Genomic DNA, 144,179 nt, shown 5'->3' on the forward strand with positions numbered 1-144,179 from the left:
ATGAAGGGAGTCAGATCTAAGAATAATTATTACCTATGGGAGCCTAAAAATTCCAAGTTTCCTTCTGCTTGTCCCGTGGCCAAAGAAAAAATTGAGGGCAATCATCAAGAAAGAACTATCAAACTAGAGGTTCCCGTTCCCAGAACAAAGAACCAGATGGAAGAAGATGATGAGTCTGATGATGAGTCTTATATTGAAGAACTCACCATTAGTGAACTTTCTGCTGGATATTAAGAGATGAGTCTACTAAATGGAGAACTGAGCAAAAGACTGACAGTGTATAAAAATGCTTATGCCCTATTACAAGAAGAAAGAGTAAGTCTCATGATAAACATTGTTGATCTAGAGAAAAAACTACGAAACACAAGATCAAACAAGAAGACAACATTGGATAGTACTCAAGACACAAATATCAGCAAGTCAATCATTCCTATCAAGAAGAAGAGAAAGAAGTTCAATCAAGAGCCTCAACATCCGGAAAAACACACACCTGTCTCAGCCAAGAGATGCCATTAATGTCGTAAGATAGGTCACTTGAGGTTCTCATGTCCTGAAACTCATACACCTACCAAAAGAAAGATCCCTCCACAGGAAAATCTGGCCAAGATAAAGCCACCTCAGTGGAAGTCATGTGTTGACTCTAAAAACTCAAGTTGTGACAAAAATGAGGAGGAGGCTATAAAGAAAACAAGAAGCTCTAGAAGAAGGAAACCTAGACAAGATAAGAGTCACAAAAAGGACAAGTGCATTCCTGCTACAAGCAAGAACACGACAATAAAATGGGATGCTGTAGAAGAAGGTGAGACTACTATCTCTGTAGAATATGAAAATGTCAAAACAGATGTCTTAACATCAAAATATGCTGAGAACTCAATTGTGAGCATTAAGACAAATGAAGTCTCTAGAATTGATGAATGCTCATTAGTCAATATCCAAAATGTTCTCCATAGGGAGATTACTATTCGGAACCAAATCCCAAAAGCTGTTAGAAGATCAAGGAAATCATCTACAACTTCCTGTAATTCTCACAATTTTCACCTAACAAAAACATTGATGAATGCCCTTAATGACATCTAGACTAGAGATATGAAAAGAGAAGTCTATATGTTCAAGGCGAGTACTGTATTGAACTTGGTCCCAAGGAAGCTATCCATTCGTCGTCGATTTCATCTAAGAGAGGAGCCACTAGAAATAGACCAAGCTTCAAGAATATGGATGGAAAGAGCAAAGGCTTCACAAATCAACCTGAGAACTCAAGAAAGCAAGGAGAGCATGATCCTTCTTATCACAACTGAAGATGTGAATCTGATGATAGGTATGATTCCTACGAAAAATTTAGACTGGTCTAAATTAAGGTGGATACCCCAAGGTGTATTTAATTAGAATGTCAAGAGGGATGTCATAACTATGCCCTGCTACATCATTAGGCATCTCTACATCCAAGATTGTGTGGAGGACAAATAGATATCTATAAAGAAGTCAACCACTGATCTAGGTGTTGTTAATAAGCTAGATGTGAAAGTTTCCCCAGTTCACAAAAAGATTCTTCAGCATCCATCCCTCTACAACAACTCTAGTGTGATCTCAAATTGCTCTTCTCCCACAGAATATGGTTTACAACTCACTCACTTCATTGAGATGTCTCAACAATCTCCGTCCCTCTTGTCCATAGCGGGGTCTAATCTAACTATGCATACTGAGGTAACTAGTCCTAATAAGACCCTGAATGATGCACAGTTAAAAATGGTGCATATTTTGAAAATTGAGGACTTAACCAAGGAGACATGAAGTCATCTTTACAGAGAGGTATTTCTACTATTCCACCACAAACATTTGAAGTGACAGAAAAGTTGGGTTCGTTTCATAAGAGAGGGACCTTACTTGTGTGTGTGCAAGTATGCCAGTCGCGGTCTCTTGAATGAAAGAAATATTTTCAACCAGTTTAGGGAAAGGGAACAAGTCTGGGTGTGTGTTCCTCAGAGCATGACTTTTAAAATCCTAAATGGGAGAATGTTTGAAATTGAAATGAAAATGTTTGTATTTTTGAATGTGGTGAAATAGGAGAAATATCTCTCTATAGAGATAAATCATGTCTATCTACTATGTGAAAGATTTGAATTTTTTACTGGCTAGTATGAGGCCCAAGCTTTAGGCTTAAAAGAGTTTTTATTGACTCTGGGAGATGACTCCACTGGGAATTGACTTTGAATGAAGAAATTTGTGTTCTGTATGAAGCCCAGAATTGTGGCTGACTCTAGTTGGAGAGTGTTTGTTTTATTTGATTGAAAGATTTATTTAATGTTCTGTATAAAGCCCAGAATTGTGGCTGACTCTACCTAGGGAGACATTGTTTTCTGCCTTGTACAAAGCCCAAGGTTGTGGCTGACTGCTGAGGAAACAGAGTTTGGAGACTATTGATGACTCTATTTTATGCCTTGTACAAAGCCCAAGGTTGTGGCTGACTTAGTGATGAGGACATGGAGATACAAGACATAAATGAAGTAATCCAAAGCTTGGGAGGACCTATGAAAAGGGCACGTGCTGTAACACCCCATATTTTCTAATTTTAATTTAATCGGAAATTAAATTATTATTTAGAATTATTTGGTATTTTGTTGAATTATTGGAGAATTATGGATTAAGGGCCATTGAGCCGGATGGTGAGATTAGTAGTATGGGGGTGCTAAGTGAGTAAGCCCATTACTAATTATTTTATGGTTTCATAAAATAAAGGAAATAAGGAAAAAGAGTCAGAACGTGGAAAACGAGAAGTGGAAGAGAAGAGCTGAGGAACGTAAAGAGGAACCAAAGAGGAAGAGGACCAAAGATCAAGAATTTGGCTAAGGTAAGGGGGGACTCTTCCAATTATCATCTCTTATCGTGTTATGAATGATAGGGCATGATTAGGGATATTGTTTGGGTCAATTTGATCATATGTCAGAGTCAGGTTTTGGGATAATTTTAATAGAAGTGAATAATTGATGAATACCTCTGTGAGTTCTATATAGAATTGTATGTTAATTGATGTTTGTGTTGTGGGTATTGTATCAGTTGTTGTGTTGTTGTGTTCTTCCATGAACACTGAATCTGAATTATGGGTTTCCAAAAATTGTATAGAAAGTTAGGTTTTAATGTGTAAAACTGACATAGGATAATAGATTGATGAAATTGGATGAATACCATATGTTAATGTGTGAAAAGATGGTGTTTTAAACCTAAAATCGTAGCCTGTTATGAGTGGAAACGAGTGGAAAACAGACTGGTGCGAAATTGCATATTTTTGGAGAAATACTGGTGTTTTGCGTATGGAATTCTGGCATACGCGTATGGGATGAGGCCATACGCGTATGGGTCTGTTGATACTCGTATGGGAATTTTCAGTGTAAATTTAGTTCTGCTGATTTGCGTATGGGATGACTGATACGCGTATGGGTTTGGGTGATACGCGTATGGGAGGTACCATACGCGTATGGGTTCTGTGTGTAAAAATTTTGTTTTATGATTTTCTTCGAAAGTTCAATGATGCGTAACTTTTGATCCGTAACTCCGTTTTAATGCCGTTTTGAGTATGATGAACCTTATGAGATAACCTATGAGTTTAAATGATAAAATGAGGTGTAGCTTTCAATTAATTTTGAATTATGAATTTATTGCTTGATGAATGATGTATTGTACATATATATGATGAGATATGACAATACATGCTATGTTTTAAACATGATTCGTATGATGATTTTGTTTGATTGTGTAATGGAACTCATGATATATTTCATGTGATGATATGAGTATGATGTGAATACTTTGTTCGTTTGATGGATGATATATTGTTGACATATGTGATGAGATGTGACAATATAAGACGTGTTGAAAACATGATTATGTGATGATTGTTGAGAATTGTACAATGATGATTGACTTGTTTTGGAAGATGTGAATACATGTATATTCTTACTTTTGATGATGATGATTAGTGTAATACATGTATGTTCTATAATGATGGTAATGATGATTGATTTGTGATGAATGATGTTAATGTATATATGAACATGCTTAATAATGATGATGATGATGATGATGATGATGAAATGAGTATAGATGATGCTACTCATAGAATGGTGATGATGAAAGTATGTTATATATATATATATATTTGCATGCATTCATAAACATTGATGAGGGCTGAATCCTAGATGATGAGAGGATTCAGTGAAGGGCAGAATTCCCATTGTGTGGAATTTGTGCTGGCAGGGCCGTATCTGGATGATGATAGATCGGTCGGTGGATGATTTCCACTGGTGATGTTTGGTACCACATGCATAGAGTCAGTTGCATTCATATGCATGAATTTGATAACATGACTGAATGTATTTCCTTGTTATGTTTTGGTGTTGTGTGTTTGTTTAGTGATGGATAATCTGGATATAGATGAGTTGGGTGAATAATATAACTATTGATGTACTGTTATTTATAATGCAATAATATTTGTTAATTGCGAATGAGACTCACCCTTACACTATATTTTTCAGATTGAGGATAGCGGCTCCGACTCGGTGAGGATTAGCTCATGAGTCGATATGTTGTTTAGCGTCGGGTCATGCTCTGATAGGTGTAACACAGGGGGAAACGCTGTTTTTGAGTTTATGATAATAACTCATTTTTGTTTAATTTATTTGAAGATTAATACATTGATGATGTGATGTAATTTGATGATGTTATTCCGCTGTGTCAACATGATATATTATGAAGTATGAGTTATAATGAAATGTTCCTTAGTGAATGCATGACATATGATCGATGTTGTTTATTTTATTTATGAATTGTGACACTCTTGTGCATGTTACTCTGATTTATGTAATTAATTGCCGCGGGGTTTAGAAGGGTGTTACACGTGCAAGGAGAGTCAATGGTGCTCTAATACAATTTATGAACAAACCAACGGGAGAAAGGGATCAATTGAAAGGAAATGAGCCAAGACTTGTCATTTTGATCCAAGCTAATGAAAAGGGCATGTCATGTGGGCTTGCTGCCCCATTTTGATGTTTTTAATCAATTATGTTGTAATAAAATGTGTTATGGCCCAACTAGTCAAAGTTTGGCCCAAAACACTTGTTTTTACTTTTTTTTTGTGCTTTTAAACATTCTAAAGCTCTTAAAGCTTAGAATTTTCGTGATCTTTTTATTTATAATTAAATAATGGACTTAAGAAATCAAGAGGTCAATATTTTAATGAAGGAGAAATAGGAAGGTGGGATGCATTAATCAAAGTGGCTATAAATTGCTATTATTCATGAAGGCAATTAGTATCCACTTTCTCCACTACCTTTAAGTGTGTGACCTTTCTTTTCCAAATCATTATTGATTAGTTAGTGGGATGAAGTTGTAGAATTTCTTGAGTTATTATTGTAAGCTACCATTTACCTATAAATATGGAGCTAAATATGATTGAAAGGCAAGTTGAATTTTGTTAAACACTTTGTGTGATTTTGAGAGCTTTGCTCCTTTGGATCTGGATTGGTCCATATTTTGATCTTATCAAGAAACCAAGTTTCTTGTGGTGATCTTCACTAAGGCTTATCATCCTTTCTTTTGATAGAAAGAGTGTGGCGCCTCATTTCTATCCCTTTCCATCAATTTCTTTCTAAAACTTTCGTTGTTTCAATTCTGCCCAAAAGCAAATATTACTTGTAATTTCGTTTTTTTTTCTATTCTAAATTATCCTCATAAATCACAAGTTCCATAACTATAACAAAGTATGAGAAAAATGGCTGCTTTACAAATCGGTTAGCCATCAAGTGGTATCAAGAGCACAGTTCGTATAAGACCATTTCTTTTTGTAAATTTCAATATTGTTCTTATTATATTGTATTGAATCATATATATAAAAAAAACAAAAAAAAAATTCGAAAAAATAATCAAAAAAAAAAAGTCGAGAAAAAAACAAAAAAGAAGTACTCTAGTCTTATTTGAGCTTGTGATTATTCTTATAGTTTTATTTGCTGCCACACTCTACTTTAGCTTGTTTTTTTTTTCCTTTGTCTAAATTTCTCCCTTATTTCCTTGTTTTTTTTCATTTCCTTTATTTCCAGCCTCTTAAGTATTTATCATTTGAAATTTGTTTTCTTGTATGATTGAATTTGGTTTCTTTAAAGAACTAAAAAGAGCAATTGAGTGGAAAAAGGCAAGAGTGTTCATTTCAAAAAAATCCAAATTTGAGTGTAAACACGTGAGGATTATTGTTGTTTTTATTTTGTGACTAACCATGTCAGGTGGTGATGGTAGCCCTCGTCGAATAAAATCTAATAGACTATTATTGGAAGCTCTCACAGCTAAAACGAGAGAGATGATGATAGAACAAACGGAGGCAATTCATGTGAGGATTAATCAATTAGAAAACCAACAAAATAATACTGATGAGGAGCAAAGAGCAAGGAGAAGGAGGATGGGTAGGCCTAGAGAGGAAAGATTGAGTGGTATAAAAATTAAACTTCCAACCTTTCAAGGGAAAAATGATCCAGAGGCTTATTTAGAGTGGGAAACAAAAATCGAACAAGTTTTTGCTTGTAACACTTATAGTAATGTTCAAAAAGTGCAGGTTGCTGCCCTTGAATTTATAGAATATGCCTTGGTGTGGTGGGATCAAACTGTCAAAGACAAGAGAAGATATGATGAACCAGCCATTGACACTTGGGAGGAGATGAAAAGAATTATGAGAAGAAGATTTGTTCCTTCCTATTACCATAAGGACTTGCATAATAAATTACACCGGCTCACTCAAGGTTCTTAAAGTGTTGATGAATATTACAAAGAGATGGAGGTTGCAAAGATAAGAGCAAATGTGGAGGAAGATAACGAAGCAACAATGGCAAGATTTCTTCATGGCCTAAATCGTGACATAAGTGACATAGTGGAGCTGCATCATTATGTGGAAGTAGGTGATTTGGTGCATCAAGCTATCAAGGTAGAACAACAGCTCAAGAGAAAGGGTCTAGGAAGGAGAAGCACAACTACTTTCAATTCTCAAAGTTGGAAGGACAAAACAAAGAAGGACGGTGCTTCATCATCCAAGGAAGCCACTGTTGAAAAAAAAGGTAAAACTATTACCCCAACTTCAAGTGTTTCAACTAACAAAAATGTTAAGTGTTTCAAGTGTCAAGGCCAAGGACACATTGCATCTCAATGTCCAACAAAGAGAACAATGCTTATGGAAGAAAATGAAGAAACTGTTGAAGAGGAGGATGATGATTATGAAGAGGAGTTTGAAGAAGATGAAGAAGAAATACCTAGTGGAGATTTACTCATGGTGAGAAGATTGTTAGGAAATCAAATCAAAGAGGCGGATACAAGTCAAAGAGAAAACCTTTTTCATACAAGATGCCTTGTGCAAGGAAAGGTTTGTTCTTTAATTATTGATGGAGGAAGCTGTACAATTGTTGCTAGTACCCGTTTGGTTTCTAAACTAAATTTGGAAACAAAACCTCACCCAAAGCCGTACAAACTCCAATGGCTTAATGAAAGTGTAGAAATGCTTGTTAATAAACAAGTTGAGGTCTGTTTTAAAATTGGAAAATATGAGGATGTAGTGTTATGTGATGTAGTACCGATGGAAGCTAGTCATTTGTTATTAGGTAGGCCTTGGCAATTTGATAGAAAAGCCAGTCATGATGGGTACTCCAATAAGTACTCTTTTATGTATCATGGTCAAAAGATCAATCTTGTACCATTAAATCCTTGTGAGGTGAGAGAAGATCAAAAGAAAATGAGAGAAAAAATGATCAAGAAAGAAAAGAAAAAGAAAAAGAAAAGAATGAAAAAGAAAAAGAAAAAGAATAGAATGAAAAGAAAAAGAATGATAAAAAAGAAAAGAAACAAAGTTTAATTGCAAAAAAAAGAGATGTGAAGAAAGAAATTGTGTCACACCAGCCCTTATACTTGCTCTTTTGCAAGGAGGTGCCTTTACTAACCACTGTTTCTAATGAAAACAAATTGCCAAGTTGTGTTGAGTCTCTTTTGCAGGAGTTTAAAGAACTGTTTCCAAAAGAGGTGCCAAGTGGATTACCACCCAAAAGAGGAATTGAACATCATATTGATCTCAATCTAGGAGCATCTTTGCCTAATAGGCCAGCATATAGAAGCAATCCACAACAAACTCATGAGATACAAAGACAAGTTGCTGAATTGATAAGTAAAGGATGGGTAAGAGAAAGTTTAAGTCCTTGTGCTGTACATGTTATTCTAGTCCCTAAAAAGGATGGTAGTTGGAGGATGTGCACTGATTGCAGGGCGATTAATAATATTACCATCAAATATAGGCATCCCATTCCTAGACTAGATGATTTGCTTGATGAATTGTTTGGTGCATGCTTATTTTCTAAAATTGATTTGAAAAGTGGATATCACCAAATTAGAATAAGGGAAGGGGATGAATGGAAAACTGCTTTTAAAACAAAATTTGGTTTGTATGAGTGGATGGTTATGCCTTTTGGGTTAACTAATGCACCTAGTAATTTCATGAGATTAATGAACCATGTGTTGAGGGAATTTTTGGGTAAGATTGTTGTTGTGTATTTTGATGATATTTTGATTTATAGCAAGAACATAGATGATCATTGCATTCATTTAAGGGCTGTTTTGAAAGTGCTAAGACAAGAGAACTTGTATGCCAACCTAGAAAAATGTGTTTTTTGCACCCATCATGTGATTTTCTTAGATTTTATTGTGAGCTCTAAAGGGGTCCATGTTGACGAGAAAAAGGTGAAAGCCATTTGAGAGTGGCCTCCTCCCAAAAATGTAAGTGAGGTAAGAAGCTTCCATGGTTTGGCTAGTTTTTATAGGAGGTTTGTGAAAGACTTTAGTACCTTGGCAGCACCTCTCGATGAAATTGTTAAAAAGGATGTTGGTTTTAAATGGGGTGAAAAACAAGAGCAAGCATTTGCTGCCCTAAAAGAAAAGCTCACCCAAGCACCTATTCTTGCCTTGCCTAATTTTTCTAAATCTTTTGAAATTGAATGTGATGCATCTAATGTGGGAATTGGAGTTGTTTTGTTGCAGGAAGGTCATCCAATTGCTTATTTTAGTGAAAAGCTAAAGGGAGCTACCCTCAATTATTCAACTTATGATAAGGAATTGTATTCCTTGTTGAGAGCTCTACAAACTTGGCAACATTACTTGCTGCCCAAAGAATTTGTCATTCATAGTGATCATGAATCCTTGAAACATTTTAAGGGACAAGGTAAGTTAAATAAGAGACATGCCAAGTGGGTTGAATTTCTTGAACAATTTCCCTATGTAATCAAGCATAAGAAAGGTAAATTAAATGTTGTGGCAGATGCACTCTCCAGAAGACATGTCTTGATTTCTACTCTTGAAACTAAAGTGTTCGGTCTTGAGCATATTAAGGATTTGTATGGAAGTGATTCTGAATTTTCTTCTAAATTTTTCTCTTGTGAGCATGCTGCCCAAAATGGATACTTTAGGCACAATGGCTATTTGTTAAAGGAAAAAAGACTATGTGTTCCCAAAGGATCCATTAGAGAAACACTTGTGATAGAAGCACATGAGGGTGGATTAATTGGGCATTTTGGGGTTTTTAAGACCTTAGATTTATTGCAAGAACATTTGTATTGGCCTCACATGAAAGTTGATGTGCAAAAGTTTTGTGAAAAATGTATTGTTTGTAAAAAGGCAAAATCTAAGGTGATGCCTCATGGACTTTACACTCCTTTTCCTACCCCTGAATTTCCTTGGATTGACATCTCTATGGACTTTGTTTTAGGGCTGCCTAGAACAAAGAATGGAAAAGATTCTATTTTTGTGGTTGTTGACAGGTTTTCAAAGATGGCATATTTTATACCTTGCAGGAAAGTAGATGATGCTTGTCATGTTGCTGATCTCTTCTTCAAAGAAGTGGTACGCCTTCATGGGCTGCCAAGGAGCATTGTTTCAGATAGGGACACTAAGTTCCTAAGTCACTTTTGGAGGACTTTGTGGGGGTAAAGTGGGTACTAAATTACTTTTTTCCACAACTTGTCATCCTCAAACGGATGGACAAACAGAAGTAGTCAATAGAACTTTTTTTACTCTTCTTAGGGTCGTTCTTAAAAAGAATTTAAAAATGTGGGAAGAATGGTTGCCTCATGTGGAGTTTGCTTATAATAGGGTTGTTCATAGCACTACAAAGTTTTCACCTTTTGAAATTGTGTATGGATTTAATCCATTAACACCTCTTGATTTATTGCCATTGCCTAACATTTCTCTTTTGAAACATAAGGATGGAAAAGCTAAGGCTGACTTTGTAAAGAAATTACATGAGCAAGTTAGAATACAAATTGAAAAGAAAAATGAAAGCTATGCTAAATATGCAAATAAGGGAAGAAAGAAAGTGGTGTTCGAACCTGGAGACTGGGTTTGGGTTCATATTAGGAAGGAAAGGTTTCCATTGCAAAGAAAGTCCAAATTACAGCCAAGGGGAGATGAGCCATTTCAAGTGCTTTCCAAGATAAATGATAATGCCTACAAGATTGAACTTCCGGGTGAGTATGGTGTAAGTGCCACTTTCAATGTTTATGATTTATCTCCTTTTGATGTAGGTGATGATGAGGTTAATTCGAGGTCGAATTCTCTTCAAGAGGGAGGGGATGATGAGAACATGGAGATACAAGACATAAATGAAGTAATCCAAAGCTTAGGAGGACCTATGACAAGGGCACGTGCAAGGAGAGTCAATGGTGCTCTAATACAATTTATGAACAAACCAACGGGAGAAAGGGATCAATTGAAAGGAAATAAGCCAAGACTTGTCATTTTGATCCAAGCTAATGAAGAGGGCATGTCATGTGGGCTTGCTGCCCCATTTTGATGTTTTTAATCAATTATGTTGTAATAAAATGTGTTATGGCCCAACTAGTCAAAGTTTGGCCCAAAACACTTGTTTTTACTTTTTTTGTGTTTTTAAACATTCTAAAGCTCTTAAAGCTTAGAATTTTCGTGATCTTTGTATTTATAATTAAATAATGGACTCAAGAAATCAAGAGGTCAATATTTTAATGAAGGAGAAATAGGAAGGTGGGATGCATTAATCAAAGTGGCTATAAATTGCTATTATTCATGAAGGCAATTAGTATCCACTTTCTCCACTACCTTTAAGTGTGTGACCTTTCTTTTCCAAATCATTATTGATTAGTTAGTGGGCTGAAGTTGTAGAATTTCTTGAGTTATTATTGTAAGCTACCATTTACCTATAAATAGGGAGCTAAATATGAATGAAAGGCAAGTTGAATTTTGTTAAACACTTTGTGTGATTTTGAGAGCTTTGCTCCTTTGGTTCTGGATTGGACCATATTTTGATCTTATCAAGAAACCAAGTTTCTTGTGGTGATCTTCACTAAGGCTTATCATCCTTTCTTTTCATAGAAAGAGTGTGGCGCCTCATTTCTATCCCTTTCCATCAATTTCTTTCTAAAACTTTCGTTGTTTCAATTCTGCCCAAAAGCAAATATTACTTGTAATTTCGTTTTTTTCTATTCTAAATTATCATCATAAATCACAAGTTCCATAACTATAACAAAGTATGAGAAAAATGGCTGCTTTACAAATCGGTTAGCCATCACTTAGTGAGGAAGAACTCACTGTGGAGACTCTATTATCTGCCTTGTACAAAGGTTGAGGCTAACTTTATTGAGGGTTACTCTGTTGTGCAGAGATTTGAAGGTTGACCCTACTAGGGAATTTGTTATGTTGAAGGATTGAGACTGACCCAGGGTTGACTCTACCGGGGAGTTTTGAAGGTTTGAATGAAGGATGATGGAGGCTAACCCTTTCCAGGGAATTTTATGAAATGAAGGAATTGATGGAGGCTGACCCCTTCTAGGGATTTTGACTTATGAAAGATTAATTTTGGAGGCTAACTCTTTCTAGGGATTTTATGAAATGAAGGAATTGATGGAGGCTGACCCTTTCCAAGGATTTTAGATTTGAAGGAATGATTTTGACTTCTTGTTTAAAGGCCAAGATTAAGGTTGACTCTAACTGGGGAAATTCCAAATATGGATTCTAGACTCTACTAAGGAGAAGACTCACTGGAGATTTAAGATATGGGTGACAGAGACTGACCATGTCTCTCATTCGAAAAAGTGAACTCAATACTGTGATTGAGACATACTTGGCTTATTTAAAGTCTGGTTTGAAGAATAGAAGAATCTCACCAGGGTAGGCTAAAAGGTGACTAAAGACCTGTTCATATGTTTATAAGAAACCTGATGGGTCCTTGTATACAAGCTCAAGAGAAAGTTGTGAATATGCTTTTAAGAAGCCTGTGGGTCCTTGTATTGTAAGCCCAAGAGGAGGCTAATCGAGGGTCATTGTTATAGAACAAGAGAAAGCTATGTTGGTTTTGAACTTAGTTTGGCTCTAAGCAAATGGGTAAGAGGTTTCACCGGGAATTATTCCTCTAAGGTGGTTGTGCCCTATTTTTGTTCTAAGGCTTTTTTCAAGATGTTTCACCGGGAATAATTCATCTTGAGGTTTGAACTAAGGTATTCTAATTAGGAAAGAGCCTTCACCGGGAAGACATTCTCAATCCTAGGCCCTAGTCCTATACTATATATACAGTTTAGTTATCCTAAGGTTTTTCTCAGACGGAGTTCTAAACAATGTATATACAGTTTATATTTGACAGTATTTTAAATGAAAGTTGTAAATGAAAGCTGTAAAGCCTAACTTGGATGAATAGGAGGCATTTGAAATATGTATGTACAAAGGGGGTTGGGTCTTAGACTCAAGGAGAGGCCCATGTGAAATGGATTTGAAGTTGTTGTTGTTTTGAAAAAGATTGAAAGTTTGATTAAAAACAGTTGAATGTTTATTGAAAACAGTTGAATGTTTATTGAAAATAGTTTTGAAATGTTTTTGTTTTGAAAACAGAAGAAGTGAAGATGGACACTAGGTCACATAGGTATATGAAGAATTTCACCGGGAATAATGCTCTTCAATACCGAGAAGAAAGTTTTGAAAAACAGATGAGAAGTTTTCTGTTTAAAGATGATTTGAAAAACAAACTATGAAAAGAAAAGGTGTTGGAGGATGCAAGGTTTTGTTGTTTGAAAAACAGTTGAAGATTTTTTTGTTGGAGGATGCAAGGTTTTGTTGTTTGAAAACCTTGATCGTCTGTTTAGTTAGAGATTGAAAACAGAAGAATTTTGACAAAAGTCAACTTAATCAAGGTAAAGACAAAGTCTATACTTTAATTAAGACCTAATGGATTAGGGTTTCATCACAAAAATATTTACAAGAGATTAGGTTGTGAAAATTAAATGGAAATATGTATTTGAAGTATTTTAAAGTACTTAAAAATATACCATTTTAAACCTAATAACAATATATCAAATAAATAATATTTTTATGATTTTTTGGTTTGTTCATAAAATAGATATATTAAATGACAAGTGTGTGAAAAATCAAAAGAAAATGATTTAATTTGATAGGTGAATTAATCATGTGAAGTTGTGAAGAAATTATGTCAGAAAAGTGGTAAAAAAAATTAGGTTTTGTCTCCACCAAGGATTGAACTCACGCCCTCATGATCAACTCACAAAACTTGGCCAACTGAGCTATGCGCTTGATTTATAAAACAAAGGATCACACTTGATTATATGTGAAGCAAGCGTTACAAAATGGAAAAAAATAAAACAAAAGGTCTGAGGGGGGGGGGGGGGGATCGAACCCCAGACCTTATGGAAAGAGAGATATGAAGCGCATGTGACCAAATGAGCTAAACGATGTATTCGTTTAATTCACGCTTCCAATTAAATATATTTTAAACTCGTTTCTGAGAATTTGAAAAATGGCGCCACCCACCATCTTCATCTTCAACCTCAAGCTCAACCATTTTTGAGTTTACGAACTCTCTCAATTCTCAACCAATTGCAAAGATGTAAAGATCAATCTTACTCCAAATTCTCTCACGATTTCAGATATATAACTATTATAGACTATAATCAACTATAACTACTGAATTATCTAAAATACATGAAGAACTATAAAAATTGAAAATGAAATTAGATGACGATGCTGAAGAATAAATGAATGATGATAGAGGGTTTTTAATCCTCTGATGATGCTGAATGAACTAGTATCGAGTTTTAGCAAAATAAGTGCATGAATTAAAGAGATGGAGTTCAAAAACTTACCTCTAAAACTGAAGGTCGTGATGGTGGAGAGCTTCTGGCTATGGCTGGATGATTGCAAAAGCTTCCTGGTAGCTCAGTGATGCTAACTGAATGCTTATTTCAACTTGAACACTTCAGGATTGCTCTGCTCGATACCTCCTATTTGAGCTTCAAGTGAACATGGAAAGTTATGATTCTGCACTTACAGATATGTTGCAGACATCTGAATAGCTTCACTACACCCCTAGGAACATGTTGATGTGCTTAGATTTGTTTGACACCCTCTGAATTGTTCTACAGACCTCCAACTGCTTAAGCTCCAATTTGAAAGTGGCTATGGTGTTTCTCCACTTCCAAAAGTGTTCCAGGTGCTTGGATCACTTCTAATGAACCTCCTTGAGATGTTAGAAGGCTTACTTTCAAAAGGAGAGCTCTGGTTTGAAGAACTCGATTCTTCTTGCCAAAGAACTTTTGAAACCATAAGCATGAGGGAGAGAAGGAGAAAGCAATAATTTGATGTTGCTTTGGTGTGTCTAATACTGAGGTATGCTCTTCTATTTATAGGCAAAAGATTCAGAGCAATTGGAGAGAGTGAGCTTGCTTAGTGAGGTTAACTTGGTTTCTTAGTGTGGAAGAAATTTCAAAAATATCACCCATGCAATGATGACAATTTCGAGCTAGCTCCCTATCCATTGATCTCTTGTGATCTTGGGGAACATTTCTGATGCAGAGGAGAGTTCCACTTGTTTGGGAGAAGATTCCTTTGATGAATCACCACTTGGCCATAAATTCACAAATGTAATCATTACATAATCACATGTTTTAGTTTTTGGAATATTCTTCAAATATTTGTGCAATGATGCAATTTGATCCTATCCTATCCCTTATGGTATTTCTGAAGTTTAGAGGTACCAATTGGTTAAGGAATATGCATAAAACTTGCAAAATCAAAGTAGGTGATGCCTTGGATTTTCACTTTATGCACCACACTTTGATCAATCGTAATTCCTAGCTCATGATGAATTTGGAGAAGGTTGAGTATAATTTGGAAAGCCCTTGGTATGTACTTTGATTCATTACTTTGGTCCTTGCCCAAGATCTTTAAGGAAAATAGTGAAAAAGACCCATAAAGTTTGAAGAAAACTAGGGTTTCTTCACTAACTTCATGGATGCAGCAACTTTGAAGCTCCATATCTCTTTAATGGTTGATTTTTGGCCAAAAAATTATATGTGACAAAGTTGTTCATTGGACCAAAATCTACAACTTTGATTTTGGAAGTTTTTTTTCAGTTTGTACTTGAAATTTTGAGATATTCCCTTCCAAAGTTTTGAAAGAAAAAAGACCTTTAAACACTTAGAAAAATTTCTAAGTATGAAAAGTCAATCTTTGAATTTTTTATTCTTGATTGATTTTCTTGATTTTTCTTGGTCAAATGACTTCAATAACCATATATTGATGATTTCAATCTTCAAGTCCATGGTTGAGTAAAAACCCAGAAAGTCAAAGGTGGCTTGTACAGTTGACTTTTTCAAATGAATTGTAATTGCTGGAAATTTCAGATGAATCAAGCTATCCTCCTCAAATGAATGATATGAGTGGAAAATATTGAGGTAATAGAAGTTCTTGATCCATGTTTTGAGTTGTGGAACCATGTCCTGATTAAAAGTCAACTATCTAGGTGAATTAGGTCAAAAACCCTAATTGTAGGCCAGATGAAATTGATGACTGTGGCCTCTGGATTGAAGTACAATTCACATTGGATATTGACATAGGGATCATTTGAAGAAGGTTAAACACTTTGAGTGATACCGTGGAGCTTTTTAGGGTTTCCCAGATGTGGGCCCTGATTTTAATCCTTGATGGGCTCAAAACCCTAGTTTGGTGACCTGAGCAAACTTGAGTCTTGATGACTGATGTCTGATCATCTTAGGATGATGAATGAATAATTTTGAGTCCTATGATTGTATTAAAGGTCATTTTCTTATTGATTGACCCTTTGCCTGAGCTTCTTTGTTCTTGAACACCCTCGACTGAGTACTAGGCAAACAAGTGACTGCTCTTGGTATTTGTCTTGAGTTGATGAAGTGTTTAGAGATGTGACAGATGCCCCTATTTAAGTTTCTTTCATCTGGAAAGAGAAAGATTGACATATTGATCTCCGCTGAGTGAAAGAGACTTAAATACCAAAGAATGCCCGAATTTTGGGCGTTCCTGAGATGTTGTTGTGATAATGAAATGTTCGTGCATGACTTGATCCCGTTGTCGCACTCTGCAGGGGATGGGAGACAAACTCCCGTAGAAATGTGTCAAGCGAACTCTGGTGAATGGATGGCAATGTAGAATGTGCGATCCATCTTCTTTGACTAAGTGTTGTTACTTAGAAAAAGGTAAGCAACCTCCCCTCGTTTCGGATTTCCGATCGCGAAACTGGTCTCAATTGTAGTAATGTTACCTAGAAAAGGTAGGCAACCTCCCCTCGTTTCGAATTTCTGATCGCGAAACTGGTCTTAGTTGTAGTAATGTTACCTAGAAAAAGGTAAGAAACCTCCCCTCGTTTCGGATTTCTGATCGCAAAACTGGTCTTAGTTGTAATAATGTTACCTAAAAAAGGTAAGCAACCTCCCATCGTTTCGGATTTCTGATCGCGAAACTGGTCTCAATTGTATTTTTTGATGATATCTCAGATAAAGAGAAAATCTCCAAGGGTCTGTTTCCTCATCAAAATTCTCACCAGTATCTGTTAGGGAGATGCCATTTGATGGTTGATAAGAAACTTATCATACTTTCCTTTCAATTTGATGTCTTCGAAATAATGCCATATGATCGCACGTCCTTTTGAGGTGCTAATGACCTTGTTTGAAAGTGGACGAACTGTCTTCGGGATGAAAACTGCCATTCATCGATTTATGCTAGGGAGTTAATAAACTGTTTTCCAGGAGGAAAACTACCATTCGTCAACTCTTTGGGGATAAGTTCCATGGAAGTAGACAAACTATTTCTTGAAAAGAAACTGCTGTCATACCCCAAAATTTACCCGATACAATTCACATCTTTTAATTTATTAAGGGTGTTAAAAATTAAGAGCCATAGGGTTTAATATACCTATTATTAAACTCGATCTCTTATAAAATTCCCTTATAAATTGGTCAAAAAGAAATAAGGGTGTAAATAGAAAAATCTTTCTAAATCCAATTGATACTTGGCCCATTCCTAAATTGCTCCTTGAAAAAAAGAAAGATAAGGGGGTGTCTTTTGAGGAATAAGGAAATTGGGTTCAAGTTTAAACCCATTTAGATTCTTTAAAATTCTTTATAAATATTAATTTAGTATTTATTTAAGTTTTATTAATTAATAATTTGCTTAATTCAAATTGATTACTAATTAAAACATTATTTAGCAATTAACATTTTTGGGTTTATTTTATTATTCTCAATTTTGTTTTTATTTCTTTTTACTGATTAATGTTTTTTGAGGGAGTAATGTTTGAATATTGGTGGGCCAGACACACCAAGGTACGAACCGTGTCAAACCAAACCCAGTTTCTGTTCATCTCCAGCCTCAGACCGCGTCGGCCCTAGCTCCCTCCATCTCCTCTCGGCGCCGCCCCCACCAGCCAAACAAACCCTAATTCATCTTCAACCCAGGCCCATGGATCTTCAATCAAACTCAATCTAATCTAATCAGAATTAATAGCAATCCATAATAAAATCAAATCTGGAATTATAACAGAAATCAAATAAAATCTTTTATTAATCAAATATTGCAAATCAATTACAAACAAATTCGTAAACGAATCAAATGTTCCTGTTGAATCAAAACTAACCTAATTGAAATCTCTAACCTAATACAGAGTTAAAGCCCTAACTATATAAGCCTAAAAGAAAATCGGGAGAGGGGGAGGAGAAATTCTGGAAATCGGAGCCGTCGCGAAGAGGAAGTCACACCTTAATCTTCATACGAACCTGCAAAATAAGAAGAAGGGAATCGGAGCTTACACGTTCCTGAAAATCAAGACCGAAAGATGAGTTTTAATCCGCTTAGCTTTAGAGTTTGATGTATCGATAGTCCGCCGTTGTGTTATTTGTGTGCTTTGGGTTAACGCCGGGGAGCCGCCGCGCCGGCCGCCGCCCTTATTCATCATCACCGCCGCGTGTTCATAAGCGCCGCCGCGGGTGTTCTTCGATTAGCTTCTTCGCGTCGAGTTTGGTTTGTTAATGTTCTGGGTTTTTAGGCATATGTGAATGGGAGGGAATGAGGAAACAAGGGATAGGGAGAGCCGAAGTGAGAGAGAGGATGAATGTTCATCGTTTTTTTTTCCTGTTGAGAACAAGGGAGAGAGAGAAAGCCGGAGAGAGAGGTGAGGGAAATCTATTTCTTTTCTGTTTTGTTTTGTGTTCAACCGAGGGAAAAGTGGGAAGGGTTAATTGGGAAGAGATTCATGGCATTGGTAAGTCAACATGTGAGAGATAAGATCTTTTTAGGTCCAATAACCGTACGCCACGTGGCCACTCCCAGGCCACGTGATTGGCAAGTTTTGGGGGCAGTAGACCAATGTCTTACCATAGACTCTCACATAACTCCACATGCATGCCATTGATTTTGATCTGAATAAATCCCAGTCGTCCATTGCCTCTAAGAGTGCACCGTAGCCATCCCCTACGCCACACGTGATCAGACGGGTTATAAGAGTAAATTGGGCCAAGCCCCTTCCTATTCGCACACTCCTTTTATTTCCTACCTTTAACAAATGCACCCCCCTGCGCAAGAGAAGCAGTTTAATGGGCTCAGTCCGTTTCCTATTTGCACATCCCTTAAATTGCTCCCAAATGCAAAATACACCCCCTTAGTCGCTTTAGGCGAGACATAATCTTGATTAATCTAATTTATTTATTGATAATAATTTAATTAATTATGATTTAATTCTCTCCTCGACCCGACTAAATCTATAAGTCGCATTAGACGAGAGATAAAAAATATATAAAATTTAAAACACTTTTATTTGCTGCCCGCGACGATCGAATCTATCGGTCAGAGTAACCAGCAATACCCCATTAATCCGCTAACTATAATGATCAAACCTATTGATCATCGCAACTAACGGTGACATATTAAACCAGGGTTGTACGCCCAAATCCTAAAACACTTCCCAAACCTTTTCAAACTACTAGTACCAAACTACGGATTTTCATCCTTTTCAATCAGGCAACTCAAAATGCCTTTCAAAGCACAAAACAACTTCAAACACCTCCATATCAAATTCTAAGGCGTACAACCCTGTGCCCGAACTACGTTGACTCTGATTATCCCTAAGGAGATACGTAGGCACTTGGTAACAAGGCGAGTCTCCCCCCTTACAATTTCAATTCAATTCTAAATCTCAATTTTCGCCCTATTCATTCCCTTAGCTATTAACCTCAATAATTTTAGCCATAAATCTTTGCCTTAGATTCAAAGCCATAGGAAAGGGTTGAGGGTGCCTAACACATTCCCTCGACCTGATTATAATAACTTACCCCGAATCTCTAAACTGCGTAGGGTTTCCTATTCGCCCTTCAGAATAGGTGGTGACTCTAAGTCTTTATTTTTAGGCAGGTTGCTACAGCTGGAGACTCTGCTGGGGAAAAATCATTAATGGTGAATTATTATGCTCCTAAAGCTTGGCAGGGTTTAGGTTTGGTAAACGGTTTAGGTTTTTGGCGAAATTTTTAGGGTTTGGCTAATTCGCCATTTTAGGGTTTGGTTTAGGGTTATGGTTTTTTAATAAATATTTAATTTCTGTTTTATTTATTTATTTATTTTTTATCATTTGCCTAAATGTTAATTGTTTATGTTAATATATTTGCATCAAATGTTTAAATGTTATATTAATATATTTGCACAGTTGGGATTATAAAACTGTTGTCAAACCTAAGCGTGGGAATTATATTTAAGACCAGAGGGGAATTACATCGCCTACGAGTCTTATTATAATTCCACTTAGAGTGGGTTGAATATCCGGAAATGTCTGATACGAAGCTCGACTTTGTTGAGGGCAGGACTTGGTATTTGGCTGATCTCTCTGGGAACCTACCCCTAAAACTCGAACCTCATGGATAAATGAGTTGTTCTAAAATCCAAAGAGACAAAAAGTCTCGGCGGCTACGAACGACCCCATGAGACCTTCTAGAACATACCAATGGGAAGGGTAGGCACCCTAAGCCGTTACGTCGAACCTATGAACCTAGGGCTTACGTGCTTATGTGCTTATTATGTGCGTGCAATTTATATACTACGAATATAGACATTTCAACTTTGCAGGTTTTTCTACGCGTTCCCTAGCCTGTAGGGATTTTATTTCCAAGACCATGTCCTTCCCATGAAGGACATCCCCAATAATGCACGTCGATTGGCCTCTCGATGGCCATGAGACTTGGTGATTATCCTGAACGGTCATCATGTGCCTGCTCCTACGCGTTCCCTAGCCTGTAGGGATTTCCTATATTGTGTCATAGTCCCTAGCTTGTAGGGATTTCCATCTATCTATCATTTTCCACAGGCCTTAAAGGGTTTCCTTGGGTTTATCCCTTAAAATGTGTGGGGCATCCTTATAGTAACCCCCACTCTATACCACATTGCATTGCATGAAAAAAAACCATAAAATAAAATATATTCATATACCGTTGCATCATATGGGTTTATCATTCATACATGACATGCATTTCTACAAGGAGCTCATTCGCATCTTAATTTGTATTTGGAATCAGAGACTGCAAGTTGATTTCTCGACATTTGAGGTTAATCATGGAACAAATTCAGACAGACATGGCAGAGATTAGGGCTCAGATAGGGACTACTATGGGTCAATTTTTGGAAGCTATCCAAACCGTTACAAGTGGACAAGGAGAGTTAAGGCAGCATGTTCAGAGGCTGGATGTTACTGTTGATCCAAGTGGCGTTCATCGAAAAGTCGTCAATCCTACCCAAGAGGTCCTTTTGAATCAGAATGTTAGGAACACTATGCAAGTTCCTGTCAACGAGGCTCCGCACCGTGAAAATCTTTCTGTTTCGTCATATGATACCTTTAAGTTTCCAATGGATGAAGATGAGGGTAAGCTCCGTCTTTTGGATAAGAGATCGAAAGCTGTTGAGGATCATGATTGCCTTGGTTTGGATGCTGCTAGTTTATGCCTGGTGCCTGATATCAAGATTCCTCCTAAGTTCAAAGTCCCCAACTTTGAGAAGTACAAGAGTAACACTTGCCAGATAACACACATCAAGGCATTTTGCAACAAGATGGCTCCTTATGCAGAAAATGATAAACTTCTAATGCACTTATTTCAGGATAGTCTTAGTGGGGCATCTCTTGAATGGTATACCCAGCTTGAAAGGACCAACATCCGAACTTGGAAAGATCTAGCCAAAGCCTTTTTCAAGCATTACAAACATAACAGTGATATGGCTCCTACCAGAATTCAACTTCAGGGTTTGACTCAGAAGGTTGACGAATCCTTTAGAGAGTATGCACAAAGATGGAGGGAGCTAGCTGCTAGAGTTCAACCTCCCCTCTTGGAACGAGAACTTATAGACATGTTCATGGACACTTTACAAGACCCCTATCTGAATCAGATGATTGGATGTGCCGCTTCTGAATTCTCAACTTTGGTTGTCATAGGAGAAAGAATTGCACGTTCTTATGACTGGTAGGATTCAGAATGTTGCTACTAATTTTGAATTCCCAGAACAGGATGGTGAAGAAACAGGTACAATTTCCGAAGTTGGAGAGAAAGATCATGCTTATTCTCCAGTTCAGATCCCCTGCTATCAGATGACAGAAACTATTCCTGATCAGGATGCTCCACAAATCTGTGCTGCAACTATTAGCCAGCCACCAGTTCAATTTGTGCAACAAGAGTCTGTTCTATATAATAAATCAGTTAAGTATGCTCCGCAATAACAGCAAAGATATAAACAAAACCGTCGACCACAAGGTGGGCAGAATCATCAAAGGCCCCGAAATACTCTAGAAAGAAGGAATGCTCCCCTAGATCCAATCCCTATGACCTACAGTCAACTCCTGCCACATCTGGTACAAAGCTCATTGGTGGTTCCCAAGTTTCTTAAGCCACCAAAGTCATTCCCTCCTGAGTATGACCCCAATGTGCAATGTGAATATCATGCTGGATCAGTAGGGCACTCGACTAAGGATTGCAACGCTTTTAAAGCCAAAGTTCAACAGTTGATTGACATGAGGTACTTAACCTTTCAAGAAGGAAAATTGTTGATAAATGGTCACCCCTTACTTTGACGAATACAAAAATGGCTAGCAGCATCTCTTAAAAGTCACGGAAGCTCGTCCTTAAGATCATTAGGCTTTGTTAGTTTACATTTGAAATTTTGTTATTGCTAAGTTTTGTTTGTTTCTTAAAGTTGTATTCTTCAACTAATATTAATAAAACGAGCATGCATGTTTTTGAAGCCAATTCATTCGTATTCACTCTTTCTAAAAATGGAACAAAAAAGTCAATCTATTTGATCCTTTTTCTATTTCTCACATTTAACAAACTTCGAGGGAGAATGATGTAATTAAAACTAATCGAATTTTGCTAACGTATGCTTTCAATGCAAAACCGAGCTGATGATGTACAGGCATTGTTTCAATTCCTAAATAGTGGAGATATAAGGATGTTAATCCCTCGTCACCCCCTCGAGCTAGGAGTTGGAGTTTGTTTCTACTTTTCAAATAAACCTTGATTTCAACCAGGGGCAGGGTAGATTTGGTTAATTCAATGGTGTATTTTGGTTGTCAAGAGAATCACTCAATCCAAGCAAGGATTCAAGCAAAGGATCAAGCAAAGCAGAGGTTCAAGCATAACTTCTTCCTCGCCTTCATCCAAGATGGAGGAAGCCATGGAGATAACATTCACAACAATCTTCTTCCTCAACGCATCATTCAAGATCGAGGAAGTATCAAAGTCGAAGCTTGCAAATCAAAATCAATATGGCAGTCACAATATTCAATATCCAAGGATCAATATTTCAAAAGGAGCATTCAAAAAAAGGAAAGCTCCCGCTAAGTCAAAATGGAAAGTTTCATAAAAGAAAACAAAAATGACATAGGCAAAATTAGGGCATCCCGATGGATCAAATTCAAAAGAATTGGTTCGTGCAAAAATAAGGGACACAAAGGCGAAATACAAAGGATAATCTTGTGACTGCTAAACCATCAAAGCTTCACATCAATGCTTGGATATTTACAACATTTTTCACCGGTGCTTGGATCTTTACCAAGGCTTCTGCTCAACATCAAAAGAACTGAAACGATTCTCTTGCAAACAAAGCACATTCATTGGATTAGGCAATTTTTAGGATTTGGAGAACATCAAGGAGAAAGGGGTGGGTTTATATAAGATTTGAGCCTTATATCATTTGTTTCTTAAACCACGAACCATGGCCACGTTACAACCCTTAAAAGTCCTAATTGAAGCTTGGTCAAATACGAAAGCATACTTGGCATAATTTGGTTAAACTGACTCCTATTGTATCTTAATGAATATCCATATTGCTTCTTCGCATCTTCCATCTCTAATCATCCACGTCCTTGTAAAAACTTTGATTTCAAAACTTGCATGTGCATCACGTTTGAATTACTTTTCAAAGGGTACAACTTTACATTCAAATAAATACTTGGCATCAAGGAGATCCCGAAATTGGTTTAATCAAAAGTAATCATTTCTGATAAAGACTCCCGAATGGGTGAACCACATCTAAAGGGTTCTCCTAAACAGGGGCAGAATTTCAAGGATTACAGGGGCATATAATCAAAAGATCCTATTGACTAGGGGCATTCTTCTAAGATTCAATCAACTTGGGTCACATATCGAAGCGATAACAATCAGGGGCATTTCTTTCAAGAATTCAAAATATTGGGGCAATTCATATCGAATTGATATCACACCATGGTTAGCCCTCCATATCCTGGAGATTCAGGGCAGACCTTTCAACTATCAAACGTTGGGGCAGTGCATATCAAGTTCGTATCATGACATGGTAAAATTCGAGTTCCCTCGAAGGATACTTCCTTCAGATTAAGGGGCACGTCTTTCAAAATTTCAAATGTTGGGGCAATCACTACGAGGCTCGATCAAAAGGAGTTGACTCAAAATAGATTATCAGATTAAAATCATTTCAAGAGTCAATTAATCAGGGGCGTAATATTTTCAAAGTGCAATGAAATGGGGTAATTCATATTAGAAGCAAAATACTCTCCGGACTGTATCAAGAAAAATCTCAGCAAATCAGCAAATTGGGACAATACATTTCACGAAGGGGCAAGCTCTGTGAACAATTCCATTGGATCCTTCTCCTACATCTGCGTTCTTCGGACTCAAAACGAGTATTTGGAAATCATGCTAGCATCACATCCTACCATCACGTGACAAGAAGCATTGTTGCATAATCGACCTTTCTACGCCTTCGTTATCCACGACTACCATTTGGGGCATCAATCAAGAGCATTCGAGTCAACATCATAAATCATTTTCATGCATTCATTAAGTCACTTCACTCCAGCATCAAACCACGCATATCATCTGGGGCATTCACATACTACATATCACAGAGGTCCAATTTTCATTAGCAATCCAAATCATTTCAAAGTCCAGTTCTTGTCCTGGCAAGTCATTTAAAAGTCCAGTTCTCGTCTTGGAAAATCATTTCAAAGTGCAGTTCTTGCCCTAAAAAGTCACATCAAAGCTCAGTTCTCATCCTGGCCGATCACATCAAAACCCAGTTCCAGCTTGGCAAACAATCAAAATCCAATTCTCGTTTGGTAGTCAGTTCCCGTCTGACTGTTACATTAAATCCAATTCTCGTTTGGTAGTCAGTTCCCGTCTGACTGGTACATGAAAAACCAATTCTCGTTTGGTAGTCAGTTCCCGTCTGACTGTTACATTAAATCCAATTCTCGTTTGGTAGTCAGTTCCCGTCTGACTGTTACATTAAATCCAATTCTCGTTTGGTAGTAAGTTCCCGTCTGACTGGTACATTAAACCCAATTAAATCCAATTCTCGTTTTGTAGTCAGTTCTCGTCTAACTGTTACGTCAAAATCTGATTCTCGTTCGGTAACCAGTTCTCGTCTGGTAATGTTCCTATTCTCGTTTGGAAGCTATCATTTAATCCCAAGCTTCTGGTCAAATTTTGGGGTCTTCCGGTATTTAATAACCCTTCGATTCGAACGTGCGAGAACTGCATACTCTCGCACCCTTCGATCAAAGAATAATTAAATAGGGGCAGCTGTCATACCCCAAAATTTACCCAATACAATTCACATCTTTCAATTTATTAAGGGTGTTAAAAATTAAGAGCCATAGGGTTTAATATACCTATTATTAAACTCGATCTCTTATAAAATTCCCTTATAAATTGGTCAAAATGAAATAAGGGTGTAAATAGCAAAATCTTTCTAAATCCAATTGATACTTGGCCCATTCCTAAATTGCTCCTTCTAAAAAAGAAAGATAAGGGGGGTGTCTTTTGAGGAATAAGGAAATTGGGTTCAAGTTTAAACCCATTTAGATTCTTTAAAATTCTTTATAAATATTAATTTAGTATTTATTTAAGTTTTATTAATTAATATATTGCTTAATTCAAACGATTACTAATTAAAACATTATTTAGCAATTAACATTTTTGGGTTTATTTATTATTCTCAATTTTGTTTTTATTTCTTTTTACTGATTAATGTTTTTTGAGGGAGTAATGTTTGAATATTGGCGGGCCAGACACACCAAGGTACGAACCGGGTCAAACCAAACCCTGTTTTTGTTCATCTCCAGCCTCAGACCGCCCCGACCCTAGCTCCCTCCATCTCCTCTCGGCGCCGCCCCCACCAGCCAAACAAACCCTAATTCATCTTCAACCCAGGCCCATGGATCTTCAATCAAACTCAATCTATTCTAATCAGAATCAACAGCAATCCATAATAAAATCAAATCTGGAATTATAACAGAAATCAAATAAAATCTTTTATTAATCAAATATTGCAAATCAATTACAAACAAATTCGTAAACAAATCAAATGTTCCTGTTGAATCAAAACTAACCTAATTGAAATCTCTAACCTAATATAGAGTTAAAGCCCTAACTATATAAGCCTAAAAGGAAATCAGGAGAGGGGGAGGAGAAATTCTGGAAATCAGAGCCGTCGCGAAGAGGAAGTCACACCTTAATCTTCACCCGAACCTGCAAAATAAGAAGAAGGGAAAGGATTAGAGGACGAATCAGAGCTTACACGTTCCTGAAAATCAAGACCGAAAGGTGAGTTTTAATCCGCTTAGCTTTAGAGTTTGACATATCGATAGTCAGCCGTTGTGTTATTTGTGTGCTCTGGGTTAACACCGGGGCGCCGCCGCGCCGGCCGCCGCCCTTATTCATCATCACTGCCGCGTGTTCATAAGCGCCGCCGCGGGTGTTCTTCGATTAGCTTCTTCGCGTCGAGTTTGGTTTGTTAACGTTCTGGGTTTTTAGGCATATGTGAATGGGAGGGAATGAGGAAACAAGGGATAGGGAGAGCCGAAGTGAGAGAGAGGATGAATGTTCATCGTTTTTTTTTTCTGTTGAGAGTAAGGGAGAGAGAGAAAGCCGAAGAGAGAGGTGAGAGAACTCTATTTCTTTTCTGTTTTTTTTTTGTGTTCAACCGAGGGAGAAGTGGGAAGGGTTAATTGGGAAGAGAGTCATGGCATTGGTAAGTCAACATGTGAGAGATAAGATCCCTTTAGGTCCAATAACCGTACGCCACGTGGCCACTCCCAGGCCACGTGATTGGCTAGTTTTGGGGGCAGTAGACCAATGTCTTACCATAGACTCTCACATAACTCCACATGCATGCCATTGCTTTCGATCTGAATAAATCCCAGTCGTCCATTGCCTCTAAGAGTGCAACGTAGCCATCCCCTACGCCACACGTGATCAGACGTGTTATAAGAGTAAATTGGGCCAAGCCCCTTCCTATTCGCACATTCCTTTTATTTCCTACCTTTAACAAATGCACCCCCCTGCGCAAGAGAAACAGTTTAATGGGCTCAGTCCGTTTCCTATTTGCACATCCCTTAAATTGCTCCCAAATGCAAAATACACCCCCTGCAGAATTAAGAAAATTAATCTTAATTGATTGATTTTGTAAAAAGGTTAATTGTTCAATTATTCTTTTTTTTTTCGTAATTCAAATTAATTTTCTCCCCGAACCGACTACACCTGTTAGTCGCTTTAGGCGAGAAATAATCTTGATTAATCTAATTTATTTATTGATAATAATTTAATTAATTATGATTTAATTCTCTCCTCGACCCAACTAAAGCTATGAGTCGCAAAGACGAGAGATAAAAAATGGTAAAATCCTTAATTTAATTCTCTCCTCAACCCGACTAAATCTATTAGTAGCATTAGACGAGAGATAAAAAATATATAAAATTTAAAACACTTTTATTTGCTTCCCGCGACGATCGAATCTATCGGTCAGAGTAACCAGCAATACCCCATTAATCCGTTAACTATAATGATCAAACCTATTGATCATCGCAACTAACGGTGACATATTAAACCAGGGTTGTACGCCCAAATCCTAAAATACTTCCCAAACCTTTTCAAACTACTAGTACCAAACTACGAATTTTCATCCTTTTCAATCAGGCAACTCAAAATGCTTTTCAAAGCACAAAACAACTTCAAACACCTCCATATCAAATTCTAAGGCGTACAACCCTGTGCCCGAACTACGTTGACTCTGATTCTCCATAAGGAGATACGTAGGCACTTGGTAACAAGGCGAGTCTCCCCCCTTACAATTTCAATTAAATTCTAAATCTCAATTTTCTCCCTATTCATTCCCTTAGCTATTAACCTCTATAATTTTAGCCATAAATCTTTGCCTTAGATTCAAAGGCATAGGAAAGGGTTGAGGGTGCCTAACACCTTCCCTCGACCTGATTATAATAACTTACCCCGAATCTCTAAACTGCGTAGGGTTTCCTATTCGCCCTTCAGAATAGGTGGCGACTCTAAGTCTTTATTTTTAGGCAGGTTGCTACAACTGCCATTCATCGACCCCTTGAGGATTAAACAACAGACAAACTGTCTTTCTTGAGAAAGACTGCCATTTGTCGACTGCTAGGGAAATAAAAAGGTGAACAAACTGTCTTCTCGGGGAAAACTGCCATTTATCGAGTAAAAAAACTATCTTCTTGAAGAAGACCGCCATCTGTTAACTCTAGCTGAGGAATCCTTAAGAGAAACAAACTATCTTCTCAAAGAAGACTGCCATTTGTCGACTCGTCGGGGAACTCCTGGAAGTGAACAAACTATCTTCTTGAAGGAAGATTGCCATCTGTTGACTCCGTGGGGAAATCCAAAAGTGGACAAACTAATCTTCTTGAGGAAGACTGCCATTTATCGACCCTGGCTGGGGCATCCCAAAAGTGAACAAACTATCTTCTTGAAGAAGACCACCATTTGTCGACTCTGACCGGGAGAAACAATTAGAGTGAACAAACCATCTCCTTGAGGAAGATCGCCATTTGTTGACTTGCTGGGGATTGCCAAAAGTAAACATATTATCTTCTTGAGGAAGACTTCCATTTGTCAACCCGCTGGGGAATCCCGGGATGGACAAACTATCTTCTTGAGGAAGATTGCCATTTGTTAGCTTGTAGGGGACACTTAAGAGTGAACAAACTGTCTTCTTGAAGAAGACTGCCATCTGTCGACTCTAGTAGTGGATTCTTGATTAAAAGGTAAATGAACCGTCTTTGGAGGAAAACTACCATTCATCTAGGGGAATTACCTGGTGTACGAACTGTCTTCATGGAAGGCTGTTGTTCGTTGGCTCCTGTGGGGAGCGTTCTTGTAGATGAGCTGTTTTTGTAGAAAATCGTCGTTCTTTAATTCTGCCGGAGTATTTTGCTTGGGGAAGTGGATGAATTGTCTTCGCAGAAGGCTGCCATTCATGAACTTAGCAAGAGATCCGCTGGGAAAATAATCCGTGAATACCACAGTACTGTCGAGGGTATCACTTATCCGCTCGGTTGGCGATGCGTGGATTCTGAGATCAAACAAACTTCGCGACTGAGATTGCCATTTGTTTGATGTACACGGAATCTCTGGGGAAGCGTGTAAGAATGGAGTTGATCAGCTTGTAAGTAGTCAGACGACTCAGCTGAGGAGATCTGTTGATTGCTGATCATGATGAAACTGTCGTCTTAGTTGATGACGTTTGACTTGGATACGCCATGCTGAACTGGTTGAAAACAAACTGTCTTGACTTTGACTGCTGTTTGTTTCTGGTGAATTGCGTGGTAACCCCCGCCGGGGACTTGAAATGAATTGCATGGTAACCCCTGCCGGGGACTTATGATGAATTGCGTGGTAACCCCCGCCGGGGACTTTTGATGAGTTGCGTGGTAACCCCCGCCGGGGATTTTTGATGAATTACGTGGTAACCCCCGCCGGGACTTTTGATGAATTGCGTGGTAACCCCCGACGGGGAATGGAAATCTGCATGGTAACCCCCGCCGGGGACTTATGATTTGGATGAAGATTCTTTGACAAGGGTGACGCTTGTCTTCTACTGGAAGAATCTCTTGCTCGGGAAATTCCCAAATTGAAGTATATGTGACTTAGGCAACAGTATGATAAAAGCCTAACTAGACTATGCTGACTGTGCAGACATATGATATGATGCGTGAAGTATGCATGAATGATATAATGATTGTGAAGTGTAAAGTGAATGTGAATAGAACTGCCGCGGATGTGAAATCCTGTGATACGACTTGAATTTTTGTTGATTAGAAGATGTCTTCTTCTTGAAAAATGTAGTTTGCACTCCGTTAGGGATACCGGGTTGTCAGTTGTCCGCTGTTTGAAGTGAGTGAAATGATTTGAAGTGAAGACCCGTCATCGGGAGATGTTCGCAAAGCGACCTCGTGGGGAAATTTGTTCCCGGAGTGTCGACCGTTCTCGGAGCAACTATTGGCGTTCTTCCTATTGTTTGTAAACCTTAGAAAGAAGTTTCACCTTTATTTTGCAAGTAAATTCATTTTATTTTGAAAACGTTTTTTTCAAGAAAATGATTGTCAGACTTAAAAAATGCAATTTTAAGAAACTGAATAAGACTCGATTGGAAAGAAAAGGCACAAGGCTCAAATTGTTATTTATGGAATGGTAATCAGCCGAAGGCATGATTCTATGGACTATGCTGAAACGTGACGACCATTATCTTTCCCTTCTACTCTGAATTGCGGCGTATTCGTGCTTCGTAGAAGATGACCTACTGATGATGAATACTCCGCTATGGATTTTCTGTATGATCAAGTTTGTCCTGAACACAATTACTTGCCATATATCCCTAACTTTTACGTAGATTACCCCTTTTGGGTTTAAAATCTACCGGGATTGATTTATTATTTTTTTATGTCTCTAACTTTTGCCTCAATCGCCCTTTCGGGTTTTCAATTCACCGAGACGCTCTTTTTTGCCTAAGTCGCTCTTTGCGAGTTTTCAACTTAGCGAGCTGTTCTTTTGATTATTTAGGCAAAGTATTTCTTGACTGCGTCGACGTTCATAGGACGGGTGAATTCTTCTCCATCCATAGTCGTAAGTATTAAGGCACCTCCCGAGAAAGCTCTCTTGACCACGCATGGGCCGTCATAATTGGGAGTCCATTTTCCCCTAGAATCTGTGAGAAAAGATTAAATCTTTTTTAGCACAAGGTCGCCTTCTTTGATTGTGCGAGGTCGGACCTTTTTGTCGAAAGCTTTCTTCATTCTTTGTTGATATAGCTGTCAGTGGCATAAAGTTGTCATGCGCTTTTCTTTGATTAAGTTCAACTCATCGAATTTGTTTTGACACCACTACGCTTCTGTTAATTTTGCCTCCATCAAGACTCTCATTGATGGGATCTCCACCTCTATGGGTAGGACTTCCTTCATGCCATACACAAGGGAGAAAGGAGTTGCTCCAGTCGAAGTACGTACAGATGTACGGTAACCAAGAAGAGCAAACGGGAGCATTTCATGCCAATCTTTGTAAGTGACGATCATTTTCTGAATGATTTTCTTGATGTTTTTGTTAGCTGCTTCTACAGCTCCATTCATCTTTGGTCTATAAGGAGACGAGTTGTGATGTTCAATCTTGAATTCTTCACAAAGTTCCTTCATCATTTTGTTGTTCAAATTTGACCCATTGTCAGTGATTATCTTGCTAGGAATGCCGTAGCGATAGATGATGTGATTCTTGATGAATCTGACGACAACTTATCTTGTGACGTTTGTATATGAAGCTGCTTCGACCCACTTGGTGAAATAGTCCATGGCTACCAAGATGAAGCAATGTCCGTTGGATGCTTTTGGCTCGATCATTCCGATCATGTCGATTCCCCACGTGGAGAAAGGCCAAGGGGAAGAGAGTATGTTGAGAAGAGATGGTGGCACATGAATTCTATCGGTGTAGATTTGACATTTGTGACACCTCTTTGCATACTGGTAGCAATCTGACTCCATCGTCAGCCAATAATATCTTGCTCTCAGTATTTTCCTTGTCATGGTGTGTCCGTTGGTGTGAGTATCAAAGGAACCTTCATGTATTTCTCTCATGAGTGTTTCTGCTTCGTTTCTGTCAACGCATCTGAGCAGAACCATGTCGAAATTTCTCTTGTACAGAACATCTTCATTCAGGAAGAATCTGCCAGCTAACTTTCTCAAGGCTTTTCTATCTTTCTTTGATGCCCCAAGAGGGTACTCTTGCCTTTGAAGAAAGTTTTTGATGTCGTGATACCACGGTTTGTCGTCAATGAATGCTTCTGCTGTGAAAACATGAGCGGGCCTATCCAGGCGCATGACATCAATTTGAGGAATGTCACTCCAATGATTTATCCTAATCATGGAAGAGAGTGTGGCTAATGCATCAGCCAAATTGTTTTCGTTGCGAGGAATGTGATGAAAAGCTACCCTGTCGAAGAATGGTAACAATCTTCTCGCGTAGTCTTTGTAAGGGATTAGCCCAGGTTGGCGTGTTTCCCATTCTCCTTTGATTTGATTGATGACCAAAGCAGAATCTCCGTATACATCCAAGTGTTTGATTCTTAGATCCACGGCCTCTTCGAGACCCATGATGCAAGCTTCATATTCGGCCTCATTGTTTGTGCATTTGAAAGTTAATCTGGCGGTGAATGGAATATGGGTACCTCGAGGGGTAACAATGATTGCCCAAATTCCTCGTCCAAAAGCATTGACGGCTCCGTCAAAGATCAAGCCCCATTGGAATCCTATCTCAGGTCATTCTTCTGGTAGTGGCTCGTCGTAATCTTTCATCTTGAGGTACATGAGGTCCTCGTCTGGAAAGTCAAATCTGGTTGATTCATGATCATTGAGTGGGTAGTGAGCCAAGTGCTCAACTAGGATGCTTCCTTTCACGGCTTTCTGAGCGTGATACTCAATGTCGCAGTCTGATAACAGCATCTGCCAATGGGTAATTCTCCCAGTCAAGGCAGGCTTTTCAAAGATGTACTTGATTGGATCCATCTTGGAGATCAACTAAGTAGTATGTCGAATCATGTATTGGCGGAGACGCTTGGCAGCCCAGGCCAAAGCACAACAGGTTTTCTTGAGCATGGAGTAGCGGGATTCACAGTCAGTGAATTTCTTGCTCAGGTAGTAGATGGCATGCTCTTTTCTTTTTGTCTCGTCTTTCTATCCAAGGACACAACTCGTGGAATCTTCTAAGACGGTTAAGTACATTATCAAAGGTCTTCCTTCCACTGGAGGAGACAAGATAGGTGGTACGAGCAGATATTCCTTAATGCTGTCGAACGCTTTTTGACAATCGTCTATCCAGACTGAAAAATGGTGAAAATTCAAGTGAAAAAGTTCACTAATGTCAAAATTCAAAACCATGGCTATACTCCATATTTTTTCATGCTCTTGGACATTTTGGAAAGCTCATATTACACACTTCAAAACCCTAGTTGAAAGTTTCTTCAAGACCTTTAAGGAAATGGGTGAAAAAGATCCATGAACTTTGAGAAAAATGAAGTTTTAAGTGAAGTTTTCAAAAAGTACCAACTTTGAAGCACCATATCTCTTAAATGGTTGATCTTATGGAAAAAATTTATATGTGTCAAAGTTGTTTATTGGATCAAAATCTACAACTTTCATGTTGGAAGTTTTTTTCAGTTTGTAGGTGAAATTTTGAGAAATTCCCTTCCAAAGTTTGGAAAAAACCATGCAAAACACTTAGAAAATTTTCTAAGTATGGAAAGTCAAACTTTTGACTTTTTGATTCTTGATTGATTTTCTTGATTTTTCTTGATCAAATGACTTCATATATCATATATTGATGATTTTCAACTTCAAAAGCCATGGTTGACCAAAATTCCCAAAAGTCAAAGGTGTTCTTGTACAGTTGACTTTTTTCAGACGAATCGCGTTTCTGGAGATTTCAAATGAAACAGGTTATCCTCACCAAATGAATGGTATGAATGGATCATATTGAGGCATTAGAGGATATTGAATCATAGTTTGAGTTGTGATATCTTGTCCTGATTAAAAAGTCAGTTGTTCAGATGAATTAGGTCAAAAACCCTAATTGTCGACCAGATGAAATTGATGACTGTAGGTCTTGAATTGAGATGTAATTTCCATTGGATGTTGTCATAGGGATTATTTGAAGATGATTGAAACTTTTGATTGACTTCCTAGGGATTTTTAGGGTTTCCCAAATGTGATCCCTGATTTTAGTCCCTGATAGTTCAAAACCCTGAGCTGAGGATTTGTCTGATCAATCTTTGTGTAGGAGATGTTATGAGCCAATGGATTAGGTCAAAATGATGCACTTGAAGTCTTGATATCATGTCCCAAGCTATTAGGTCAAATTCTGAGCAAAAGTCAGGAGTATGCTATCTTCAGTCAAAACCCTAATCTGGTTGATTCAGAGCTGTTGAGCTTGTTGAAATGAATCTCTGAGGACCAAATGTTGATTGTTGATGAAGATGATTCACTTGAGATGAAGGGAGAACAAAACCCTAATTGATTGTTTCTTGCACTGATGAGTGATCTCTTGATTAAACCCTGCTGAGCACAAGTAACAAACACAAGCTATGCAATTTGTTAGAGATGCAAATGATGCATATGCAATGATATGAGGTGGTATCTTAGGTCAAAAATTGGGGTATGACATCCTCCAATGCCAGTCATCGGAGTAACTCACATGAACACATGATCTCCCTCCTTAAATTCAATATCCTTCCTTCTTTTGTCATGGTAACTTTTTCTGACGACTCTGAGAAGCTCTCATCTTCTCCTGAATCATCTTGATCTTTTCTGTAGTTTGTTGCACAATCTCCGATCCAACCGTCGCATTCTCTCCAGATTCGTACCAACACAACGGCGTTCTACATCTCCTACCATACAATGCTTCAAATGGAGCCATACCAATACTCGAATGATAACTATTGTTGTAGGTAAACTCAACCAAAGGTAAGTAACTAACCCAAGCACCACCTTTTTCCAATACACATGCTCGCAACAAGTCCTCTAACAATTGAATCGTTCTTTCCGTCTGACCATCTGTCTGCGGATGATAAGCAGAACTCAATCTCAACTTAGTACCTAAGGCTTCTTGCAATCCTGTCCAGAACTTAGACGTGAACCTCGGGTCTCTATCTGACACAATACTAGCTGGAACACCATGCAAACTCACTACCTTCTCAACATACAACTGAGCCAACTTCTCCATCGGATAATCCATTCTTATTGGAATAAAGTGAGAAGATTTCGTCAACCTGTCCACAATAACCCAGATAGAATCACAATTCTTGCTCGTTCTAGGTAAACCAGATACAAAGTCCATAGAAATTCTGATCGGTAAAATAGCAAGTGTACTAATTTTCCTCTTGTAATAATAGGGAAAATTCCCCGAATGTCGATCTCAGGGACTGCGCAGGAATAATGAGTTCAATTCAAGGTTCAATTAAACAAAAACCTCAATGGGGTTTTGTTTGGTAATTATAACTTAATGAAAAATAGAATAAGCAGTAAATGAAATTGACTTTGTAACAAATATGAGTAACATGCCAGGGATAGTGGATGATTGACAATGTAACAACTCTGAAATTTCTATTGCAACAACTTATTTTAAATAATCAATTACCGGTTCTTAAGGTTGTTTGATCCTAAGTCCTTAGTGAAAAAACCTTTGATCCTTCATCCTAAACCCTAAGTCCTTAGAGGTTTACACTGAAATCAAGCAATTAAGTTATCAAGAATATCCGGTTACTATAAGGTATTCCTAGTCCTAGGTAATATCTATTATAGCATATTCTCATGAAAGCATTATCAATGGTGGTCCGCCTAAATGATAATCATAGATTAATTCCAACCGAAAGGAAAAGCATTAGAAACATCAAGAGAATAAATCAACAATTAAAAACATGATTGTTATTGCAATTGCAAACTCAGAGTCATTACAAAGTTAAATCAGAGCCACCCCCCTAGCATTGGGGGGTTTAGCTACTCATAGTATTCAAAGAAAACACAATATTGAATAAAGACATTACAAGAAATTGGAGGAGATTGAATCTTCAATTGCATCCGTTCATGAAGATCTTCTTCTCTCCCAAACCCTTGCTTTCTCCAATCTTCTCTTGTATTCTTTTCTCTAATCTGTCAAAAGTTCCCTTCTCTCTTGCCCTAAAGTTGTTTTTATATTGTGTCTTCCATTTAGGTTGAAGCCAAATACCAAAAATACCCTTTATGATCCCCTTTGAGTGAGGAATCACATAAAAATATAATCAGCACGCATCATCAACACGGGCCGTGTTGCTGCACACGGGCGCCCGTGTCGATCCTTTGCCTTGGATCCAAAATTGCATTTCCAGCCTCATTTCAACACGGGCCGTGTTGCTCCACACGGGTGCCCGTGTTGGCCTCTGAAATCAGCTTTTCCGGCTTCTTTTCATCAACTCGTGCGCGCCGCAAGTTCCTTATTTTCACATGCATCAACCTATAACACTAACACTACCAAACAAAGGCATAAAGAAGATCTTTTGACATAAACTTTAAATCAAATGCAATGCAATACTATAAATTAGTAAATATGATAAACTTAACTTAAAAAGCAATAAAACAGCCGAATGTGTTACCGAGATGATAAATTTGTGCTGGATGAAAGACAAAACTTAATAGAAATGGTGACCGATCACAACCCCAAACTTATCTCATTGCTTGTCCTCAAGTAATGTATTGAGACTAAACAGAGGTCACCCACGAATTTCTCTTCTCCACAATACAGCTTGTGTCTTTCGCAACTTGGAATTTTCCTTCCCGATTAAGCTTCTGGTTTCCTGAATCGAACTATCTACCACACTTTCACATCAGAGGGCTTCTTTACCTGCAAGCTTTTTCACACTCTCACCAGATCTCTCGGGGTTAAAGTGTTTGCACTCACATTACCAAAGTATGCAATATCAACTCTTAATTTTGAATTTACTCTATCTTCACTACACAAACAGATTCCACACACTTTATGAGGTCTTTTGGGTTGTAACGGGGCTTAGGTGCGGTAGGATAGACAACGGATGAAAACAAAGGGTTTTGGATTCGGCATTCATGTTATTTTTCTCGTTTTTGTGCCTCAATCATAACCTTGGGGTTTATTCAACTTTGATACTTCACTCAATTTTTCTATGAGCATGTTTGAATCTTAAGTAACGACAAGTGCTTTTATCTTCTTTATTTATTTATTTATTTTTTTCTTTTTACGCACTTGTTCTTTTTCTACGAATTGCCACCCCAAACTTAGCTTTTTGCACACTTGATAATTTACAACAATCATGTCGAACAAGGGTAGGAAGTGTATCGTTATGGATGAACAGGGGTTTAATTCAAACAAAAAGGCTAAGGCTCAATGAGGTTCACAAAGGATAAACATAAAGTAAAGGATGGATAGAAAGGCTAAGGGTTAAACAAACAACATGCCTCAGTGTGTGTCCTCATGTTGTGCTGTGTCAAAAGAACATACGCAAAATCAGGGTGATAAGGTCATACCTGACTGAACTCTCATGATAATATTTTAGTGTTTGGCCTTTGTACTCTCACCATGTTGGTTATTCTTACAAGCTCTGAAGCCTCCTCGTGTCATGTGGTTTCTTTTCCGACTCGGGTATACCATATAACCATTTTGGTCCGGTGTTACCAAATCGCGTCCAACCTTTAATTTTATCATTTCATGGCTGCATCAACTTCCGGGGTGCCTCAGGAGATCAAGTATGGGGAGTATCTTTCATCCACTAGCTATCAATCTCGGGTTCATCCAACAACTATCTCTCACTCTGTAACACAATGGTATACCAAAGACGAATAGAAATGCTAAAAACAAAATAAAAACAGAAACAAAAGAAATGCAAGAAAACCCGCCCACACTTGAACTAAACATTGACCTCAATGTTTGAGCCCACTGCGGAGAGGACTCACATAGGGTACATCAACTCCAGTTGCCGCTTTCAAGCTTTCACCAGAGAAATCCCCTCTTTATTACCCTTTATTATGGAGGGTATTTCCTTTTCCAAACCTTGTTGTTTTTCACTTCCGCGACCACGAACTCATGAAGATGAAAAGCATGGATAACTTTTCTCTTCAATTTACTTCCCAAATTCTTCTTGACTTCCTTAGCTTTCTTAGGACTTTTGACAGCTACATAAGTTGGTTCCACCCGAGAGGCTATGCTTGAAACGTTTTCTTGGAGCTGTTTAGGCTTTTTGTATTTTTCCTCACTTTCTGTCATACCACCAGAAGTTTGATAATTTTCAACCGCCCTATGTTTCTTAACTCCTAACATCTTCAAGGTTACTTCTTCATCAAAAGATCTCAGTGTTAGTGTCCCTTTTTCAATGTCGAGGTTGCAGCGGCCTGTCGACAAAAATGGTCTCCCAAGAAGGATAGGAGTTTCTTCGTCTTCTGGAATGTCCATGATGTGGAAGTCAACAGGGAATACAAACTTATCAACTTCCACTAGTACATCTTCAGCTACCCCATATGATTTCTTAACGGTGTGATCAGCGAACCTTAATTGTGTTTTACTTTCACTAATCTTTTCCAATTCAAGCTTTTTGAAAATGGACAACGGCATTAAACTCACACTAGAACCAGAATCGAGGAGTACCTTTTTAAATGTTATATTCTTGATAGTGCATGGTATCGCCACCGCTCCAGGATCTTTCCTCTTTATTGGGATCTTTCTTTCTGACGAGACTATTCCACACTTCTCAATTTCAGTTTTTGATTCTCCTCCCAGTGATCTCTTTTTCGCCAACACCTCCTTCATAAATTTCTTATACAAGGGCATGTGCTCAAGTGCTTCAAAAAATGGTAGATTTACCTCTAGCTTTTTGAACAATTTCGTGAACTTCTCAAAGTCTTTCTCTTTTGAACTATTCTTTGTCACTCTTGAAGGGAAAGGTAGTTTGATCGTCGGTTCAGCCTTTTTCTTATTTTTTTCTTCAACTGGTTTAACCGGTGGTATCACCACTTCTGGCTCTTTTGGATTTTCTCTAATTTCCAAATCCACCTCTATTACCATGTGGTCATCTATTTCCTCTTTTTCTTTTTCCGATTCTGCCACTTTCTTACTTATTGTAGTAACAGCATTAATCTTCTCTTGGTCTTTTGGATTTTTCACAGTTGCGCTCGGAAGGGCACCTTGTGTTTGTAGAGTGAGGGCCCTCTTCCAGAATACTCTTTCTGATCTCAGCAACATCGGGTACACACACTCGGTCTCCAAACCTTATAACACCATTCTTGTCAATTCGGAATTCACCTCCTTGACCTTGGTTAATCAATGTCAACTTATCCACCAAGATAACGTCAGATTTCTGTCCGTTTCTAATCTCCTCAAGGATACTATTAGTCAACTTCAACATTCCCAACTTAACACTATTAGAAGTACTTTCGCATACTAAACTCAAATCTCGGAATTGCTCAATTAAATCTAATTCTCGCACCATTAACATAGATATATGTAATGACTTCCTACTCAATGCATAAGCAACAACATTTTTTTTACCAGGATGGTCATTCAAACCGAAATCATAATCTTTCAGAAATTCTAACCATCTCCTCTGCCTCATATTAAGTTCCTTCTGATCGAAGAGATACTTCAGACTCTTATGATCGCTGAATACTTCAAATCGAGAACCATAAAGATAATGTCTCCACAATTTCAACACAAACACCACAGCCGCCAATTCCAAATCACGAGTCGGATAATTCCTTTCATGAATTTTCAACTGTCTCGAAGCATAATCTACTACCTGCTTATCTTGCATCAAAACACCACCTAAACCCATCAGTGAAGCATCACAGTACACATTGAAAGACTTCGCGGGATTAGGCAAAATTAAGATCGGAGCACTTGTCAATATCTTCTTCAATTCTTGAAACCTTTCTCACATTCTGAATCCCATACAAATACCTGTCCTTTTCTTGTTAACTTAGTCATTGGTAATGCCAACTTCGAAAATCCCTCAATGAACTTTTTATAATAAGCTGCCAGACCAAGAAAACTATGAATCTCTGAAGCATTCTTCGGCGTCTCCGACTGAGATACTGCTTCTACTTTCATAGGATCCACCGTGATACCATTCTTCGAAATTACATGGCCAAGAAAACTTACTTCCTTCAACCAGAATTCACATTTAGACAATTTCGCATACAACTTCTTCTCCTTCAATAGCTCCAATACTACTCTCAAATGCTCTGCATGTTCTTCATCACTCCTCGAGTAAATTAGAATGTCATCAATGAACACTACCACAAACTTGTCAAGATACGGGTGAAATATCCTGTTCATATACTCCATGAAAACACCAGGTGCATTAGTAACACCAAATGGCATAACAGAATATTCATAATGTCCATACCTCGTTCGGAATGCCGTCTTCTAAATATCTTCTGCCTTCACACGAATTTGGTGATATCCAGACCTCAGATCAATCTTGCTAAACACACAAGCTCCAACCAACTGATCCATCAAATCATCAATCCTTGGCAACAGGTATCGATTCTTGATTGTCACCTTGTTCAGTTGTCTATAATCAACACATAGCCTTATTGAACCTTCTTTCTTCTTGACCAACAGTACCGGCGCACCCCACGGTGACACACTAGGACGAATAAACATCTTTTCCAACAATTCCTTTAATTGTTTCTTCAGTTCAGCCAATTCCGATGCCGACATGCGATACGGTGCCATCGGCATAGGACTAGTTCCAGGAATCAATTCTGTAGCGAACTCCACTTCTCTTTCAGGTGGCAACTCACTAACATCTTCTGGAAATACTTCCGGATACTCATTTACTACTTGTAGTTCACCAGTATTATCGCCCCCTTTCACTTCCATTGAAGAGCACAACATAAACACCACCGCTCCATCATTGACAGCTAAATTCATCTGTTTGACTGACATAGTCAAATCCTCAACACTAACCTCTTCAGGAAAGATAACCGTCTTCGTAAAACAGTTGATATGAACTCGATTAAATTGCAACCAGTTCATCCCCAAAATAATGTCAAGTTGTTCAAGAGGAAGGCACACTAAGTCCATTCCAAACTTTCTACCAAATATGTCAATAGGACAGTTCAAACAAGCAGAAGAAGTAGTTACTGAACCCGACGCAGGAGTGTCAATAACCATACTTCCATGAATAACAGATATTTCTAATCCCAATCGTTTAGCACAATCCAATGAAATGAACGAATGAGTCGCTCCAGTATCAATAATGGCAACTAAAGGTGTGTCATGGATAAAACACGTACCTTTAATCAGAAGATCTTCCGGAGTAGTCTCTGACCCAGACAAAGCAAAGACTTTCCCACCAGTCTGATCCTTTTTCGGTTTAGTCCAGTGTGGAATGATGTGACCCTCTTCGCCGCAATTGTAGCAAGTCACAATGTTCATCCTACAATCCGACACAAGATGAACCGCCTTACCACACTTGAAGCATCTCTTATCTCCACTCTTGCACTCATTCCTTCTATGCCCAGTCTCACCATAATTGTAGCACCTAACGGGAGCACCAGACTCTCCCCCACTAGGCCTCTTCCAATTCCCAGCTCTAGGATTTCCTCTACCATATGGCTTACCTCTATTCATAGGCTTCTTACCTTTCTTGTCAACCAACTCACGAGAGTGAGATGACTTCAGCTAGAGGTTATCCTCTTCGAAGATCCTACTACAGTCCACCAAATCGACAAAGCGTCGAATCTTCTGATACCTGATTCCTTGCTTGATCTCATCACGAAGACCATTCTCAAAATTGATGCACTTCGAGAATTCACTAGCTTCATCATTGTTGTAGTGAACATAGTACTTCGCCAATTCAACAAATTTTGAAGCATACTCTGGTACCGTCATATAACCCTGAGTCAGCTCCAAAAATTCAATTTCTTTCCTGCCTCGAACGTCTTCCAGAATGCTGATACCCGAGGCAAAGGACCGTTGCATGGACCCATCCAGACACCAGTTGCGACTGTTACTGAAAATCCATCTCCTGAAGAAGCCAATGAGTTCTTGAAGATCATCCGCAAGAGTGATTATGACATTGTTGAACAGATGGGGCATACTCCCTCCAAGATCTCCATGTTGTCACTCCTAAGTTGCTCCAAGACCCACGCCAAAGCTATGATGAAGTTTCTAGAGGCTGCCCATGTGCCACAAGAGATTTCTCTCACTGAACTCGAGAATTGTATTGCAAATCTGACGATAGACAATTACCTTGGGTTTTCTGATGCGGATTTGAGCCCCAGTGGAAAGAATCATAACAAGGCTCTGCACATCTCCATTGAATGCGGGGGCACCACTCTGGCCCATGTACTAGTTGACAATGGTTCATCTCTGAATGTGCTACCTAAGATGGTATTGGACAAACTCAACCCTGAAGGAATTGTGCTGAAATCCATTAATGTGATAGTGAAAGCTTTCGACGGTTCAATGAGTACGGTATATGGTGAAGTGGAGCTCCCAATCAGAGTAGGTTCTCAGACTTTCAACACTGTGTTCTATGTGATGGACATTCATCCCGCTTATTCCTGTCTACTTGGACGCCCTTGGATACATGGGGCAAATGCTATGACTTCGACTCTGCATCAAAAACTGAAATACCCAGCGAAAGGCAAAATTGTCACTATGAATGGTGAAAAAGAATACGTGGTAAGCTTTATAGACGAGACCAAGTATGTTGAGTTTACTGGAGAAGCCTTCGAATCTCCCCGACAGGCGTTTGAATTGGTCCCTCAAGTGGCTCCTGAGGCTAAGCCTGCCTACACTGCTCCTAAAGTCACAAGAGTTCCTCCTACAATGGCTTCTCTGAAAGACGCTAGGGCTGTGGTTGAAGAAGGTGGTTGTACTATCTGGGGGAAACTCCCAGATATTCCTTACAAATCCAACAAATGGGGTTTAGGCTGCACTGCTAAAGATCAGAATGGAGAACAACACTCTCGCCTAGAAGGTTTGAAGTATCGTTTCATCAGCAAAGGAGTCAATGCCAAAGGAGAGATGAAGATGATTGCAACCTGGACAAGTGGATCTTTCCTACACCTGACGAAGGGCTAGACAACTGGAAGACTGAAGACACTGTCTCTATCTCCTATAGTCAGGAGTAATAGCCACTTCTAGTTTTGTTTTGCTTTTATGTTTACCAGTTTTATTTTCTGTACTTCAATAAACAATAAACTTTAAAGTCGTGTGTCTTACCCGGGGCACAACGGTCCGTTGTTAGGGCTTGTCATTTCATAAGAATATTTTCATTCAATAAAAGCATTGGACGTTTCATATTCAAATTGTGTGTTTGCTTTTATTTTTCTTTACTCTTCTATAGCTATGTGTTCTTACACACACCCACATAATGCACTGCAGATCCATATCCACTCTGGATCCCATTGATAACGACTCTACTATTGCTAAATATGACTTTGAAAATCCGATCTACCAAGCTGAGGATGAAGGTGAGGAAGATTGCGAAGTGCCTAGAGAACTTGCTAGATTGTTAGAGCAAGAAGAAAAGACTATACAGCCGCATGAGGAGCCAATTGAGATTGTGAACATAGGTACTGACGAAGAAAAGAAAGAAATCAAGATAGGGGCTGAGCTGGAAGAGGGTGTCAAACAAAGATTGATCCAAATGCTACGAGACAATGTTGAGATATTTGCTTGGTCTTACGAAGACATGCCTCGGCTCGATACTGACATTATGGTTCACCGTCTACCTATCAAAGAAAATAGTCCTCTGGTTAAGCAGAAGTTATCAAGAAGAAAACCTGACATGGCTCATAAGATCAAAGAAGAGGTTGAGAAACAATTCAATGCTGGTTTTCTGAAGGTTGTGAACTATCCACCATGGATCGCTAATATAGTCCCGGTACCTAAGAAAGACAGAAAGGCCATAATGTGTGTAGACTACAGATATTTGAATCGAGCAAGTCCCAAAGATGATTTCCCGCTACCACATATTGATATCCTAGTTGATAGTACAGCGAAATGCAAAGTGTTCTCCTTCATCGATGGTTTCTCAGGATATAACCAGATTAAGATGGCACCCGAAGATATGGAAAAAACAACTTTCACTACTCCTTAGGGAACCTTCTGTTACAAAGTCATGCTATTTGGGTTGAAGAACGCAGGGGCAACGTATCAGCGTGCAATGGTAGCTCTGTTCCATGATATGATTAACAAAGAGATAGAGGTCTATGTTGATGATATGGTTGCAAAGTCCAACACTAAAGAAGAACATCTGGTCCACCTACAGAAATTGTTTGATAAGTTGAAGAAATACAAGTTGAGACTGAATCCAGACAAATGTACTTTCGGGGTAAGGTCTGGTAAGCTACTAGGGTTCGTTGTTAGCAGCAAAGGTATTGAAGTCGACCCTGCGAAAGTAAAAGCCATACAAGAAATGCCGGTTCCACGGAATGAGAAAGAAGTTAGAGGATTTTTGGGACGTTTGAATTACATTGCCAGGTTTATTTCCCATCTGACCGCTACTTGTAAGCTGATCTTCAAGTTACTGAGGAAAGATCAAGCAGTGAAATGGAATGACCAATGCCAAGAAGCTTTTGACAAGATCAAAAAATATCTTCAAGAGCCTCCGATCATGATACCACCCATTGAAGGAAGACCTCTAATTATATACTTAACAATGTTTGAGAACTCAATGGGGTGTGTACTGGGGCAACATGACGAGTCTGGTCGAAAAGAGCATGCAATATACTACCTTAGCAAAAAGTTTACCGACTGTGAAACAAAATACTCACTGCTCGAGAAAATTTGTTGTGCTTTGGCATGGGCTACTTGCCGACTGAGACAATATATGTTGAACCATACCACTTTATTGATCTCTAAAATGGATCCTATCAAGTATGTGTTTGAGAAACCCGCTCTCTCTGGACGAATAGCAAGATGGCAAATGATATTAACAAAGTATGACATTCAGTATACAACACAGAAGGCAATCAAGGGAAGTGTGTTGGCAGACCAGTTTGCCCAGCAAGCTGTAGACGACTATCAATCCATGAGTTTTGAATTTCTAGATGAGGATGTTATGCTTGTTACTAATTGTGAACAACCTGGTCCGGATGAAGGACCTGAACTAGGATCCCGATGGACCATGGTTTTTGACGGAGCTTCGAACGCACTTGGTAATGGTATTGGCGCTGTGATTATCTCTCCAGCGGGTGGACACACTCCATTTACAGCAAGACTGTGCTTCGATTGTACCAACAATATGGCTGAGTATGAAGCGTGTATCTTAGGTCTCAGAGCTGCTATTGATTTAAGAATCAAGTTCTTAGAAGTATATGGGGATTCAGCCTTAGTAATTAGTCAGATCAAATGAGAATGGGACACGAAGCATCCTAATCTCATGCCTTACAAGGATTTGGTGCTATCTTTGATTCCTCACTTCGAAGAGATTACTTTTGAACACATTCCCCAAAAGGAGAATCAATTGGCAGACGCATTAGCTACTATGTCATCCATGTTCAAGGTCAGGTGGGACAACGAAGCTCCTATAGTTATCATAGAAAGGCATGATGAACCGGCATACTGTTACGAGATAGCTACTGACGAGGTTGAAGAAAAGCCATGGTTTCATGAAGTAAAAAGATATCTCGAACCTCAGGAATACCCTAATGGGGCATCTATCAATGACAAGAAGTTCTTAAGAAGATTTGCTTCCAAATTCCTCCTGAGCAACGGTATCCTATACAAGCGCAATCATGATTCAACTCTGCTTCGCTGTGTGAACAAGAAGGAAGCAGAAGAGATTATGGAAGACATGCATGACGGTACCTTTGGAACTCATTCTAGTGGACACACTATGGCTAAAAAGATCCTGAGAGCGGGTTACTACTGGTCCACTATGGAAACTGACTGCCATCAGCATTCCAGAACTTGTCACAAGTGTCAGATCTACGTTGACAAAGTACACATACCTCCAGTTCCTTTGAATGTTCTAACTACTCCTTGGCCTTTTGCGACGTGGGGCATTGATATGATCGGGGAAATCAAACCTACTGCTTCTAATGGACATCAATTCATCCTTGTGGCCATTGATTACTTCACCAAATGGGTAGAAGCTGCTTCATTTGCTTCCGTTACCAAGAATGTGGTAGCCCGATTCATTAAGCATAACCTCATCTGTCGGTATGGCATCCCCGAAAGGATTATCACATACAATGGTACCAACCTGAACAACAAAATGATTACTGAACTTTGCAAGCAGTTCAATATCAAACACCATAACTCTTCTCCGTATAGACCAAAGATGAATGGCGTAGTGGAGGCCGCCAACAAGAACATAAAGAAGAGGGTTAAATACATTTTTGCCCCCTGCCATTTGACCTCTTTCTGGTTTACCCCCCTGTAAAATTTTTTTTTGCAAATGCCCCCTTGCCACTACAAGATTCTATCATTTTGGACCTTCACCAGATCTGGCACATGCCAACTGCCTATGTGTCAAGCTGAGTGGCATTTTTTTTTATTTTTCATTTATTTTTAATGCCACATAGGTTTAATGACATGCCACATATGCATCTGAGAATTATAAGTTCCTTTCATCTTCAACCTTGCACTTCGTCTTCTTCAACCCAGCTGTGAAAATTAGGGCACGCAAATGGACTCTACAAGGAGGTCGTCAGTTGGCAATTCAATCGGTAGATCAATACCCAGATGTGGATGCAACGAATCAATGAAGATGTTTGTCTCAAACACATACGAAAACCCTCGGAGGAAGTTTTGGAGATGCAAGAGTCGTGGAAAGGTGATTTCTGTTCTATTTCTTCGTTCTAAATAGACTATATAGGATTATGCCTATTCCTAGGAAGAGACTAGATAAGGAGGTATTTATGAGTGGACAGTGGAATCCAAATTGGTGTATGAATGATCAATGGGAGGTGAAGCATGCCTACAATGGTCAACAATTTGTTGTTGATGTGGGTAAAAGAACATGTTCTTGTAGGTTTTGGGATTTAGTAGGTATTCCTTGCAGGCATGCTTGTGCAGCATTGGCCTATAGGCAATTTAAACCTGAAGACTATGTGGATAATTGGTATTCTAGGGAGAAATATGGAGAGACATATAGTGTTGCTGTAACACCCCTCTAATATCCCGCGGCAATTAAATAATTATTAATCAGAGTAAACATGTAGAGAGGCATCACAATTCATAAAATTAAGAAAACATACGTCGGTACATATCATGCATTCACTGAAACAACTGAGATTATAACTCATTAAATAAAATCATGTTTTACACAGCGGAATCAAAAACATAGAGTCAACATTCATCATTAATGTATCCGACTCAATCAACAAAACCAATTAGAGTTATAATCATCTCAAAACAAACGTGTTCCCCGTGTTACATCTACCAGAGCATGACACCGACACTATAACTAGAAACCGACTTATGAGCTAATCCTCACCAAGTCGCGCCGCTATCCTTAATCTGAAAATGACAACAAGTAAGGGTGAGTCTCATCACAGTTAACCAATGTTATTGCATCATAAATAATAACATATCATAGTTATATCATTCACCCAATTGTTTCATATTCAGACAAATCAATCATTTATACATCCACAGATAAACAGACAGTCAACATGTAACATATATCGTCATGCTATAAACAAATCATGCACATGTATGAAACTGACACTATGCATGTGGTACCAATCATCACCAGTGGAAATCATCCACCGACCGATCTATCATCATCCAGATACGGCCCTGCCAGCACCAATTCCACACAATGGGAATTCTGCCCCTCACTGAATCCTCTCATCATCTAGGATTCAGCCCATGTTTATGAATGCATGCAACATATATATAACATACTTTCATCATTACCATTCTATGAGTAGCATCATCTATACTCATTTCATCATCATCATCATCATCAACAAAACTAAGCATGTTCATATATACATTACATCATTCAATACAATCAATCAACAGTAAACCGCAGAATCACATCACAAGGTTTACACAGTCTAAAACAGCATACAAACAGGCCTACAAATCGAAAGTTACACATCATCGAACTTTCCAGAAAAATCACAAAACAGAAATTTCACATGCAGGAAACCATACGCGTATCATAGGGTCCATACGCGCCCATACGCGTATCCCCTTGCCTCATACGCGTATCATACGCATTTCAACAGACCAGGTTTTGCCCAAAAGCAACCTCATACGCGTATCAGTTTTGTCATACGCGTATCACCAGAATAATTTTCCTCTTTCAAAATTTCCATACGCGTATGAGCATCCTCATACGCTCCTCATACGCAAAACACCAGTACGTGGTATTTGGGACAGGGCAACTGCGTATCATATGCGTATAGCCCATTGGGAGTGTCCCCCATACGTGTATGACCTCATCCCATACGCGTATGGCACTGTTTCATACGCGAAACACCAGAAAATGCCCAGAACCTGCAGAATTCGTAACAGTCCAAAACCCATTCGTTTTTACTCATACCAGTCCACGATTTTGAGTCTAAAAACCATAAAAATTGCATCTAAACAGCATACGAATTCGTCCATAACCATAGTATATGATCCCATAGTCAATTTCATTCATCATACCCTAAATCTATCAGTTATTAGGGATTAACAGTTCAATTTCAATGATGAACACAGATGAAAATTCAGAATATAGAATCAATGGATCCAATCATACTCCTAATCCATACTATCACCTATAATACGATAAAAGAGATTAAACGGAGAGTCTCCCCTTACCTCAGATAAAAGTCTTGGTTCTTGGTCTCTCCCTCTACAGTTCTCCTTCACGTACCTTGTTCCCAATTCTGTTCTTTCACGTTCTTTCTTTCCCAATTCCCAATTCTGATTATTTTATGAAAAATAATATTAAATTAGTAAGGGCTTTACTGCACCGCACCCCCCTCTTCTTACTAATTTCACACATGGCCCAAATGCCATTAACCATCATTTTCCTCTTATTTTCATAAAATCCATAATAATAATAATAATAATAATTATTAATCTAATATTCAAATTAAATTAAAAATTAAAATTATACGGGTGTTACAGTTGCAATTAGCCCCATTAATGGGATGGATATGTGGCCACAAGTTGAAGCAGATGACTTACTTCCTCCATTGTATAAGAAAGGACCTGGTAGGCCTAAGAAGCTTCGATTCAGGGAGCTTGGTGAAGGAGGTACAAGAATGAGGAGGGTTGGAGTAACATATAGGTGTACAAAGTGTGACAAAATTGGTCATAACTCAAGAAAGTGTAAGGGTGCAAGTCAAAATCCTGCTGCCTTGAAAAGAAAGGTACCATTCCATATGAATTTTTGGTTGTAATTTTTTTTGAAATAATCCTGTTATTAACCTGTTTTCATTTTCAGAGGAAGGCTCCTAGGAAGAAACCTGCAGTAAAAAATGATGCTGGTGAAGAAGTTGCAGACCCTGTTGATGAAGAGGTTGCAGACCCTGTTGATGAAGAAGTTGCAGACCCTATTGCAGAACCTGTAGTCAACAATGATGCTGATCAAATGGCTGATCAAATGGAGGAAGAAGGTTCTGTGGTCGAGAAAGATGACATGCCAAATGAAGTCCAAGGTCCACAAATAATCACTACTGCTGCCCCAAAGGTGGTGAAGAAGCTCAAGGTCAAGAAAAAATTGATTCTTGATGGACAAAAGAGAACAAGTAACAGGCTGAGGGTGCTGAAAACTTTGACTCAACAGGGACCTGGAAGTAGTGATAACCCTCTTGTCATCCAAGAGGATGAACAGGGTACATTAACTCAGGAGCATATTGAAGTTGGCTCAGACCCAAAGCTAGGGACTTGTATAAGGGCTATGAAGTCTTGGAGTGATATCTCTAAAAAATAGGAACTCTGTTTGGTTGTGTATTGTCTATGTTAAGTTTATGTTTTGGATCAGTTTATAACAGATGAACAATACTTTGTGCTGTTTTGATTATGTATTTGGTTGTGTTTTGGATATGTAACAATTATGGTGCTTATGGTGCTTATGTAACAATCATGTGTTTTCTGTTATGACATATGCACTTATGGTGCTTTTTATATTATGAAGTCATGATTATGAATTTGACATGCTATAAGATATGGTTTAGAGAAAAGTTACATGTTACATGTTAAATCATAACAGCAGAAGTACCAAAATCATAACAACATTCAACTGAAAAGTTACATGTTAAAGAAACAGAAGTACACAACATTTGCAAACAAAATCCATTCTATTACACCAAGGCCATTACACCATTACATTGCAAAAAAAGTAGACAACATTTAACACATCTTGTATACAACAAACAACAACATCCAAGATGCTACCAAGGCCACCATCAACCTGAAGTTTTTTTTTCCTTTCTTCATTCAGCAACTTCTTCAACTTTTCAACCTTCTTTGAAGATGCATCTAGGCCAAATTCTTTGGAAAAATCCTTTCCAAACTCTTTCCCAAACTGTAATCCAAAAGCTTTCATTTGATCAAGTGTGAATTCACTGTTTTTGATAACCAACTCTCCACCTCTGAAAACTTCTTTCTTCCCATCTCTCATGATGTGTTCCACGACTTCATCATCCCAAAGAAACAAATCGCATGCTGCATCACTCTACAGAGCCAAATACACATTTCACGTGGATCAGAATTGATACTATAGTCTATTTAGAACGAAGAAATAGAACAGAAATCACCTTTCCACGATTCTTGCATCTCCAAAACTTCCTCCGAGGGTTTTCGTGTGTGTTTGAGACAAACATCTTCATTGATTCGTTGCATCCACATCTGGGTATTGATCTACCGATTGAATTGCCAACCGACGAGCTCCTTGTAGAGTCCATTTGCGTGCCCTAATTTTCACAGCTGGGTTGAAGAAGACGAAATGCAAGGTTGAAGATGAAAGGAACTTATAATTCTCAGATGCATATGTGGCATGTCATTAAACCTATGTGGCATTAAAAATAAATGAAAAATAAAAAAAAATGCCACTCAGCTTGACACATAGGCACTTGGCATGTGCCAGATCTGGTGAAGGTCCAAAATGATAGAATCTTGTAATGGCAAGGGGGCATTTGCAAAAAAAAATTTTACAGGGGGGTAAACCAGAAAGAGGTCAAATGGCAAGGGGCAAAAATGTATTTAACCCTAAAGAAGATTGTACAGAAGATGAGGGTGACTTATAAGGATTGGCATGAGATGTTACCGTTTGCTCTTCATGGTTACCGCAGTTTAGCACGTACCTCAACCGGGGCAACCCCATTTTAACTAGTCTATGGAATGGAAGCAGTGTTACCAATTGAAGTTCAGATTCCATCTCTAAGAATCATTAAGGATGCAGAGTTAGAGGAAGATGAATGGATCCTGACTCGACTAGACCAGATAAACCTAATTGATGAGAAAAGGCTTGCGGTTGTTTGTCATGGGCAGTTGTATCAGAAGCGTATGATCAAGGCGTTCAACAAAAGAGTCAAGCAACAAGCGTACCAGACTGGTGACTTGGTAATAAAGCGAATCATCCTACCACAAGGTGATCATAGGGGCAAGTGGACTACCACATATGAGGGACCGTTTGTAATCAAGAAGACATTCTCTGGAGGAGCTATGATACTCACTACTATGGACGGTGAAGACTTTCCACACCCTGTGAATGCAGACATAGTCAAAAAATACTACGCATAAACAAAGACCCGCTAAGTCAACGTACCTAGGCAAAAGTAAGGGCATCCCGGCGAACCAAAAGGGTTCGGGCGAAAGTTAGGGATATACATATGTAAAAAATGTACACCGGGCAAGTTGAAAACCCGAAAGGGCGAATTAGGCAAAAAAGGGTATCCTGGTAGGCTGAAAACCTAAAAGGGCGGCCTAGGCAAAAGTTAAGGAATAAAGTGTACGACTATGTCTCGTTCAGATCACTTAGTTTTATTAGCAATGTCAAGTTCAAAGGGCACGGACCGGTTCAATCATCTTTCTCCAACAAGCAAGGGATGAGATGCTCGAAGATATAATTGCAATAGCAGAGTTGAATCTCAATTGGATCGTTTCCACATAGCTATTTTTCTTTCGTTGTACTTTGTATCTTTTCAAAAACACACAGATGTTCTCCTACCATTTTGCCTATTCATGGCTCTTTCTTAAAATCATTTTCTTTTCTACTCTCCTGAGTTTTTCTTTCTCTCTTAAATACGCAAACGTCCAATGATAATCTTGAATGAACATATCCATATGAACATGACTAACATTTATCTTTTCCTTTGCAAAATATTTGTATGTTTGTAAAAAACAGGAAAGGCAATTAGACAATGTCTAAGTAATCCAGAGGTTCTCCCTCAAAGTCAAATAGTCTGGAAAGATCCCCACAGAGTAACTGTTGGAAATTCTCTTCCCAACAGAGATTCAGTTCCCCAACGAAGTTTTACATCTTCGACACGGCCAGTTCGCCGATACTTCTCTTTTCTCCAAACAGGGTTACTCATCTCCCTTATCACCAGTCGGGGTACATCAAGATCAATCATTCGAATTACTTTCATCCCCAAATGGAAATCATAAATCCCCAGCTATCTTCAAAACAAGATGAAGCATCAGGGCCCTGATCAAGAAACTTCATATGACATAAACCACATTCATGGATCATACAAACATATCCACACACTGCATATACTGCCTCATGATAAACTCATACACTGCATACAGGTTACTCATTTAGTTTGAGAAACTCATCACATAAAACATGCATCATAATATTGCATAAAGATTAACCTTAGTTTTTCAGGACACAAGTACAAGCAGATAAACAATGTCGTCAAACCTACAAAGATCTAATTCTATCATCACGACGGTGTAGACACGATCATCTTTCCGAGATCTAATTCAGTACTACAAACGGTGCTGACACAATCAACCTACAAAGATCTAATTCTATCATCACGAACGGTGTAGACACGATCATCTTTCCGAGATCTAATTCAGTTACTACGAACGGTGCTGACACGATCAACCTACAAAGATCTAATTCTATCATCATGAATGGTGTAGACACGATCATCTGTCCGAGATCTAATTCAGTTACTACGAACGGTGCTGACACGATCAACCTACAAGGATCTAATTCTATCATCACGAACGGTGTAAACACGATCATCTTTCCAAGATCTAATTCAGTTAGTACAAACAGTGCTGACAAGATCGACAGTCAACAACTACTTCTCAACACTTCAAGTTCAGATATAGTCTAACGTACGACTCATTCTGACTTTCAAAACTTATCAATACAGGTGGCATCTTAAATCCCACTTCATATCCCCAACATCCGGATGGCATCTCTAAGCCCTTCCCCGATGGTACAAATTTTTGGGTACTCTAGTGTTCAATCCTCTTCCACCTTCAGATACCGATTGGCATACAAACCACTTTACATCTTCAGGTTTAAGAAGATTGAACAGGGGCAGCTGTCATACTCCACTATTTGCCCATCTCATTTCACTTTTCAATCTCAGACAAAGGTTCAAGACTTAAGGACATACTCTCCTAACCAATGACCTCCTAAACTAGGGTTTTGAATTCCTTAAAGTAAATTGATGGATCAAGATCTCCAATGGACTTCATATGGCCTACGATGTTTTAAACTATCTCCATGGCAAAATACAGGCTTCAATTCCAAGGATTGCTCAATCAATTGCTCAGAAAGTCAATAGTCGACTACTTTGACCTAAAAGTCAACTACGGTCAAAGTAAAGTCAAAATTCCTGATTTTTTGTCAACATCCTTATTTAGAAGTATCATTCATCATTTGATCAAGTATTGATCACGATTCATCAAGAAAGTGCAGAAATCAACGAAACCTAAATTTTCTAAATTAGGGTTTTTTTGACCTAAAGTCAACTGAACTTTGACCAGCCATAACTTTCACATGGAACATCGGAAATTTCCCATCCAAAGCTCATTTTGAAGGAAATTAAATTCTATACAACTTTGTCTCTCCCAAGCCAAGTCTAAAAATGTTTCATTTGAGAGATATGGATCAAAACATTACAGGTCCTTTTTAAAAGTCAACCGAAAGCAGTTTTTTATCAAAGCCCATATAACCAGGATAAAATCCTCAAATGGAAAAAAGCTTCCAAAATGGCTTATAGAGGACATCATGAGCTTTCCAGAAAGTCCTAGAAATCCTACATATCTTAAAAATTGAGAGAGATATGCCTTGTCAAAGTTGGGAAATTTTTAGAGAAAAATGTGAAACAAAAAGGCTTCAAAATGGATTTCCTTGCAAATGGGCCCAATCTTTTGTGATCCAATCTTGTGCCCCAAGTCATCTAAAAGCTCCAAGTCCAATGCCATGAATTTTTGACAATTATTTGATTTTTATTGAATTTTTATTCATTAAAAATATGATTTAAATCAAATAATCAATGAAAAATGAAAAGATTTGATTTGGTTATATTTTTTAATCAAATTCAATTACATAAGGGACCATATATTTGATTGAATTTCGTGCTAATCAAGGATGGAAAAATAAGATCAAGATTTGGCCAATTTTAGAAGAAATAAAATCAAATTTTTCAATATTTTCAAATCACCAATCTCTTGATTTCTCTCCAAAACTCTTACCCTAATTTATTTCTCTATAGAAGCACAACAATTTTAGCCTCAAAGCACATGAAATTTGGAGATAAAAATCTAGGGTTTTGAAGTTCAAGAAACTCAAAGAATAGTGCAATCTTGGCGAGGCTTCTCCAAACAATTTCAGAACTTTTCAACCATCCAGTTTCGTTCCCAAGGTATCATAGAGTAAGAATGAATCGCTAACCTTGTCCTTTATTACCTATAACACGCATGCCATGTTCATAATTTTCTTCATGAATAAATTTTCGATTTGTGCTTATTACCTTGTTTTAAGATAATTTGATGATTGTATTATGTTCATAAGATGTTTTAGAGAAGGATAAAACCCCTGCCCACAAGTTTCGAAGCCAAACACGAAGGATGCCAGGGCTAGGGTTCATCACGGCCAAGCTTTGAAACCCTATGTTACAGGCCATATCAGATCGAAACAACCCCATATTTGAATTCAAGACATGTTTTTATATGGATCTGGGCTATTCTTCTTGTTGTTCATCATGATTTTTGCAGGTTCATGCGTTTCCAGAATTTGCTACGGATTTTCGTAGCAAAATCACAGTTGAAGGCGCAGCTATTTCGTAGCTAATATTCCATGCAGGTTCCACGAAGAAGATGAAGTGGTGGCATCACGTGATTGGAGGGTTTCAAACCTGGGGCGCGCGCGCTTTTTACTTTGGATGTCTGCAGATCCGGTGCCCTCGCTTCAGGTCAGACTACCATGAGCCCTCTCCTTCCAGTCACATGATCATTATTCAAGCTCATCCAACGTCTGAAAACGCGCAGCTCCACCAAAGACCCTCAGAGCCTCACCTCACTGGATTATACGCTAAGTTTTTTTAATTTTTTAATTTTCTTTTTAATTTGGTTTAATAATTTTTTTTTATTTTATTTTCTTTTTAACTAAAATCAAAATTAAAGTTTTTTTTTTTTTAATGATAACCTTTTTGCTAAAAAATAAGATTTGTTTAAATTAAATTATTTCTTTTTTTATAATTAATAAAATTGAGTTTTAATAATTTAATAAATTAGTTTTTTAAGTAAAATTTAAGATTTGATTTTTAGGTTTAATAATTTGATAATTATTTTTTTTATATTTTTATATTTAATTTAATTAAATAATTTGTTTAATTTGAATTTGTTTTTTTTTGGTTTGAAATTAGTTATTTATTTATTTAATAATTAATTAGGTTAGGATAAAAATAATAATAAGTTTTAAAACTTTGATTTTATTTTGGTTTTTAAATTCCCTTCTTCTCATCCCCCCTACTTCTCGACTTCCCAATTTTATTATTTAATTATTATTATGTAATTGTTTCGAGGTTGTAATAGTAATTAGGATTTTTATTTTCCGCATATTTTATAATGTAACTATCCCAAAGCCATGTAATAGTTGTAGGTTTATTTTCTGCTTTTATTTTTCGCATTCCCCGGTTTTTTGGCTATGTAATTCCCCTCCCTGAAGCCTTGTAATAGCGTAGGATTTAATTTCCGCACTTTAAATTTCTGTATGATATTAACTGCTATGGTTTGTAATTCTAGGGAGTGCAACCATGAATTGAACATAGAATCACTAATTATAAGATAAATATTCTAATGGAATTACATGATTGTGCCACACACACCCCTTTAGGGTAACCCTTCTTATGTTGCCTGTTGCCTTTTAATTGCGATTCTAAAATAGTCAAGTCCCTCGATTCCGAGGATACCTAAAGCAAGTGCTGCCTTAATACATTGAAATCATCATAAGATCTTGTCCCTCGATGTTGCCTCGGAAATAAAGATGATTGTCCCATTGCTAAGGTATCCTCTCCTGTTGCCTAAATGACTATTTTATCCTTCCCTAAAGACTACCTACCCTCTATATGGTAGGGACAGTTTTATGGCGAACAATACTTTCTCGATGACCCTTTACATCCAATAAAAGGACTTCCTACCCTCCTATGGTATGGATAGCCCTGAAAAGCTAAAAGAACAAAAATTTTAAAACTTAGGCTAGTTACTACTAATTGCTTGCTCTAAATTCAAAATCTTTTTCCCACTCTTTTCAAAATTAATTTTCAAAAAGGCTACGCTTATTTACAAGCTAAAGTCCTTAAACAAATTCTTTTCCCACACTTCAAAACATTTTTGAAAACAAAGTGAGTTAAGCAATTAAGAGCCCATGGATAACCATGGATACAAAGGGTGCTTTAAACCTTCCCTTTGTATAACTTACCCCCCGAACTAAAAATCTTTTTTTAAAGGTCTTTTCCTGTTCTTTTAGCCTTTCTATATATTGGATAAAATAAAAGCCGGTGGTGACTCTTGCTTACCGCGACATTTCTTTAAAGTCAGTTCACCGTATTACACTAGGCCCAATAGAAGATTCTGATTCTTTGTTAAAGCATCCTTCTCGAACTGCTTCTTCTAGATGTAGGCCCATGTTTACCATCTCGGTAAAGTCACTAGGTGCACTTGCGACCATTCGTTCGTAGTAAAATGGACTCAAAGTCTTGAGATAGATTTTTGTCATTTTGTTTCTCTTCAAGAGGAGGACAAATTTGAGCAGCGATTTCACGCCATCTCTAAGCGTATTCTTTGAAACTCTCTTTATCATTTTGAGTCATGGCCTGGAGTTGATCTCTGTCGGGAGCCATATCCAGATTGTACTTAAACTGTTTGACGAAGGCCTCTCCGAGGTCTCGAAAAGTATGAATCTCTGAACTGTCCAAGTTCATGTACCATTTGAGTGTAGCACCAGTCAGGCAGTCTTGAAAATAGTGAATGAGCAACTGTTGATTATCAGTTTGAGTTGACATCCTTCGAGCGTACATCACGAGGTGACTTTGTAGGCACAAATTCCCTTTGTAATTCTCGAAATCTGGTACTTTGAATTTGTGAGGAATCTTAACATTTGGAACCAGACAAAGGTCTGCAACGTTCTTTCCAAATAGATCTTATCCTCGAAGAGTTTTGAGTTCCTTCTGCATTTGCAGAAACTGTTCCTGGAACTCGTCCAATCTTTCATACACGCCATCGTCCTTACTGGGAGCGTGATGATACATTTGTCCGCCTGGCGGAGGAAAAGTATGCACAATCGGCTGTGGAGAAGTCATGATGGCAGCAGATCTTGGTATCTCAGCATTCTGTTGCGTATAACCCGTAGCCGTTGCTCTTGGAATTTCCATTTCCAGAGGTCTGTAACCCTCTGGTGGATGCATATCCATTGTGACTCTTGGAACTTCAGAAACTGGGGGTATGTACCCTTCTGGAATGAAGTTATACGACATGCCCCAAGGTCGGTTGGGTGGCATGGTATACTGAGGAATAGGAGTAGAAACAATCTCGGAAACCACAGTCCTTTGTGGTTCTTCTGGCGGAGGTCGACTATGTGCAACCACCAGGGCTTCTACCATGTTGTTGAGTCTGTCAACAGATTCTTTGAGAGTAGTGACCTCTTCTCTAAGTTTCCCATTCTCTTGCTCTAAGTCGTCCATTCTTTTCTTGCGACTTAAACGAGTGTTGTATGAATGAGACAGCTTGAATGTCTTTCTTCACCTCCTTCTCCTCCTTTCTTTCTGGAGTAAGGAAAGTGATGATTAGGACCGCGACAATTCTCGTGTCTGTGCTTACGACTAAAGTGATGCATGATATGCAATTAAAGAAATGTTTTTCAAGGAAACACCGTAATTTCTTTATGAAACATCAAAATTTTTATTCATTAAGCGAAACGCTGTTTTTTATAGACTTTGAAAAGGGAAATACAAAGAAACAGAGAGAAAGGACTCTAAAACTTTGACGAAGAGCCGACTTCACGTTCTAACATCTTCTTCTGTTTCTTGAGCTGAGCGTTTTCTAACATTAGCTGATCGATGATCGAGGAAGCAGGAGGGATATGCTGAGAAAGTTACATTTGTGTTACTTGTCGTTCGAGTACTTCAAGTAACTCATCCTTCCTTCTTAGGATGTTCTGAATCTCAACATTTTCCGTGTTGACGATCCGATATTTTTTTCTCCAAGCATTTCATTCTTGACACACCTTGGTTAATGCCGCTTGTAGTTTCTCAACATCGGTGGAGAAAAGGAAGATTGGTTCCCTTAGGGGAAAAGGTTCTTGACGCTGGTAAGGCATCCTGAGCTTGAATGACCTGACGCGTACCCATTGAAGTTAAGGGTTCAAGGAGATGCAAAGATGTTTCTTGAATAACCATTCGTATAACAACGGTACGCAGCATGTGATGAATCCTCCTTGATGCATGTTTCTTGAATGCACGGAGTGGTAAGCATCCGCAAGCAAGGTTGGAACTGGATTTACAATTAAGAAGATCTTAATTGCGTTGATGTCGACGAAATCTTCAATGTTAGGGAACAAAAATAATCCATAGATGAGAAATGCCAAGATGTCCTCAAAAGCACTCATATCTTGGATGCTGATGAAGTACTGAGCTTGATCCAATAGGAACTTGGAGGGTAATCCTTGAATTCCTCCTTTACTCACCATATGAGTTCTAACGTCGACTACGTTTAAGGGAGTATTGCAGCAATGATGACGTCGGTAGGATTCTTTTCCAAACTGGAGTACGGATCTTGCGCGTACACGAGTATTCCAATCAGACGAGAATATTCCAATCCAACGTACACATGAGTTGATAATCTGGAAAGGTGAACCAGTGATACGTTGGATCGTAAAACTGTACCAAAATGGGAAGGATCCCATCCACAATGTTGGTATTGATAAGAGGCAGAAGTTTTCCATACTTCTCCTTGAAAGCCTGGGGGTTGACCACTAGTTTTCTGAGCTTTTCCAATTCCTCAACCGTAGGAATTTTGAAGGTATATTTATTAGCTCTCTTTCTTCCGTAATCCATGGTATAGATCCTTAAGTTTTTTCTCTGTTTCTCTCTTTCTCTTTATGAAGTTCAAAACGTTCGTTATTTAGTTTCCTTGAAAAATGACTGGAAAAAGACTCTTTGTTTTTATTATTATGCTGAATTCATGAATGCATGAATGCGCACACAAGAGTTTTTAGCAAACATGGGGTAGAAGGGTGTAGTTGTCATGGAGTCACGTCTCTAACCTCGCCCCAGGGTAAACTATGGATTTTGATTTAAGTACCTGTAGAACGGGTTCTAGGGATCTCAGAGTTTTGCTCAACCTTAAAGATATGTTGACTGGTATCTTCAAGAGAGTTTTCTCTGAGTGTAGTATCTGCGTGACAATAATTTCGTAATCACCGCTCTACGTCCTAAGAGGCTTTAAGTGGGGTTAAAGTGTTTCTAGGTCCTCCTGGTACAAATCAGTCTCGGAATGCATTGGCACAGTTAATCACAACCAGCCAGGAAAATCCCAAGAGTAGATATGGGAACCAAGATTAGAGGCTTCACCGGGACGACATCCTCAATCCTATCTTATGTTGCACTCAAATCCGAGTATAGGATTTCTCACTACAAGGGGAATCAAGCCCTTTCCCGATACAAAACCCATAAAAGTAAACAAGTATTAATGCAGCAAACACATGATATGATACAGAGGTTAGGCAGGACCTCTCTTGTTTGAGGGGGAATTTGGCATCCCTAATTTCTCATTGGGGTTGGACCAGCACAAGTCAACCATTGGTTTGGATGAAAAGCAAGATTATTACTTGTCCCCAGTAGAGTCGCCATTTTTTTGTGGTGTCGTTTTTTTACCTCCCTGTTTCACTTGGGAGGACGGCATGTCGGACCCTTCACACGAAATTTGGAAGGAGAGAGGCGCCCTTGTGGGATGAATTTTATTTCAGTTCTTCCTATGATAGCACACAAACTTTTTAATTATCCTACGAGGAGGAATGGGAAAAAGATCTCAAATAAACCCTAGGAGTTTTCTAGGTGTGGGGATTTCACCTAATCAGAAGTTCTGGAGTCCGGGAGGTCGGTTATACATAGGGAAGGTTTTAAGCACCTTACATATCCGTAGTACTCTACGGGAACCTTCTCTGTGTCTATGTGTTTGTGTTTGCTAATTTATTGGGAAAGTTTCTCCTTTGTGTTAGGAGAGAGAATTGAATTGAATTGAATTGAAAGATAGATGAACTGACTGTTTTTGGATTTTGATTAGCTCGCTGAGATTCCTTGTGAATCTCATGCCTACATGTCCCTAATGGAAGTTTGGGCTTTTTGTAGTTCGGGGAACTAATTAGGGAAATGAATTGATTTTTTTGGGTGCCTTGCTTGAAGCTCAAGGTTGAAGCTTTGAATTAAATCTCTGTTTATAGGAAAGAGACATGAAGTCATCCTTACAGAGAGGTATTTCTACTATTCCACCATAAACATTTGAAGTGACAGAAAAGCTGGGTTTGTTTCATAAGAGAGGGACCTCACTTATGTGTGCAAGTATGCCAATCGCGGTCTCTTGAATGAAAGAAAGATTTTCAACCAGTTTAGGAAAAGGGAACAAGTCTGGGTGTGTGTTCCTCAGAGCATGCCTTTCAGAATCCTAAATGGGAGAATGTTTGAAATTGAAATGAAAATGTTTGTATTTTTGAATGTGGTGAAATAGGAGAAATATCTCTCTATAGAGATAAATCATGTCTATCTACTGTATGAAAGATTTGAATTTTTGAATGGCTTGTATGAGGCCCAAGCTTGAGGCTTAAAAGAGTTTTTATTGACTCTGGGAGATGACTCCACTGGGAATTGTCTTTGACTGAAGAAATTTGGGTTCTGTATGAAGCCCAGAATTGTGGCTGACTCTAGTTGGAGAGTGGTTCTTCTGGCGGAGGTCGACTATGTGCAACCACCAGGGCTTCTACCATGTTGTTGAGTCTGTCAACAGATTCTTTGAGAGTAGTGACCTCTTCTCTAAGTTTCCCATTCTCTTGCTCTAAGTCGTCCATTCTTTTCTTGCGACTTAAACGAGTGTTGTATGAATGAGACAGCTTGAATGTCTTTCTTCACCTCCTTCTCCTCCTTTCTTTCTGGAGTAAGGAAAGTGATGATTAGGACCGCGACAATTCTCGTGTCTGTGCTTACGACTAAAGTGATGCATGATATGCAATTAAAGAAATGTTTTTCAAGGAAACACCGTAATTTCTTTATGAAACATCAAAATTTTTATTCATTAAGCGAAACGCTGTTTTTTATAGACTTTGAAAAGGGAAATACAAAGAAACAGAGAGAAAGGACTCTAAAACTTTGACGAAGAGCCGACTTCACGTTCTAACATCTTCTTCTGTTTCTTGAGCTGAGCGTTTTCTAACATTAGCTGATCGATGATCGAGGAAGCAGGAGGGATATGCTGAGAAAGTGACATTTGTGTTACTTGTCGTTCGAGTACTTCAAGTAACTCATCCTTCCTTCTTAGGATGTTCTGAATCTCAACATTTTCCGTGTTGACGATCCGATATTTTTTTCTCCAAGCATTTCTTTCTTGACACACCTTGGTTAATGCCGCTTGTAGTTTCTCAACATCGGTGGAGAATAGGAAGATTGGTTCCCTTAGGGGAATAGGTTCTTGACGCTGGTAAGGCATCCTGAGCTTGAATGACCTGACGCGTACCCATTGAAGTTAAGGGTTCAAGGAGATGCAAAGATGTTTTTCTAACAATCTTCTCCCTTTTCTGTGAACAAGACGCCAGGCTTGGACAATTTCCTTCTTCAGCATGTTGCCATGATCGTCGATGTTCTTGAAGAACAGACCCTCTAATTGAATGCTACTTGGTACGTTTTTTCATGGGATATCCGTATTGACGACGGGCTAAAGCTGGATTATAACTGATTCCTCCCTTAGTTCCAATAAGGGGTACGTTGGGATAACTTCCGCAACTGTAGATGATCTTGGTTTCGTCATTGTCGTGACTACACCAATCAATGTCCGAGTGAGTGAGGGACATGATTTTCTGTGACCAACAAAGGCCATCCCTCAGGTTCCAAAAAGTGCCAGACTTAGGCAGGTGTGAGATGAACCATTCGTATAACAACGGTACGCAGCATGTGATGAATCCTCCTTGATGCAGGTTTCTTGAATGCACAGAGTGGTAAGCATCCGCAAGCAAGGTTGGAACTGGATTTCCAATTAAGAAGATCTTAATTGCGTTGATGTCGACGAAATCGTCAATGTTAGGGAACAAAAATAATCCATAGATTAGAAATGCCAAGATGTCCTCAAAAGCACTCATATCTTGGATGCTGATGAAGTACTGAGCTTGACCCAATAGGAACTTGGAGGGTAATCCTTGAATTCCTCCTTTACTCACCATATGAGTTCTAACGTCGACTACGTTTAAGGGAGTAGTTGCAGCAATGATGACGTCAGTAGGATTCTTTTCCAAACTAGAGTATGGATCTTGCGCGTACACGGGTATTCCAATCAGACGAGAATATTCCAATCCAACGTACACATGAGTTGATAATCTGGAAAGGTGATCCAGTGATACGTTGGATCGTAAAACTGTACCAAAATGGGAAGGATCCCATCCACAATGTTGGTATTGATAAGAGGCAGAAGTTTTCCATACTTCTCCTTGAAAGCCTGGGGGTTGACCACCAGTTTTATGAGCTTTTCCAATTCCTCAACCGTAGGAATTTTGAAGGTATATTTATTAGCTATCTTTCTTCCGTAATCCATGGTATAGATCCTTAAGTTTTTTCTCCGTTTCTCTCTTTCTCTCTATGAAGTTCAAAACGTTCGTTATTTAGTTTCCTTGAAAAATGACTGGAAAAAGACTCTTTGTTTTTATTATTATGATGAATTCATGAATGCATGAATGCGCACACAAGAGTTTTTAGCAAACATGGGGTAGAAGGGTGTAGTTGTCATGGAGTCACGTCTCTAACCTCGCCCTAGGGTAAACTATGGATTTTGATTTAAGTACCTGTAGAATGGGTTCTAGGGATCTCAGAGTTTTGCTCAACCTTAAAGATATGTTGACTGGTATCTTCAAGAGAGTTTTCTCTGAGTGTAGTATCTGCGTGACAATAATTTCGTAATCACCGCTCTACGTCCTAAGAGGCTTTAAGTGGGGTTAAAGTGTTTCTAGGTCCTCCTGGTACAAATCAGTCTCGGAATGCATTGGCGCAGTTAATCACAACCAGCCAGGAAAATCCCAAGAGTAGATATGGGAACCAAGATTAGAGGCTTCACCGGGACGACATCCTCAATCCTATCTTATGTTGCACTCAAATCCGAGTATAGGATTTCTCACTACAAGGGGAATCAAGCCCTTTCCCGATACAAAACCCATAAAAGTAAACAAGTATTAATGCAGCAAACACATGATATGATACAGAGGTTAGGCAGGACCTCTCTTGTTTGAGGGGGAATTTGGCATCCCTAATTTCTCATTGGGGTTGGACCAGCACAAGTCAACCATTGGTTTGGATGAAAAGCAAGATTATTACTTGTCCCCAGTAGAGTCGCCATTTTTTTGTGGTGTCGTTTTTTTACCTCCCTGTTTCACTTGGGAGGACGGCATGTCGGACCCTTCACACGAAATTTGGAAGGAGAGAGGCGCCCTTGTGGGATGAATTTTATTTCAGTTCTTCCTATGATAGCACACAAACTTTTTAATTATCCTACGAGGAGGAATGGGAAAAAGATCTCAAATAAACCCTAGGAGTTTTCTAGGTGTGGGGATTTCACCTAATCAGAAGTTCTGGAGTCCGGGAGGTCGGTTATACATAGGGAAGGTTTTAAGCACCTTACATATCCGTAGTACTCTACGGGAACCTTCTCTGTGTCTATGTGTTTGTGTTTGCTAATTTATTGGGAAAGTTTCTCCTTTGTGTTAGGAGAGAGAATTGAATTGAATTGAATTGAAAGATAGATGAACTGACTGTTTTTGGATTTTGATTAGCTCGCTGAGATTCCTTGTGAATCTCATGCCTACATGTCCCTAATGGAAGTTTGGGCTTTTTGTAGTTCGGGGAACTAATTAGGGAAATGAATTGATTTTTTTGGGTGCCTTGCTTGAAGCTCAAGGTTGAAGCTTTGAATTAAATCTCTGTTTATAGGAAAGAGACATGAAGTCATCCTTACAGAGAGGTATTTCTACTATTCCACCATAAACATTTGAAGTGACAGAAAAGCTGGGTTTGTTTCATAAGAGAGGGACCTCACTTATGTGTGCAAGTATGCCAATCGCGGTCTCTTGAATGAAAGAAAGATTTTCAACCAGTTTAGGAAAAGGGAACAAGTCTGGGTGTGTGTTCCTCAGAGCATGCCTTTCAGAATCCTAAATGGGAGAATGTTTGAAATTGAAATGAAAATGTTTGTATTTTTGAATGTGGTGAAATAGGAGAAATATCTCTCTATAGAGATAAATCATGTCTATCTACTGTATGAAAGATTTGAATTTTTGAATGGCTTGTATGAGGCCCAAGCTTGAGGCTTAAAAGAGTTTTTATTGACTCTGGGAGATGACTCCACTGGGAATTGTCTTTGACTGAAGAAATTTGGGTTCTGTATGAAGCCCAGAATTGTGGCTGACTCTAGTTGGAGAGTGGTTCTTCTGGCGGAGGTCGACTATGTGCAACCACCAGGGCTTCTACCATGTTGTTGAGTCTGTCAACAGATTCTTTGAGAGTAGTGACCTCTTCTCTAAGTTTCCCATTCTCTTGCTCTAAGTCGTCCATTCTTTTCTTGCGACTTAAACGAGTGTTGTATGAATGAGACAGCTTGAATGTCTTTCTTCACCTCCTTCTCCTCCTTTCTTTCTGGAGTAAGGAAAGTGATGATTAGGACCGCGACAATTCTCGTGTCTGTGCTTACGACTAAAGTGATGCATGATATGCAATTAAAGAAATGTTTTTCAAGGAAACACCGTAATTTCTTTATGAAACATCAAAATTTTTATTCATTAAGCGAAACGCTGTTTTTTATAGACTTTGAAAAGGGAAATACAAAGAAACAGAGAGAAAGGACTCTAAAACTTTGACGAAGAGCCGACTTCACGTTCTAACATCTTCTTCTGTTTCTTGAGCTGAGCGTTTTCTAACATTAGCTGATCGATGATCGAGGAAGCAGGAGGGATATGCTGAGAAAGTGACATTTGTGTTACTTGTCGTTCGAGTACTTCAAGTAACTCATCCTTCCTTCTTAGGATGTTCTGAATCTCAACATTTTCCGTGTTGACGATCCGATATTTTTTTCTCCAAGCATTTCTTTCTTGACACACCTTGGTTAATGCCGCTTGTAGTTTCTCAACATCGGTGGAGAATAGGAAGATTGGTTCCCTTAGGGGAATAGGTTCTTGACGCTGGTAAGGCATCCTGAGCTTGAATGACCTGACGCGTACCCATTGAAGTTAAGGGTTCAAGGAGATGCAAAGATGTTTTTCTAACAATCTTCTCCCTTTTCTGTGAACAAGACGCCAGGCTTGGACAATTTCCTTCTTCAGCATGTTGCCATGATCGTCGATGTTCTTGAAGAACAGACCCTCTAATTGAATGCTACTTGGTACGTTTTTTCATGGGATATCCGTATTGACGACGGGCTAAAGCTGGATTATAACTGATTCCTCCCTTAGTTCCAATAAGGGGTACGTTGGGATAACTTCCGCAACTGTAGATGATCTTGGTTTCGTCATTGTCGTGACTACACCAATCAATGTCCGAGTGAGTGAGGGACATGATTTTCTGTGACCAACAAAGGCCATCCCTCAGGTTCCAAAAAGTGCCAGACTTAGGCAGGTGTGAGATGAACCATTCGTATAACAACGGTACGCAGCATGTGATGAATCCTCCTTGATGCAGGTTTCTTGAATGCACAGAGTGGTAAGCATCCGCAAGCAAGGTTGGAACTGGATTTCCAATTAAGAAGATCTTAATTGCGTTGATGTCGACGAAATCGTCAATGTTAGGGAACAAAAATAATCCATAGATTAGAAATGCCAAGATGTCCTCAAAAGCACTCATATCTTGGATGCTGATGAAGTACTGAGCTTGACCCAATAGGAACTTGGAGGGTAATCCTTGAATTCCTCCTTTACTCACCATATGAGTTCTAACGTCGACTACGTTTAAGGGAGTAGTTGCAGCAATGATGACGTCAGTAGGATTCTTTTCCAAACTAGAGTATGGATCTTGCGCGTACACGGGTATTCCAATCAGACGAGAATATTCCAATCCAACGTACACATGAGTTGATAATCTGGAAAGGTGATCCAGTGATACGTTGGATCGTAAAACTGTACCAAAATGGGAAGGATCCCATCCACAATGTTGGTATTGATAAGAGGCAGAAGTTTTCCATACTTCTCCTTGAAAGCCTGGGGGTTGACCACCAGTTTTATGAGCTTTTCCAATTCCTCAACCGTAGGAATTTTGAAGGTATATTTATTAGCTATCTTTCTTCCGTAATCCATGGTATAGATCCTTAAGTTTTTTCTCCGTTTCTCTCTTTCTCTCTATGAAGTTCAAAACGTTCGTTATTTAGTTTCCTTGAAAAATGACTGGAAAAAGACTCTTTGTTTTTATTATTATGATGAATTCATGAATGCATGAATGCGCACACAAGAGTTTTTAGCAAACATGGGGTAGAAGGGTGTAGTTGTCATGGAGTCACGTCTCTAACCTCGCCCTAGGGTAAACTATGGATTTTGATTTAAGTACCTGTAGAATGGGTTCTAGGGATCTCAGAGTTTTGCTCAACCTTAAAGATATGTTGACTGGTATCTTCAAGAGAGTTTTCTCTGAGTGTAGTATCTGCGTGACAATAATTTCGTAATCACCGCTCTACGTCCTAAGAGGCTTTAAGTGGGGTTAAAGTGTTTCTAGGTCCTCCTGGTACAAATCAGTCTCGGAATGCATTGGCGCAGTTAATCACAACCAGCCAGGAAAATCCCAAGAGTAGATATGGGAACCAAGATTAGAGGCTTCACCGGGAAGACATCTTCAATCCTATCTTATGTTGCACTCAAATCCGAGTATAGGATTTCTCACCACAAGGGGAATCAAGCCCTTTCCCGATACAAAACCCATAAAAGTAAACAAGTATAAATGCAACAAACACATGATATGATACAGAGGTTAGGCAGGACCTCTCTTGTTTGAGGGGGAATTTGGCATCCCTAACTTCTCATTGGGGTTGGACCAGCACAAGTCAACCATTGGTTTGGATGAAATGCAAGATTATTACTTGTCCCCAGCAGAGTCGCCATTTTTTTGTGGTGTCGTTTTTTTACCTCCCCGTTTCACTTGAGAGGACGGCATGTCGGACCCTTCACGCGAAATTTGGAAGGAGAGAGGCGCCCTTGTGGGATGAATTTTATTTCAGTTCTTCCTACGATAGCACACAAACTTTTTAATTATCCTACAAGGAGGAATGGGAAAAAGATCTCAAATAAACCCTAGGAGTTTTCTAGGTGTGGGGATTTCACCTAATCAGAAGTTCTGGAGTCCGGGAGGTCGGTTATACATAGGGAAGGTTTTAAGCACCCTATATATCCGTAGTACTCTACGGGAACCTTCTCTGTGTCTGTGTTTGTGTTTGCTAATTTATTGGGAAAGTTTCTCCTTTGTGTTAGGAGAGAGAATTGAATTGAATTGAATTGAAAGATAGATGAACTGACTGTTTTTGGATTTTGATTAGCTCGCTGAGATTCCTTGTGAATCTCATGCCTACATGTCCCTAATGGAAGTTTGGGCTTTTTGTAGTTCGGGGAACTAATTAGGGAAATGAATTGATTTTTTTGGGTGCCTTGCTTGAAGCTCAAGGTTGAAGCTTTGAATTAAATCTCTGTTTATAGGAAAGAGACATGAAGTCATCCTTACAGAGAGGTATTTCTACTATTCCACCATAAACATTTGAAGTGACAGAAAAGCTGGGTTTGTTTCATAAGAGAGGGACGTTACTTGTGTGTGCAAGTATGCCAATCGCGGTCTCTTGAATGAAAGAAAGATTTTCAACCAGTTTAGGGAAAGGGAACAAGTCTGGGTGTGTGTTCCTCAGAGCATGCCTTTCAGAATCCTAAATGGGAGAATGTTTGAAATTGAAATGAAAATGTTTGTATTTTTGAATGTGGTGAAATAGGAGAAATATCTCTCTATAGAGATAAATCATGTCTATCTACTGTATGAAAGATTTGAATTTTTGAATGGCTTGTATGAGGCCCAAGCTTGAGGCTTAAAAGAGTTTTTATTGACTCTGGGAGATGACTCCACTGGGAATTGTCTTTGACTGAAGAAATTTGGGTTCTGTATGAAGCCCAGAATTGTGGCTGACTCTAGTTGGAGAGTGTTTGTTTTATTTGATTGAAAGATTTATTTAATTTTATGTACAAAGCCCATAATTGTGGCTGACTCTACCTAGGGAGAAATTGTTTTCTGCCTTCTACAAAGCCCAAGGTTGTGGATGAATGTTGAGGAAACAGAGTTTGGAGACTATGGATGACTCTATTTTATGCCTTGTACAAAGCCCAAGGTTGTGGCTGACTTAGTGGGGAAGGACTCACTGTGTAGACTCTATTATCTGCCTTGTACAAAGCCCAAGATTGAGGCTAACTCTACTGAGGGTTACTCTGTTGTGCAGAGATTTGAAGGTTGACCCTACTGGGGAATTTGTTATGTTGAAGGATTGAGACTGACCCAGGGTTGACTCTACCGGGGAGTTTTGAAGTTTTGAATGAAGGATGATGGAGGCTAACCCTTTCCAGGGAATTTTATGAAATGAAGGAATTGATGAAGGCTGACATTTTCCAGGGATTTTGACTTATGAAAGATTGATTTTGGAGGCTAACCCTTTCCATGGGTTTTATGAAATGAAGGAATTGATGAAGGCTGACATTTTCCAGGGACTTTGACTTATGAAAGATTGATTTTGGAGGCTAACCCTTTCCATGGGTTTTATGAAATGAAGGAATTGATGGAGGCTGACCCTTTCTAGGGATTTTGGATTTGAAGGAATGATTTTGACTTCTTGTTTAAAGCCCAAGATTAAGGCTAACTCTAAATAGGGAAATTCTAGATGTGGAATCTAGACTCCACTAAGGAAAAGACTCACTGGAGATTGAAGATATGGGTGACAGAGACTGTCCATGTCTCTCATTCCAAAAAGTGAACTCAATAATGAGATTGAGACATACTTGGCTTATTTGAAGTCTGGTTTGAAGAATAGAAGAATCTCACCAAGGAAGGCTAAAAGGTGACTAAAGACCTGTTCGTATGTTTATAAGAAACCTGATGGGTCCTTGTATACAAGCTCAAGAGAAAGCTGTGTATATGCTTTTAAGAAGCCTCTGGGTCCTTGTATTGTAAGCCCAAGAGGAGGCTAATCGAGGGTCATCGAGGGTCCTTGTTATAGCACAAGAGTAAGCTATGTTGGTTTTGAACTTAGTTTGGCTCTAAGCAAATGGGTAAGAGGTTTCATCGGTAATAATTCCTCTTAGGTGGATGTGCCCTATTTTTGTTCTAAGGCTTTTTTCAAGATGTTTCACCGGGAATAATTCATCTTGAGGTTTGAACTAAGGAATTCTAATTAGGAAAAAGCCTTCACCGAGAAGACATTCTCAATCCTAGGCCATAGTCCTATAATATATATACAGTTTATTTATCCTAAGGTTTTTCTCAGACGGAGTTCTAAACAATGTATATACAGTTTATATTTGACACTATTTTAAATGAAAGCTGTAAATGAAAGCTGTAAAGCCTAACCTGGATGAAGAGGAGGCCTTTGAAATATGTATGTACAAAGGGGGTTGGGTCTTAGACTCAAGGAGAGGCCCATGTGAAATGGATTTGAAGTTGTTGTTGTTTTGAAAACAGATTGAAAGTTTGATTGAAAAAAGTTGAATGTTTATTAAAAACAGTTGAATGTTTATTGAAAATAGTTTTGAAATGTTTTTGTTTTGAAAACAGAAGAAGTGAAGATGGACACTAGGTCACATAGGTATATGAAGAGTTTCACCGGGAATGATGCCCTTCTATACCGAGAAAAAAGTTTTGAAAAACAGATGAGAAGTTTTTTGTTTAAAGATGATTTGAAAAACAAACTATGAAAAGAAAAGGTGTTGGGTCTTACACTATATTAGAGGCCCATTGAAATTTATTTACTGTTTATGAAAAACAATTGAAGATTTTTTTGTTGGAGGATGCAAGGTTTTGTTGTTTGAAAACCTTGATCGTCTGTTTAGTTTGAGATGCAAAACAGAAGAAATTTGACAAAAGTCAACTTAATCAAGGTAAAGACAAATTCTATGCTTTAATTAAGACCTAATGGATTAGAGTTTTATCACAAAAATATTTACAAGAGATTAGGTTGTGAAAATTAAATGGATATATGTATTTGAAGTATTTTAAAGTACTTAAAAATATACCATTTTAAACCTAATAAAAATATATCAAATAAATAATATTTTTGTGATTTTTTGGTTTGTTCATAAAATAGATATAGTAAATGACAAGTGTGTGAAAAATCAAAAGAAAATGATTTAATTTGATAGGTGAATTAATCATGTGAAGTTGTGAAGAAATTAAGTGAGAAAAGTGGTAAAAAAAAAATAGATTTTGTCTCCACCAAGGATTGAACTCACGCCCTCATGATCAACTCACAAAACTTGCCAACTGAGCTACGCGCTTGATTTGTAAAACAAAGGATCACACTTGATTATATGTGAAGCAAGCGTTACAAAATGGAAAAAAAATAAAACAAAAGGTCTGAGGGGGGGGATCGAACCCCAGACCTTATGGCAAGAGAGATATGAAGCGCATGTGACCAAGTGAGCTAAACGATGTATTCGTTTAATACACGCTTCCAATTAAATATATTTTAAACTCGTTTTTGAGAATTTGAAAAATGGCGCCACCCACCATCTTCATCTTCAACCTCAAGCTCAACCATTTTTGAATTTACGAACTCTCTCATTTCTCAACCAATTGAAAAGATGTAAAGATCAATCTTACTCCAAATTCTCTCACGATTTCAGATATACAACTATTATAGAATATAATCAACTATAAATACTGAATTATCTAAAATACATGAAGAACCCTAAAAATTGAAAATGAAATTAAATGACGATGCTGAAGAATAAATGAATGATGATAGAGGATTTTTAATCCTCTGACGATGCTGAATGATCTGGTATCGAATTTTAGAAAAATAAGTGCATGAATTAAAGAGATGGAGTTCAAAAACGTACCTCTGAAACTGAAGGTCGTGATGATGGTGGAGAGCTTCTGGCTATGGCTGGATGATTGCAAAAGCTTCCTGGTAGCTCAGTGATGCTAACTAAATGCTTATTTCAACTTGAACACTTCAAGATTGCTCTGCTCGATACCTTCTATTTGAGCTTCAAGTGAACATGGAGAGTGATGATTCTGCACATACAGATGTGTTGCAGACATCGGAATAGCTTCACTACACCCCTAGGAACATGTTGATGTGCTTAGATTTGTTTGACACCCTCTGAATTGTTCTACAGACCTCCAACTGCTTAAGCTCCAATTTGAAAGTGGCTATGGTGTTTCCCCACTTCCATAAGTGTTCCAGGTGCTTGGATCACTTCTAATGAACCTCCTTGAGATGTTAGAAGGCTTACTTTCAAAAGGAGAGCTCTGGTTTGAAGAACTCGATTCTTCTTGCCAAAGAACTTTTGAAAACCATAAGCATGAGGGAGAGAAGGAGAAAGCAATAATTTGATGTTGCTTTGGTGTGTCTAATACTGAGGTATGCTCTTCTATTTATAGGCAAAAGATTCAGAGCAATTGGAGAGAGTGAGCTTGCTTAGTGAGGTTAACTTGGTTTCTTAGTGTGGAAGAAACTTCAAAAATATCACCCATGCAATGATGACAATTTCGAGCTATCTCCCTATCCATTGATCTCTTGTGATCTCGGGGAACATTTCTGATGTAGAGGAGAGTTCCAATTGGTTGGGAGAATATTCCTTTGATGAATCACCACTTGGCCATAAATTCACAAATGTAATCATTACATAATCACATGTTTTGGTTTTTGGAATATTCTTCAAATATTTGTGCAATGATGCAATTTGATCCTATCCTATCCCTTATGGTATTTCTGAAGTTGAGAGGTACCAATTGGTTAAGGAATTTGCATAAAACTTGCAAAATCAAAGTAGGTGATGCCTTGGATTTTCATTTCATGCACCTTACATTGATCAATCACAATTCCTAGCTCATGATGAATTTGGAGAAGGTTGAGTACAATTTGGAAAGCCCTTGGTATGTAATTTGATTCATTAGTTTGGTCCTTGCTGAAAATCTTTAAGGAAAATAGTGAAAAAAGACCCATAAAGTTTGAAGAAAACTAGGGTTTCTTCACTAACTTCATAGATGCAGCAACTTTGAAGCTCCATATCTCTTTAATGGTTGATTTTTGGCCAAAAAATTATATGTGACAAAGTTGTTCATTGGACCAAAATCTACAACTTTGATTATGGAAGTTTTTTTCAGTTTGTACTTGAAATTTTGAGATATTCCCTTCCAAAGTTTTGGAAAAAAAGACCTTTAAACACTTAGAAAAATTTCTAAGTATGAAAAGTCAATCTTTGACTTTTTGATTCTTGATTGATTTTTCTTGGTAAAATGACTTCAATAACCATATATTGATGATTTCAATCTTCAAAAGTCCATGGTTGACTAAAAACCCATAAATCAAAGGTGGCTTGTACAGTTGACTTTTTCAAATGAATTGTAATTCCTGGAGATTTCAGATGAATCAAGCTATCCTCCTCAAATGAATGATATGAGTGGAACATATTGAGGTAATAGAAGTTCTTAATACATGTTTTGAGTTGTGGAACCATGTCCTGATTAAAAGTCAACTGTCCAGGTGAATTAGGTCAAAAACCCTAATTGTAGGCCAAATGAAATTGATGACTGTGGCCTTTGGATTGAAGTACAATTCCCATTGGATATTGAAATAGGGATCATTTGAATATGATTAAACACTTTGAGTGATTCCCTGGAGCTTTTTAGGGTTTCCTAGATGTGGGCCCTGATTTTAATCCTTGATGGGCTCAAAGCCCTTGTTTGGTGACCTGAGCAAACTTGAGTCTTGATGACTGATGTCTGATCATCATAGGCGGATGAATGAATCATTTTGAGTCCTATGATTTTATTAGAGGTCATTTTCTTATTGATTGACCCTTTTCCTGAGCTTTTTTGTTCTTGAACACCCTCGACTGAGTACTAGGTAAACAAGTGACTGCTATGGGTATTTGTCTTGAGTTGATGAAGTGTCTGGAGATGTGGCATCTCAGGGGGGGTCAAAATTAGGGTATGAAACAGTGTTGATGCAGATAAAGGAGATGGTGGTACTAGTACATCCATAAAAGGTGCTAAAGTTAACAACATGTTTAACAAGGGCACTAAGAAAGAAACTCTTGATGCTACACAGTTTGAAAACTTGCAAAGCAAGATAGGAGACTGCATCTTTGAGGAACCATAAATTTAAAAAAATAAAAATAAAAATAAAGAGGAGAAGACAGTTGTTTCCTTTGGCAAATTTTGTGGCCAAACACGGGGAGAAGTAGTAATGTCACCCTAGAACAACAAGTTTGTGTGATCAACAATTCTGATATGCTTGTTTTGTGTTGATCTGTTTGATTGTGTGTAGTATAGCAGTTTATTTCTGTTATACTTGACAGCTGCTCTTGTGGTGTGGTTAAATGCTTGCTATAGAAGTAACAATAGTGGTGGTCGTTGTGTGCATACTGATGGTAGTAGTGGTGTATGATGTCTGTGTGGTACGATGTACTGTATTAGCTCTGATTGTGTATGGTTGTGTGCTTTCTGCTGCAAGTGGTTCTCTGATATGGTGTGACAGGTTGTTTTAGCCAAAAATTTGCCAAAGGGGGAGATTGTAGATGTTTTTAAATTGGCTGCATTTTATGGTAAAACATTCCTGGATGTTTAATATCTTGACCAATGTCATGAAATGATTTATAGTGTGTTATGCATGTTGCATATGTGTTAAGCTAATACAGGTTTTGTTAGTGAATGTCATGACCGATGTCATGACATCCTTGTCTGACAGTAGAAGCTGTTATGTTTTATTATTATGTTTTCTGATTTCTCTCAATCTACATTTTAGGAAACTTGTTATTGTGTGCTGAATGTTTCGTCTAGAAGATTTCGTTGACAACACGTTCTGTAACAACCTGATCACGTGTAAATTAGGTTAACTTGGTTAACCCTAATTTGATTCTTGAAAAGCCCGAGGCCTAAGTGTAGCAACCTGCCCTAAAAATTTAGATTTTAGAGTCGCCACCTATTTTGCCATGGCGAATAAGAAATCCTACGAAGTTTTAGAGATCTGAGTAACTTATTATAATCAGGTCAAGGGAAGGTGTTAGGCACCCTTAACCCTTTCCTAAGGTTTTATTTTAAGGTAAAGGTTTATGGGTTAAAAGAATTATGGTAAGGTTTGTGGCTAGTAAAGAAAGGTGACAGAAAGTTAAATAGGGCAAACCTATTAAAATTTAGGGGAAGGGGAGTCGCCTTGTTACCAAGTGCCTACGTACGTCCTTATGGAGGATCAGAGTCTACGACGTAGTTCAGGGTATGTTGGTTTTTTTTAGAGGTTGTACGCCTTTGTAATTTGTATGTTGAAGTGTGTTTTAAATTGCAGTTCGCAGTTATGCAATTATCGCAGTTTCGTAGTTCGTAGTTTGTTAAATGTTAATGAATTATTATGCGGCATACAACCCTGTTTAGTATTTTGAAGTATTGTTAATCGCGTTGATCAATTGGTTTGATCAACATAATTACCAAATTAATAAAGAATTACTAATTATCGTAACCAATTTATTCGGTTAAAACCCTTAGCAAATTATACCTATTTAAATAGATTAGTAAAATTGAATAACTTATTGTTAATCATCGTAATCAATTGATTTGATTAAAATAATTAATAAATAGGCCCTAAGCCTGAATTAGCTTGACAACATTAATTTGTCGCTAAATATCGTAATCAATTGATTTGATTAAAACAATTAGTAAAGTAACCTTAATTGTGCGTATAAAATTTATATTAAATATTAATATATTTTTTTTAATCAGAAGAAAATATTAATAATCAGCGCGATTATTAAATATAATCAGAACCAAATATTAATTAGTTAATCCTAATTTAATTAATAAAAATCCTAATTATTAAAAGGTTTTTTAGGGTTTTTATAAAAGTATAAAAACAAATAATTGTATAAATAAAATAAAATAGAAGAACCAGGGTTTTAATTAAATATGGCAAGGCTGGTGGTCCATGTGATGTTCCTTCACTCCTGGTGTGTTGGATCAGGAAAGGAAGAGATCGTGTGGCCTAAACTGGAGGTGCATCGTGACCACGCGTGAGAGAGTTGCACCATATCTGCAAGCAAGCTGTTACATACAATTAAAAAAACTATGTGACTCGCGTGGGGTTCGAACCCTTGATACAAGAGTCACTTGCGATTCGCCATTGCCAATCGTTCCATTTTGGTTTGCTGATAATATAATCACCACTAAATATAATAAATATAACAAAAGTTATTTAAAAATTTGAATGGAATTCGCGCCCAGGCTTCTCCTTCTTCCTCGCAAATACAGAGCTATGGCAACGGTTTGGTTTTGTAGCAATAGACCTGCAATGATTCAAACCCGTGAAATACGCATGATAAATCTCCAATAAAGCCATGGTTCGTTTGCAAATCTTCCTCCGACCACGATGAACCCAACAACTTCATCCAATTTCTCCTGGAATTATGAATCCCCAAATTGGAACTCGAAACCCTAGCCATTGTGGAATCTCGTACCTGTACTCAAACTTCAATCAACCTATGTAGAAAGCTTCGAAACACCATCATGAACACATATATGCAATCAAATTATACTAACTATGCAAGAATCATTGAAATCAATACACCAAAAAAATTCAACAAACCGTGACTATCATAACCTAGGCTTTGAACGTGTTGAACAATGGTGATGATATGGTTCGCTTCAGAACACCTCCAGGAACGTATTGCAATGCTTGGAATGCTTTGAATCCTCACCAATTTCCAAAACCGAATTGGTGTTCTTGAATAACTTTTGCTTTTTGACTAGGGTTTCTGGCTCAGAATCTTCAACCCTAATGCTTTGGATCAGTCATGTATTTATAGGTGATTGAATTAGGGTGACAACATTGACTTGAATCTTGATGAATCTTGAGATTGCAATTTGAAGAATTTTATTTATGGAGGCTTCCAAATTTGGCCAACTTGCTCCAATTTTCTCCCAATCATGCCAATTTGGTTTGTCACGAAAAATGCATCAAATATATGTTATTTGATGATTGATTATGATTGGTAAATAAAAAAAATCCTTTTTATTTTATTCCCTTTATTTGATTTAAATCATTTTTTAATGAATAAAAATCAATAAAAAATCAAATAATTGTCATAAATTCGTGGCTTTGAGATTGGATGCCCTTAATGACTTAAGGAACAAGATTGGATCCAAAAAGATTGGGCCCATTTGCAAGAAAACTCATTTTGGACCATATTTACTTCACATCTTTCACTCAAATTTGTCCAACTTCGACAAGGCATATCTCCTTCAATATTTAAGATATGGAAGAGTTCTATGACTTTTTGGAAACCTCAAGATGTCCTTTACAAGTCACTTTGCAACTTTTTTTCCATTTGAAGTTTTTATATTGATGATATGGTCTTTGACAAAAAACTGCTTTTGGTTGACTTTCGAAAAGGACCTATAATCTTTTGGACCATATATCTTAAATGAAGCATTTCTGGCCTTGGCATTATAGAGACAAAGTTGTAGAGAATTCAATTTCCTTCGAAATAGGCTTTGGTTGGGAAATTTCTGATGTTCCATGTGAAAGTTATGGCTGGTCAAAGTTCAGTTGACTTTCTCCTATAAAACCCTAATTTAGAAACTACGAGCTTCGTTGATTTCTGAGATTTTCTTGATGAATCATGATAGTCCCTTGATCAAATTATGAATGTTACTTCAAAGTATTGATGTTGACCAAAAATCAGGAGTTTTGACTATGATTTGACCATAGTTGACTTTTAGGTCAAACTGATTGATTGTTGCCCATTTGAGCATTTGACTGAGGAATCTTGTAAACTGAGGCTTGAAACTTGGCATGGGGATAGTTTGAAACCTAATAAATCATATGAAATCCATTGGAGCCCTTGATACATCCTTTCTTCTTAGCAAATCCAAAACCCTAATTTGAGGACCCTTTGATCAAGGGAGTGTGCATTCAGTCAGGTCTTGAGCTTTTGATACTTGTATGAGCTTGAAAGTAAAAATTGTGATGGGAAAATTTTGGGGTATGACAGCTGCCCCTGTTCAATCTTCTTAAACCTGAGGATGTAGATTGGCTTGTGTGCCTGTTGGAATCTGAAGGTGGAAGAGGATTGAACACTAGAATACAAAGAAATTTGCCCTTGATGATGCAGGGACTTTTTCGAAGACGGGCTTAAAGATGCCATCCGGGATTGAGTGGCATGAGAATACGCAGGTCTCATGCTTTTCGGATCGAAGAGTGATTAAATAATGGAAGACCCCTAAATTTACCTTATACTTGAGTGTGAAAGAAGGAACGTCCTGCTAAAGCCTGAGACTTACATAGCGAGGACTCGCAGTTCGTCGTGTGAAAAATGATCCATTTGCTATAGTGCTTGCAGGCTTCCGCAGTTTGCATAAAAGGAAGGATTTACTTACTATAGTTCTAGTAAGCCCTTGCATATATCCTGGATGAGAAAGGGATCACCTGCTATGGTTCTAACAAGCTTACCTGCGTAAAAGGGATCACCTACTATGGTCCTAGCAAGCTTACCTGCGTAAAAGAATTTCTTGCTATAGTACTAGCAAGGTTACCTGTGTAATAAGGACTTACTTGCCATAGTTCTAGCAAGTTTACCTGTGTAGAAGGATTTGCTTGCTATAGTGCTAGCCAACTTATCCGCATAATTTTCTTGACATATCTGAAGAGGCTCCTAGAAAGGAGGATGAGTGTCTCAGATCATTTGTGAACTATCTTCGGATAATTGCTCAGAATTAAGCACTAGGATTGTATTTGTCTTGAATGAGTGTCAGGATTAAATCGTTGTCTTGATTGTCTATGCATCGTATCTTAGACGATAATATTCATTTGATTGTGGAATGACCTTAAAAGGAAACATTAATTTTATGCAATGTCATGATGCATGTTCTAGCAAGATTATCTGCATAAAAAGATTCACTTACTATAGTACTAGCAAGATCATCTGCATAGAAAGATTCACCTGCTATAGTGCTAGCAATATCATCTGCGTGATAAGATTCACCTGTTATAGTGCTAGCAAGCTTATCTGCATAAAAAGATTTACCTGCTATAGCGCTAGCAAGCTTGTCTGCATAAAAAGATTTACCTGCTATAGTGCTAGCAAGCTTATCTGCATAAAAATATTTACCTGCTATAGTGCTAGCTAGATTATCTGCATAAAAAGATTTACCTACTATAGTGCTAGCAAGCTTATCTGCATAAAAATATTTACCTGCTATAGTGCTAGCAAGCTTATATGCATAAAAAGATTTACCTGCTATAGTGCTAGCAAGCTTATCTACATAAACTTCTTGACATATACGCAGAAGTCATAAGTATAAGGACCAGTAACTTGGTGTTGTACATTGTGTATGCATAGAGTGCAGCATGCATAGCATAGCGTGTATGAAGCGTAGCATGTAGAGCGGGGGTGTGTAAAACGTAGCATATAAAACATATTGTGTAAAATGTAGTGTGTAAAGCGTAGCGTGTAAAACGTAGTGTGTAAAGCGTAGCGTGTAAAACGTAGTATGTATGATGCTTATATAAATATTATGCACGTACATATAACGGCTATACATGCATGTGACCCTGACGTTTGTACAATGTAGGTGTATGAACCGTATGTATGTAAATGTTATATGTGTGAGATGATTTTGTTTACGGTATCCTGTTGATGTATTAAGATGATGCTCGCGCGCATGTTTATGAGCGAAGATCTAATGATGTGACATGACGGTTCTTGGACCAGGTTTGGATGCGTAATGATTATGCTTATGTATGTGTTGATTGATAAATGCCTATATGTGTGTGCTAGTTAGTATGTATATGCTAATGCTAATGCGTATGTATGTATGGTGATCTCCAGATTTTATCTCCTTATAACCCATTGAATTTGTTTAAACCATGCAACGACTATGCTCATGCCGACTAGTAATGCTTATGCGTAGAATGTTTTTGAGCGGAACTTCAGGTTTCAGTCTCCTTCTAGACCATTAGGTCCTGAACCAATCCCTTGGTACCCTTTGTTTTTTTGAATTGTCTAGGCGTTTTGATGTATGAGATGTAATGTATTAACCAATGTATGTAATGCATGACTTATGTATATTTGCATGATGCTCCAATGATAGGTTGCTGATAACCAAAGCGTATATAGCTCACTAATGTTGTAAGGTTGTTTGATAGGGTGGGGTGTGATGCTAGCGTGACTTCCCAATACCTACTTTTGAAATTGAAGATCGTAGTTAGAAGAAAGATTTGTTGGAGGTTGTAAAGTGTGAGGATTCCTTTTCCTTTTGCTGTGCGTCTTGCCCTGGTTTGGCCTTTTGAATGACTCCACGCCTTTGACTTTTCGAAATTCTCCACGTCTTTAACGTTTTGCAAATATTCGCACCTTTAACCTCTTGAAATTCTCCACACCTTTAACCTTTTCAAGTTTTCCATCTTTAACCTTTTGAGGTTCTTCACCCCTTTAACCTTTTGAATTGTTCACCCTATGGATTTGATATCCACTGCCCCAATATTTAGTTTTGTGGAAAAAGATGCCTCTGATCTCCAAGCCATGAAGGAAGTACCCCGAGAAATAACTTTGTCATACAAATGTGATACATATGCTTCAACGTTTAGATTGAAGGGTATGCCCTCGATCTCCATGATATGGAGGGCTATCCATAGTGTTCTATCCATTTGGTTTAAATTTCTCCCAAGTTTGACATGCCCCTGATTGTTATTGCTTTGAGATGTGACCCAAGTCGATTGAACCTTAGGATTAATGCCCCTAGTTAATAGGATCTTTGATTGTATGCCCCTGTACTCCTTGAAATTTTGCCCCTGTTTAGGAGAACCCTCTGGACGTGGTTCCCCCATTCAAGAGTCTTTATTAGAAATGTCCGCCTTTGATTAAACCACTTTCGAGATTTCCTTGATGTTAAGTGTGTATTCATGGATGACGCCATGCCCTTTGAGAAGTAACCCCAATGCGATGCGCATGCAAGTTTTGAAATCGAAGTCCGTTATGAATTAGAGCTGGATGATCGGAGATGAATGTTTGAAGAAGCGTAGTGGTTAGGAACAGGTTTAACAATCCTAGGAGTCAGTATAACAAAATCCTGCTTAATATGCTTTCATAGTTAACTTAGCCTCAATTAGGACTTTTGAATGTTGTAACTTGGCCTGGTTCATGGTTTAAGAAACAACGAATATAAGGCTCAAAATTTATTTGACCCACCCCTTTCTCCTTGATGTTCTCTAATCCTAAAGTTCATTTAATCCAATGAATGTGTTTCATTTGCAAAAGAATCGTTTCAGTTCCGATGATGAGCGGAAGCATTAGTGAAGATCCAAACACCGATGATAAATGTTGTAGAGATCCAAGCATTGATGGGAAGCTTCGATGATTTAGCAGTCACAAGATTATCCTTTGTATTTTGCTTTTGTTTTTCTAACCCTTATTTTCGCATGGGCCAATTCTTTAGAATTTGATCCATCGGGATGCCCTAAATTTTGCCTAAGTCATTTTTATTTTCTTTTATGGAATTTTCCATTTTGACTTACCGGGCGCTTTCCTCCTCTTTTTTTTTTGAATGCTCCTTTTGAAATATTGATTCTTGGATTTTGAATATTGTGACTGCCATGTTGACTTTGATTTGTAAGCTTCGACTTTGATACGTCCTCGATCTCGAATGATGTATTGAAGAAGAAGATGTTGTGAATGTTATCTCCATTGCTTCCTCAATCTTTGATGAACGCGAGGAAGAAGATATGCTTGAACCTTTGCTTTGCTTGATTGATTCTCTTGACAACAAAATACACCATTGAATTAATCGAAATCTACCCTGCCACTGGTTGAAATTAAGGTTTATTTGAAAAATAGAAACAAACGCCAACTCCTGGCACGAGGGGGTTGACTACGGATTATCTCCTTATTTCTCCACTGTTTAGGGATTGAAACAATGCCTTACATCGTCGACTTGGTCTTACCTTGAAAGCATATGTTTAGCAAGATTTAGTTACTTGTATTTGTCATTCTCCCTTAAGTTTGTTAGTAATCGGAAATCGAAATTGAAATAGAATAGAAGGGTGCGAGTGGAAAGTCGTAGTAGTGATGAAGCGAATGAACTGACTCCAAAACCTGCATGGTTATCCCATTAGAATTGTTAATCAAAAGGTACACCTTTTATCCTAGGTAACACTTAGCGATCGTAGAGATTGAAATTCCGAGATGATAAAACCTATTGATCCTAGGGGCAATCTCCTTTGTTAATTCACCGACCTTGTTTTACTCTTTAGTCCCTAGACTTGTAGAAGTAAAGTGTAACCTCGAACTCTCCTTGGGCATGTCAAACCTGTCAGGAATAAATTGTTAGCGGTGGGTTTTCGTCGTCCGAAACTTCATAAGTTTCCTTTGACTGAACCTCTTTCGCTTTTTTTAAGGGTAGTATCACACTGTTTGCAACCTTCAGTGTTTGTAAATTGATATAGAAAACCTACGACCCTTTTGCCCCTTGGTGGGGAGTTAACATATGTCGCCTTCCCTCCATCGTAATTATGCATCTTTGTTCAGGATATTGCCCCAGTTGGACTGATCTTGCCCCCCAAGTTATCGTAGAGTGTCCTTGTAAGCTTTTCTATGTTCTAAGATGAACCCCTTTATGACTAGATACCTCTTGAGTGTATCTATGAGGGAACTTCTTTGTTGAACTAATCCTTGCTCGATGGTAACCTTTATTGTATTTACAATCCTGTTACGAAAAGGCCTGAACATGTGGCTGGCATGGTGAAAGGCATCCTTGTTTTTGTAAGATCAAGTTCATTTTCATCTCTCAGTAATTTATCCTTCTCTCTCCATAGTTTGTGATCCTTTTGATTTTCTTCGTGAATCTCGGGAAATCGGCTAGCACGGTAAGTATGGGTACGGGCGAAGGTAGAAATGCAAATGTAAATGTATGAATGTATGAAAATGCAAATGCATGCATATGCAAAAGACTTCTCTTTTTGTGTATATTATGACTCCTTATATGTAATGCAATGCAGACGTGCGACAGATATAACCCTAAGGATAGCCTATGTGAATTTAGAGGTGACATTAAACCTTAGTGAAATCCTTGCAAGTTAGATGTTATGACGCGCCAATGGAAATCCCTTAAATTAGGGAGTACGCAGAAGGTAGCAGCTGGTGACCGTTCAAGATAGTCACCAAATCTCATGGCCATTGAGGGGCCGTTCGACGTGTACTAACGAAGTTGTCCCTCGTGGGAAGGTTCTTTATGTGGAACACAACCTATCAATGGACGATGCCGGACGAAGTGAAATCCCTACAGGCTAGGGATGAAAGATGTATAAATGGAAATCCAAACCCTACAAGTTAGGGGGTGCGCGGGAGCAAGCAACATGGTAATCGTTCAAGACAGTCACTAGATCTCACGGCCATCGATAGGCCAATTGACGTATGCTAGCGAATATGTCCTTCGTGCGAAGAATGCGATCTTAGAAGTAGAATCCCTACCGGCTAGGAAGTGCGTAGATGTAGGCACAGGGTGACTGTTCAAGACAGCCACTAGGTCTCATGGCCATCAAGAGGCCAATTGACGTGCAAAAATGGAGACGTCCTTCGTGGGAAGGACATGATCTTGGAAATAGAATCCCTACAGGATAGGGAACGCGTAGAAAGACCTGCAGAATTAAAACACAGATATTCGTAGTATATAAATTGCAAACATATAATAAGCACCTAACCCTAAGTTCATAAGTTCGGTATGAAGACATAAGGTAGTCTACCCTTCCCATATGTGGTTCTAAAAAGGTCTTATAGGGTCCCTCGCAGCCTCCGAGACTTTTTGTCTCTTTGGATTTTAGAAGGATCGTTTACCCATGAGGTTCGAGTTTTAGGGGTAGGTTCCCATAGAGATCAGCTAAATACCCAGTCCTGCCCTCAACAAAGTCAAGCCTCGTTTTGGACATTTCCGGATATTCAACCCACTCTGAGTGGAATTATCATTAACACTCGTAGGCGATGCAAGTCTCCTCTGGTCTTAAAGATAATTCCCACACATATGTTTTAACAACAATTTATATATCCCAAAAATACAATAAAATAAATATGCAATTAAACAGATATTTATTTAAATTACTGTAAATAAAAAACTGTAAATAAATAAATAAATAAAAAGAAAATCAAATATAAAAAACCTAAACCCTAACCCCAAAAATTCTAACCCAAAAAAATTAGCCAAACCCTAATGATAAACCTTAAATCAAACCTAGGAGCATAATAATTCGCCTTTTGTGTATCCCCGGCAGAGTCGCCAGCTGTAGCAACCTGCCTAAAAATTTAGATTTTAGAGTCGCCACCTATTCTACCAGGGCGAATAGGAAACCCTACGAAGTTTTAGAGATCTAAGTAAATTATTATAATCAGGTCAAGGGAAGGTGTTAGGCACCCTTAACCTTTTCCTAAGGTTTTATTTTAAGGTAAAGGTTTATGGGTTAAAAGTATTATGGTAAGGTTTGTGGCTAGTAAAGAAAGGTGACAAAAAGTTAAATAGGGCAAACCTTAAACCTATTGAAATTTTGGGGAAGGGGACTCGCCTTGTTACCAAGTGCCTACGTACCTCCTTATGGAGGATCAGAGTCTATGTAGTTCGGGGTATGTTGGTGTTTTTTAGAGGTTGTACGCCTTTGTAATTTGTATGTTGAAGTGTGTTTTAAATTGCAGTTCGGAGTTATGCAATTATCGCAGTTTTGTAGTTCGTATTTTGTTAAATGTTAAAGAATTATTACGCGGCATACAACCCTGTTTAGTATTTTGAAGTTTTGTTAATCGCGTTGATCAATTGGTTTGATCAACATAATTACCAAATTAATAAAGAATTACTAATTATCGTAACCAATTTATTCGGTTAAAACCCTTAGTAAATTATACCTATTTGAATAGATTATTAAAATTGAATAACTTATTATTAATCATCGTAATCAATTGATTTGATTAAAATAATTAATAAATCGACCCTAAGCCTGAATTAGCTTGACAAAATTAATTTGTCGCTAATTATCGTAATCAATTGATTTGATTAAAACAATTAGCGAAGTAACCTTAATTGTGCGTATAAAATTTATATTAAATATTAATATTAATATATTTTTTTAATCAAAAGCAAATATTAATAACCAGCGTGATTATTAAATATAATCGAACCAAATATTAATTATTTAAACCTAATTATTTTAATTATTTAAAACCTAAGGTTAAATAAGAACAATTAGAAAAAACCCTAATCCTAATTAAATTAAAATTAAACTTCATCATTTAAAACTTAACCCTAATTAAAAAACCAAATCTACTTATTTTAAATAATTAAAATTTAATTCTAACAATTAAAATGTTAGTCCTAATTTAATTAATAAAAATCCTAATTATTAAAAGGTTTTTTAGGGTTTTAATAAAAGTATAAAAACAAATAATTGTATAAATAAAATAAAATAGAAGAACCAGGGTTTTGATTAAATATGGCAAGGCTGGTGGTCCATGTGATGTTCCTTCACTCCTAGTGTGTTGGATCAGGAAAGGAAGAGATCGTGTCGCCCAAACTGGAGGTGCATCGTGACCAGGCGTGAGAGAGTTGCACCAAATCTGGAAGCAAGCTATTACATACAATTAAAAAAAATTATGTGACTCGCGTGAGGTTCGAACCCTTGACACAAGAGTCACTAGCGCTTCGCCATTGCCAATCGTTCCATTTTCGTTTGCTGATAATATAATCACCACTAAGTATAATAAATAAAACAAAAGTTATTTAAAAATTTGAACGGAATTCGCGCCAAGGCTTCCTCTTCTTCCTCGCGGATACAAGTATCACACCCCACCTTATCAAAAAAACCTTACAACTTTAGCAAGCCGTATACACTTTTGGTTATCAACAACCTAGCATTGGAGCATCATGCAAATATACATAAGTCATGCATTACATACATTGGTTAATACATTACAACATCCAAGTCATCATTCTGGTACTAAACCATACTATCCACCTGCTTCCCAATAACCTTACCGATGACAGTAACCTTACTGTTGGTTTATTTCTAATCACCTGATGGATGCTTCCGGTAACCTTACCAATGACAGTAACCTTACTGTTGGTTTATTTCCAATCACCTGATTGATGCTTCCGGTAACCTTACTGATTACAGTAACCTTACTGTTGGTTTATTTCCAATCACCTGATTGATGCTTCCGGTAACCTTACCGATGACAGTAACCTTACTGTTGGTTTATTTCCAGTCACCCGATTGATGCTTCCGGTAACCTTACCGATGACAGTAACCTTACTGTTGATTTATTTTCAATCACCTGATTGATGCTTTCCGGTAACCTTACCGATGCCAGTAACCTTACTGAGATATTCTTCCCAATCACCTGATTGATGCTTTCCGGTAACCTTACTGATGACTAGCAACCTTACGGAGATATTCACTCCCAATCACCTGATTGATGTATCCCGGTAACCTTATCGATGACAGCAACCTTGCTGTTCATTTCACTCATAAATATACATACGCATTAGCATATGCATATCATCTAGTGCGTTCACATATTACAAAAGCCTAGTTTCCGACCCTCGAGTCGTGAGTTTCTAAACATATCATTTCCTCTCCGACCCTCGAGTCGCGAGTCTCCAAACAAGTGAATCTTTCCATGCAGGTAAGTTTGCTAGAACTATACAAATGATTTCTCTGGTGCAGGTGAAATTTGTCCGAACCAGGGCAAATGATCCAAATGGTGTAGGTGAAATTTGTCCGAGCCAGGACAAATGATCCAAATGGTGCAGGTGAAATTTGTCCGAACCAGGGCAAATGATCCAAATGGTGTAGGTGAAATTTGTCCGAGCCAGGACAAATGATCCAAATGGTGCAGGTGAAATTTGTCCGAGCCAGGGCAAATGATCCAAATGGTGTAGGTGAAGTTTTTCCGAACCAGAGCAAATGATCCAAATGGTGCCGGTGAAATTTGTCCGAACCAGGGCAAATGATCCAAATGGTGTAGGTGAAATTTGTCCGAACCAGGGCAAATGATCCAAATGGTGCAGGTGAAATTTGTCCGAACCAGGGCAAATGATCCAAATGGTGTAGGTGAAATTTGTCCGAACCAGGGCAAATGATCCAAATGGTGTAGAACTATAGTATGTGGGGTTCACAAACTACGAAAGCTTACTAGAACTATAGTATGTGGGGTTCACAAACTACGAAAGCTTTCTAGCACTATAGCGAGTTAACTATCTTCTACGCAACAAACTGCGAGTCGTCGGTGTTGATAGTTACGTTTACCCATCACGTTAGTCCCTCGGCAGTGATCAAAGAGTTTTACAAAGGGTTTCTTAAATGGGGTTTATCACGTTAGTCCCTCAGCAGTGATCTACTTCGAAAAAACAAAGGGGTTTTACAAAGGGTTTTACAACAAGATTTTCAAAGGTTTCTTCAATTGGGTTTATCACGTGAGTCCCTCGGCAGTGATATTCTCCAAAACATCATCAATAACACACAAAGGTTTTATTTTTCTTTTTCAAAGTTACTAACATACTTCAACTAACAATCATGCATCATTCAACTAACATACCTCATTCATACATAATGCATATACATACATCGCTCTCATTTATTTTGAGAAGCTCACTGCATCATACACCGCATGCATCATAACATTGCATAAAATCCAGGTTGCCTTTTTAGGTCGTGCTACGATCAAAACACAGTGGTGCCTTTCAAAAACATCTACTTCGCATTCTAAAGAGGGGTATTTACCTTGGGTGGCATATGTAAGCCCATCCCCCACGGAGTTTCTTCCCAACAAATGCAAATTTTAGGGCATTTCAGTGTTCAATCATCTTTTACCTTTAGATCACGATAGGCAGACGTGCCTATCTGACTCTTCAGGTTCAAGAAGATTGAACAAGGGCAGCTGTCATACCCCAAAATTTGCCTGATCCAATCTACGTTTGGTAATCCATCAAGGATCAAAATTAAGAGTCATGGGGTTTGACATTTCTATTGTCAAACCCACTCTCTTATAAATCAGGTCGAGTTAAAACAAGGGCGTAATTAACAGGTGTTTAGGACCCAAACGTGGGGCCCAATTATTACAAAGGTTTTATCATTTTGGGGGTATTTTGGGTTTTACTAACATTTGTTTTGATTATTATTATTTTATATCATAATTAACTATTAGTATTTAGCATTATTAATTTTTATTTTTTTAGGTAATATTAGGATTACTATTAGGATTATCATTATTATTAGTTTCAGTTATTGCTATTTATCTTTATTATCTTATAATTATTTCTTTTACTCATTTTAAATATAAAATATATATATATATATATATATATAGATAGATATATATATATATATATATATAGATATATATATATATATACACACAAGCACAAGATTTATTCATGGGGCCTTGTTTGGATCACTTAGAGGCCCAAAAGAGTCAGCCTTGGAAGCCAAGAAACCAAGCAAGATTGATTGGGGTTGATTGAAGATTCAAAATAGCAAGATTTGATGTTTATTCCAAATCAAAATATCTTGGCATTGAAGGCAAGATTTTTCATCAAAAATTTTGTGAACCTAATTGATTCAATTATATATAGGCACCAGAATAACAAACGCGGGGAAAAAACAAAATAGGACTTGCAGCAGGAAAAATCGTGAATAAGAACCCCGACGAAAGGAAAAAAACGTGGGCACTCAAAGAAGTGTGGGATCCTGGTTTTTTTTCGATTCAAGCTAATTCAAAGGATTCCAATAGCTTCATCATGGCTTGCTGATGAATTCTAGCCTATCTCCATCGATTCACGCGGCCTGGAACGTAGAGCCATAGTCACGTTCGAACACCAAATGTTTCGATTTTGTTTTCGTACATGCTTGCATTTTCGATATGATTCGGTTATATATTCATGATTAGAACGATATTGCGCTGCTTTCTGGATACTTTAATTTGATTTTAAGTGCAGGTTATGAAGAACACCATTGTTAGGGTTATTGAGCTATGATTTAGGGCTTTGCAAACCGTGCAAAATTAGGAGAAACTATTGTCATGGCCATGCTCAGGGAATGATTACGAATCGGTTCACGGCTTTTTCTGGGATTTATATTAAGTATTGGTGATTTTGAAGATTTGCAGACCTATAGCAACATCCTAAAACCGTAGCTAAAAGGATGTTCTGTTTTAAGAAAAAAAGCTAATGGAGAAGAAGGTCCCCCCAGCAGCGCGCGTTGCCTTTTTAAACATCTATATAATGCCTTAAATTCATATAATATTGTTTCCATGTATATTACTAACAGTGTCAAGAAGCGGCGCGTTTGGCAAGATGCGTTGAATGGTGAAGGAGAGAACGGGGGTTCGAACCCCACACGCTCCACATGTTTTTCTCTTTTTTTCAATAGCAACACATTTGCAGATTCAGTACATTGGGGCTCCATAGGCGCGTGGTGCGCCCTCGTCTTATAGCCATAGGATCATACCAGCATCAAATCTAACACGCCAAGGCGAAGGAGCATTTTATGGACCTCCATTCTCACCACACAGAATTAAAAACCAGGTTTTATCTTTATATTATTATTTTTTTTACTCTTTATTATTTAATTTAGATTAAACATTAATTGATATCATTTAGTTTAATTAATTTTAATTAGGATTAGGATATGAAATTAGGATTAGGTTAGTGGTTAGGGTTTAGAATTATTTAGGATTATCCTGATTATACGATTATGTCGATTATTTGACTTAATTGATTTAATTATTTTTTAATTGTTAAAAAAATCACAAAAAACCCTAGAAAGGCTATCAAAGTATTAGGTGTAACACCCCAATTCTACCCAGGCATATAGGTACAAATATCAGAGTATAAAAATTAAATTCATAAAAACAATTAGGGCGTTACACTTAGGTGTTACGTATCACGAGCGGACGACACCAAAACGGACGACTACAAAGAGAGCACCTACACTTGCGGATCACCTGCACATTACCCACGAGTAGGTAACATTAAGGCAGAAGGGTGAGAATATAATTCATAATGAAAGCATGATCAATATAGTAATGCCCACAAATATCATTAAGAATCATATAACAAGATAATCGAATAAGTCAACCACAGTCAATATATAAGTAATGAGGTACATAAATGATAACATAAATTATAAAGATTGACGATGATGAATGAGACTCGACTATGCGTATGCATGTGGTACCAAATCCGGAGTAAAACTCCTCCTTGTCATTATGACAAATACACCTGCCAAGCATTATGTTGGGACTTTATTCCACTCAGGAAGCCCGCAGGCTGTCGTCATCGAGCATTTAGCTCCCACTGATGACCTCTTGCCACTCAGGCTAATATACCGTTACCGAGCATTAAGCCCCTACTGGTAACCAATGCCCGCAGGCCATCTGTTAACAGCATTCCGCCATTAACGTATTGAAATGTTATGCTGTGCATACAAACGACTCGATTACATAACAACAACAACAACAACAATAATATAACTCGGTCACATATCCACATCACACTGGTTATATTAATCCACACGGATACATCATCAAAATTGCCACTCAGACGTTCATATTCACGTACAGCACACATATATCGTCAAAACATACTTGATTAGCAAATATCATTTCACAAAATACATTTATGAAAAATCATTCAACCACCAACACACTCCTCTTTATCATAAAGCATACTCAAGGGTTCTCATAACACTTCAAACGGCGCGTAGAAACGACCTACGGTTCAAAAGATACAACAAAACGAAGTTTGGAAAACGAAATTTCGCACAGTCCGCTTGAGCTCCGCTCAGCGGACCCAGATAGGGAATCACCAAACAAAAATACAAAACCTCCGCTCAGCGGACCCAGACAGGGAATCATCAAACAAAAATACAGAACCTCCGCTCAGCGGACCCCCTCCGCTCAGCGGACCTGCGTAAACAAGAAAAATCAGTTCTGCTACAGACCTGCAAAACCCCATCCAATCCTCTCAAAACCTCAAATAAGCTTCCCTACACATCCTACACAACCCATACATGCCATATATTCACCCTATCAATCAATGATCCATGGCTCACTCACTAAATGTCAATAACCTAACAATTTCTTCATGAGCAAGAAAACATGGAGAAATGAAAAACAAACATGATCCATGGGAATATCTATCATCATAGTACACATACACACCACAAAATCAAGTTTATAACTTCAAAGCTCACAAAACACCCAATTTACCATTGTTGATCAAGCTTAGAAAAGAGCAAGAACAAGAACAAAACACACAAAACTACAAGAACCATACAATCAAGATAAACTAGATTCATCCCCCTTACCTTGGTTGGATTCTTGGCTCTAGCTTGGTTTGGATTCCTACACTTCTCTTCTTCTCTTTGTTTTTCTCTTCTTTCTCTTCTCTTCACAAGCTCTCTTTCTTTCTTTCCCAAAATATCTCAAAATATCTCTTTTTCTCTCCATATCTCTTTCTATTTCTCTACTTCTCATTTTCACCCTCTTAACTCTCATTAATTCTAATTTTGGCCCAAATGTCACTAAACATTAATTTTAACCAATTAACACCCAAAACATAATAATTACACACATGGAAAGTAATAAGTAAAATATTAGCAAAATTAATATTTACCGACTGACTCGACTCAAAAACGGTAAAATTAGGGAAATGTAGCAAACATCACAATTAATCAGAAAAACACATTTATGGGCGTTACAACCCTCCCCCACTTAAAAGATTTTCGTCCTCGAAAATAAAGATTACTTGCTACAAACAACTCAGGATAGGAGTCTCGCATCTTGCTCTCCAACTCCCAGGTCAAACTCTCACCTGCCGCACTTAACCATACGACTTTCACCAAGACGATCTCCTTGCCTCGCAGAGTCTTAGTCTCACAATCCTCAATACGCACCGGCATCGTCTCAACCGTCAGGTTCTCACGCACTTGCACATCATCCATCTGAATCACATGGGACGGATCCGCAATGTATCTCCTCAACTGAGACACATGGAATACATCGTGCAGATTAGCAAGACTTGGCGGTAGCGCCACCCGATACGCAACTTTGCCAACTCGCTCCGATATCTGATAAGGACCAATAAAACGCGGAGTAAGCTTCCTCGATTTCAAAGCTCGTCCAACACCAGTCATAGGTGTAACTCTTAAGAATACATGATCACCGGCTTGGAATTTCAAATCTTTCCTTCGCTTGTCATGATAACTCTTTTGCCTACTCTGTGAACTTCTCATCTTCTCACGAATAAATTTCACCTTCTCTGTAGTCTCTCTTACTATTTCAGGTCCGAGTACCACACTCTCGCCCGATTCAAACCAACACAATGGAGTTCTACACTTACGACCATATAGCGCTTCAAAAGGTGCCATTCCGATACTAGAATGAAAACTGTTGTTGTAAGTGAATTCTATCAACGGAAGATAAGTATCCCACGAACCTCCCTTCTCTAGAACACGTGCCCTCAACAAGTCTTCTAACGATTGAATAGTCCTTTCGGTCTGACTGTCTGTCTGAGGATGATAAGCCGAACTCAACCTGGACTTAGAACCTAGAGCCTCTTGCAAACCTTTCCAAAAATCTGATGTGAACCTTGGATCTCTATCCGACACAATACTCAACGGTATACCATGTAGTTTCACAATCACCTTGATATAAATCTCAGCCAACTTCGCAACTGGAAAAGTGATGTTAATAGGAATAAAGTGAGCAGACTTTGTCAACCTATCAACAATCACCCAAACCGCATCGAAACCTCTCACAGTATTTGGTAATCTCGTCACAAAGTCCATAGAAATACTATCCCATTTCCACTCTGGAATATCCAACGGTTGCAACAACCCTGCAGGACGCTGATGCTCCACTTTCGACTTCTGACATACCAAACACGCATACACAAACTGAGCCACATCCCTTTTCAAACCAGACCACCAAAAGATCTTTTTTAAATCCTGATACATCTTATTGGCTCCCGGGTGAATACTCAAACTGCTTCTGTGACCTTCCTCTAAAATCATCTTTTTCAGCTCGGAATCATCAGGTACACAAATTTGACCACGGAATCTCAAAACACCCTGACCATCCACTCTGAAGTCGCCATCATCACTTTGATTTGCCACCATAAACAAATCAACAAGTTTCACATCCATTTTCTGTCTCTCGCTAACGGTCGACAGAAAATCATTCGTCACTTTCAACATACCCATCTTCACACTACCTGGCGTCAATTCACATACTAAACTAAGATCACGAAACTGCTCCAAAAGTTCCCACTCCTCCGCCATCATAGCGGACATATGCAAATATTTTCGACTCAAAGCATCGGCAACCACATTAGCTTTACCAGGATGGTAATTCAAGCTAAAGTCATAGTCCTTCAAGAATTCCAACCACCTACGTTGTCTCATGTTCAACTCTTTCTGATCAAATAAGTATTTCAAACTCTTATGATCACTAAAGACCTCGAACCTTGCACCGTAGAGATAATGCCTCCAAATCTTTAATGCAAAAACCACCGCAGCTAACTCTAAATCATGAGTGGGATAATTCTTCTCATGAATCCTTAACTGCCTCGAAGCGTAAGCCACCACCTTACCTTCCTGCATCAAAACACCACCTAACCCCATATGCGATGCATCACAATACACCACAAACGGTTCTTCAGGATCAGGTAAAACCAAAACCGGAGCTGAAGTCAACCTTCTCTTCAACTCTTCAAAATTCCTTTCACAAACTATGTCCCAAATAAACGCCTTACCCTTGCAAGTAAGCTGAGTTAACGGAAGTGCCAACTTCGAAAAGCCTTCTATGAATATTCGGTAATAACCCGCCAAACCTAAGAAGCTTCTGATCTCAGTAACCAATCTCGGAACCTCCCATTGTAGCACTGCATCTACCTTGGATGGATCCACTGCAATCCCGTTACCTGAAATCACATGACCAAGAAAACTCACCTCTGATAACCAGAACTCGCACTTGGATAACTTAGCATACAACTGCTTCTCCCTCAAAACCTGTAGCACAACACGCAAATGCTCCTCATGCTCTTCCGGAGACTTAGAATAAATCAAAATGTCATCTATGAAGACCACATCAAACTTATCCAACTGATCATGGAATATGCGATTCATATACTCCATAAACACACCAGGTGCATTAGAAACTCCGAACGGCATCACCAAAAACTCATAATGCCCGTACCGAGTCCTAAACGCAGTCTTCTGAATATCTTCCTCCTTCACCCGAATCTGATGGTAACCAGATCTTAAATCAATCTTGCTAAACACAATGGCTCCCACCAACTGATCCATCAAGTCGTCAATCCTAGGAAGCGGATACTTATTCTTAATTGTCACCTTGTTCAACTGGCGATAATCAATACACAACCTCATGCTTCCATCCTTCTTCTTTACCAACAAAACTGGAGCTCCCCATGGTGAAACACTAGGCCTCACAAAATGTTTTGTTAGCAACTCTTCCAATTGTTTCTTTAATTCCACTAACTCTGATGCCGACATCCTATATGGCGCCATAGAAACAGGCCTCGTACCAGGAACTAGATCTATGGAAAACTCCACCTCTCTCCTTGGCGGCACATCAGAAAAGTCTTCGAGAAACACTTCGGGAAATTCTCGCACTACTGGAAAATCCCCAACTGCAGCTCGACTCTCCACTGTCAACGATGCAAACACACCAAACAATTGTGCCCCATCTTCTAACAGTCGATTCAACTCCTTGGTAGATAAGACATCAAATTCCACATCCTTCTCAAGAAATAGAAACCTCACCAACTTATGATAACAATCGATATGGACACGATTATTCATCAACCAATCCATTCCCAGAACCACGTCTAACTCGTTCATCGACAAACAAATCAAATCAACAGTAAAGTCCTTACCGAAGATTGATACCGGACAATTCTTACAAACTAAAGAAGTAGTCACCGACCCCATTGCTGGTAAATCGATAACCATCTCACCACCCAGGTCAGATAAAACAAGACCTAATCTTTTAACACAATCATCGGCTATAAAACAATGCGAAGCACCCGTATCAATAATAGCAATTAAAGAAATGCCATTAATAAAACAAGTACCTCTGATCAGTCGATCACCCTTGTCCGTCTGAGTTCCAGCCAAAGCAAACACCTTCCCCCCAGCTTGAACTTTCTTCTTCTGACATTGACCGCTCATGTGTCCCTCTTCACCACAATTAAAACACACAACTCCTTTGGATGCACAGTCGGATGACACATGTTCTACCCTTCCACACTTGAAACATTTCTTTGCGTCACTAAAGCAGGCATTACTTTTGTGGCCAGGTTTACCACACTTAAAACATACAATCTTAGCAGGAGCATCTCCCCCACTAAACCTTGGTCCATAATTCATCTTTTGCTTACCCTTCCCTCCATCATACGGCGTCCCACGATTCTGCGGACCTTTGTTCCTCTTTTCATTAATCACCTTATGATGAGCATTATTATCCTCATCATAAATCCTACAGCTGTCCACCAAATCTGGAAACACCCGAATCTTCTGATATCCTACCGCCTTCTTGATATCAGAACGTAACCCATTCTGGAACTTAATGCACTTAGAAAATTCTGCTCCCTCATCAACAAAGTGCGGGTAGAATTTCACAAGTTCATTAAACTTTGCCGCATATTCAGACACAGACATGCTGCCTTGAACCAAAGCCAGAAACTCAGTCTCTTTCTTTCCACGGACATCCTCCGGATAATACTTCCTCAAAAACTCCCTCTTGAACACCGTCTAGGAAATCTCTTCACCGGTTGCGCCTAACCTTGCCAAAGTCTCCAGCCACCAATCATCAGCCTCCACAGCTAACTGATGAGTGCCATACCTGACTTTCTGCTCTTGCGTGCAATCCATCACACGAAAGATCCTCTCCATCTCCTTCATCCAAGTCAAGGCTCCCTCGGGGTCATGCGTTCCCTTAAACACAGGAGGATTCTCCCTCTGGAAAGTCGCTAAACTCCGAGACCTTACATTCTCATCCGTATGCATAGCTTCAGCCATAGCTTGCAATGCAGCAGCAATAGCAGCGTCATTACGTCCAGCCATCTCTAAACTTCACAATAACACCAAGAGAAGTAAGCCCAAAAAATAACACAAGAATTGTTAGATCAAACGACACGACACTTGGTCGGACAAGACCGACCCGCTCTGATACCACTAATGTAACACCCCAATTCTACCCAGGCATATAGGTACAAATATCAGAGTATAAAAATTAAATTCATAAAAACAATTAGGGCGTTACACTTAAGTAACCACATAACCAAACATAACATACTCGCAAAAGATGCGTAACACAAATAATCAAAGAGGACGGATACTCATAAACACCTGAATGTATTCATACTTATATAAATGCATTGGTAAACAAAATATCCACAACATTCTTCCAAATACATCGCATGAGAAGGTGTCCAAAATACATAATACGAATGCATCTAAAGGATCAAATATACATCAAAAGGATCCTATAAGCATTATCTACAAAATAAGTGTTCGACCCCCCCTAGGTGTTACGTATCACGAGCGGACGACACCAAAACGGACGACTACAAAGAGAGCACCTACACTTGCGGATCACCTGCACATTACCCACGAGTAGGTAACATTAAGGCAGAAGGGTGAGAATATAATTCATAATGAAAGCATGATCAATATAGTAATCCCCACAAATATCATTAAGAATCATATAACAAGATAATCCAATAAGTCAACCACAGTCAATATATAAGTAATGCGGTACATGAATGATAACATAAATTATAAAGACTGACGATGATGAATGAGACTCGACTATGCGTATGCATGTGGTACCAAATCCGGAGTAAAACTCCTCCTTGTCATTATGACAAATACACCTGCCAAGCATTATGTTGGGACTTTATTCCACTCAGGAAGCCCGCAGGCTGTCGTCATCGAGCATTTAGCTCCCACTGATGACCTCTTGCCACTCAGGCTAATATACCGTTACCGAGCATTAAGCCCCTACTGGTAACCAATGCCCGCAGGCCATCTGTTAACAGCATTCCGCCATTAACGTATTGAAATGTTATGCTGTGCATACAAACGACTCGATTACATAACAACAACAACAATAATATAACTCGGTCACATATCCACATCACACTGGTTATATTAATCCACACGGATACATCATCAAAATTGCCACTCAGACGTTCATATTCACGTACAGCACACATATATCGTCAAAACATACTTGATTAGCAAATATCATTTCACAAAATACATTTATGAAAAATCATTCAACCACCAACACACTCCTCTTTATCATAAAGCATACTCAAGGGTTCTCATAACACTTCAAACGGCGCGTAGAAACGACCTACGGTTCAAAAGATACAACAAAACGAAGTTTGGAAAACGAAATTTCGCACAGTCCGCTTGAGCTCCGCTCAGCGGACCCAGACAGGGAATCACCAAACAAAAATACAGAACCTCCGCTCAGCGGACCCAGACAGGGAATCATCAAACAAAAATACAGAACCTCCGCTCAGCGGACCCCCTCCGCTCAGCGGACCTGCGTAAACAAGAAAAATCAGTTCTGCTACAGACCTGCAAAACCCCATCCAATCCTCTCAAAACCTCAAATAAGCTTCCCTACACATCCTACACAACCCATACATGCCATATATTCACCCTATCAATCAATGATCCATGGCTCACTCACTAAATGTCAATAACCTAACAATTTCTTCATGAGCAAGAAAACATGGAGAAATGAAAAACAAACATGATCCATGGGAATATCTATCATCATAGTACACATACACACCACAAAATCAAGTTTATAACTTCAAAGCTCACAAAACACCCAATTTACCATTGTTGATCAAGCTTAGAAAAGAGCAAGAACAAGAACAAAACACACAAAACTACAAGAACCATACAATCAAGATAAACTAGATTCATCCCCCTTACCTTGGTTGGATTCTTGGCTCTAGCTTGGTTTGGATTCCTACACTTCTCTTCTTCTCTTTGTTTTTCTCTTCTTTCTCTTCTCTTCACAAGCTCTCTTTCTTTCTTTCCCAAAATATCTCAAAATATCTCTTTTTCTCTCCATATCTCTTTCTATTTCTCTACTTCTCATTTTCACCCTCTTAACTCTCATTAATTCTAATTTTGGCCCAAATGTCACTAAACATTAATTTTAACCAATTAACACCCAAAACATAATAATTACACACATGGAAAGTAATAAGTAAAATATTAGCAAAATTAATATTTACCGACTGACTCGACTCAAAAACGGTAAAATTAGGGAAATGTAGCAAACATCACAATTAATCAGAAAAACACATTTATGGGCGTTACAACCCTCCCCCACTTAAAAGATTTTCGTCCTCGAAAATAAAGATTACTTGCTACAAACAACTCAGGATAGGAGTCTCGCATCTTGCTCTCCAACTCCCAGGTCAAACTCTCACCTGCCGCACTTAACCATACGACTTTCACCAAGACGATCTCCTTGCCTCGCAGAGTCTTAGTCTCACAATCCTCAATACGCACCGGCATCGTCTCAACCGTCAGGTTCTCACGCACTTGCACATCATCCATCTGAATCACATGGGACGGATCCGCAATGTATCTCCTCAACTGAGACACATGGAATACATCGTGCAGATTAGCAAGACTTGGCGGTAGCGCCACCCGATACGCAACTTTGCCAACTCGCTCCGATATCTGATAAGGACCAATAAAATGCGGAGTAAGCTTCCTCGATTTCAAAGCTCGTCCAACACCAGTCATAGGTGTAACTCTTAAGAATACATGATCACCGGCTTGGAATTTCAAATCTTTCCTTCGCTTGTCATGATAACTCTTTTGCCTACTCTGTGAACTTCTCATCTTCTCACGAATAAATTTCACCTTCTCTGTAGTCTCTCTTACTATTTCAGGTCCGAGTACCACACTCTCGCCCGATTCAAACCAACACAATGGAGTTCTACACTTACGACCATATAGCGCTTCAAAAGGTGCCATTCCGATACTAGAATGAAAACTGTTGTTGTAAGTGAATTCTATCAACGGAAGATAAGTATCCCACGAACCTCCCTTCTCTAGAACACGTGCCCTCAACAAGTCTTCTAACGATTGAATAGTCCTTTCGGTCTGACTGTCTGTCTGAGGATGATAAGCCGAACTCAACCTGGACTTAGAACCTAGAGCCTCTTGCAAACCTTTCCAAAAATCTGATGTGAACCTTGGATCTCTATCCGACACAATACTCAACGGTATACCATGTAGTTTCACAATCACCTTGATATAAATCTCAGCCAACTTCGCAACTGGAAAAGTGATGTTAATAGGAATAAAGTGAGCAGACTTTGTCAACCTATCAACAATCACCCAAACCGCATCGAAACCTCTCACAGTATTTGGTAATCTCGTCACAAAGTCCATAGAAATACTATCCCATTTCCACTCTGGAATATCCAACGGTTGCAACAACCCTGCAGGACGCTGATGCTCCACTTTCGACTTCTGACATACCAAACACGCATACACAAACTGAGCCACATCCCTTTTCAAACCAGACCACCAAAAGATCTTTTTTAAATCCTGATACATCTTATTGGCTCCCGGGTGAATACTCAAACTGCTTCTGTGACCTTCCTCTAAAATCATCTTTTTCAGCTCGGAATCATCAGGTACACAAATTTGACCACGGAATCTCAAAACACCCTGACCATCCACTCTGAAGTCGCCATCATCACTTTGATTTGCCACCATAAACAAATCAACAAGTTTCACATCCATTTTCTGTCTCTCGCTAACGGTCGACAGAAAATCATTCGTCACTTTCAACATACCCATCTTCACACTACCTGGCGTCAATTCACATACTAAACTAAGATCACGAAACTGCTCCAAAAGTTCCCACTCCTCCGCCATCATAGCGGACATATGCAAATATTTTCGACTCAAAGCATCGGCAACCACATTAGCTTTACCAGGATGGTATTTCAAGCTAAAGTCATAGTCCTTCAAGAATTCCAACCACCTACGTTGTCTCATGTTCAACTCTTTCTGATCAAATAAGTATTTCAAACTCTTATGATCACAAAAGACCTCGAACCTTGCACCGTAGAGATAATGCCTCCAAATCTTTAATGCAAAAACCACCGCAGCTAACTCTAAATCATGAGTGGGATAATTCTTCTCATGAATCCTTAACTGCCTCGAAGCGTAAGCCACCACCTTACCTTCCTGCATCAAAACACCACCTAACCCCATATGCGATGCATCACAATACACCACAAACGGTTCTTCAGGATCAGGTAAAACCAAAACCGGAGCTGAAGTCAACCTTCTCTTCAACTCTTCAAAATTCCTTTCACAAACTATGTCCCAAATAAACGCCTTACCCTTGCAAGTAAGCTGAGTTAACGGAAGTGCCAACTTCGAAAAGCCTTCTATGAATATTCGGTAATAACCCGCCAAACCTAAGAAGCTTCTGATCTCAGTAACCGATCTCGGAACCTCCCATTGTAGCACTGCATCTACCTTGGATGGATCCACTGCAATCCCGTTACCTGAAATCACATGACCAAGAAAACTCACCTCTGATAACCAGAACTCGCACTTGGATAACTTAGCATACAACTGCTTCTCCCTCAAAACCTGTAGCACAACACGCAAATGCTCCTCATGCTCTTCCGGAGACTTAGAATAAATCAAAATGTCATCTATGAAGACCACATCAAACTTATCCAACTGATCATGGAATATGCGATTCATATACTCCATAAACACACCAGGTGCATTAGAAACTCCGAACGGCATCACCAAAAACTCATAATGCCCGTACCGAGTCCTAAATGCAGTCTTCTGAATATCTTCCTCCTTCACCCGAATCTGATGGTAACCAGATCTTAAATCAATCTTGCTAAACACAATGGCTCCCACCAACTGATCCATCAAGTCGTCAATCCTAGGAAGCGGATACTTATTCTTAATTGTCACCTTGTTCAACTGGCGATAATCAATACACAACCTCATGCTTCCATCCTTCTTCTTTACCAACAAAACTGGAGCTCCCCATGGTGAAACACTAGGCCTCACAAAATGTTTTGTTAGCAACTCTTCCAATTGTTTCTTTAATTCCACTAACTCTGATGCCGACATCCTATATGGCGCCATAGAAACAGGCCTCGTACCAGGAACTAGATCTATGGAAAACTCCACCTCTCTCCTTGGCGGCACATCAGAAAAGTCTTCGAGAAACACTTCGGGAAATTCTCGCACTACTGGAAAATCCCCAACTGCAGCTCGACTCTCCACTGTCAACGATGCAAACACACCAAACAATTGTGCCCCATCTTCTAACAGTCGAGTCAACTCCTTGGTAGATAAGACATCAAATTCCACATCCTTCTCAAGAAATAGAAACCTCACCAACTTATGATAACAATCGATATGGACACGATTATTCATCAACCAATCCATTCCCAGAACCACGTCTAACTCGTTCATCGACAAACAAATCAAATCAACAGTAAAGTCCTTACCGAAGATTGATACCGGACAATTCTTACAAACTAAAGAAGTAGTCACCGACCCCATTGCTGGTAAATCGATAACCATCTCACCACCCAGGTCAGATAAAACAAGACCTAATCTTTTAACACAATCATCGGCTATAAAACAATGCGAAGCACCCGTATCAATAATAGCAATTAAAGAAATGCCATTAATAAAACAAGTACCTCCGATCAGTCGATCACCCTTGTCCGTCTGAGTTCCAGCCAAAGCAAACACCTTCCCCCCAGCTTGAACTTTCTTCTTCTGACATTGACCGCTCATGTGTCCCTCTTCACCACAATTAAAACACACAACTCCTTTGGATGCACAGTCGGATGACACATGTTCTACCCTTCCACACTTGAAACATTTCTTTGCGTCACTAAAGCAGGCATTACTTTTGTGGCCAGGTTTACCACACTTAAAACATACAATCTTAGCAGGAGCATCTCCCCCACTAAACCTTGGTCCATAATTCATCTTTTGCTTACCCTTCCCTCCATCATACGGCGTCCCACGATTCTGCGGACCTTTGTTCCTCTTTTCATTAATCACCTTATGATGAGCATTATTATCCTCATCATAAATCCTACAGCTGTCCACCAAATCTGGAAACACCCGAATCTTCTGATATCCTACCGCCTTCTTGATATCAGAACGTAACCCATTCTGGAACTTAATGCACTTAGAAAATTCTGCTCCCTCATCAACAAAGTGCGGGTAGAATTTCACAAGTTCATTAAACTTTGCCGCATATTCAGACACAGACATGCTGCCTTGAACCAAAGCCAGAAACTCAGTCTCTTTCTTTCCACGGACATCCTCCGGATAATACTTCCTCAAAAACTCCCTCTTGAACACCGTCCAGGAAATCTCTTCACCGGTTGCGCCTAACCTTGCCAAAGTCTCCAGCCACCAATCATCAGCCTCCACAGCTAACTGATGAGTGCCATACCTGACTTTCTGCTCTTGCGTGCAATCCATCACACGAAAGATCCTCTCCATCTCCTTCATCCAAGTCAAGGCTCCCTCGGGGTCATGTGTTCCCTTAAACACAGGAGGATTCTCCCTCTGGAAAGTCGCTAAACTCCGAGACCTTACATTCTCATCCGTATGCATAGCTTCAGCCATAGCTTGCAATGCAGCAGCAATAGCAGCGTCATTACGTCCAGCCATCTCTAAACTTCACAATAACACCAAGAGAAGTAAGCCCAAAAAATAACACAAGAATTGTTAGATCAAACGACACGACACTTGGTCGGACAAGACCGACCCGCTCTGATACCACTAATGTAACACCCCAATTCTACCCAGGCATATAGGTACAAATATCAGAGTATAAAAATTAAATTCATAAAAACAATTAGGGCGTTACACTTAAGTAACCACATAACCAAACATAACATACTCGCAAAAGATGCGTAACACAAATAATCAAAGAGGACGGATACTCATAAACACCTGAATGTATTCATACTTATATAAATGCATTGGTAAATAAAATATCCACAACATTCTTCCAAATACATCGCATGAGAAGGTGTCCAAAATACATAATACGAATGCATCTAAAGGATCAAATATACATCAAAAGGATCCTATAAGCATTATCTACAAAATAAGTGTTCGACCCCCCCTAGGTGTTACGTATCACGAGCGGACGACACCAAAACGGACGACTACAAAGAGAGCACCTACACTTGCGGATCACCTGCACATTACCCACGAGTAGGTAACATTAAGGCAGAAGGGTGAGAATATAATTCATAATGAAAGCATGATCAATATAGTAATGCCCACAAATATCATTAAGAATCATATAACAAGATAATCCAATAAGTCAACCACAGTCAATATATAAGTAATGTGGTACATGAATGATAACATAAATTATAAAGACTGACGATGATGAATGAGACTCGACTATGCGTATGCATGTGGTACCAAATCCGGAGTAAAACTCCTCCTTGTCATTATGACAAATACACCTGCCAAGCATTATGCTGGGACTTTATTCCACTCAGGAAGCCCGCAGGCTGTCGTCATCGAGCATTTAGCTCCCACTGATGACCTCTTGCCACTCAGGCTAATATACCGTTACCGAGCATTAAGCCCTACTGGTAACCAATGCCCGCAGGCCATCTGTTAACAGCATTCCGCCATTAACGTATTGAAATGTTATGCTGTGCATACAAACGACTCGATTACATAACAACAACAACAATAATATAACTCGGTCACATATCCACATCACACCGATTATATTAATCCACACGGATACATCATCAAAATTGCCACTCAGGCGTTCATATTCACGTACAGCACACATATATCGTCAAAACATACTTGATTAGCAAATATCATTTCACAAAATACATTTATGAAAAATCATTCAACCCCCAACACACTCCTCTTTATCATAAAGCATACTCAAGGGTTCTCATAACACTTCAAACGGCGCGTAGAAATGACCTACGGTTCAAAAGATACAACAAAACGAAGTTTGGAAAACGAAATTTCGCACAGTCCGCTTGAGCTCCGCTCAGCGGACCCAGACAGGGAATCACCAAACAAAAATACAGAACCTCCGCTCAGCGGACCCAGACAGGGAATCATCAAACAAAAATACAGAACCTCCGCTCAGCGGACCCCCTCCGCTCAGCGGACCTGCGTAAACAAGAAAAATCAGTTCTGCTACAGACCTGCAAAACCCCATCCAATCCTCTCAAAACCTCAAATAAGCTTCCCTACACATCCTACACAACCCATACATGCCATATATTCACCCTATCAATCAATGATCCATGGCTCACTCACTAAATGTCAATAACCTAACAATTTCTTCATGAGCAAGAAAACATGGAGAAATGAAAAACAAACATGATCCATGGGAATATCTATCATCATAGTACACATACACACCACAAAATCAAGTTTATAACTTCAAAGCTCACAAAACACCCAATTTACCATTGTTGATCAAGCTTAGAAAAGAGCAAGAACAAGAACAAAACACACAAAACTACAAGAACCATACAATCAAGATAAACTAGATTCATCCCCCTTACCTTGGTTGGATTCTTGGCTCTAGCTTGGTTTGGATTCCTACACTTCTCTTCTTCTCTTTGTTTTTCTCTTCTTTCTCTTCTCTTCACAAGCTCTCTTTCTTTCTTTCCCAAAATATCTCAAAATATCTCTTTTTCTCTCCATATCTCTTTCTATTTCTCTACTTCTCATTTTCACCCTCTTAACTCTCATTTATTCTAATTTTGGCCCAAATGTCACTAAACATTAATTTTAACCAATTAACACCCAAAACATAATAATTACACACATGGAAAGTAATAAGTAAAATATTAGCAAAATTAATATTTACCGACTGACTCGACTCAAAAACGGTAAAATTAGGGAAATGTAGCAAACATCACAATTAATCAGAAAAACACATTTATGGGCGTTACATTAGGGTTTGCCCCAATCCCATTGGTTATCTTTAATTAATTTTCTCCTCGATCCGACTATACCTATTAGTCGCATTGACGAGAAATAATTTTAATTGAATTAATTAATTTATTAATAATTTAACTAATTCTGGTTTAATTCTCTCCTCGACCCGACTAAATCTATTAGTCGCAATGACGAGAGATAAAATAATGAAACGTAATTAATTGAATTCATTGTCATGTAATAACCAAATCTATTGGTTATAAGAGGCAATGATAAAACCCATAATTTGACTACAAAATTAAAACATTTTATTTGCTGCCCGCGACGATCGAATCTATCGATCAGAGTAACCAGCAATACACTATTTAATCCGTTAACTATAATGATCAAATCTATTGATCATTGCACCTAACGGTAACATATCAAATCAAGGTTGTACGCCCAAATCTTAAAACACACTAAACCACAAAACTACAGATTTTCATCTCTGCGATTTTCAAATCTACGATAAGGTAATTCAAAATACCTTCGAACTTCGCATTTCAAAACTACGATAGGCCATTCAAAAAGCCTTCAAACCATATCATTCTAATCCTAAGGCGTACAACCCTATGCCCGAACTACGTTGACTCTGATTCTCCATAAGGAGATACGTAGGCACTTGGATAACCAAGGCGAGTCCCCTTCCTCAAAACCTCAATTCAATTCCAATCTCAATTTTCCCCTTCTCATTTCCTTAGCTATTAACCTCTATAATTTTTCCATAAACCTTCATCTTAGATTAAACCTTAGGAAAGGGTTGAGGGTGCCTAACACCTTCCCTCGACCTCATTATAATAACTTACCCCGAATCTCTTAACTGTGTAAGGTTTCCTATTCGCCTTGGTAGAATAGGTGGCGACTCTAAAACCTTTAATTTTACGGTTGGTTGCTACAGCTGGAGACTCTGCTGGGGAACAGTGATAACAAAATTGTAAATTATTATGATCCTATAGGTTTAGGAAAGGTTTAGGTTTTTGGCAAACTTTTAGGTTTTTGGAGAAATTTTTAGGGTTTGGCTAATTCGCCATTTTTAGGGTTTCGGATTAGGGTTTATGGTTTATTGTAAATTTTTAAATTTTATTTATTTATTTATTATTCATTTGCCATTACATTTATTCACTACAATTCATTTATTATTGCAATTCAATTAAATGTTTATTTATTTGAATATATGATATTTCATTGCTTTTTGGGATATATAAATTGTTGTTAAACCTAAGCGTGGGAATTATATTTAAGACTAGAGGGGAATTATATCGCCTACGAATCTTATTATAATTCCACTCAGAGTGGGTTGAATATCCGGAAATGTCTGATACGAAGCTTGACTTTGTTGAGGGCAGGACTTGGTATTTAGCTGATCTCTCTAGGAACCTACCCCTAAACTCGAACATCATGGATAAATGAGTTGTTCTAAAATCCAAAGAGACAAAAAGTCTCGGCGGCCACGAACGACCCCATGAGACCTTCTAGAACATACCAATGGGAAGGGTAGGCACCCTAAGCCGTTACGTCGAACCTATGAACCTAGGGCTTACATGCTTAAGTGGTTATTATTTATATACTGCGAATGTCTTGCGTTTTGATTTTGCAAGTATTCCTACGCGTTCACTGGTCTTCAAGGACTCTATTTCTAAGACCATTTCCTTCCCACGAAGGACACCTCCATTTATGCACGTTGATTGGCCTCTCGATAGCCATGAGACTTAGTGACTGTCATGAACAGTCACCCCGTGCTTGCTCCTACGAACTCCCTAGCCTGTAGGGATTTTCTTTTATGTCTATGTCTTTACTGTGAGGGCAAGGTGTAGTTTTCATGATGTCAAAACATTGTGAATCAACTACAACTTAAGTGGAATCATAGAAATCGAGCAAATGTAACCAAAACAAGCACTTTTGGCCACAAGACACCAATAGGTCGACTCACACACAATATAGGTCGACCTACTGCAAGTCCTTTGTGAAGGAATTAAGGTAAAAGCTGAATGCGTCGATGCATTGCTTCCTTAGGTCGACGCATTGGTATTTTGAGGAACTCACGGGAATGCGCACGCCGACCCTTCAGGTCGACGCATCAAATTTTGGTTACTCAAGTGAAAAAACAGAATGCGTCGACGCATTGCTTCCTTAGGTCGACGCATGGTAGTTTGAGGAACTCACGGGAATGTGCACGCCGACCCTTCAGGTCGACGCAAGTGTCACACATTGCTCATTTTCAGGTGCAACACACTAAATAGGTCGACCTATGCAGAGAGCAGGTCGACCTGTCGCTAATAAATTTGGTTTTCTGTTGTTTTCATTTTTGCCTATGCATTGTATGCGGTATAAATACTCAAGTGACCATTCTCAAGCATTTCAACAAGAAACGTGAAAGATAGAGTCAGCGTCTTCTCATCTTCAACCTTTCGCTTATTGATCGAGAATCACGCATAATCATCTTTCTCGATCGAAGTAAGGAACGTGTGTTGATAAGGTTCGACGGTAGATATTTGTCTTGTTCGAGATTCGACAGTTGACATTCATCTTGTTCGAGTGAAGATTGTTGAGGGTGTTTCTTGTATAAAACCTTAGGGTTTTTCCTTCTTCATCAAAGATTTTGTTCGAAGGTTTTTAACGATCGATTCGCTTTGGTAATCAATTCAGCCGTGCATAAGGGATTGAGGGATTGAAGATCCGATCAACAAACTTGCTACAACCGGAGGATTGAGAAAGGAATGATCGGGGTCTTGATCGGTGAAGATCATAGACATTGACTTGATTCAACTTGAATCAAGGGGAGGATCGAATTGTATTCAATTTTACTGCATGTGTGTAGTTGGTGATTGGTACTTTCTATCCTTGTTAAACATTTTGCAATCTAATAAAACTTTCCTAATTTCATTTGAAATTATGGGCAGACGTACTCCTGCGAGGACGATAGAGGAACTGCCTAACCAAATATCGTGTTCCTTATCGTTTTTACTTTGTCTTGTTTTCCTTTGTTTTCATTTATTTCCATTGTTGAACAAAAACTAAGGTTAGGTAAAATATCGATCACCGAGTGTTCGATAAAATTTCTCAATCAAATTTTTGTTCAAATTTTAGTGAAAACGCTCATTGTGAGTAATATACCATATAGTGTGCAATTGATACAATTGATATATTCGTTAAAATGTAATTCATCACTTGATATTTTCATCCATTCGGTTTAGTGCACATATCCGGTCCCCGATAACATAATCGCTCTTAGACGATTAAGTTATTCAGGGAAGTCACGTTTCAAAAGCTAAAATTTTCTTAAGTCAGAAAAAGGTAGTCTATTCACCCCCCTCTAGACCATTCCTATCGTCTAACAAGTGGTATCACAAGCTCCGGTTCATTCTAGTGCTTGATATAACTTTTTAGAAAATGGAGAGCGGTCAAAAAGGGGCGTATAGTAAAGCGCCTGTTTTCACCGGAGAAAACTATAGTTATTGGAAAGACTGTATGTGCATTCATATCAACTCAGTTGATAGAAAAATATGGGATGTCATCGTCAATGGTCCTATGGCTATCACCATAACCAACGATGCAGGCATCACAAGACCTAAACCTCAAGCACAATGGGATGAAAAAGATGAAAAGAATTACGGGTATGATTGGAAAGCTAGAAACATGATTATAGCTTCCTTAGGGGTTGATGAGTACTTTCGTGTGTCGCATTGCCAAACGGCTAAGGCAATGTGGGATGCGTTACAAGTCGCCCATGAAGGAACTAATGATGTTAAGCTAGCTAGAATCAATACCTTAACGCAAGAGTTTGATCTCTTTCATATGAAGCAAGGTGAAACCATTGCGGATATGCAAAAGAGATTTTCTCACATTATCAATCGATTACACACTTTGGGACATATTACTCCCAATGCCGTAGCTACTAACAAAGTTTTGAGATGTCTTAGTAGGGAATGGCAACCTAAGGTCACGGCAATCAAAGAAGCCAATGATCTCTCTACATTGGATCTCACGGCTCTATTTGGAAAGCTTGAAGAACATGAGCAAGATCTCATGAACCTAAACAAGCACGAGAAGAAAGAAAAGAAAGAAAAGTCAAAGGACACCGAAAAGAAGTCTATTGCTCTAAAGGCTTCAAGTTCTAAGTCATCCACCAAAGATACATGTGATAGTGAGTCTAGTGACGAAGATGATAGTCCGGATGAAGATATGGGATTATTCGTAAGAAGATACAATAAATATCTTCGAAAGAATGAAATTAAGCATTCGGACAACAATCTAGTTGACTACAAACGTCAATCAAAGACTAACAAGCAAGATGAGTATAAGAAGACTAAATCTAGAGGGTCTTGTTACAATTGCGGTAAACCGGGTCACTACAAACCGGATTTCCCCTCGCTTAAGAAAGATAAGACAAAGAGAAAACCTCAAAAGAAGCAGACAAAAGGAAGAAGAGCCTATATCGCTTGGGAAAGTGATAGTAACTCCTCTAGCAAAGAAGGCTCAAGCGATGAAGAGGAAACCGTCAACCTATGTCTCATGGCACATCAAAAGAAGAAAATTGTGGAATGTCTTGAGCCATCCGAAAGAAGATGGTTTCTAGATAGCGGATGCTCAAGACATAAGACGGGTGACATATCTTTATTCTATGACTTTGTGGCTAAGAAGAAAGGATTTGTGACCTATGGTGATAACAACAAGGGAGCAATACTCGGTAAAGGTAGTGTAGGTAATCCCTCTTCTAATACTATCTCTGACGTCCTTCTAGTTGAGGGCCTTAAACAACTTCTTATTACCATCAGTCAATTATGCGACAAGGGATACTCGGTATCATTTTCTAAAGAAAGTTGCATAATTAGAAATGATGACAAGAAAGATGATGTGTTCAAAGGCCTGAGGGTAAATAATGTATACATGCTTGATCAAAATGATGTATCCTTGATTGTAGTAAAATGTCTAGCAACTATGAGTGAAGACTCATGGCTTTGGCATAGACGTTTAGCTCACATCAACTTTGATTTGCTAAATAAAATCGTCTCAAAAGACTTAGTATCCGGCCTACCTAAAATAAAGTTCTCCAAAGATCACTTATGTGATGCATGCCAAATGGGGAAGCAAACGAGGATCTCCTTTAAATCTAAAAACATTGTTTCAACTACAAGACCTCTTGAACTTCTCCATATGGACCTCTTTGGACCATCTAGAATAAAAAGTCTAGGTGGAAACTATTATGGGTTTGTCATAGTTGATGATTTCTCTAGGTATTATTGGACGATTTTCTTAGCTAGCAAAAGTGAAACCTTCTCCGCGTTTGAGAAATTTGCCAAGTTATTTCAAAATAAATTGAACACTAACATAGTATCCATCCGAAGTGATCATGGGGGTGAGTTTGAAAACCATCTCTTTGAAGAGTTCTGTGGCAATCATGGCATTAATCATAACTTCTCCGCACCACGAACTCCCCAATAAAATGGTATTGTGGAACGTAAAAATCGTGTGTTCGAAGAACTTGGGAGAACTATGATCAATGAACATGGGCTTCCAAAATATTTTTGGGCCAATGCCATAAATACGGCTTGTTATGTTTTAAATAGGATCTTGATACGTCCTATTCTAAACAAAACACCTTATGAACTCTTGAAAGGAAGAAAACCAAATATTTCTCACCTTCATGTATTTGGATGTAAGTGCTTTGTTCTAAATAATGGAAAGGAAAATCTTGGCAAGTTTGATGCAAAAGCGGATGAGGGTATCTTTCTAGGATACGCTCAATCTAGTTAAGCTTATAGAGTATACAACAAAAGGTTACATACTGTTGAAGAGTCCGTACATGTCTCTTTTGATGAGTCTTGTCCGAAAGTTGTCGGAAAATGTAGTATTCTTAATGGTGCAGGTGTCTCAACTGAGAGTTTACTAAATGATCCGGATGCCATGCTTGGGAAAGATAAAGAATCCCTCTTACCCGAGAATAATGAAGAGGAAGTGGATCAAACACCTAAAGAGAAAGTGGAAGACCAACCAAGCGAGAAGAGTGATCTTCCTCTTGCATGGAAATCTTCTAAGGACCATCCTATGGAGTACATTCTAGGAGACATATCAAAAGGGGTGACAACACGGTCAAGGATAAGTAACTTTTGTTTTTATTATTCTTTCGTCTCTCAAATTGAGTCTAAAAACCCCAAAGATGCATTAGTCGATGAGCATTGGTACTTAGCTATGCAAGAAGAGCTAAACCAATTTAAGAGAAATGAGGTTTGGGACCTTGTCCCCCCTCCGCGAGACCATCGAGTAATTGGCACTAAATGGGTGTTTAGGAACAAACTAGACGAAAATGGTATCATCACTCGCAACAAGGCCCGTCTTGTTGCTCAAGGGTATAGCCAAGAGGAAGGGATCAACTATGAGGAGATCTATGCTCCGGTCGCCCGACTTGAGGCAATATGCTTGTTAATTGCATTTGCATGTTCACAAAACTTTAAGCTTTATCAAATGGATGTTAAGAGTGCATTTCTAAATGGGTTTATTAATGAAGAGGTTTATGTATCTCAACCTCCCGGATTTGAAAACATTGATAATCCTCATTATGTTTATAAACTTAAGCGTGCCTTGTATGGTTTAAAACAAGCTCCTAGAGCTTAGTACGAGCGGCTTAGCAATTTTCTAATTAATCAAGGTTTCTCAAAAGGGAAAGTTGATACCATCCTATTCATTAAGAGACATGAAAAGAATTCAATATTAGTTCAAGTGTATGTGGATGATATTATCTTTGGTTCTACTAACATGACTCTTGTAAAGGAGTTTTCTAAGCTTATGCAGGGAGAATTTGAAATGAGCATGATGGGTGAACTAAACTACTTCCTTGGACTTCAAATAAAGAAACTAAAAGAAGGAACGTTTGTGAGTCAAACCAAGTATTGTCAAGAACTCATCAAACTGTTTGATATGGCAAAGTCCAAGGCCATTGACACTCCTATGCCTACCGCGGTAAATCTTGATCGGGATGAACATGGTAAGCCGGTTGATGTAAAAAGGTATAGAGGTATGATTGGTTCCCTACTTTACCTTACCGCTTCCCATCCCGATATTATGTTTAGTGTGTGCATGTGTGCAAGATATCAATCATGTCCCAAGGAGTTTCATTTAAAGCCGTTAAGCGCATACTTAGGTATCTTGTAGGTACAGCTAAGCATGGCTTATGGTTCTCCAAAGGTAGTGATTGCTCTTTAGTTGGATATTCCGATTCCGACTTTGCCAGGTGCAAATTGGATAGGAAAAGCACTAGTGGAACATGTCACTTCTTTTCAAATTCCTTGGTTAGTTGGCATAGCAAGAAACAAGTGTCCGTTGCGTTGTCAACCGCCGAGGCGGAATATGTGGCAGCTGGTAATTGTTGTGCTCAAATACTTTGGCTCAAACAATAATTACTTGACTTCAATGTAAAGCTTGATCATATCCCTATCTTTTGTGATAACACAAGTGCTATAAATCTAACCAAAAATCCGGTCTTACACTCTCGCACTAAACACATAGAAATTCGACGTCATTTCCTTAGGGATCATGTTGAGAAGGGTGATGTAGTGTTTGAGCATGTTGATAGCAAAAATCAACTTGCCGACATCTTTACAAAACCACTAGCTACCGAGCCCTTCTTTCACATCCGTAAGGAACTTGGCGTCCTTGATATATCGGATAGGTTGCAACTATGAGTAGTTGCATATGATTTATTTATTATTATTATCTATGCTCTCACAATTTTTTTTAAAGTGTTCATTGAGAGATATGTGAGGGCTTGTCTCTCATCTCCCTTGTGTAAAGGTAATATCGTTTCAACCTTAAATTCACTTCATGCTAATATATCACTATGGTAAAGTTGAAATTTGTTCATCAATATGATTATTCTATGCAAGATTTGGTCATAACATGTATACATTCATTGCATACAACCAAATTTTGAAATTTGCAAGCCTTAGGTCGACCTACTCTTTATGTGAGTCGACCTAATCAAAAATAATTTTTAAAAATTTAAGGCTAATGCATCGATGCATCCACTGCATAGGTCGACGCATCGTTCGCAGAATTTCAAAATTAGGTTACATTTAAAAAGGGCACACAAAGCAAATTCATTCTCTTCCTTCCTCTCCTTGTGCCGACCCCCTCACACAAACCCTAAGCACTACTCATCTCCTCCCTCTCACTCATCCATGGCTTCCCACAAATCATTGAGAAATAGAGCAAGCAGAGAGGACTCTTCTTCTCAACCACAACAAGACATTGAAGATGCTTTGTCTCTTATTCCTGATGCACTTGTGGAATCATACTCCTCCCATTTCAGAAACCAAAAAGTCATCAAACAATTCATGCTTTTCACAGGAACTCTACGAAGACTTCATCTTCAACAGGTAATGGAACTACTTGAAGTTCAAAATTTGGGTACTTTTCTTGAACTAAACCATGATTACAATGAGGATTTGGTAAGGGTTTTCTACAATGGTATGCAAGGACACTTCCCAGGCAGTTCCTTAAACTTTCAGATGGGTACAACCACATACGCCATCACCGACAACACTTGGAGGCAATTAGGTCTATTTCCACTCCATGAGAATGCCGTCACGGCAACTGATACCAACGTGTTAACCCAGTTTGACTACAATGTTGCTCTGAACAACATGTTGAGGCGCCCTCATGCTGACCATATAGTTCAAAGCAATTTGTTCCCTCGGTCCGCTACTACAAGTATCTTAAACATTGTTGATATAATTCTACAATGGATTGTGACACGAATCATCCGACCTAAACAAGGTGGATATTCTTGTGTTGATCAACAAGAAGTGTACTTGGTTTGGTTGATCAAGAGCAGAATTCCGGTAAATTGGCCTCATTTTATAGTGAAGCGTATGTTTGAATTAAAGGAGTCAGGTAGAGGCACCGCTATTGGATATGCATCTCTCATCCAATGGGTGCTTAATAAAGTTAATATTCCATCTCAGCGGCTTCCCAAGAAGACCATCTCCATTGACCAAGAATTCACAAAGAAGACACTGAATATGATGGGCTTCTTCTACAATCGCGCCACGGGTGCCTATGGAGCTGTTCTACGAGGAAACAATCCGGACCTCAATAGAGAAGATGAGGGTGAAATGAACATTGATGAAGAGGAAGATATTGAAGGTGAAGATGAAGATGAAGATGTGTGTGCTGAAACTGCCGGCTCAAACATTACACAGTTAATGGAGGCTATGCGTCTTCAACAAATTGAAAATCAAAATTTGATGAATGAGCGCCTAACTACTCTGACCACTCGTGTCACTGAGCAAGGTGCTCAATTTACAGCCTACTCAACACTTCAAGAGCAAAGGTACAACAAGCTCTATGGTATGTTGGATGCACAGAGCAACCAAATCTCCTCCTTCACAAGTGCCTTCATGCAACACTACCAATTTCTTCCAGTTCATTCGGCTCAACCACCACCACCGGCTCAAGAAGGAGATGATGATGCTAATGCCTAGTGTTCTCTTTTGTCTTTTTCATGCATTCACCATTTACGCACTTTCATGAACAATTTTTATTGTATTATGTGTCTTCATTTTATTTTATGTTGAACACCACTCTACCGTACTCTCTGGTTGTGTAAGGATATTTATTGAGCTATGTGCTCAATACGTGTTTGGTTATTTATGTTATATTGCCCTATTATTCATTTTATCATTAAGCAATATTTTATGTGAATGTTTGCTTTATGATTATGATTGCAAAAAGGAACTTAGTAATGATCAAAATTGAATTATATCATTCCGCCATATATGTATAATATTGCCTATCTCTTTTTGATGTTGTCAAAGGGGGAGAAAACTGAGTGAATCCGCAAGCAATGGAAAACATACGCACCAAGAAAGGGGGAGCATACAGAAAGGGGAGCAAGCATTTCGTTTAAGCAACGCCTCGACAAAGATCCACAATTTTTGCCATCATCAAAAAAGGGGAGTATGTGAGGGCAAGGTGTAGTTTTCATGATGTCAAAACATTGTGAATCAACTACAACTTAAGTGGAATCATAGAAATCGAGCAAATGCAACCAAAACAAGCACTTTTGGCCACAAGACACCAATAGGTCGACTCACACACAATATAGGTCGACCTACTACAAGTCCTTTGTGAAGGAATTCAGGTAAAAGCTGAATGCGTCGACGCATTGCTTCCTTAGGTCGACGCATTGGTATTTTGTAGAACTCACGGGAATGCGCACACCGACCCTTCAGGTTGACGCATCAAATTTTGGTTACTCAAGTGCAAAAACAGAATGCGTCGACGCATTGCTTCCTTAGGTCGACGCATGGTAGTTTCAGGAACTCACGGGAATGCGCACGCCGACCCTTCAGGTCGACGCAAGTGTCACACATTGCTCATTTTCAGGTGCAACACACTAAATAGGTCGACCTATGCAGAGAGCAGGTCGACCTGTCGCTAATAAATTTGGTTTTCTGCTGTTTTCATTTTGGCCTATGCATTGTATGTGGTATAAATACTCAAGTGATCATTCTCAAGCATTTCAATAAGAAACGTGAAAGATAGACTCAGCTTCTTCTCATCTTCAACCTTTCGCTTATTGATCGAGAATCACACATAATCATTTTTCTCGGTCGAAGTAAGGAACATGTGTTGATAAGGTTCGACGGTAGATATTTGTCTTGTTCGAGATTCAACGGTAGACATTCATCTTGTTCGAGTGAATATTGTCGAGGGTGTTTCTTGTATAAAAACTTAGGGTTTTTCCTTCTTCATCAAAGATTTTGTTCGAAGGTTTTTGACGATCGATTCGCTTTGGTAATCAATTCAGCCGTGCATAAGGGATTGAGGGATTGAAGATCCGCTCAACAAACTTGCTACAACCGGATGATTGAGTAAGGAATGATCGGGGTCTTGATCGGTGAAGATCATAGACATTGACTTGACTCAACAAGAATCAAGGGGAGGATCAAATTGTATTCAATTTTACTGCATGTGTGTAGTTGGTGATTGGTACTTTCTATCCTTGTTAAACATTTTGCAATCTAATAAAACTTTCCTAATTTCATTTGAAATTAGGGGTAGACGTACTCCTGCGAGGACGATAGTGAAGGATAGAAAAACACTTATAAAGAGGGGTTTGAATAAGTGTAGCTTTAAAACGTGTAAGATAAAAACAATTTACACAATAATTTTTATCCTGGTTCGTTGTTAACTAAACTACTCCAGTCCACCCCCTTGGAGTGATTTACCTCACCTGAGGATTTAATCCACTAATCACACAAGATTACAATGGTTTTCCACTTAGACAACTTCTAAGTCTTCTAGAGTATCCTGATCACAACCTGATCACTCTAGGAACAATCTGCTTAGATACCCTCTAAGACTTTCTAGAGTATTCTGATCAACAACCTGATCACTCTAGTTCTTACAACTTAATGTAAACAAATTCTAAGAGTTAGAATGCTTCTTATAAAGCTATTATCACAATTGTGATTTTCTCTTAAGTTTAAGCTTAATCTCACTAATGTATTACAACAGCAATGTAGTGAGGTTGAAGATGAAGTTTGAGAGCTTTTGATTTGAACAGCATTTCAGCGTTTTTGCATAAAGTCTTGTATTCAGAATTCGTAACTTTGCTTCTCATCAGAACTTCATTTTATAGGCATTTGAGAAGATGACCGTTGGGAGCATTTAATGCTTTGCGTATTCCGTACAGCATTGCATTTAATGTTTCGCTCTTTTGTCAACTACCTCGAGCCTTGCTTTCGCTGTGTCTACTGACGTTGCCTTTAATAGCTTTCAACGTTCCTTTTGTCAGTCAGCGTAGCCTGCCAGCTAGTACTTCCTTCTGATCTGATGTTTGTGTAAACAACGTTTGAATATCATCAGAGTCAAACAGCTTGGTGCAGAGCATCTTGTCTTCTGACCTTGAAGTGCTTCTGAGCGTGATACCATGAGAACTTCAGTGCTTCTGCTTCTGATCTCAAGTCCTTCTGATGCTTTCATAGACCATGTTCTAATTCTGCTTGACCATCTTCTGATGTCTTGCCAGACCATGTTTTGATGTTGCATGCTGAACCTTCTGAGTCAGTGCTTCTTGCGCTGATTTTGTGCATACTCTTTATATAATTCCGGAAATGGAAATTGCATAGTATTAGAGTACCACATTATCTCATACAAAATTCATATACATTGTTATCATCAAAACTAAGAATATTGATCAGAACAAATCTTGTTCTAACAATCTCCCCCTTTCTGATGATGACAAAAACACATATAAATGATATGAATTTGCAATCAGAATATCAGACAGCAAAAGACAATTACACAGCTATAGCATAAGCATATTGATCGGTAAAATAGCAAGTGTACTATTTTGCCTCTTGTAATAGTAGGGAAAATCCCCCGAATGTCTATCTCAGGGACTGCGCAGGAATAATGAGTTCAATTCAAGGTTCAATTAAACAAAAACTTCAATGCGGTTTTGTTTGGTAATTATAACTTAACGAAAAATAGAATAAGCAATAATAAAATTGGCTTTGTAACATGCTAGGGATAGTGGATGATTGACAATGTAACAACTCTGAAATTTCTATTGCAACAACTTATTTTCAATAATCAATTACCGGTTCTTAAGGTTGTTTGATCCTAAGTCCTTAGTGAAAAAACCTTTGATCCTTCATCCTAAACCCTAAGTCCTTATAAATTTACGATGAAATCAAGCAATTAGTTATCAAGAATATCCGGTTGCTATAAGGTATTCCTAGTCCTAGGTAATATCTATTATAACATATTCTCATGACAGCATTATCAATGGTGGTCCGACCTAAATGATAATCATAGATCAATTCCAATTTGTCCGAAAGGAAAAGCTTTAAAAACATCAAGAGAATAAATTAATAATTGAAAACATGATAGTTATCGCAATTGCAAACTCAGAATCATTACAAAGGGAAATCAGAGCCACCCCCCTAGCATTGGGGGGTTTAGCTACTCATAGTATTCAAAGAAAACACAATATTGAATAAAGACATTACAAGAAATTGGAGGAGATTGAATCTTCAATTGCTTCCGTTCATGAAGATCTTCTTTTCTCCCAAACCCTTGCTTTCTCCAATTTTCTCTTGTATTCTTTTCTCCAATCTGTCAAAAAGTCCCCTCTCTCTTGCCCTAAAGTTGTTTTTATATTCTCTCTTCCATTCAGGTTGAAACCAAATACCAAAAATGTCGTTAATGATCCCATTTGAGTGAGGAAACTTATAAACATATAATCAGCCCGCGCTCATCAACACGGGCCGTGTTGCTCCACACGGGCGCCCGTGTTGTTCTTCTGTCCCTTGGCTCAAAACACACTTCCATGCATTTTTTCTCACGGGCCGTGTCTCAGAACACGGGTTCCCGTGTAAATCCTCTGTTTTTGGTTCAAACTTGCGTTTCCAGCCACATTTCAACACGGGCCGTGTTGCTCCACACGGGTGCCCGTGTTGACCTCTGAAATCCGCTTTCCCGGCTTCTTTTCATCCACTTGTGCGCGCCACAAGTTCCTATTTTCACATGCATCAACCTCGCCAAAAACACTAACACTACCAAACAAAGGCATAAAGAAGATATTTTGACATAAACTTTAAACCAACTGCAATGCAATACTATAAATTAGTAAATACGATAAACTTAACTAAAAAAACAATAAAACAACCGAATGTGTTACCGAGATGATAAATTTGTGCCGGATGAAAGACAAAACTTGATAGAAATGGTGACCGATCCCAACCACAAACTTATCTCATTGCTTGTCATCAAGTAATGTATTGAGACTAAACAGAGGTCACCCACAAATTTCTCTTCTCCACAATACAGCTTGTGTCTTTCGCAACTTGGATTTTTCTTCCCGATCAAGCTTCTGGTTTCCTGAATCGAACTATCTACCAGACTTTCACATCAGAGGGCTTCTTTACCTGGAAGCTTTTTCACACTCTCACCAGATCTCTCGGGGTTAAACTGTTTGCACTCACAGTATCAAAGTATGCAATATCACTCTTAATTTTGAATTTACTCTATCTTCACTACACAAACAGATTCCACACACTTTATGAGGTCTTCTGGGTTGTAACGGGGCTTAGGTACGGTAGGATAGACAAACGGATGAAAAACAAAGGGTTCGGATTCGGCATTCATGTTATTTTCTAGTTTTTTCCACTAATAACCTGGGGGTTCACTTTGATTCTTCACTCAATTTTTTCTATGAGCATGTTCGAGTCTTTAGTCACGGCAAGTGCTTTTCTCTTCTATTTTTCTTTATTATTATTATTATTATTATTTTACGCACTTGCTCTCTTTCTACGAATTGCCACCCCAAACTTAGCTTTTTGTACACTTAATAATTTACAACAATCATGCCGAACAATGGTAAGAAGTGTATCGTTACGGATGAACAGGAGTTTAATTCAAACAAAAAGGCTAAGTCTCAACGGGTTTCACAAAGGATAAACATAAAGTAAAGGATGGACAGAAAGGCTAAGGGTTAAACAAACAACGTGCCTCAGTGTGTGTCCTCATGTTGTGCTGTGTAAAAAGAACATACGCAAAATCAGAGTGATAAGGTCATACCTGACTGAACTCTCATGATGATATTTTAATGTTTGGCCTTTATACTCTCACCATGTTGGTTATGCTTGCAAGCTTTGAAGCCTCCTCGTGTCATGTGGTTTCTCTTCCGACTCGGGTATACCATACAACCATTTCGGTCAGGTGTTACCAAATCGCGTCCAACCTTTAATTTTATCATTTCATGGCTGCATCAACTTCCGGGGTGCCTCGGGAGATCAAGTATGGGGCGTATCTTTCATCCACTAGCTATCAATCTCGGATTCATCCAACAACTATCTTTCACTCTGTAACACAATGGTATACCAAAGACGAATAGAAATGCTAAAAACAAAATAACATAAAAACAAAAACAAGAGAAATGCAAGAAACCCCCCCACACTTGAACTAAACATTGACCTCAATGTTTTAGCCCACTGCGGAAAGGACTCACATAGGGTACATCAACTCCAGATGTCGCTTTCAAGCTTTCACCAGAGAAATCCCCTTTTTATTACCTGACATAAAACAAAACAAAAGAACAAATTAATTATTAAAAGTGTGGGTTGCCTCCCACAAAGCGCTCCGTTTAACGTCGCATGGCTCGACGGTCCATTACCCTTTATTATAGAGGGTATTTTCTCTTCCACACCTGGTTGCTTTTCACCTCCGCAACCAAAAACTCATGATGATGAAAAGTATGGACAACTTTTCACTTCAATGCACCTTCCTCATTCATCTTTTCACCTTTCTTTTTCTTCGAACATTGGGTGTCTATAGGAGTTGGTTCCACCCGAGAGGTTATGCTTGACACTTTTTCTTGGAGTTGTTTAGGCTTTTTGTCTTTTTCCTCACTTTCTATCATACCAGCTGAAGTTTTCTCATTCACACCTGCCCTATTTTTCTTAACTCCTAACATCTTCAAGGTTACTTCTTCATCAAATGATTTCAGCGTTAGTGTCCCTTTTTCAATGTCGAAGTTGCAGCGGCCTGTTGACAAAAATGGTCTCCCAAGAAGGATAGGAGTTTCTTCATCTTCCAGAATATCCATAATGTGGAAGTCAACAGGGAATACAAACTTATCAACTTCCACTAGCACATCTTCAGCTACCCCATAGGATTTCTTAACGGTGTGATCAGCGAACCTTAACTGTGTCTTACTTTCACTAATCTTTTCTAATTCAAGCTTTTTGAAAATGGACAAAGGCATTAAAATCACACTAGACCCAGAGTTGAGGAGTACCTTCTTAAATGTTATATTCTTGATAGTGCATGGTATCGCCACCGCCCCAGGGTCTTTCCTTTTTATTGGGATCTTTCTTGCTGTCGAGACTATACCACACTTCTCCGTTTCAATTTCTGGTTCTCCTCCTAATGATCTCTTTTTCGCCAACACCTCCTTCATAAATTTCTTATACAAAGGCATGTGCTCAAGTGCTTCAAAGAATGGTAGATTTACCTCTAACTTTTTGAACAATTTAGTAAACTTCTCAAAGTCTTTCTCTCTTGAACCTTTCTTTGTCACTCTGGAGGGGAAGGGTAGTTGTATCACCGGTTCAGCGTCTTTCTTATTTTTTTCTTCAATTGGTTTCACCGGTGGTACCACAACTTCTGGCTCTTTTGGATTCTCTCTTATTTCCAGATCCACCTCTATTACCATGGGGTCATCTATTTCCTCTTTTTCTTTTTCAGGTTCTGCTACTCTCCTACTTCTTGTAGTAACAACATTAATCTTCTCTTGGTCTTTCGGATTTTTCACAGTTGAGCTCGGAAGGGTACCTTGTGCCTGTAGAGTGAGATGTTGTGCTATCTGCCCCACTTGAACTTCCAGATTTTTAATTGAGGCCAAAGTGTTTCTGTGGTTGTTTCTTGTTTCTTCTTGGAACTGAGAACACTGCCCAGCTAATCTTTCAATTGCTACTTCCCACTCTGCCTTCTGGGTACCTTGTTGTTGTTGATCTTTCCAAGCAAAATTTGGATGATTCTTCCACCCTGGATTATATGTGTTAGAATACAGGTTGTTTTGCCTTAGGAATTTGATTTCTCCAATCTGTTTGGGAGTAGCAAAACAGTACACCGTTTGGTGTGGGCCATTACAGATTTCACAGCTGACAAGTTGATCTTGTTGAACTTGAGCCACTTGTTGTGTGCCTATATTCATAGCCTTCAATCTCTTCTCAACTTCAGCCGCTATTGCATCTTCAACCCGACTTTTAGAAGTCTCCAACTTTAGATCAATTATTCCCTCAGGTTTTTTAGTACACCTGTCATACAACTCTAGATGCTCATTTGCAGCTATCGCTTCAATGATCTTCTTAATACCAGTGGCTGTTGAGAAATTAGTTGAGCCACCGGCTGCAGTATCGATCAACTGCTTTGTCTTTATTTTGAGCCCATTCACAAATACTTGCATCTGTTTAGTATGATCCATGTTATGAGTTGGGAATGCTACGAGGATCCTCTTGAATCTTTTGTAGGCATCTCCCAAAGGTTCACCCTCTTTCTGCTTAAAGTTCAGAATTTCATACCTTTTTCGTAGAAAGACTGACGCTGGAAAATACTCATTCAAGAAGGCCTTTTCCATCTCTTCCCACGATGTGATACTGCCCGCTGGGAGGGAATAGAACCCCTCTTCTTCCTCTTCGGCTAAGGTGAAAGGAAACATCCTTAGCTTCTTGGCTTCTTCAGTATGACCATCAATTTTCAGAGTGGTGCTGATGGTCAAAAATCTTTGCAAGTGCTTGTTTGCATCTTCATTAACCTTTCCGGTGAAAGGCTTTCTTTCGAGCTGAGTGATGGTGCTTGGATGTAATTGAAAATTAGGAACATTCACCGGTTGGTTGACAATTGTTAGTCTCCCACCCGGTGTATTCACAACACCATAGTCTCCGAGGCCTTTCTTGAGGTTCCCCCATAACTGTCTCTGTCTCTGACTCTGTATCTGATTTTGACCCTGTATTTGAATGACCAGAATGATCTGAAGCTTCTTCCTCTTTTTCTGGTTCTTGAATTACGAGTTCTATGGTTGACTCTGCCAGTCTTGCTTGTTTAGCTTTTCTAAGCCTAGCGTGCAAAGATCTTTCAGGTTCTGCGTCAAAAGATAAATCAGCTGAGGACTTTCCTCGCATACAAAGATTAGAGCAGATTAGTTGAAATTAAACAAAATAACAAAAATAAAGCTGAAAATAAAATTTTAGTCGCAGAGCAACAAAATTCTAACCGAACTCAACTTAAACTCAATATTATGGCAGTCCCCGGCAACGGCGCCAAAAACTTGATCGGTAAAATAGCATGTGTACTATTTTGCCTCTTGTAATAGTAGGGAAAATCCCCCGAATGTCGATCTCAGGGACTGCGCAGGAATAATGAGTTCAATTCAAGGTTCAATTAAACAAAAACTTCAATGGGGTTTTGTTTGGTAATTATAACTTAACGAAAAATAGAATAAGCAGTAAATGAAATTGGCTTTGTAACAAATATGAGTAACAAGCTAGGGATAGTGGATTATTGACAATGTAACAACTCTGAAATTTCTATTGCAACAACTTATTTTCAATAATCAATTACCGGTTCTTAAGGTTGTTTGATCTTAAGTCCTTAGTGAAAAAACCTTTGATCCTTCATCCTAAACCCTAAGTCCTTAGAAATTTACGATGAAATCAAGCAATTAGTTATCAAGAATATCCGGTTGCTATAAGGTATTCCTAGTCCTAGGTAATATCTATTATAACATATTCTCATGAAAGCATTATCAATGGTGGTCCGACCTAAATGATAATCATAGATCAATTCCAATTTGTCCGAAAGGAAAAGCTTTAAAAACATCAAGAGAATAAATTAATAATTGAAAACATGATAGTTATCTCAATTGCAAACTCAGAGTCATTACAAAGGGAAATTAGAGCCACCCCCTAGCATTGGGGGGTTTAGCTACTCATAGTTTTCAAAGAAAAAACAATATTGAATAAAGACATTACAAGAAATTAGAGGAGATTGAATCTTCAATTGCTTCCGTTCATGAAGATCTTCTTCTCTCCCAAACCCTTGCTTTCTCCAATCTTCTCTTGTATTCTTTTCTCCAATCTGTCAAAAAGTCCCCTCTCTCTTGCCCTAAAGTTGTTTTTATATTCTCTCTTCCATTCAGGTTGAAACGAAATACCAAAAATTCCCTTAATGATCCCATTTGAGTAAGGAAACTTATAAACATATATTCAGCCCGCGCTCATCAACACGGGCCGTGTTGCTCCACACGGGCGCCCGTGTTGTTCTTCTGTCCCTTGGCTCAAAACACACTTCCATGCACTTTCTCACACGGGCCGTGTCTCAGAACACGGATGCCCGTGTAAATCCTCTGTTTTTGGTTCAAACTTGCGTTTCCAGCCACATTTCAACACGGGCCGTGTTGCTCCACATGGGTGCCCGTGTTGACCTCTGAAATCAGCTTTCCCGGCATCTTTTCATCCACTCGTGCGCGCCATAAGTTCCTATTTTCACATGCATCAACCTGGCTAAAAACACTAACACTACCAAACAAAGGCATAAAGAAGATCTTTAGTAAATACGATAAACTTAACTAAAAAAACAAATAAACAACCGAATGTGTTACCGAGATGATAAATTTGTGCCGGATGAAAGACAAAACTTGATAGAAATGGTGACCGATCACATATAAACATAGTGTGTGAATATGTCTCCCCCTGAGATTAAAAATCTCCCCCTGAGATAAATAATCTCCCCCTGAAATAAATACTGGAAGAAATTTATAAATAAAGGACTTCCCTGAGTATTTTCCATTTCAGTTGAGACGATCACATATGCTTAGATCTTCAGAACATTCATTGCTTCTGATTCTTGCTTCCATAGGACAGCTTCAGAGCTTGAATTTCTTTTTGGATCACTTCATTCTAGATTGTATCAGAACATTGTTGAATGTACCAGAGCATCATCAGAGCATCTCTACATCCTGAAATGTTACAGAACAAACTAAACGACAAAAGTCAGAGCATGAATGAATCAGAACATAAAATATGTATCAGAACATATAATATGTATCAGAGCAATAACAATAATGTTTCAGAGCATATTTAGAACTAAAACATGCATCAGAACATATAAGGAATAAGAATGAGTTAGAGCATATTCTATCATCAGAATATCATAACATTCTTCCTTCTTGCTTCTGATCTTGAAGCTTTATAGCACTCAACTTGCTACAACTTCCATGAGCTTGATTCCATATATAATTGCTTTTCCCCATGTCTTTGCTTCTCATGTTGAGCTTTTAAGAAGATCTTTACTTCCTGCAAAACACTCAAAGACACAGAACTTGCAATTTCTTGTTAGAAATGTGGAGACTTTCTCCCAGCAACTGATAATATAAATCAGATCATTTATCACATTTTCTCCCCCTTTTTGTCATAACATCAAAAAACACAAAAGATTCAGATGAAAAACAAAACAAACTGAGAGAAAAGAAGATAACTTTCATTGATTGCAAATGGAGAATTGTCAGAAAGTACAAGGAAGATGCATAGCAGACAGATGCAAGAAACAAAGAAAAACAACTAAGACACAAAGACTAAGACGACCCTAGCTTAGACATAATCTTGGCCAGCATGTCATGAATCCTAGCATTGCTCTCAGTCTGCCTCTCCATGAAAGTGCGCAACTCAGCATTGGTAGTATCTTGCGCGTCCATGCGAGAAGCTAGCTCAGCTTGGTTCTTCTGAATATCCTCTAGAGTCTTCACCAGAAGAGAGGGTTCACTAGAAGAAGCTTCACAACTTCTGTTCAGAGGGACAACATTCTGAACTGCAACTTCCATTGTTAGATCATCACCTTGATTTTCCTCAACAAGAATAGTCCCAGCAGGATGATCTTCAGCATCAGCTTCTTCCATAGAAGCATCTCCTTCATATTCTGCAGCAGGAAGATCAAAATCTCCATTCTTAAGAGCTTGAAGAATGGCAGCAAGATTCGTTGGAGCAGAAGGACCTTCAACTTCTGGTGGGTCAACAACTTCTGGAATGACCAAATTGGGGTCTTTCTTAGAAGGATTTTCCATTAGAAAGTCAAACAAGGACTTAAAGTCTCCAGTCAGAACTGGATACTTAGGTCTCCAGACCACAATATCCCTGCAAGGATTGTCCAGCAGCTCATCAACAAACATCTTCTCCTCAAGAACTCTCCTGTTTCTGATGGGATGACAATAGACACCATTATCAACTTCAAGAAGATAACCAGCATAACCAGGAGCAGCAGCCACAAGTCTCTTCTGAACAACCATGGCTCCAACTTGAAAATCTTGGCGAAAGCTTCTCCAGAGGTTTCTAGTAGAAACATCATCAAGATCATTGAAGAAGACATCATTCAAGAGATCCAGCCTACTGATAACTTCATTTCTGAACAGCTCCAGGTAAATATGAGGTTCAGGTTCAAGAGGATTGAAGGTGAATTTGTAGTCAGGGTAGAGAAGGCAGTATGGGTTGGATTTTCTGGTAGGAAAGGGATGGGATATAGAAGGTGGAGGTGCTGTGGTTGAAGAAGATGTAATATCTGTGGAGATGGTTGATGAGGATGGTATATCAGTGGGGAGGATTGATGAGGATGGGATATCAGTGGGTGTGGGAGGATAGACATTTAGTGGAGTGGGGTTCAAGATAGGTGTAGAAAGAGATGGTGGAGGAGGGTTTGGAATGGTGAAGGTGTTTTGAGGTTCAGAAGGAGGAGGTTGGATAGAAGATTGAGATTCAGAAGGAGGTGGTTGGTATACTTGCCTGGAGAAATTACCCGTTCTTATTGCTTGAAAAGAATCTACTTTAAGAGGGTCATAAGTAACCTTCTGCCTCTTAGCTTCTTTAGCAGCTTCTTCTGTAGCCTTTCTCTTCAGCCTTGCTTCTTGCTTCTTCTGATCCTTCTTCTGAAGGTCAGCTTGAGAAGGAAGCACTCTTCCACGGATCCACGCAGGATCAACAGAAGATTGAGTTCTTACAGAAGCTTCCAAAAATGCTTAACAGCTTTGTGAAGTTCTGCTTGGAACAAGGTAGCAAAGCCTTCAACTGGAATTCTTCTGGTCAGAATATCTGGGAAGACAAAAGGAACAGAAGTTATCTCCTTGATAAGTTCCATTCTTAGCAGATCAAAACCATTGAAGATATGACCCTGAGTGACTCTAAAGAATTTAGACGTCCCAATAGTCTTTAGAGAGTCCACCAAATCACTTTCTATCAGAATGTCTGAAATCATTCTGGCAAAAGGAATAGTATTTCTTTGAAGATGAGGATACTTCTCACGTTCTTCATCTCTTGACTCTTCAATAGCCATCTTCAGATTCTGAAAGAGAATATTGGAGATGTTCATTTTAATTCTTCTTCCAATGCAGAAGAGAGTATATTTGTGATCAGGACTGATGTAAGAGGAGGAGAACGATCTTCTTCTGTGATGGAGAGAACCCAGAATAATCTCAGCCCAGACTTGGTAGAACGCCCTCAATGTACCAGTTTTATGAGATTCAATACTGGTAGCAAACGATATTTGTTTTTTCACTTGTAGCCAACTAACTCTGCCATGAAGAGGACCAGTGCATCCTTCTTCATCATCCAAGTTGTACAGCTTCCTGATCAACTTCTCAGTTATCACAACTTCATGCCCTAACACGAAGGAGATGATAGCAGTTGGAGTAACGGTTGCATGAGCCCATAAATCTTTCACAAGAGCCGGATAAATTGGTCCAACCAATCTATCAAGATAGTTTGTCCATCCTTGTGCCATAATCTTTGCATCAGGTTTGAAACCATATGCTTTCAGATTCTCGAAATCCACCGAGGACTCACAAAGAACTTCCATTTCTGATGGAGGAATTGAACAGGTCTTCAATGAAGCATACCTATGCTTGCTGAAAACCAGTTGAGTGGAAGACATTTCTTCTGCTTGGTTTGAGGAACTTGAAGGATTCATGATGAAATGCTAAGTTTCAGACACAACTAGGGTTTATGCGATGAATGCAAAGAGAGAGAGAGAGAGACGAATGAAGAAAGAGAGTGAAAAGAATGAAATGAAGATGAAGAGAGATATTTAAAAGAATGAATAAAGAAAATAATGAATGCAATATGGTTTAAGTGAAATGATTACAGAAAAACATGACATCAATTTTGCATTTAATGAGATATGACGTTAGGAGAGATAAAGTGACAAAATGAAATGATTTGCACAGTTACCTAGGGCGGCGTCTCCTCAACTGCACGCATGCTTGTCCAGAAATAGTAAACACGTGTTCGTTTTCTAGAAAACTGGTGACAGCTGTTTTACTTTAAAAGAGATTCTGAATCAACATAGACAATGAAGCGTTAGTAATAACAGAATCAGAACTTCTAATTGATCATTATCAGAACTTCTTATAAACACATAATCCCAACACATTTCAGAATTAAACCATACATAAGATCTTCTCATCTTCTCATTCTGGGCATAAATCCATACTCATATTCTTCAGAATGAACTTAAACCTATCTTCAGCAAGGGGTTTTGTAAAGATATCAGCCCATTGATGGTCTGTATCCACAAAGTTTAAAGAGAGAACACCCTTCTGAACATAGTCCCTAATGAAATGATGTTTAATCTCAATATGTTTAGCTTTGGGATGTAGGATAGGATTCTTAGATAAACATATGGCAGAGGTATTATCACAGAAGATAGGAAAGTTACTCTCATATATTTGATAATCTTCTAGCTGACTCTTCATCCAGAGCATTTGTGTGCTACAACCAGTAACATCAACATATTCTGCTTCTGTTGTTGAGAGGGCAGTGGTAGCTTGCTTCTTGCTGTACCAGGAGATCAGATGACTTCCTAGAAATTGAGAACTTCCAGAAGTACTCTTCCTTTCAATTCTAACTCCAGCATAATCAGCATCACAAAATCCTACTAAGTTGTATTCTTTAGATCTTCTGTAGATTAAACCAACATTAGTAATACCTTTCAGATACCTCAAAATTCTCTTAACAGCAGTTAAGTGAGATTCTCTAGGATCTGATTGGAATCAAGCACACAAACAAACACTGAATAGAATGTCAGGTCTAGAAGCAGTTAAATATAGAAGAGATCCAATCATACCTCTGTACAACTTATGATCTACCTTCTTACTTACCTCATCCTTACCTAGAACACACGTTAGATTCATAGGAGTTTTGGCTTCTTTGCTTTCAGAAAGATTAAACTTCTTCAGAAGTTCTTTCACATACTTCGTTTGATGAACATAAGTTCCATCAGAAGTTTGATTGATTTGAATCCCAATAAAGTACTTGAGTTCACCCATCATACTCATTTCAAATTCAGCTTGCATAGACTTAGCAAACTCCTTTCCAAGTGAAGCATTAGCTGTTCCAAAAATAATATCATCAACATAAATTTGACAAATTAAAATGTCCTTCTTAGATGTTTTACAGAAGAGAGTCGTATCCACTTGTTCTCTAGTGAAACCATTGTCTAGAAGGAAAGAACTTAATCTTTCATACCAAGATCTAGGAGCTTGCTTCAATCCATACAATGATTTCTTAAGTTTGAAAACATATTTTGGAGACTTAGAGTCTTCAAAACCAGGAGGTTGGTGGTGTCGTCTTCGGTTTTTTCGTGGGATACGAACTGACTCTTCTTTTATTTTTGAGTTGTGAAAATCAGAGAGTCGCCACCGACTTTTATTTTATCCAATTAAGGAAAGGTTTATAAAAGAAACAGAAAAAGACCTTAAAGAGATTTTGGGTTCGGGGGTAGGTTATACAAAGGGAAGGTGTTAGCACCCCTTTGTATCCATGGTTATCCATGGGCTCTTAATTGCTTAGCTCACTTGTTTGAATCGTTTGTCTTGCTTTGAAATGCTTGTATGTGGTTTTAAATACTTTTGTAAAGAATTAACTTTGTAATGATCCTTGTGCGGATGTATACAAAGTGTTTTATCTTTAGAAAGATGTTTTGATGGTTTGAAAAAAAGATTTTTAACTTCGTAATGATCCTTGTTCGGATATATACAAAGTATTGTCTTTTTGAAAGTTTTTGTTTTGGAAAAACAGTGATATGTGAAACATTTGTTGTTTTGATTGAGCAAACAATTAGGAGATCTACCCTAAGTTCGCAAGGTCCTTCTCTTATTTCTTTTAGAAAATTTTCTTTGACTGGATACAGAAAGAAATTATTTGAATCGCCTTTGAAACAGTAGAATTGATTTTGAAAAGAGTAACAGAGGGATTACCCTAAGAGGTGAAAGTGTGATTGTGTTTTGTTTCAGATATTTTTTGTCTTTGAAATTAGTGATCTAGCGCTTCAGTTATTATTCTTGCCATACACGCAGTTTTATATGTACAGAAATTAAAGTGCGGGAATGTAAAGTGCGGAAAGTAAATCTACGCTATTACATCGATTGTGCGAGAAATGTAAACTACGCTATTTACATGATTTTGACAACCTATACACTTATCTATGAATTTAAATTGCAATAAGATAAGGGGAAAATATTTTTGGATTTTTGGATGGTTGATTTTAATTAAAATTAATGCATAATTAATTTAATTAAAAGGTTAGGAATTAGAAATAAAATTTAAACCTAAAAAATTAAGTCTAAAATATGTCCAAGTTGTTTGTTAATTAATTTTAAAATAAAATTAATTTTTTGTTTGATTTTTTGGAATTGTTTTGGAGATTATTAAGCTAATTAACATATAATTAAACAAATAATTATACACATAAATTTAACTTAAAGAGAAAATATTCTAAATATGTACAAAATTAGTTTATAATATATAAACTTATTTTAATAAAAATAAAATATTTTTCTGATTCTTTTTTGATAGGTTAAAAATTAATTAAAAGATAAATATATAAATTCTAATTAATTAAACAAAATATTTTAATTATGAAGAAAAATAACATATTTTTATGTCAAAAAATAATATATTATTTTATCACTCTAAAAATATTTTTAATATAATTTTTTTATTTTTAAAACTATTTTAAATTAATTTTACAAAGAAAATCAAATAAAATAGAAAATGTATTAAATATATGATCTGGTGTGGCTGATAGTAGGGTCTATGATATGGATGCATGTTTAGGCACGTTGGATGAGTTGGCAGATGGATCTGAAGGCTGAGATTATGAGGCGCATAACATGATGGTGGAACGCAAAGCATATGATTCGTCTGAAACTTAAAACACACGCGTGCGCAAACCAGCCAACCAGAGGACGTCACATCTTCATCTTCTTCATTTCAAATTCCTGCAACCGTAGGTAAAGGCTTTACCAACGGTTTTTCCGTCACTAAAGCTCCTGCAAATTAAAAATCACAAGACAAGCTATATAAATAAGACATGAGACCATGGATCGACTGCAAATGATCCACTGATCACAACCATGGCCTTAGTTTGGTCAGATTTTGCCTTAAACGAAAAGTCCCATTTCGAGCTTCATAAACCCTAAAATGGCATATGCTTCAAACCTCCATTAAAATCAAATTAAAGTTCCAGAAACGATCAGAACATCTAACCAAACACAAATATACAATTACATCTTGTTAAACATGCGTGTATGATTGAATTCGAGTTAGTTTATGTTTGGACAAACCGTGAGCTATGGTGCTTGGTTCTGAGTGATTTGCTTGCTGTAAATGATTGGGATAGGTTCAAGGATGTTTGATGATCGTGTTTAGATAATTATTTGGACTGCAAATTAGCTTAAACTAAAAATTCAAAATTTGAATTTCTTTGAAAATTTTAAGTTTCTACAAGAGTGATATAAGCATGTGTTTGATTCTGAATTTGTCTCCCTTCTTACTGAAGTATGCTAAGCTATTTATGAGCAACAAGAGTGCTGCAAACTTAAGCTAACAATTATTGATTGCTTTTGAACTTTTGAATTTTTTAATATAAAAAGCTTTGAATTCTTTGGCCATGGCTTCATTTTTCTTCACCCTCTTGCTCTAGGCCTGCTGTACATCTCTATGTTGCAGAAGTTAAGCCATCTTGGTGACTCAAGCTAAGGACAAATGCTTTGGATAATTGTCTTGAACCATTTCTTTTTTAATTTAATTTTAAATGTAATAAAATTAAATTAAAAAAGAAACAAAAATGTCATGGGCCTAATGTTGGTCATGGGAGCCCTTTAACATCATTAGAAACATGTTTGGATCATGAATGCTTGGCCTCTTTTGGAAAAAAACTATTTTGATCAATGGTAGTTTCATGCATTTTCCCAAAAAACAGCCAACTTCAACAAGGCATATCTCCCTCAATTTTGATCATATGAAGGAGTTCTTGTACTTTTTAGAAACCTCAAGATGTCCTCTACAAGCTACTTTGGAAACTTTTTTGCATTTGGAGAAGTTATCTTGATGTTATGGGCTTTGACAAAAAACCACTTTTTGTTGACTTTGAAAATGACCTGTAATGTCTTGGCTTATATTTTCCAAATGGTAAATCCAATGACCATGGGACCAATTTCATTGGAAAGATAATTGAATTTCCTTCAAAATAAGATTTGGTTGGAATTTTTTGGATGAACAAGGAGAGAGTTATGGCCAGTCAAAGTTCAGTTGACTTTTTAGGAGAAAACCCTAATTTTGAAACATAGGGTTTTGTTGATTTCTGAACTTTTCTTGATGAATTATGATCAACCATTGATCAAATGATGAATCTTTTGACAAAATATGGATGTTGTCAAAAAATTTCATTTTTGACTGTCTGTTGACTTTTCGGTCAAACTGGTCGTCTGTTGACTATTTGAGCTGCTGACTGTGCGTCCGAGCGAATCGAAGCTTGAAAATTTGTATGGTGGTACTTTGAGACTTATGGAGATCCATGAAATCCATTTGAGGTTTCAAAAAACTTGTTCTCCTGAAAAAAACAAAAACCCTAATTAGGGACTGTTTGTGTAGGAGTCAGTTAAGCGTACCTGATTTTTGTGCAGTGTTGAGTCTCTGTTGATCATGTGATTATCAGAAGACTTCTAGAACAAAAATCTTGGAATTTTTAAATGTGAAAGATTGATTTGGATGATGATACAAAACACGGAGAATCGTGCTGTCAGCGGGTTTGCCTGTTAACTGGCTGTCCGGGCATTAACGTAACAGTTAAAGTGAAAACTTAGCAGTTAAAGTTAATTTTTTCTTTTTTTTTTGATGTGTTAATGGTGAAAATTTATTTACCTAAGTTGTTAGAAAAACACAAACATAATAAATAATTAAAATATACCGTACGCGAACGAAATTACCGATAATAATCTTGAAAAATATTTAATGCACAGAAAAATAAATATTTAACTAGCAATAAACACACATAATACTATCTTGATAATTAAACGACGGTACGACAGACAATACAATATTTAATACTGACAGTACAAATATTACATAGTATAACGAAAAGTACGAAAAATAAAATGAACGGTACATTATTTGAAAGCGAAAGATACGACAAACTTTAAGTATGACGATTAAAAACCCATGCTATAAATAACAACATATAGATGCACGGGAGTGTAAGCATCTCAGGTCCGCATTTTTCAGGACTATGCAGACAAAAAAAGGACATGATCACCACCAAAACAGTGATGACCATAAGAAAAAACGTATCCATCCACTTTGCCGTTTTTGCCGGGGAAGAAGATAGAAATTTGGGAAATGAGTGAAATTTGATGTGAGAATTTATGGAAAAAATGAGGGGTATTTATAGAGTGAAAAGAAGGATGGAGACGTTGGGGAATGAAGTGATACCGTACAAAAAAGGAAAATTTGAGTGGTAGTAGGATTTGAAAGAAAGTGTATGGTAGGGTTTGAAAAGAAAGATGTATGGAATAAAGTTAGGATTTGATTTGAAAGAAATAGATTTGAAAAGAAAGGAAAAGAGTTGAAAACAATAGTATAGTACAAAAATTAGTGGGAAACAAAAACTAATAATAATTTAATTGTTACCAGTACAGTCTGAATCCCCGGACTCTGCGCCTGCAAAATTTAATTCTGTACCAATTGCGTCAGTACTATTTATCTGCAAATAAATCTCAAATAAACAGCGTGTGTGAAGTGATAAACAGTACTTGGTGTTTGTGTAAGAATAAATTCAACAGCGAACCAAAGTACCGTACAAAACCTTTTAAAAACTGAGTATTCATAAAATCAAGATATTTATGAAATAAAATCCAAGATTATATAAAACTCTCAATTTTTAGACAGAAGTCCGTTGCCTTCTTTTTTTTTGAAAAAAGATGCGGGCAAATTTTGGGGTATAACAGGTGGACATAGACTTCCTCATCTATATAACCATTTAAGAAGGCACTCTTAACATCCATCTGATACAGAGTGATGTTATGCTGAGTGGCAAAGGAAACTAATAAGCGAATAGATTCTAACCTGGCCATTGGTGCAAAGGTTTCTGTATAGTCAATCCCTTCTTGCTGACTATATCCCTGAGCCACCAGTCTGGCTTTGTTCCTTACCACTTCTCCCTTCTCACTAAGCTTGTTTCTGAAAACCCACTTTGTACCAATGATGTTGAATCCTTTTGGTCTAGGAACCAAATCCCATACATCATTCCTTGTAAACTGATTTAGTTCTTCTTGCATGGCAATTATCCAGTCTGGATCTTCTAGAGCTTGATCAACAGAAGTTGGCTCGATCAAAGAAACAAGACCTAATTGACATTCTGCATTGTTCTTAAGGAATGCTCTGGTTCTGATAGGATCATATTTCTTTCCAAGGATCACATCTTCTGAGTGAGATGAGGTGAGTCTAGAAGATCTTCTGACTGTTGGCTCTTCAGAAATTCTGAGATTCTCTAAAGATGCAGCAACTTGATCTTCTGATTCTTTGCTTTTGAGATTTTCAGCTTTTGAAACTTTGCTTCTTAGTTCTACAGCTTCTGATATATCAATATCTATATATGCAAAATTCTCAAACTGCTTTGGCTTTTCAAGACCAAGCTTATCATCAAATCTGATATTGATTGATTCTTCTACAACCAATGTTTCAGTATTGTATACTCTGTAGCCTTTAGAGCGTTCAGAATATCCAAGAAGGAAACATTTTTGTGCCTTAGAATCAAACTTACCAAGATGATCTTTAGTATTCAGAATAAAACAGACACATCCAAAAGGATGAAAATATGAAATGTTGGGCTTTCTGTTCTTCCACAATTCATAAGGAGTCTTATTTAGAAATGGTCTTATAGAGATTCTATTCTGAATATAACATGCAGTGTTTATTGCTTCTGCCCAGAAGTGCTTAGCCATATTGGTTTCATTGATCATGGTTCTGGCCATTTCTTGTAGAGTCCTGTTCTTTCGCTTTACAAATCCATTTTGCTGTGGAGTTCTAGGGCAAGAGAAATCATGGGCAATACCATTTTCTTTGAAGAACTCCTCAAAGAATCTGTTCTCAAATTCACCACCATGATCACTTCTGACCTTTATGATTTTGCACTTCTTCTTAGATTGAATCTAAGTGCAGAATTCAAAGAACACTGAATGAGACTCATCCTTGTGTTTTAAGAACTTTACCCATGTCCAGCGGCTATAATCATCTACGATGACTAATCCATATTTCTTCCCTCTGACAGATGCTGTTTTGACTGGTCCAAACAGATCAATGTGCAAAAGTTCTAACGGCCTTGAGGAAGAGACAACATTCTTAAATTTGAATGCAGGTTTGGAGAACTTGCCCTTCTGACATGCTTCACAAAGAGCATCTGATTTGTATTTCAGATTTGGGAGTCCTCTGACTAGATTTAGTTTGTTAATCTGAGAAATCTTTCTCAAACTAGCATGTCCTAATCTTCTGTGCCAGACCCATTGCTCTTCAGAAACAGACATAAGGCAAGTCACCTTCTACTTCTCAAGATCTGTAAGATCAATCTTATAAATGTTGTTCTTTCTCTTGCCTGTAAATAGGATTGAGCCATCCTTCTGACTTACAACCTTGCAAGACTTTTGATTGAAGATTATGTCATAACCATTGTCACTTAATTGACTTATGGACATTAGTGATGGAAGGAGAGTTACCAATACTTATGGTTCCAGAGCCAATAATCTTGCCCTTCTGATCTCCTCCAAACTTGACTTCTCCACCAGATTTAAGCACCAGGTCTTGGAACATAGACCTTCTTCCCGTCATGTGTCGCGAGCACCCAGAGTCCAGGTACCATGACATTTTGTGCTTTGTCTTCTTTGCTGCTAAGGATATCTGCAACAGAAATTATCTTCTCCTTAGGTACCCACAATTTCTTGGGTCCTTTCTTGTTAGTTTTCCTCAAGTTCTGATTGAACTTGGGTTTAGCATGATAAATAACAGGAGGAACATCATGATATTTTTTAGGTTTGGCAGCATGATATTTTTTAGGTTGTGTCACATGCTTCTTGGTGTGTGAAGTGTTAAAACTTTTGGCATAGGAAGTGAGCCTAATATCATGTGAGTGGCCATATTTGAACTGATCATACAATGGCTTGTATGTGATTTTCAAATCATCAACAGGTTCAAATTTTTGTGAGGTATCATCCTCATAGCCAACGCCAATCCTTTTGTTTCCAGAAACACCATATATCATAGAAGCAAGATGACTTCTGCCAATACTTTTAGTTAGGAACTTTCTGAAGCTCGAGTCATATTCTTTCAGAATATGATTGAGACTAGGAATGGATTTTTCTGATTCAGAAGGAGATCCAATATCTTTGGATAATTTTAAAACTTTTTCCTTCAGTTCAGAATTTTCCACTTCCAGCTTCTTAGTTTCAAATTCAAATAGCTTTTTCAGCTTTTTGTATTTGATACTAAGATGAGCCTTGAGTTCCAGAAGTTCAGTTAAACTGGAAACTAACTCTTCTCTAGATAGTTCAGAAAATACCTCTTCAGAATCTGATTCTGATGTAGATTCTGATCCATCATCCACTATGGCCATCAGTGCAAGTGTTGCCTGCTCGCCTTCAGAGTCTGATTCTGATTCTGATTCTGAATCATCCCATGTTGCCATAAGACCTTTCTTCTTATGAAACTTCTTCTTGGGATTCTCCTTCTGAAGTTTTGGACATTCATTCTTGAAGTGTCCAGGCTCATTGCACTCATAGCAGATGACCTTCTTCTTGTCAGATCTTCTGCCTCCAGAAGATTCTCCTCTTTCAGCCTTCTTTGAACTTCTGAAGCTCTAGAACTTCCTTTGCTTTCTCTTCCAGAGATGGTTTACCCTTCTGGAGATCATGGACAGTTCATCTTCTTCTTCTGATTCTAATTATTCAGAATCTACTTCTTCAGCCTGAAAAGCGTTAGTGCATTTTTTATAATTAGATTTTAATGCAATAGACTTACCTTTCTTCTGAGGTTCATTAGCATCCAGCTCAATTTCATGACTCCTCAGAGCACTGATCAATTCTTCAAGAGAGACTTCATTCAAATTCTTGGCAATTTTGAAAGCAGTCACCATAGGACCCCATCTTCTTGGCAAGCTTCTGATGATCTTCTTGACATGATTAGCCTTCGTGTATCCCTTGACATGACAACCTGATCACTCTAGGAACAATCTGCTTAGATACCCTCTAAGACTTTCTAGAGTATTCTGATCAACAACCTGATCACTCTAGTTCTTACAACTTAATGTAAACAAACTCTAAGAGTTACAATGCTTCTTATAAAGCTATTATCACAACTGTGATTTTCTCTTAAGTTTAAGCTTAATCTCACTAATATATTACAACAGCAATGTAGTGAGGTTGAAGATGAAGTTTGAGAGCTTTTGATTTGAACTGCGTTTCAGCGTTTTTGCATAAAGTCTTGTATTCAGAATTCGTAACTTTGCTTCTCATCAGAACTTCATATTTATAGACGTTTAAGAAGATGACCGTTGGGAGCATTTAATGCTTTGCGTATTCCGTACAACATTGCATTTAATGTTTCACTCTTTTGTCAACTACCTCGAGCCATGCTTTCGTTGTGTCTACTGACGTTGCCTTTAATAGCTTTCAACGTTCCTTTTGTCAGTCAGCGTAGCCTGCCAGCTAGTACTTGCTTCTGATCTGATGATTGATTAAACAACGTTTGAATATCATCAGAGTCAAACAGCTTGGTGCAGAGCATCTTCTTGTCTTCTGACCTTGAAGTTCTTCTGAGCGTGATACCATGAGAACTTCAGTGCTTCTGCTTCTGATCTCAAGTCCTTCAGAAGCTTTCATAGACCATGTTCTGATTCTGCTTGATCATCTTCTGATGTCTTGCCAGACCATGTTCGGATGTTGCATGCTGAACCTTCTGAGTCAGTGCTTCTTGCGCTGATTTTGTGCATACTCTTTATATAATTCTTGAAATGGAAATTGCATAGTATTAGAGTACCACATTATCTCATACAAAATTCATATACATTGTTATCATCAAAACTAAGAATATTGATCAGAACAAATCTTGTTCTAACAGATAGAGGAGATGCCTAAACAAATATCGTGTTCCTTATCGTTTTTACTTTATCTTGTTTTCCTCTGTTTTCGTTTATTTCCATTTTTGAACAAAAACTAAGGTTAGGTAAAATATCGATCACCAAGTGTTCGATAAAATTACTCAATCAAATTTTTGTTCAAATTTTAGTGAAAACGCTCATTGAGAGTAATATACCATATAGTGTGCAATTGATATAATTGATATATGAAGGATAGAAAAACACTTAGAAAGGGGGGGTTTGAATAAGTGTAGCTTTAAAAACTTGACAGATAAAAATAAATTGCACAGTTATTTTTATCCTGGTTCGTTGTTAACTAAACTACTCCAGTCCACCCCCGCAGAGATGATTTACCTCAACTGAGGATTTAATCCACTAATCGCACGGATCACAATGGTTCTCCACTTAGTCAGCAACTAAGTCTTCCAGAGTCTTCTGATCACACACTGATCACTCCAGGAACAACTGCTTAGATACCCTCTAAGACTTTCTAGAGTATTCTGATCCACACGATCACTCTAGTTACAACCTGCTTAGATAACCTCTAAGACTTCCTAGAGTATTCTGATCCACACGATCACTCTAGTTCCTTACAACTTAATGTAATCAATTCTAAGAGTATTACAATTGCTTCTTAAAAGCTATAATCACAAACTGTGATATTTCTCTTAACGTTTAAGCTTAATCTCACTAATATATTACAACAGCAATGTAGTGAGCTTTGATGAAGATGAAGATTCTGAGCTTTGAATAGAACAGAGTTTCAGCAAGTTAATATGAGTTGTTTTGGTGCAGAATCGTTAGAGTTATTTTTCTTGCTTCTCATCAGAACTTCATATTTATAGGCGTTTGGAGAAGATGACCGTTGAGTGCATTTAATGCTTTGCGTGTTCCGTACAGCATCGCATTTAATGTTATACGCTTTTGTCAACTACCTCGAGCCTTGTTCACGCTGTGTCTACTGACGTTGCCTATAATAGCTTTTAACGTTCCTTTTGTCAGTCAGCGTAGCTTGCCACTTGTACTTCCTTCTGATCTGATGTTTGTGAATACAACGTTTGAATATCATCAGAGTCAAACAGCTTGATGCAAAGCATCTTCTGATCTTCTGACCTTGAAGTGCTTCTGAGCGTGATACCATCAGAACTTCAGTGCTTCTGATCTCATGTTCTTCTGATGCTTCCATAGACCCATGTTCTGATTCTGCTTCGACCATCTTCTGATGTCTTGCCAGACCATGTTCTGATGTTGCATGCTGAACCCTTTGAGACAAAGCTTCTGAGCGCTGAATTATGCGTACTCTTTATATATTCCCTGAAAAGGAAATTGCATTGGATTAGAGTACCATATTATCTTAAGCAAAATTCATATTATTGTTATCATCAAAACTAAGATAATTGATCAGAACAAATCTTGTTCTAACAATCTCCCCCTTTTTGATGATGACAAAAACATATATAAATGATATGAATTTGCGATCAGAAAGAGCAGACGGCAAAAGACAAATTACACAGCTATAGCATAAGCATATGAATATGTCTCCCCCTGAGATTAACAATCTCCCCCTGAGATAAATAATCTCCCCCTGAAATAAATACTCGAAGAACTTTAATAAAAGACTTCCCTGATTATTTCGGTAGAGACGATCACATAAGCTTCTGTCTTCAGAGAATTCATAGCTTCTGACTTCTGCTTCCATTGGACAGCTTCAGAACTAGAATTTCTTTAGATCCCTAGAACACTCATAGCTTCTGATTCCTGCTTCCATCTAGGACAGCTTCAGAACTTGAATTTCTTTGATCTTCTGAACATTCACAGCTTCTGATTTCTGCTTCCATTTAGGACAGCTTCAGAACTTGAATTTCTTTGATCTTCAGAACATTCACAGCTTCTGATTTCTGCTTCCATTTAGGACAGCTTCAGAACTTGAGTTTTCTGGATCTTTAGAACATTCACAGCTTCTGATTTCTGCTTCCCTCGGATAGCTTCAGAGCTTTGAATTTCTACCAACATCACTTCATGCTAGATTTGTATCAGAACATTGTTGAATGTACCAGAGCATCATCAGAGCATCTCTACATCCTGAAATGTTACAGAACAAAAACTAAACGACAAAAGTCAGCATGAACGAGTCAGAACATAAAATGTATATTGGAACACATAATATGTATCAGAGCCATATAGGCTAAAATAATGTATCAGAGCAAATAGAATTTTGTCAGAGCAAATAGACAAATATGGATCAAATTCTATTATCAGTGCTTCTGATTCATTCTTCTTTCTTGCTTCTGATTTCTGAAGCTTGACAGCACTCAGCTTGCTTCAGTTTTCATGAGTTTATTCTTTTTACAGAATAACACTTCTTATGGTTTTGCTTCTGTGTTTGCTTTGAAGATTCTCTTCACTTCTTTATACCTGCAAAACACTTAAACCATATAGAACTTGCAGTTCTTGTTAGAAAATGTGTGGGAGCTTTACCCAGCAACTGATAGATTAATCAAATCATTTATCACATATTTCTCCCCCTTTTTGTCATATCATCAAAAAGCAAAAAAGATTCAGAGACAAACAAAACGAAACACACGGAGGAAGAAGATGATTTCATTGAAGTTCAAACAGCAGGTACAGAAGTACAGGAAGATAAGTAAGATCAGATGCACAAAAACAGATGCAACGAAAAAGAAACAACACAGACTCAATCTAAAATGGCCCTAGCCTTGACAAGATCTTGGCCAGCATCTCTTGAACCTCATTGTTGTGTCCATCTTGCCTCACCATGAAAGCTCTATACTCAGCATTGAGTGAGCTTTGCTCATCCTGTCTCCTCTGAATTTCTTCCAGAGTCCTTGCAAGACGAGAAGATTCATCAGAAGAAGCTTCACCGCTTTCAACCACAGGAATCGCAACTTGATCTGTAGCTTCCATGGATAGATCATTTGCAGGGATTTCCTCAACAGGATCTGATTCAGCAACATGATCTTCAGCATCTGCTTCTTGCATAGAAGCATCTCCATATTCTGCAGCAGGAATTTCCGAGTCTCCATTCTCAAGTGCCTGAAGAATGGCAGCTAGATTCCTGGGAGCAGAAGGACCTTCAACTTCTGGTGGGTCAACAACTTCTGGAATGACCAAGCTTGGGTCTTTCTCAGAAGGGTTTTCCCTCAGATAGTCAAAGAGAGTCTTGAAGTCTCCGAGCAGAACAGGATAATCAGGAATAAAGATCACAATATCCCTGCATGGATTTGCTTCCATTTCAGCATCCAGTCTTGCTACTTCCAATTCATCCACAAAGGGCTTCTCCTCAGCAGCAACACAATTTCTGAGAGGATGGTAGTATATACCATTATCATCCTCCAGAAGGTAACCAGGGTAACCAGGGGCAGCAGCCACTAGTCTTTTCTGTACTCCCATTGCTTCTACTTGAAAATCCTTGCGAAATCTTCTCCAGAGATTTCTTGTAGAAACATCATCCAGACCATTTAGAAATGCATCCTTCAGAAGGTCTAGACTGCTAATCACCTCATGTCTGAAAAGTTCCAGGTAGGTATAGGGTTCAGGTTCAGGCGGATTGAAGGTGAATTTGTAGTCAGGGTAGAGAAGACAGTAAGGTTTGGATTTTCTGGTAGGTAAGGGATGGGATATAGAAGGTGGAGGTGCGGTGGATGAGGAAGAAGGGATATCTGAGAGAATGATTGTTGAGGATGGAATATTAGAAATGATAGATTGAGAAGAGGATGGAGTATTTGTAAAGGGAATAGGTGAGAAAGATTTATCAGAAGGAGTTGGGGGAAGAATACTTAAAGGTGTGGGGTTTAGAATGGGAGAGGAGAAGGATGATGGAGAAGGATTTGGTAAGGTGAAGTTTATTTTTGGTTCAGATGGAGGTGATTGGAAAGATGGTTTAGGGACAGAAGGAGGTGGAGTAAAAACCTGTCTGGAGATTTGTACAGAAGAAGATCTGGTTCTGCGAAAGGAATCTCTGATCCTTTTATCTCTTCGTTCTTCAGAGTCCACCTTGTCAGGATCATAGGTGACCCTCAACTTCTTGGCTTTCTCAGCCTCATCTTCTCGGGCTTTTCTTTTAATCCTAGCCTTTTGTTCCTTCTGATCCTTCTTCAAAAGGCCAGCCTTGGACGGAAGTGCTCTGCCACGGATCCAAGCAGGATCAATATCTGATTGCTTCCTAACACAATCTTCCAGGTAAGACTTGACAACCTGATGCAGTTCTTCTTGAAACAGGGAGGCAAAACCTTCAACAACAACTCTTCTTGAGAGAATGTCAGGAAAGCTTGGGCACACAGAAGGTACATTTTTAATGAGTTCTAATCTGAACAAATCCACACCATTAAAAATGGGACCTTGAACTACTCCAAGCAAATGGGATGCATTGAGTTTTCTGATGGAGTCCAGCACTTTGCTTTCAGTAAGAATGTCTGAAATCATTCTTCCAAACGGAATAGTCGTTCTTGAAAGATGAGGGTACTTCGCCCTTTCCTCTTCTCTTGACTCAAGGATTGAAGTCTTCAGATTCTCAAACAGAATGTGAGAAATGTTGATCTCAGTCTTTTTGCCAATGCAGAAAAGAGTGTGCTTGTGATCTGGACTGATGTAAGAAGAGGAGAGCATTCTTTTTCTGTGGTGAAGAGAACCCAGAATAATCTCAGCCCATACTCTATAAAATGGCCTCAAGGTGCCTGTGTTATTCGAGTCAATCCCAGAAGACTGAGAGATTTGTTTTTCAACTATCGACCAATCAACAGATGCATGTCGAAAACCTGACCAACCTTCTTCATCATTCAGATTGTATAGCTTCCTGATCAGTTTTTCAGAGATAACTACTTCATGCCCTAGCACGAATGAAATGATGGCCGTTGAGGTAACCGTTGCATGTACCCAGAAATCCTTCACAAGATCAGGATAAGTTGGACCAACCAATCTATTAAGGTACTTGGACCATCCTTGCTCAAGGATTCTTGCATCACACTTAAAGCCATTCGCTTTAAGGTTGTTTAAGTCCACAGCAGTTTCACATAAAACCTCCAAGTCCTTCGTGGGTATCAAGCAAGTTTTCAAAGGAGCATATTCATAATTTCGTAGAAGGATTTGTGAAGAAGTAAGTCTTTCTTTTGAGGAAGATGAACAAGAGGAAGAGTTCATGATGATTATGTCGTAAGATTAGAACAAAGACTAGGGTTTGAAAAAGAAAAACAGATGCAGCGAAAAAAAAAATGTACAACCAAATGGAGAGACGGAGAAAAGAATGAAGTTGAAGCGGGCTATTAAAAAGATTTGAAAATAATTTAAATCATTTTGCATTAAATGAGAAATGACATTAGGAGAGATAGCATGGTAAATGAAATGATTTAATACAGTTACCTAGGTCGGCGTCTTTTCAACTGCACGCTTTGTACTAACCGCACAGACACGTGTTCACCATCAGATGATGGATGACAGCTGTAAAATATGAATAGGCTTTACGCCTTTTGATTCTGATCACTGCTTCTGATAGTCATTCTTAAGAAATGATCTGGTTCTGATAGGATCATCTTTCTTCCCAAGAATCACATCTTCTGGATAAGCTGAAGCAAGTCTAAGTGATCTTCTGTTAGTTGGTTCTTCAGAAATTCTCAGATTCTCTAAAGATGCAGCAACTTGATCTTCGGATCCATTGCTTCTGAGACTGCCAACTTCTGGAGATTCACTTCTTTGTTCTGCAGCTTCTGATAAGACAAAACTGTATCTGCAGAAATTCTTAAGCTGCTTTGTTTCATCAGAAACAAGTTTATCATCAAACCAGATATTTATTGATTCGTCCACAATCAATGTTTCAATATTGTATATTAAGCTTTCTTTTCTGATCTCCTACGAACATAGTTTCTTCAACCGACTTAAGTACCAGAACTTGGAAGACAGTCCTTCTTCCCTTCAAGTGTTGAGACCAACTTGAGTCCAGGTAACATGACATGTTGACTTTTATCTTCTTTGTCGCCAAGAGAATCTGCAAAAGAAATAGTCTTTTTCTTTGGTACCCACATCTTCTTGGGTCCTTTCTTGTTAGATTTTCTCAAGTTCTGATTGAACTTGGGTTTAACATTGTAAGCAATAGGAGGAACAACATGATAATTTTTAATGTGAGTTTCATGATATTTCCTGGGTTGTGTCACATGCTTTTTGGTGTGTGTTATGTGAAAACTTTGAGCATGTGAAGTGTGCCTAATATCATGGGAGTGGCCATACTTGAACTGATCATACAATGGCTTGTATGTGAATTTCATTTCATCAACAGGTTCAAGTTTGTATGGGGTTTCACCCTCAAAACCAATGCCGACTCTTTTGTTTCCAGACACAGCATATATCATAGAAGCTAGCTGACTTCTGCCAATACTTCTAGATAAGAACTTCCTGAAACTTAAATCATATTCTTTCAGAATATGGTTTAGACTAGGAGTGGATTTTTCTGAATCAGAA

The sequence above is a fragment of the Vicia villosa genome, linkage group LG6 (assembly GCF_029867415.1).
Source record: "Vicia villosa cultivar HV-30 ecotype Madison, WI linkage group LG6, Vvil1.0, whole genome shotgun sequence".
In the NCBI taxonomy this organism is placed as follows: domain Eukaryota; kingdom Viridiplantae; phylum Streptophyta; class Magnoliopsida; order Fabales; family Fabaceae; genus Vicia; species Vicia villosa.